General features: G+C 37.5%; 2 protein-coding genes and 1 long non-coding RNA gene across 5 annotated transcripts; 1 reads left to right on the top strand and 2 right to left on the bottom strand.

Moving 5' to 3' along the window:
• Positions 1-8080: 8080 nt before the first annotated feature.
• CDC40 (cell division cycle 40) lies at positions 8081-60932 on the bottom strand. Its single transcript, XM_028509962.2, has 15 exons — positions 60684-60932; positions 48256-48342; positions 39096-39225; positions 31266-31346; positions 29717-29856; positions 28505-28601; positions 26516-26655; positions 25636-25710; positions 23620-23665; positions 21187-21288; positions 20059-20174; positions 19675-19808; positions 12229-12305; positions 10645-10789; positions 8081-9650 (listed from the first exon to the last, which is right to left on the bottom strand). Exons 1-15 carry the CDS (start codon positions 60870-60872, stop codon positions 9473-9475), a joined length of 1737 nt encoding a protein of 578 aa, XP_028365763.1. The 5' UTR covers positions 60873-60932; the 3' UTR covers positions 8081-9472.
• On the bottom strand, positions 15036-19112 carry LOC118500304. The gene is made up of 3 exons (XR_004902871.1): positions 17317-19112; positions 17010-17011; positions 15036-15432 (listed from the first exon to the last, which is right to left on the bottom strand). It is a non-coding gene; the product is annotated as an uncharacterized LOC118500304 (long non-coding RNA).
• A 283-nt stretch (positions 60933-61215) lies between the features above and the next one.
• WASF1 (WASP family member 1) lies at positions 61216-104868 on the top strand. Of its 3 annotated transcripts, none has more exons than XM_028510030.2 (9): positions 61216-61882; positions 85781-85941; positions 91933-92067; positions 96341-96494; positions 97585-97702; positions 99234-99406; positions 100995-101174; positions 102468-103096; positions 104003-104868. In XM_028510030.2, the coding sequence occupies exons 2-9, from the start codon at positions 85809-85811 to the stop codon at positions 104158-104160; spliced, it is 1680 nt and encodes a 559-aa protein (XP_028365831.1). In that variant the 5' UTR covers positions 61216-61882; positions 85781-85808; the 3' UTR covers positions 104161-104868. The 3 variants fall into 3 exon arrangements, with proteins under 3 accessions (XP_028365831.1, XP_028365830.1, XP_035880459.1); XM_028510029.2 differs by having other exon boundaries at positions 61306-61882; positions 97585-97729; XM_036024566.1 differs by having other exon boundaries at positions 61307-61882; positions 99237-99406.
• The last annotated feature ends 18802 nt before the right edge of the window (positions 104869-123670 follow it).

Genomic DNA, 123670 nt, shown 5'->3' with positions numbered 1-123670 from the left:
TGGTGTTGGGAGATCTGGACGAGTACATGCAAAAAAAAAAAAAAAAAACCTTGGTCACCAACTTACAGCATACACAAAAATAAATTCAAAGTGGATAAAAGACTTGAATATAAGTCATGACACCATAAAAGCCCTAGAGGAGAACATAGGTAGGAAAATCTCAGATACTGCACACAGCAATATTTTTACTGATATGTCCCCTAGAGCAAGGAACATAAAGGAAAGAATAAATAAATGGGATCTCATCAAAATAAAAGGCTTCTGCATGGCTAAAGAAAACAGCATTAAAATGAAAAGAGAACCAATGAGAAAACATATGAGAAAACATATTTGCCAATGATACCTCGAACAAGGGTTTGATCTCCAAAGTATATAAAGGATTCACACGACTGCACTCCAGAAAGACAAACAACCCAATTAGAAAATTGGCAAAGGACTTGAACAGACACTTCTCCAAGGAGGACATACAGAGGGCCCAGAGACATATAAAAGGATGCTCAGAATCATTAGCCATCAGAGAGATGAAAATTAAAACCACAGTAAGATACCACTTCATACTGGTGGGAATGACCATCAGAAACAAATCAACAAACAAGTGTTAGAGAGGATGTGGAGAAAAGGGGACCCCAGTGCACTGTTGGTGGGATTGCAGACTGGTGCAGCCACTGTGGAAAACAGTATGAAATTTCCTTAGAAAACTAAAAAATGGAACTGTCTTTTGACCTGGCAATTCCACAGCTGGGATTATACTCTAAGAACCCTGAAACACCAATTCAAAAGAACCTATACACCCCAATATTCATAGCAGCACAACTTACAATAGCCAAGTGCTGGAAGCAACCTAAGTGCCCATCAGTAAATGAGTGGATCAAAAAACTGTGGTGAATTTACACATTGGAATACTATGCAGCAGAAAGAAAGAAGGAGCTCCTACCCTTTGAAACAGCATGGATGGAACTGGAGAGCATTATGCTAAGTGAAATAAACCAGGTGGTGAAAGACAAATACCATATGATTTCACCATAACTGGAAACTAATCAACAAAACAAACAAGCAAGCAAAATATGACCTGAGACATTGAAATTCAGAATAAACTGACAGTAACCAGATGTGGAAGGGAATAGGGGGGAAAAGAGGGAAGAGTTTTCAGGAACATGTATAAAGGATACATGGACAAAACCAAAGTGGGGTAGGATCAAGGGTAGCAAGTGGGGGTGGCTGGGGTGGCTGGGGTGAAAAGGAGTGGTTTGGGGGAAATGGAGACAACTGTACTTAAACAACAAAAAATATGCAAAAAAATAAAATTTTGGATAAAAAAGAGTATAAATTAATTCTCAGTAAAATTATCTTCTTGACTACTCCTGAATAGATGTGTGACATAAAACAAAAAAGTAAAATTGCATTTTTTTTAAAAAGAAAAATATGAATATATTACTTACAAGATGTATTACTGACATTTTTTTAAACTGTCAGCTTGGTGTCATACATTACTTAGGAGTTGTTTGACTCTTAGAATGCCTTGCAGACAACCAGGTGGCGAAGTGAACCATCTGAGCCAGCGCTGGGATGAGTAGTGTGTGAGCCATTAGCCACACATTGCTGCTGAACACTTAGACTGTGGCCAGTATGACTGAAAAACTGAATTTTAACTTATATTTTCTTTTCATTTCTTTACATTCGAAAACTTATCCTTAGTTCAATTATTAGAAAACTCTTTGGTATGTCTGAAACAACGGGCATATAATGCACTTTGTATGAAACAGTGTCTGAATTGAGATGTGCTGTTAAATGTGAAATACACACCAGATTTTAAAGACTTAGTATGAGAAAAATAAAATATTAACTAAAAAAATAATTTAAACTTCCAGCCAAGATGGAGGTGTAGGTAGACACACTGTGCCTCCTTGGACAACCAAAAGAAGGACAACGACAATTTAAAAACAAAAAACAACCAGAACTGACAGAAAATTGAACTGTATAGAAGTCCGACAACCAAGGAGTTAAAGAAGAAACATTCACCCAGCCTAGTAGGAGGCGCAGCCGGGTGGAAAGGACTTGCAGCAAGACAGTGGCAGGCAGACCCAGTGAGGGGTGGCTTGTGTACTGGGTGGTCCCACATTCGAGTGCAGATAAACAGGGTGGAACAACTGGGGAGTGAGACAGACCTTGAAACCCAGACCTCCAGAGCCAGGAAATAGAGCCTTAAACCTCTGACTGAAAACACCTGTGGGGGTTGAGGTGGCAGTGGGGGAAACTCCCAGCCTCACAGGAGAGTTCGTTGGAGAGACCCACAGGGTCCTAGAACATGCACAAACCCACCTACATGGGAATCAGCACCAGAAAGGCCAACTCTGCTTGCGGGTTGTGGGGGAAGTGGCTGATAGCTGGCTGAGAGCCAAGCAAGCAGCATTGTTCCCTCTCGGACCCTCCCCCACATACAGCACCACAACTCAGTGACCTGGCTTACCCTGCTATGGTGACTACCTAAGGCTCCACCCCTTACTACATAACAAAGACACCAAGACAAAAAATAGCCCAAATGAAAGAACAGATCAAAGCTCCAGAAAAAATACAATTTAAGTGATGAAGAGATAGCCAACCTATCAGATGCACAGTTCAAAATGCTGGTAACCGGGATGCTCAAAGAAATAGCAGAGTATGGTTGCAAAATACAGGAAAAAAGTGAAGGCTATGAAAAGTGATATAAAGGAAAATGTACAGGGAACCAACAGTGATGGAAAGGAAACCAGGATTCAAATCAATGGTTTGAAGCAGACGGAAGAAATAAACATTCAACCAAGGACAGAATGAAGAAACAAGAATTCAAAAAAATGAGAAGAGCTTAGGAACCTCCAGGACAACTGTAAACATTCCAACATCTGAATCATAGGGGTGCCAGAAGGAGAAGAGGAAGAGCAAGAAAGTGAAAACTTACTTGAAAAAATAATGAAAGAAAACTTCCCCAATCTGGCAAAAGAAATAGTCTTCCAGGAAGCCCAAGAAGCTCAGAGAGTCCCAAAGAAGTTGGACCCAAGGAAGCACTCACCAAGGCACATCATCATTAAGTTACCCAAGATTAAAGATAAGGAGAGAATCTTAAAAGCAGCAAGAGAAAAGAAGAGAGTTCCCTACAAAGGAGTTTCCATTAGACTATCAGCTGATTTCTGAAAAGAAACCTTACAAACATGAAGGGGATAGAAAGAGGTATTTAAAGTAATAAAAGGCAAGAACCTACATCCAGGATTACTCTATCCAGCAAAGCTATCGATTAGAATGGAAGAGCAGATAAAGTGCTTCCCAGATAAGGTCAAGTTCAAGTAGTTCATCATCACCAAGCACTTATTATATGAAATGTTAAAGGGACTTATCTAAGAAAAAGAAGGTCAAAAATATGAACAGTACACTGACAACAAACTCATGCTATTAACAACCAAACTTAAAAAAAAAAAAAAAAACTAACCAAACTAGGACAGGAACAGAATCACAGAAATGGAGATCACATGGAGGGTTATCAGCCGGGGAGTGGGAGGGGAAGAGGGAGGGAAGGTACAGAGACTAAGTAGCATAGATGGTAGGTAGAAAATAGATAGGGGGAGGTTAAGAATAGTATAGGAAATATAGAAGCCAAAGAACTTATATATATGACCCATGGACATGAACTAAAGGGGGGAGAATGTGGGTGGGAGGGGATGTGCAGGGCGGAGGGGAATAAAGGGGAGAAATGGGACAGCTGTAAAAGCAAAATCAATAAAACATACTTTTAAAAATTAAAAAAATAGAATGCTGAAATATTTTGAATGTTATATAAAATATACTACTAAAATTAATATCCCCTGGATTTCTTTAAAATATGGCCTTTAGAAAATTAAAAATTACATGTATGGCTCATGTATTTCTATCAGACAGCACTATTCTAGAACATACACTTAAAACGTTTGAGATTTGAGTTCTTCAGATCTCAGGTGCTGAAGGTTGGGGAGTGGGGAGTGGGAAAGGTGTTGTATTATAGGAAGCTGCACATGCAAGGAGTTATCTCTTTCTGTCACTAAAAATAGTTACTTATAAGGACTCTGATTGCAAGTTGTGACTTCTTTTCCCTTAAGTTCCAGATGATGTTGCCTTGTTTAGGATGAGAGAGTTGTGTCTGCAATTGTTAAAGTGACTATGAAATGGAAGGTGCACATATAAATATATAAAAATATATACACACATTCACATATGTACATGCATATACATACACATATACATACATGCACAAACACATGTATATATTTTTGGTTAACTAAATTTCTCTGGGTTTATGTGTACTGAACAGTGCGGTTTTTGAAATACTGAAGATAAACTCAGACTCTACTGGTGCTCACCCTAGTGCGCATTGTATCACCTGGCGACCTTGCTAGAACTGCCAACTTTGACCCAGTGAATTTTTATTTTTAAACTGGAATCTTTTGTTAGTTCACTTTTTATTAGCCCATTAAATAAAAATTGGTAATATGAAATTTGAGCCAAATGCTGTGATAGAACCTTCTTTCCATTGATTGGATCTTCTCCTTCTCAGGTCCCTCCCTTACCACTTCTCTTGTTTACACTGTATGTAATCAATTATTTTATGATCTACTAAGAAAGGCAATTAAACTATGACACAGCATTGTTTTTAAGATGCAGCTCTATTTCAGAGATGTCAAAAATGTGAAAAATACGTGTCCTTGATGAAATATAGCACCAGTGTTCCATAGGTCTCACTTTTGAGACCTGCATTTTATACTACAGATGAGTATCTTGACCTGGATGGCCCTCCACACTTCCCTTCTTCAGACCTGAATTCATTATGGCTCCCCCAACTTACCTTTACTTTCTTCCGAATTTTCTCAGTAGAAGACAGCATCTCCAGGTGATTCTGAAGCAGATGGTTCTCAGTCCACACAGCTCTGAGAAATACCTTTCTTTAAAGACAGACTCTGTAAGTATTGCTAGTGTTGCAATCCTTAAAGCTGCCATCCAAGGGTTTGCTATTTCATTGTCAAAGTTTTCTCTCAGGTAATTTACAAACATGCTAGGGACATCAACCAGCCTCACAATGCATCCTTAAGAAACTACTAGAGCTGATCAATGAATTCAGCAATGTAGCAGGATACAAAATTAATATCCAGAAATCAGTTGCATTTTTACGTGCCAATAACGAACTAACAGAAAGGGAAATTAAGAAAACAATCCCATTCACAAATGCTAAAGGAGTAAGCCTAAACAATGATGTAAAAGACCTGTACTTGGAGAATTATAAGACACGGAAGAAAGAAATTGAAGATCCTATCAAGATTCCCAAGACATATTTCATAGAACAAATATCATATTTTGCTGTGTATAATGTACACCTACATTTTTGGCCCAAACTTTCAGGAAAAAAATCTTTTGATTTTCTAATTCAATTATTTATTTATTTATATTTAGATACTTGCTCTTTATATTATAAAGGAATTTTACCATTTATTTTTGAACATGTTATGGTACAAGAAATTTTAAGTAACAAACAAAACACAGAAACAGATACAAGGTATTTCAGGCATTACCCATAATGTGCACCTTTATTTTTCCCCTCAAAAATTTGGGCGAAAAGTGCACATTATGCACAGCAAAATACAGTATTTCAAAAATTTATATGGAACCACAAAAGGCCCTGCATACCAACAGTGATCCTGAGAAAGAGGAACAACATTGGAAGAATCATGCTGCCTAATATCAAACTATACTACCAGGCCATAGTTATCAAAACAGCATGGTGCTGGCATAAAAACAGACACCTAGATCAGTGGGACAGAATAGAGAGCCCAGAAATAAAGCCACACCTTTACAGTAAATTAATATTTGACAAAGGAAGCAAGCACATACAATGGGCTAAAGATCATTTATTTAATAAAGTTTTGGGAAAACTGGACAGATATGTGCAGAAAAATGAAACTACACCACCTTCTTATATCACACACAATAATAAATCCAAAATGGATCAAAGACTTAAATTTAGACCCCAAACCATAAAAATTGTAGGAGAAAATATAGGCAGCAAAATCTTGGACATTGCTCGTAGCAGTATTTTATTGGATATATCTCCCCAGGCAAGGGAAACAAAAGAAAAAAAATAAACAAATGGGACTACATCAAATTAAAATGTTTTTGCACAGCAAAGCAAATTGTCAACAAAATAAAGACAATCCACAGAATAGAACATATTTGCTGATACAACTGATAAGGGCTTAATATCCAAAATTTATAAAGAACTTAACTCAATTAAAAAATGGGCAAAGGACCTGAACAGACATTTCTCCAAAGAGGACATACAGATGGCCAATAGACATAATGGTGCTCAATGTCACTAATCATTAGAGAAATGCAAATTAAAACCACAATGGGATACCACCTCACACATGTCAGAATGGCTATCATCAATCAACCAACAAATGAAAAGTGCTGGGAGAAAAGGGAACCCTTTTTCAGTTGGTGGGAAAGCATATTGGTACAATCACTGTGGAAAGCAGTATGGAAATACCTCAAAAAATTAAAAATGGGTCTGCCTTTTGACCCAGTTATCCTGCTGGGAATATATCCGAAGAAACCCAAACACTAATTCAAAAGAACATAAGCACCACTGCATTCACTGCAGCGTTATTTACAATCACCAAGATATGGAAGAAGCCTGAGTGCCCACCAGTAGTTGAGTGTATAAAGCAACTATGGGACATTTACACAATGGAATATTACTTAGCCATAAAAGAGTAAATCTTACTCTTTGTGGCAGTATGGCTGGACCTGGAGAAAATTATGCTAAGTGAAATAAGTGAGTCAGAGAAACAAATACCGTATAATTTCACTCATATGTGGAATCGAATGAACTGAACTACCAAGGAAAATGGGGGCAGACTCATAAATGGAGAGTCAGATGACAGCTGGTAGAATGGGGAGGTGAGGGGGTGGAGGGACTGAGCAAAAAGGAAAAAGGACTCATGGACATGGACAACAGTGTGGTGATTGCTGGGGGGAGGGAGGTATAAAGGGACTAAATGGTAATGGAAATATACAATAAGGACTTTTAAAAACCCTAGCATCCGTTATATGCCCAATGAAATTAAGTCAATTTTAATTAGGATCTCACTTACATTAAAAAAAACTAGACTTTTTAGAGAAGTGCCTGTTTATCTTAAAACCTTTTTGTTATTTAAGACAAAATATTACCAGCTTGTGCTTTAATATTTAAATATCCATCCCATTAAAACTTTAACTAAAGCATCACTTTTATAATGACTCGTAGGAAGGAAATCTGTTCTGGGTGCAGCAAAAAGGACACAGTGAGGAGTCAGGGGTGACCACCTAACCCCGGTGACCAAGACACGGTGACGCTGGTGCAGAGCCCCACTCCTGTGCATGCTCTGGAGCGAGTGCAATCGTGACTGACTCAGCGTCACGACTGAGTAAATAAATGTGGAACGTGTCAGACTTAATCCGTATGTTCTGAGGGCACTGCCCTGTGTTTTTATTACTTTATCAGAATGAGCCCATTAACATACCATACATACCTCTAAAGCATCATTTTTCTCCATGAAATCAAAACGACCCATTTAAAAGCTGTACATGGTTTAATTTGGTGTCTCAACCGAGTTAAGACTTAAAAGGAGACCAAGAATAAAAATTCTGATACCACTTTTTTAATAAAAATGTTTTATTTAAAAATATGATTTTTTTTAAAAAAGAGACCACTTTTATATACAGTTGTTTAGAAACAGTCAAAAACACAATAAAATAAACCAAGATTTAGAAATTATGATTTGTAACATACACAATACTGGTGGTGAACGAGATAGTTTAAATATATGATTCTTTTATTATTAATGAAATGTGATTAACTCACATTGGTTGAACCCAGTGATGGGACTAAAGCAAATGTCTCGTCTGAATTCTTTCCTCTTCAGGAAACCGCCGCCACCCTTCCCGGCAGACCCAGACACGGGAGCGGCTGGGCGGCGTATTCGTATTTCTTTCAGTGCCTCTGTGTCTAGAAATACAGCTCCACTACTTGTATTGTCTATTTTTGTCTTCAAGTTTTTTCGTGTGGCTATAGCACCTGGTCATCTATACCAGGCTTTTTTAATTTTAATTTTTTAAAACGGGTGTTCTGAAGGAAAGCAGCATGAGCTGCTGGTGACAGCACAGGGCTCGGAGCTAATGCCTCCAGGACGTTGACACCCAGGGTGACTCTGGCCCCCACGCCGCGCTCTGAGCAGCTGTGAGCCGGCCGTTTTTAGCACGGTACTGTGGAAACCTTGCAAACCATGTTCACACACCTGATATAGATCTGTGATAAAGCTGGAGGTAATGGTTTGCCGAACTAAAGTGCTATTAACTACTACATTCAAGAGGCTATCTTGATTTCACAATCTTAAGTTTTTAAACTTTTTTACAGCCACTGCTTCTCAAACTGGGGAACCCTAGCCATTTTCCTGGATTGTCAATTTTACTCAAAGATTTAGAAAGAAGTCGAAAACTTTTCCAATCTTAAAAGTTTTGTCAAATATATTCACAAGCCCAATCAGAATACTTTTAAAGAAGTTACAGGCTGATATTTTGTTCTTTGCCCTATCTCCACTGAGGAGTATTTCAGTAGTAACATCTGTGAAGCAATGCCCAAAGAGACCCTGATTTCTGAGAGTACTGCCAGGTTCTTACTGACAGTAAATAAAAATAAAACTCAAAGTTTTGACTCATTCTCTTGAGTTTCATCTTCAAAAATTACATAATTCTCTCATTATAGACAGATTGGGAAGAAAGTCAAGGAAAGAACTCTGGGTTGATTTGTATTTTACATTGTTTAATAATTAGAGGAATGCTGCAGTCAGAGGAGACTGCTGGCTTACAATGAAAAATACACCACATTTGCCACAAAAATAGAGGAACCCCTGAATCCAAAACACCAGAACTCGACGCACTGGAAATAATGGAAATAGTCGTCATGGGTGGTTTTATCCTCCTCCCAGAGTCACGTTAAACTCGGTCGTCCCTGTCCCTCACTTCTCTTCTGGTTGAAGAGGTGAGTACAGGGTATCTTTCTGGGTAGTAACCCATTATTCTAAGGGATGTCATTATTACATCCCTTAGAACCCCCAATTCATGAGGGATTCTTTTCTGACTCCAAAGGGATCCTTCCGTATGTCTTGGGGGTAAGCCCAAACTGCCTTGTCAAATACAAAATTGATGGTCATTCTCTGTATAAATAGTATCTATAAAGAACAATTTAAAGTTGCCAACAAAATTATATGAGCCAAATTTACAAAGTTTTTTTTTTTAAAAAACAATGTATATCAACTTTATAAGGCCATGTAAGGAAATGACATCTGTAAATAAAGTTATCATCCCACACATTTAAAATGACATAGTTAAACATGGTATTGGATCCAAAATAATCCAGAGAGTTTAAGGACTAGTCTCATCAATCCCACAGTTTAATGAGGCCATCCCAACCGCAGGTTATGACTTTAGATGTCTCATGAGGGTGCCACACGGCACCTATGCACACTTTGTCATGAGCTTTAAACCGACTGTAGAGTTTTGTGGTCTTCCAGTCCCAGATGTTTAATTTTCCATTTCCATCTCCTGAAATCACATAGCTACAATGGGAAGAAAAAGAAATTCAAATTACTCAAACTCTTAAAACTGGTAAAGTAAAAGAGGAAGAGTTTATCTTTTTTATTGTAACATAAAATATCAATGTGACTATACTACTATATATATTGTAACATATATACTCAGTGAGAAGAACACGGTAGAGCATAAAGCAGCCTATAATTTAAACTTCCATCAAAAACCATCCCCACTGAGCACTGATCTAAGAGTAAAAAATAATTTTTAATTTAAGACTGAGAGACCCAGAGGCCGCAATGAATGTGATGTCACAGTCCCCCTCCAGACAGTCAGAAACTGTGTAGGGAACCCAGTGTCACACAGAGCCAGCAAACACATTAGATCCTTCTACTATAGTGGACTCGACCACCTTCACGGTTACTTTTTGGCTCCAATACCTTTTGAATACATCTAAAACGGACTCAGAGGTAGGAGTCTAAGGCCCAATTATCAGGCTAAACATATAAAGCTATAGGGATCTGTGAGTGACTTATACCTATATATTTTAGCTAAGAATGGGGAAATAAATGCAGAGTTTCACTTAGAAAGACTATAGGCTTCACAAATCTAGTATGACTTAGAATTATTCCCATCCCAAAGTAGCTGGATTTGAGATTTCAGCACAGAAAAGATGCAGTGAAGTTGTTAACTTCAACAATGCAATACAGAATTAATTCTTCTGGTGTTCAATCAGCAATATGGCGATGACAGTCCTCCAAATCTTGCTCAGAAAAGCAGAGAGGAAAGAAGGCACTGCCTACACAGGCAGGGATTTACCATGCGGTTGAAGGGCACAAGACTGATCACCATGACGAGGCATATGAAAGAACTTGCCCTTTCACCTGGCATTTTGACAATCTGCATATTTCTCATACAATTACATATGTGAATGTGGTACGTAAAGCATTATTATTATTTGTACAATAGAAGCTTATATCATCATATTTTAATATCAGAACACGTGAGAAGATTTAAACTTACCTCATGTCTGGTGAAAAGTCCACCTGACAAGCATAGCCTGCTACCATATGGCCCTTAAAAATTTTTTTCTTATTTAATCTAAATCTGTTTTGTGCTCCAAAAATTAAGATTTGGTTGTCCATTGATTGGCATGCTAGCCATTTCCCTGTAAATTCAATAAATGAGATATTTTAGAGAAAAACGGAAAAATTTAAAAAGAATTTTTATTCTAAATATATTCAGTCACCAATACTCATTTGTTCTCAACTACTTTATATTAACAGGAAAATAAACTTACCACACCACCTGTAAAGTGTACACATTTGTTGCTGGCAAGAGGTATTTACATCTAAAGTAATGGAACTGGCTCATACAATCCTATGTCATGAGCACTCTTCATATATAAACTTTTTTTTGGTTTTGTTTAAATAAGGATAAACAGATATTCTGGGTTTGGTATTAACTAAACTAGAATTTATATGAAATTAACCTGTATTAAATATAGACAATAGAACTATAGCGAGAGACTTCTCTATGTTAATTATATAAAAGGAAAGATCAACTTTAGGTGAGAAAAACTAGGATTATCAATAAAATCATAAAAAAATGATTAAAAAATTTTAGTATCTGTTGTTGAAGGGCCACATTGCTTTTATCCAGCCAGGATTTCCCAAAGTCCCTAGAGCCCAAATTGCAGTGTCTTTTTGCATCCCACACACTTGCAGACACTAGTAGCTAAGGGAACGATCCTAACAATGCTCACAGTCTGAGACGGCAAACGGCCTGTTCAAGATGGACAAGCTATCTGTAATGTCTACTTTAAAAACACACCACATAAAATGCACGTGCAGCGTCAAGTGGGACGAAGTCCATGGTATGGTGGTTACTAAAAGAGGACCCAGTTGGGTTGCTCCTCTCATTACGATGATAGGGCATCTGACAAAATGATTACTGACTGGCCTGTGGCAGGTGCCCCAAGACAAGAGCAAACTGCTTCTTACCTTCTTGTCCCTGTTCTACAATCCCAGTGATTCTGCGAGTTAACAGTGGCTTTGATGACAGTGCTGCCCAAATACCAGACATTCCCCTTTCACACCCTCACGCAGAGCTATAATTATATCAGTGCACTGTCAGGACATCTGCAGTACACAAACAGTATTAAATAGATTTATCTTCTTTATTTTGCCTAAGAAAATATTTTATAGTGCATTGCTAAGATATTCTTGTTATGGGGGACCAGATCAAAATTTTCTATCCCCTGAAAGAAAGAATTCACAATCAATCACTAAATAAGTTGTGGAACACCATTCTGGTGGAAAGAGAATTATTTCAACCCCCCCCACCCCCTTCATTCTCAGATGGAAATACTTAGATGCCCAGTTGATGTTAGTTGCAAATAGTTTCTTTTATTTTTATTATTTTAAAAACGAGACTGGGTGAGGTGACTCACATGTGAAAACCGACGGTTATTCCTAATAATGAACAGATTTCCTTAAGCAGCATGGCACCATGGCAGACCAGAGAGAACGGCCAAGGTTCTTTCAAACAGAAACCACACCATGTCTCAGAAGCTCATTTAAAAACACATTCCCTCTACTAACTCACCGTTTGGAGACAAAGTCACTGCAGGCATAGAGTGCATACTGGGTTCTGCTATATACTTGAAATCCACAGGGATGTCCCTAAATAGTACAACAGAATAAGTAATTTTTAAAAAGTACCTTTAGAAGAATTATCCCTAAACCAGAATAGATATTCTTGAAGTGTTATATTTAATAACCTTTCATAAAACTTCCTGGGGGAAGAAAAATCACAAAATGACATTCTGTCACTTATTGTAAATCTTTTACTTCACAAATGACTTTCTGTGATAATTATAACAGTGTCGATGATTTAGTTTTTAAACTCTATTTGATTTAAACTTTGGTCTTTCTGTTAAAAAAATCTGTTACTGAAACTTGTTTAATAATGAGCTTGTCTAAAAATGTATCATGGTAGGCAGAAGCAAGATACAGAGGCAAGCTTGCGGGGAAACATTCTTATTTTACTTGCCACTCAACGTTAACTTTATTCTGCAAGGAGGTGGGAATGCTGGAGAGCCTTCAGCAATGCGAGCGGAGGGTGCAGCTTGTACAGGGATCTGCACGCAGGCCGAGCCCCTCCAGAAAGGAGGAGGTTTCAGGATGGGCAAGAAAGATTAAGTGCTTGGTACCGGGACACCTTCTATTTTCTGTTTACATGTAAAATATTACAAACATGAATGGCACAGGAGAAACAGCATTAAAAAATTCTCATGTGAATGATATAAAAGATAAAACAAAGCAAAAAAAAAAATCCCACACGTAGTCACCTAAATTTAGAATCATCAGAAGTTCAAAATGCCTTTCCCATTTTTAATATTCTCCATGATAAAAAATCCTTCAGTAATTCTGAAAGATTTTAGTCTTGTTACTTTTCATGACAGACCAAAAATGCTTTTAAAGAGTAGCATGTGAAAAAAGTAATCTCAGGTTATCTCAGGTTACAAAACAATTTCAAACTATTGTTCAAGTTTTAAGACTTTACTTAAGTGGAAAATAAAAATAACAACAACAATAACAACAACAACAATAATTTGCCTTTAAGTAAGGATTTTCTGTCTGTCCATAAGAAGCAACTGATTAAAAAAAAACCCTATCAAGGTTTTGGTTAAAGAAAAACATTTTCAGGTACAACCTGGGGAATAGTATCATTTATCAAACCTCCAACCCTTTACACATCTAAGGTATCAGTGAAAACTGACATTCAGAATGACCCAAACGTATTGAAAAGAACTTCAATTTGAAAAAGGTTTAACTGTTTTTCCCTCTTCATATTTATTATTAGTGGCTAACAATTTTTTATAACTTGAATTAAAACACAAGTGCATTTTCTAAATTAAATTACCCATAATCCAGGTTCATGTCAAAATGTTTTACTGAAAGTAAACAAAAAATGTAAACAGATCCCTTATTTCAATGACTCTTGATACAATAAGCTCTAAAACAAGTAATTAATCTGAACACCCTGTGGCCTTAATTATTACTAGTAAAATGTCTGCTAGGCATAGTTATATTTAATGAACACAACACTATTTTCTAATTAGAAACTGTAATTCAGTATAATAAACTAGTAACATATACCTTACAAATAATCTTCAGTCTGGAATTGAAATTATTTAAAATACCCTTACAACAATCTATGAAAACTTAAAGCTAAAAGATAAACAACAGTATCAACCTCTGCAAATTTTTTAAAAAATATTTTAACACAAAGCATTATAAGAAAACACGTCTATGATACCTTATGAATTCCATCAATTAGAATACCACAGGCTGCTCAGTGTCTAATTATAATCTCTTAATCTCCCTTAAAATTATATGGTATTGCTTAAGAAAACCAAGTTTCCTTTGACATGTTTTCCTGTATCATTGTGCTACTCTAAACAGGTATGGGGTGTAAAAGTTTTAACAAACACCACCTATCTGAAAGCCCCAGTGATAATGTTCCTGACTACTGTCGGAGTCAGTTCTCATTTTAAGGTGCTCAGGGCATCCCTCTTCCGCCCGAGCACGCTGCCAGTGTCACCGGTAACTGATTTTGGGGGTGGCTGTGTGTGGTGAAGACAGCTCTAGGGATCCTGAGGTAGTTTTGCTTCCTACTTGTCTTTATAGCAACACTAATCCTCACATTTATCGCTTTCTGACTGTTCAATCTAGATACAGGTTATCCTCTCTCCACCAGACCCTTCATTCATTTAACTATCACCCATATGATTAAGAGCCCAAGTTGTGGATGTTTTATGTAAGTCTCACGGTATCCACAGAGCAAAAACCTGTAACAGAGCTGTAAAAGAGCAAGGGAAAGGAATCAAAGCATACCACTGCAGCAGATCATCAAGTGATACAGGATGAGAGAAGAAACAAAGGAACTAGAAAACCACCACAAAACAATCAACCAAATAACAATAGTAAGTCCATAATTTAAATTTACATTACTAAATAGACAGGGGGAAGTTAAGAATAGTATAGGAAATGGAAAAACCAATGAACTTAACACGTTCAACCCATGGACATGAACGAGGAGGTGAATGCTGGTTGGTGGTGGGCGGGTGGGGCAGGTGGGGTGGTGGTCCAGGGTGGAGGGGTATAAAGGGGAGAAAAAAATGGAATGACCATAATAGGATAATCAATAAAACATACTTAAAAATAAATTTATATCTACTTTAAATGTAAATGGACCAAATTTTCCAAAAGATACAGAGTAACTTAATGGGCTAAAAAAAAAAAAAAAAAAAGAATAACAAGAACCACCTACATGCTACCTACAAGAGACTCACTTCAGTTGTAAGGACACGCATAGACTGAAAGCGACGGGATAAAGATGTTCCATGCAAATGGAAACCAAAAGGACACAGAGATGGCTATATTTATATCAGAAAAAATAGACCTTAAGCCAAAAACTGTAATAAGAGACAAAGGAGTAAGAGACATGGTAAAGGGGTCAATTCATCAGAAGGATATAACAGTTGTAAATGTTCATGTATCCAACATCAGTGCAACTATGTAAAGCAAATATTAATAGATTTGAGGGAGAAATAACTTATAATACAATAATAGTAGGGAACTCCAATACCCCATGTTCAACAAGGGATAGATCATCCTGACAAAATCAACAGAAAACACTGAACTTAAACAATATGTTGGACCAGATGGACCTGACTGGTTCATACAAAACATTCCACCCAACAGCCACAGAAGACACATTACTGTCAAGTGCACAAGAAACATTCTCCAGGACAGACCATATATTAGGTCACAAAATGAGGCTTAATAAATTTAAGAAGTCTGAAATCGTATCAAGCATCTTTTCTGACAACAATGACATGAAACTAGAAATTACAAAAAAACTGGAAAATTTACCAATATGTGGAGATTAAAGAGCATGCTGCTTAACCAAAAAGAGGTCAAAGACATCAAAAGGGAAATAGAAAAATCTTGAGACAACTGAAAATAGAAACAAAACATACCAAAACTATAGGATGCAGCAGAAACAATTCAAAGAGGAAAGTTTATAGTGACAAACACCTACATTAGAAAAAAAAAAGATTTCAAAGAAAAAAAGAACCACCTAAGCCCCAAGTTAGTAGAAGGAAGGAAAAGACAAAGACCAGAGAGCAAATAAATGAAAGAGAGACTAAAAAAATAATAGAAAAGACCAATATGGGGCGGTGAACACACACTATAGTGTAGAGATGATGTGCTGTAGAACTGTGCACCCAAAACCTGTATGATTTTGTTAGCCAGTGTCCCCCACTAAATTCAATAAAAAAATCAATGAAACAACTTAAAAAATTTAGCTAGACTAAGAAAAAGACAAAAGATGTAAATAAGTAAAATTAGAAATGAAAGGAGACATTAACAACTAATAATACAGAAACAGTAAGGATCGCAAGAATACTATGAAAAATTATATGCCAACAAATTAGATAACCTAGAAGAAAAAGATGAATTCCTAGAAACATACAACCTACCAAGACTGAATCATGAAGAAATAGAAAATCTGAGGAGATTAATAACAACTAAGGAGAGATGAAGTAACCCAAAACCTTTCAGGAACAAAAAAGTACAGGAACAGATGGCTTCACCAGTGAACTATACCAAACATTTAAAGAAGAATTCGTATCAATCCTTCTCATACTCTCCCCAAAAACGGAAGAAGAGGGAGCACTCCCAAACTCATTTTAAGAAGCCAAAATTATAGCCCAATATCCCTGGTGAACATAGCTGCAAAAAGTCAACAAAATATTAGCAAACCCAATTCAACAGCACAATATAAGTATTATACACCATGACCACGTGGGATTTTTCCCTGGGATGCAATGATAGTTTTGAATATATATAAATCAACATATGTGATACACCACAATAACAAAATACAGGATAAAAATCATATGATTATCTCAACAGATGGAGAAAAAATAAATTACATACTTCAACACACTTTCATGATAAGAAGTCTCAAAAAACTGGGTTCAGAGGGAACATACCCATATGTGACAAGCCCACAGTTAAGACACTCAACAGTGAAAAAGCTCAAAGCTTTTTTCCTCTAAGATCAGGAAAAAGACAAGGTTGTCCACTCTTACTACTTTTATTCAACATAGTACTAAAAGTCCAAGCCAGAGCAGTTAGGCAAGAAAAAGAAATTAAAGGCATCTAAATCACAAAAGAGAAGGTAAAATCATCTCTGTTTGCAGATGACATTATATATAGAAAACCCTAAATACTCTACCAATAAAACTGTTAGAACTAATAAGCAAACTCAGTAAAGTTGCACAATACAAAACCAATATATAAACATTAAACTACTAGAAAGAAAAATTTGGAAAACAATCCAATTTACAACAGCAAAAAAAACAAAAAAAACCCCAAAACCCCCAAAACCAACAACAATCAGTAAAATACCTAGGAACAAATTTAACCAATGCAGTAAAAAATCTATACACTGAAAACTATAAAATATTGATTAAAAAAACTGAAGACATACATAAATAGAAAGATATTCCACATTCACAAATTGAAAGAATATTATTAAATTGCCCATAATACCAAAAGTTATTTACAGACTCAACACAATATATATCAAAATTCTAATGACACCTTATATAGAAACAGAACAATCCTTAAATTTGTATGAAACTACAGTAAGACTCTAAAGCAATCCTGAGAAAGAACAAAGCTGGAGTAAGCACATGTCCTGATTTCAAACTATGATACAAAGCTATAGTAACCAAAACAGTTTGGTACTGGCATAAAAACAGACACAGTGATCAAATGGAACAGAACAGAGAGCCAGAAATAAACCCACGTGTGCACAGTCAATTTTCAACAAAAGAGCCAAGAATATGCAATCAGGATAGGACAACCTCTTTAATAAATGGTGTTGGGAAAACTTGGTATCTACATGCAAAGAATGAAACTGAACCCCTATCTCACATCAACTTGAAATGGATTAAAGATTGGAACACAAGACCTAAAACTGTAAAACTCCTGGAAGACAACATGGGGGATAAGCTGCTTGATCTTAATCTTGGCAATGAATTTTTGGATTTGATATCTTCGTCAGGCAACAAAAGCAAAAATAAACAAGTGGGACTACTTCAAAGGAAAAAGCTTCTGTACAACAAAGAAAACCACCAATAAAATGAAGAGTCAGCCTAGAAAATGGGAGAAAATATTTGCTAGCCAGTATCTGATATGGAGTCAATATCCACAACATATAAGGAACTCACAGAACCAATAGCAAAAAAACTAAATTAAAAAATGGGAAAAGACCTGAATATAGACATTTTCCCACAGAAGACATAGAAATAAATATCCAACAGTACAGGAAAAAGTGCTTAATGTAACAAATCACCAGAAAAATGCAAAGCAAAACCACAATAAAATATCACCTTACACCGATGGCTAATATCTCAGACTAGAGATAACAAATGGTGAGGATGTGGAAAAAAACGGAACCCTTGTATACCACTGGTGGGAATGTAAACTGGTGCAGCCACTGTGGAAAAAAAGTATAGAGGGTCCTCAGGAAATTAAAACCAGAACTACTATATGATCCATCAATCCTACTTCTGGGAATGTGTGGAAAGGAGAAGAAATCGCTATGTCAGAGACACATCTGCACTCCCATGTTCAATGCAGCATTACCCACCAATGCCAAGGTATGGAAACGACCTGAGGTATCTGTCAATGGGTAAAGAAAATGTGGCATTTACATATAAAGTGGAATACTGTCTAACCTTAAAAAAAGAAGAAATTCTGCCATTTGTGACAACATGGATGAATCTGGAGGGCATTACGCTAATTTGAATGCTTAAGACAAATATTGCATGCTGTCACTTTAGTGTGCATTCTTAAAAAAAAAGTTGAAGTCATAGAACCAGAGATTAGAATGGGAGATTAGAAACAGAGATTAAAATTAGCTTTAGTATTTCTTAACTTTAGAAAAGTGTTTTTCCCCCCTCTAGGAAAGCAAAGTTAACCACCATATTCTGATTATATTCTGTAAGTAAAACATTTGTTTTCTACCAAATGGACTATAAATGGCAGGACACAAAGAGGATTTCATGGAGCAATTTCCATTACTGAATAGTCAAAATGTAGACATTTAAAAAAAATTGAGAGATTATTTCAATGTTTTCTTTGGGTTGATTCTGAGGCTAGGATCTTATGCTCAAAGTCCAGCATAACCTATATCGTCTATGCATTTGTGGCCTCTACTTCCCATCAGTCATTTTGCAAAGATGACTAAGATAGCTAATAAAGAATCTAAGACTGCACTACAAAAACTTTTCACCACTGCCAGAAAAATGACTCAAAATACATATCCTTTAGATAGATTCTCCAAAGACTATGGCAAGTAGTATGTTTATATATATGTATTTTAAGATTCTATCCATTTATTTTTAGAGAGGGAAGGGAGGGAGATAGAGAGAGAAACATCAATGTGCAGTTGTTGGGGGTTATGGCCTGCAACACAGGCATGTACCCTGGCTGGGAATCGAACCTGCGACACTTTGGTTCGCAGCCCGTGCTCAATCCACTGAGCTACACCAGCCAGGGCTTCATGTTTCCATTTTTAAAAAAGGTTTTATTTATTCATTTGTGGGGAGAGGGGAAGAGAGGGAGACAGAGAGGGAGAGAAATATTGATCGGCTGCCTCTCGTGTGTGCCCCAACTGGGGATCAAACCCACAACCCAGACACACATCCTGAGTGGGAATCGAACTGGTGATCTCCGCTTTGTGGAACAATGCCAAACCAACTGAGTCACCACCAGTCTGGAGTGTGTTTAAATTTTTATTCCCATGTTCTGGATACTTAAGTAGTTAAAACAGTTTGACTGGCAAGCCACAAATCACAGTTTTGAAAATATTTAACTAGCTGCATATTATCAGGGTCTGTCTTTGGCTGCAGATTTTTAAATTGCTTGCTTCATATAATCAAATTTTCTACTGATAGAAACTCACCATTCCCAAACTCTGAGGCTCTTATCATCAGATGTGCTCACAAATCTCCTGTTCTCATCAACAAAAACAATGGTGTTGACAGCTCCCAAGTGCCGGTCATATTCCTGCACAATTTCTCCACTGCGAATATCCCACTGTGCATCCATGGAGAAGAGATAAAGACAGAGGTGGAACAAATTAATGAAAGCAAAGACTGTAATTATGGAAAGTGGACAAAAAAAGATTTCCAACACCCTATTTTTATGATCATACTGTTTTCTACTAAGAAGAGCATCAGCAAACCCTAAAAGTAGCAAACATTAAACAAGTTAATATTCCTTATTCTGTCCCCTCATACAACATAAAGCTCAGGAATCTTAATAAGAACACTGTGAGAAGACTTACTTGTACAATCTTTTTATCAGACATCCCGGCCACAAAGAGATTTTGCTTATCTTCATCAGGATTAAATTTGACACAATAGGGTACTTTTCGGTTTGTGAATCTTGATATACACTGTCCTAAAACCAAAGACCCAAGTTAAAACATGCAAAAGAAATTTAACCACTTAAAGATAACTCTGGGATTAAGATCCAGAGATTACTTGCTTAATAAATCCTAAGGAAAGGCAGCCTGCTTGCTCTTTATTGTAAACCATATTATTCTTTTTCACAGATTTTTAATGATTAAAATAACTTTTTCAAAAGTAAATCTGTATCATGACTTGCAGAACAGACAAAGGTCTCCAGGTGATTATGCTGTGCAGCCGGAGTTGAGGACCACTGCTAAGGAGGTGAAGAGTTAGGGCTTTGGCATTAGAGAGGCCTTACTAATGAACCCAATTTGGCTACTTACCTGCTGTGTGACCCTGAAAAAGTTACCTCTTTAAACCTTGGTTTTTTCCTTTATAAAAATAATAGCACTTTATCACATAGAGATATTTTAAGAATTGAATGAGAAACCAGATATAAGCATTTAGCATAATGCCTGGTAAACACAAAGTGTTTAGTAAATGTTAGCTATTATCTTTACCCTTAAAACACAGCAAGATGAAAGATGGTTCTTTAATTATATAAATTTATACTAGCCACAATGTACTGACGCAATTCACATGTCCGCGAATATATGAAACTAACTGGACCATGGAAGTTTAGAACTACATTTTAATCAGTTTGGGTAATTAAGTTTTGCTCTGTCCATCAAACATCTACCGTGTTTCTATTACATGCAAGGCCATGTGCTAGGTGATGCAGAGGAACAAAAAGATCAACTGAATAGTCTATGGAAGATTTCACATGTCCTTGTCTATTCGTATGTTTCCTTTATAAGCCATGTTTGGTGGAAACAAAGTTTCATAGTGAAAGAACTACTTACACAGCTGAGTTTCGACTCTAGAAGCAAATGCGGTAAGTCAATGATAGGGGAATTAGCAGCTAGAGAAGGTACCATTTTGCCAAAGAAGACCACACACACATTTCATTTAAAAATGTTAACTCATAAGATAAATATCCATTAGTATAAATGAGCTCTTACCTGTTTCAGTGTCCCAGAGCTTAAGATACCTGTCGTAAGCTGCGCTGAGGAACTGCGTTCCTGCAGTATTAAAGCAGATGTCCCTGACAGCTTTACTGTGACCTAAAGGCAGAGACAACAGAAAGGCAGGTGAAGTATCTTCTTTTAAAACATGAACACCATAAAAAACAGTATTAAACAGTGTTTTCCAAGCCATGCTGCGAGTCAAAAATCACTGGAACCCCATTCCCTGATTTACAGACTCAACTGGTTTTATGTGGAATTGGGAATACACGTGGTACCCACTCCCCGCCCCCTTCGAAAAGCCCCTGAGGTGATTCTGATGTATAACCTCTAGGTATGAAGCAAGAGAAAAGACCTAACATTTTAAAAAAGTCTGTCATGGCAATCTCTTAATATGTAATATATAGAACTGATGACTAAACAGCTAAGAATTTAAGGAAACATAATAGGCCAATTACTGCCAATGAAAGAGAAATGACTGGTGACATTTTGGAGGCTCACTCTCAGATTACTCACGAAGCTGGAAGTAAAAACAGAGTGACCTAAACCTCCTCAAGTTCGTAAAACAAATCATAGCCCTTATTCAAGAACTGCGAATTTGTGTTACCAAATTTCACAGAAGTGGACTCAGAGTCTAAGACTAAGTCTTTTTGAAACCAAATATTAACTTCTATTTTGTTTCAGGATAACATTTTGACAATAAAGGCATTTTAAGATGCTCTGCTTGGAAATCAATCTTGCCAGACCAATCAACTCTTTTGACAGTTACGGGGACAAATAAAACATGGCTAAATGAAAGCAGAGACTTTGTATTTTTTACCACCCCCGCATGACCAAGACTACTAAGTACAATTGTGCAAAATGTGCGTGGCACGAATTGTCAACCAGGCACAGCAGCCCCAAACACCACTGCCAGTGGGCTCTGGGGAGGCACAATGCGTCATGGCAACTAGGCAATCAGGAGATCTTTTCTTTCTTTTCTTTTCTTTTTTTTTAAAAGATTTTATTTATTTATTTTTAGAGAGGGAAGGGAGGGAGAAAGAGAGAGAGAGACATCAATGTGCAGTTGCTGGGGGTCATGGCCTGCAACCCAGGCATGTACCCTGACTAGGAATCGAACCTGCGACACTGGTTCGCAGCCCGCGCTCAATCCATTGAGCTACGCCAGCCAGGAGGAGATCTTTTCTATGGTGGCAGTCCAGTGAGAGCTGCTACCGTCTTCCTGAGCAGATGTTCCCTTTTCCAATGAACAACCATCTGCCAGCACAGGGCAGACAAATGGGGGCCACATCCACTACATCTGCAGGAGGCATTCTGTTCCCTGTATGCTGCTGAGAGCCTTCCCATGAATCTTTCTTTAGGCTGCTACGGCATCTCGGGCAGTATTTATTTGTGCAGTGAGGCCCTAAAATTACACAGCACTGCAGAACACACTCCCACTTCAATCTAAAAACAGAGCCACTAAGATTCACACACATACTGCTTAAATGCAATACAGTTAAATCGGGAAACCTTCGCACAAACTTTGACAAAGGCTATAAACTATTCTCTACCAAAAAGGCTAGTTGGCCACAAAGCTGTCCTCTGCTTGGCCCTCTTCTTTGCTTCAAGTTCTCTCAATCTCATCTTTTTCTGTGTTAGATGCCAATTCCCAATCTCTCTTCAAACTTAACATCTGGCTAGCTACTTGCTTACTAGACATTTTCATCTCAAAACCCTAAGGGCAGCTCAAATTCAACGAGTCTGAAACCTCGGCATCCCCCTCGGTTCACTCACTTGGTGAACGACACCAGCGTTCATCCTGGTGTCATCTGGGTATCACCAAAGGTTCCTGCCTTACTCTTATCACTCACCCTCAGTAAGTCCCATTGATTTTAACTCTCAATTACTTCTTTCCTCTCTATCTCTGCTGCTTTACTTCAGACTCTCACCATCTCTAATCCAGGCTGATGAAATAACCTTATAATTCATTTCCCTGCCTCCAGGCCTGCTCCTTTAACGCATACTCCATACTGCCACTGTGATCCTTGTAAACTCCAAACCTGATCGTGCTGCTTTCCCACAAGAGCCGTTTAATGTCTGGCTTCCCAAAGCCCTCAGCACAGAGTCTGAACTCCTTACTAACGGTACATGCAGTCCTCCATACTCTGCTCCCTCTTTTGCTGCTTTCTCACCCTATCGTCCCATGCCCTGGCAGTTCTGACATACAAGTGGTTCCCCCAAAGTGGCACAGTTTCTCATACCACTTTTGCTTCTGCTGCTTGCTCTTCCTAGTTCTCTTTCTTTATTTATGTGGGGAGACTTACCCCCTCTTCAAGACTCAACTCAAGTCTATGAAGATTTTTATTCATATTAGTGCAGAAAAATTATGGTTTATGATGATAAAAAGTCTTTCTAAACAGTTACAGTAAGGGAAAAAAGAAGCATTACCAATAAATGTTCGCAAACAACGCCTGTCTCCATAAACTTCCCACAGCTGGAGAAAAAAACATAAATATTAAATTTAATACTAGACTTTGATGAAATGACAACTTTCAATCAGTTACAGCAGTCATATGCTGCCCATATGTGTGCATATCTGTGTGTGTGTGTGCAGGGGAATTAACCAAAAGCAGTCAGTATACATCACTGAATCGATTGCTTGGCATATCTAATCTGTGTTGCACTATTTGGACTCATGGACTCACACACACACACACACACACACTTTACACTAAACCTTGATGTCAGATTCTAAAAGATACATCAAAATATTACCAGAACTTAGAGCTAATATAAGTGATTTGTTTTCTTCTTGTTCTTTTCTGTATTTAATGAGGAAAAAAAAGTTTCTACTTATATAATACCATGAACTATACTTTTAAAGAGTTAAATAGTATTAAAACTGTCATGTTTATAACATTTTTTATTAAAAGGTTTTGTTTTGAACTTTTCTAAAGTAGCAAGTACTATGAAGCTTTATTATGAAAATGATGACCCAGACTAAAATGTAACAGGTCCATAATTCTCATGACATCTAAAGGGAATTAATACAAGAGCTTCAAAGTACCTTTATTCTTTCCTGCCTAAACCCAGTTCTCAACAGAACTGCTAGTCCTCAACAACAGAAAGCACTTCTGGCCACCCAGTGCCAACGTACAGCCTGGGCCCCCACAGCGGAGCAGGCAAGGACCGCCAACGGGGTCCTCTGCCCAGGACTGCGGCAGTCATTCTGTGTCTCTCAGAGTTCAGCCTCCAGCTACACACACTGCAGTTTTCAGCACACAGCATGCTGAATCATTCTACTCCCTCTTCTCAGGCACAGTCTACGCCCCACCCCTCCTGCACTAGTTACCTTCCTACTGAGGTATGCTTCCTCTTTGAAACCAGAACCCTTTGTTTCTGACTCTATAATGATCATTAAAATCACAATGAAATGTTCATCCTAAAGGGAGAGACAGTGCCTTAATAATTTTTGGCCCTTGCGCATAACAGGTACCTAATTCATGTTTACAGAAGTGAAATAAATTGTATTTTATGCTTTTTTAATTGGTTAAAGAGAAAACCTTAATCTCAATTAACATAGTTTGTATAAAGTGAAAGATAATGTAAATAAGTGTTTTCTTACTCCAAACTATTGCCTGTTATTTTAAGCTAAGTACAGACAAACGCCTAAATGGTTGCTCTCATTCAAAAAACAAAACAAAACATAAAACATCTGTCTTTATAGATACTGTTAATATCCATAAGTTATTTACAAAGAATAAAATTTTAACAATTCAACTTTCCAAGCTCCAAGAGCAGTACACGGTTGATCTTTACTGACCATCACAATGAACCAGACATACAAGACACAAAAGAGGTAAGAACTATTCTTTCAGATTTAAGGTTTTTAAAAAGGCTTTCCCATATTCAGGTTGACATACTCTGGCAACTGAGTTCTTCCTACCACGTGCCCTACAGCTAAACATTGCCCTAAAAGTGAAGCAGCTTCCCAAGACTATAAAAAGTGGGAGAAGCGTCTGGGAGCATTCTTGTTACTTGGTGTCTACTAGCATTTATAAGAAAAAAGGATGAATTACATTATCCACTCTCTAGAAATGGGATTTCTGTCACATGCCCCCTCTCCCTAATAAGGTTCTGAGGAACAAATGAACTCAGTTACATTTACAAAAACCTCTATAAAAATGCACTGTTAGTGATAAAACATTTATGTGTCTGAAGCCAAAGTGATTGGCTACGTTCTAATGAGTTATCTAAGCTTACAAAAGAGCCTCACCAACTGAAATCATACACCGTATTTGAATCAACATGTTTAGAAGCAGGACATAAATTGCTGCATTCACAGGGCCTAGGAGAAAATTATTAGCCTCTGATTGCTTAACAAACTAAATTTATTTATAATTAACCAGATTTAACCAAAAACAATAGCTTTGCAACACTCTTACTCTGTTACCAAAAACTCACCTTAATTTTACAGTCCATGGAACAAGACAGCAGTAAATGGCCGGAAAGAGGGAACAGCCTGACCGCACTGACGCCCTGTGAAAGGGTATTGATTAGTTACCCATCGGAAGCATGCTAAAATCAGCTAAAATCAAACCTAAAAAAAAGGCAATGTATCTTTAAGCAATCTAATTTACTGTTTTCTTTATTCCAAAACTTACGCCCCAGGATAATCTTCATTGTATTCTAACAGCAGCCCTTATTGACACTAAACTTCTCAAGATTTCTTTTTTAACCTTAACACTGACCTCCTCACCCAAGGGGATTCTGAGTCAATCAAGCTGCTGATGCCCCACTCCTCTTCTCTTTCGCTCAGTCCCCCTGCCCTTTGCTAAGAGCTTAAAATGCTACTTGGAGTAGTAGGGATGACAAGGATTATCAAGATCAAAAGTTTTCAAGTACAATATCTTGTCCCTTCATTTGTTTAAATATTATCATAGTTTAGGGAACATCTGATCTTCTTGGAAGGGTGATGACCTCAAGAGCTAAAGCGAAAGTGCTGAGGCTGTGGCGCTAGCACGAGCATCTATTACTCACTGACTTGGCACCCAAGAAGCAAATTGTGGCAGGAATTTGGAAGGAAAGGCCAGGGCTACCACAAGGGGAGAGGGGACCAAATCACAAATTCTTAAGTCATGGCCAATCCAGATGACCTTGAAGATTGACTCATCGCTGGTGGCTGATATGCATGGATAGCTCCAAAGCCCAACTTAGGTTTCTCTTCAATTTGACTTCTCCACATCTTTACCAGAAATAGAGAATGTTCCATATAGTTAGCTGAAACTTATGTTGGCTTCACTATTTCACATTAGAGCAAACAAAAAACAACCAATCTGCTTACCTTTGTGTGTCCAGACCACACGTGAATTTGTTTTTTAGGAAGATAACATTTCTCAGGTGGCACGGTTGACCGCAGATTAACACCAACATCCTGGGGTATGTGCAGGTAAGACCGGCCTTGGTAGTCATACATTTCTTTAACTAAAACAAGAAGGCGAAGGAGAGCCATGAACAAACATGAGCCGTAGCCATGCAATCTATATCCTTAAAATGACAAACATTTATTCATCGGGATATTATTCTACAGTAAGGCTTAGGTAATAACACTCTGGTGTTAAGGCCAAAAATAGCTAAAATTTAACTGCCTGAAATCACTCATCTTATTTACAATTAGAGGTAGTGTTCTGGAGCTCCTAAAGACCCAGAAAATATTAGATTTCTAAATAAGATCTATACTTCTTTTATTCACTTACCGATTTTAGTGACATATATAAAAGACTTCACTGCAGTATGATTACAGTGAGGCAAGAAAAAATAATACTTGGGCCTTGTGGGTCACTGGCAAAGAATCAGAAGCAAAACAGGGTAAGAAGGAAGTTAAAACAAAAAATATCAGCTATTCTTTTCCCCTGCTTTCCTCTCTTTTGTCTGTCTAGGTTCCTTTTCCATTCTTTTTTACTTTCAACACAGATTTTATAATAAAGTCACTTGTGGGAATTAAATGACAAAGTGTACGAGGGGGGACCCCTGCAAAAACCAGGATTATCTTCTGAAAGCAGGCCCCTAGCAGTACAGGCTTCCCCCGCTACGTGAGTGTTCTAGGAACCCATGTGTATCAGTGCACCAGCTCTCACTGTGAGAGGCTGCATTTGGTTTCAGTGAATTTGTTTTGAAGACTCTCTTTCAATGCATTTGCCCATTTCATGATTTACTAGCGCACCTTCCCACACTGGCTGAGTGTTCAGTTTTTGACCAAAAACGGACTAGTGGACCACCCTCCCTATTCACCCAATCTTGTCCCAGGTGACTTTATTTTGTTTCCCTGGATGACAAAAGTCCTCCAAGGGAAATGCTTTGCCTATGTGGAAGAAGTGAAACAAAAAAATGGCAGAAGCATGGGATCAAAATCAACATGTTCCAAAACTGTTTTGAGCAGTGGAAAAACGGTCTCAATAGGTGTACTGCATCAAATGGACAGTACTTTGAAGGTGATTGAACATTAAACATGTAAGAATACATACACAATTTTTATAAATCAATTTCATTTTTTTGCCCCCCACCCCCACATAAAGCATTTAGTAGCATGCCTGAGAGAGTAAGCACTACATAAACGCTGGCCATTATTGTTGGTATGGCTGCAGCACCACAGTACTAAATGGACTCCTTAGAGACAAAAACTGGAGCTCAAGAAACCAAATATGGCTCCATCAAACCTAAAAATTTGATATATGATGTAACATTAGAATAATCAATACTATCAGTGCTGAATTATTCTTTACAGTTTCAGATAATCTCTACATAATTTTCAAAATACAGCTAATTATTTACGAACCAGGTACATTCTAGAATATTTACAATTTATTTTGGTATGTATACCTTTTCCTCCCACAAATCAAAATGAGTATGAGAGTCTTAATCTCTAATCTAGTCACATCAAAACAAAGTTTATTCTTTTAAAGTATAATTCAGTAACTGTTGAGTAGACCTGCAGAATATCTGATTTGGGTTAAAAACAAAAAGTTAAAATGACAAGGGCACCACTGACACACTAAACAAAGACTCAATTCAGACTTCTTTATCATTTTAAAAAATTCATTAGCACTAAAAAAATTATCTGCAGCTATCATTAATCATTCTATTTCCTCTCATCTATTAGAACATAAAAGAGTTTGTTATAGTTTCTTTGGGATGCAAACTGTCCAGTATAATTCTTAATATAATGAATTGTAGCAGCTAATTAATAAAGGCAATGAATATTATACAAAGAGAGAACAGAGTAAATATGTGCAAGTTTAACATACAAACTGAAGAAGCATAACAAATATATTACCATGTAAGATTGTCTTTTCCTCCCCAGGTTTCTCTTCTTCCAGTTTGCCTTTTTTCTGCCTCTTTGCTGTGATTTCATCCAATTCTTTTTGTTCTTCCTAAGGAAAATAAGGAGTCAACTTTCAAAAAGGATGTTCTAGAACCCCATCATGGCCTAAGTTGGTTATAAATTCTTTATAATGAGGTCCACTTTTTTGCTGAAGGAATATCTTCAAGTATGTCTCCCAGGAGAACAATCTCAATTCGTCAACAGATTACAAAATTATATTAAACACATAATGGTAATTTTAAACTCATTTTATAACAAACCCATTTTTCTGGAACACCTAGAAACAACTTTAATATATTATGCTAATTATGCAAGTAAAAAGACAAAGCAATTAGAAAATCTAGTACCAGACAGGAACCTGGATTTTAGCACACAATGTTGTTCTTCAGTAAACAGTTTTTACATAGTCATAAGAATATAAGCAATGCCAATAGATTCGTGACATGACTTTTATGGAAGAAGCAGTGGAACAAAGGGGGGGAAACAGAAAACTTTTATCTATAATAACAAAGAAGTCAATAGATGATGTCTACAATAAATAGTAGCATACACATATATTGAGATATAATATCTCAATATAATAATATGCATGCTATTGAATGTAAGATATACAGCTAGACTATAAGCTTCATGAGGCTAGAATTTTCTTGATCTTGTCCATTGTTGTACCCCTCAGACCTACAACAGTGACCGGCTCAGAGACCACGAAATTAGGAGGTGGGAAGGAATAGGGTAGGGGTCTGTCTATAGCTTTAGCTCACAGTAGAATAAAAAAAAATCGATATATTACTTGGTTAATATATTGATACATTTTATATTGAAACATTTTAAATAAATTAATAAATAAATAAAATTCATATCAATTCTAAAATCATAGAAAGGCTGGAAATCTGGTACCAGAAGAGCAGCTCCCATGGCAGCTTAATAGCATTATCAAGGTGATATTTATTAAAAATTGTTAAATAAATCAGAAAAATATAAGTAAAAATATTCTAAAGAAAAACAAAAAGAAAATCTTACAGTATTCCCTCAGTTTACCTAGACAGAGAAATTTTGATGAGTCATTTATTTCTCTAAGGAAATCTTAAGTTTACTGATACAGGCACCCTTCATAGAGACACAGAGCAGGCACCTGAACTGACAATGAAAGACATCAAGGCTTACTTCGGAAGGTTTGGCTACATCTTTTTCATCCACATATTTTGCCCATGGTCCCAGGAAACCATCAATATTAGATGCATCATTTTCTTTGAACTTTTTTCTCTTTTCTGTTTTCTTCTGACCAGTCTCAAACACAGTTAAACCTACATTAAAAAAAAGAGACATCACAAATAATTTTCTAAAGAAATAGTAGCATGTATATAATTTTTACTTTATATTGCTCTTGTGACCAAAGAATCTATTAAAAACACAAAATAAAATCTATATAAATATGCCAGATGTACCAAGTCATGTTATACAAAAAGGATTCAGCGTGCCAGGCAAAGAAATTTTCTACCACTGCAGTATTTTGCAAATTCTAATATACATAAAGAGAAGACCAGCTATGTAATCCTGTAGTAGTACACAATCCTTTTAAAGAATTGTAGACCTTTATCAGTGAATTTTGCCACTCTTTGAAAGAAACTCAACAATTTAATATTGTTAAATAGTAATAAAGCTACCTTTGAAGGAATAAACTAAAATTTATCATTTAAAAACTTAATTGAATTAAATTACATTAAGTAATTAATAACTTGTCTTTGTTTACTTATAATACAACAGGATAAAGTTTCACAAGAGTCTGGTATTTCTTTTAAGTGATCTCAGTCCAAACTTGACATTTAACAACATAAACCTTAACAGTAAGAGGGAAAAGAGGATGTTTCTGGGCTGGGATTTGATCAGGAGAAGGTGGCACACTGTGCGTAGTCATTCAGCTGGAAATAGAAAGGTTCATGGGAGTCATAACCACAATTTAACTGTTAACTGAGAATCTAGCTACATACATATGTGACTTGCAGAAGTCCAACTTAAAGGGAAAAGCTTATCTATATTAATTCAAATCAATATCTTTAGGTTGTGTGTTGTAACAGAATCTTGTTAAAATTCTACTTGAACAATAATCTAGCTTATACACTGAGGACAGCTTGCCCATATAGGTCTGTAGCTACTAAGTGTCTTTGTACAAATAGCACATTCTGTTTTTAATGAGCATTTTATAAAAAAAAGATTCCAATGGGCTGATGAGCTTTATTCAAATTAGCATTGAGAATAACTTTGCTTTATAATAACACAAAATGAATATGAGCACAAATATGTATTTTAAAACATTCAACAACTGAACAACTGAAGCAACCCTTCAAAGACAATCTCCCCAATGAAACATGTTCTGCTCTGTTAAAATGTAGCTTGACATTTAGTGTTGATAAATAAACTGCTAAAGTCAGGTATACATTGATTATAATTTACTGAATGATTTTAACGGGTTGGTGATGTGCCAAGTACTCATAACAACTCCCCCAAATAGGTACCATTATCTTCCCTATAAGGTTGCACACCTAGCACATGCCAAAAGCAAGCTCTAAAAACTATTAATAGTTCTAAACTGCAACACTATAGTCTCAACTTGAAAAAAAAATCAAGAGCTAAATAAAATACTAGTTTTACTCCCATTGTCTAAAGTCAATCTGCAAGACAGTAATTACAGGTATATATAACTTCAAATAAATACCTTGATTTTTCTCAGCTTCTTCTACAGAACCAATATACTTAGTAGTCACTTGATTATCTAATGAAGGGTCCAACGCATAACCTAAAAGGAAAAAAGTACAAATTACTGACTCCATTTTTTGCCATTTACAATTTAATTTAATTCTATACAAATACCCTCACTTCACATTTTCTTCACCAGATGTCGAAAATACTCCTTAACTTAGGACCAATCCTTCCTTCATGAGCTGTGTTTCTATTCAGAACAATTAACCCAAGTCTAGAGCTGTACCATGAATGACTTCAGCAGAGTAAGAAGGATCTTATGGGCTAAAGCTAGCATACTGGTGTTGTATCAATTATTAAGATCCCTTCCAGCCAAAATATCCAACTGTAGTCTTAAATTTTGGAAGATCTTAAAAATACACATATATCATATATTTGGAAGTTGAGAAGCTCTTTTTCTTATTTTTAATTTTAATTTTTTAATGTATTTTTTTGATTATGCTATTACAGTTGTCCCAACTTTCTCACCTTAGCCCCACTCCCTCCAGCAATTCCTTCCCCCTTAGTTCATGTCCATGGGTCATGCATGTAAGTTCTCTGGCTTCTCCATTACCTATACTGTTCTTAACATTCCCCCATCTATTTTGTACCTACCAATTTGTGCTTCTTAATCCCTCCACCTTCCCCCATGTTTCCCCTTCCCCCTCCCAACTGATAACCCTCCAAATGATCTCCATATCTGATTCTGTCCCTGTTGTGCTTGTTTGCTTAGTTTGTTATTTGGATTCAATTGTTAATAGTTGTGAATTTGTTGCCATTTTAATTGTTCATAATTTGGATCTTATTTTTCTTATATAATTCCCTTCGGCATTTCAAATAATAATGACTTGGTAAAGATGAACTCCTTTAGTTTCACCTTGTCTGGGAAACGCTTTATCTGCCCTTCAATTCTATGTGATAGCATTGTTGCATAGAGTAATCTTGGAGGCAGGTCCTCCAAGGACTTTCATGACTTCAAATACTTCTTTCCAGTCCCTTCTTGACTGTAAGGTTTCTTTTGAGAAATCAGCTGACAGTCTTATGGGAACGCCTTTGTACATAACTCTGTTTTTCTCTTGTGGCTTTTAAGATTCTCTCTTTATCCTTAACCTTTGGCCTTTTAATTATTATGTGTCTTCCTAGGAGTGGGCCTTTACATCCATCTTGTTTGGGAATCTCTGTGCTTCCTGCACTTATATGTCTATTTCCTTCACCAAATTAGGGAAATTTTCTTTCATTACTTTTTCAAATAAGTTTTCAATTTATTGCTCTTCCTCTTCTCCTTCTGGCACCCTATAATTCAGATGTTGGTATGTTTAAAGATGTCCCAGAAGTTCCTAAGCCTATCCTCATTTTTTAAAAATTATTTTTTCTTCCTTCTGTTCTGACTGAATGCTTTTTCCTTCCTTGTGTTCCAAATCATCGATTTGATCCATGGCTTTATCCACTCCACTGTTGGTTCCCTATAGATTTTCTTTATTGCACGTAATGCAATCTTCATTTCTGCCTGAGTCTTTTTTTATGGTGTTGTAGTACCCAATGAGTTCCTGGAGCATCCTGATGACCAGTGTTTTATCTCTGCATCTGATAGGTTGCTTGTCTCCATCTCATCTAGTTCTTTTTCTGGAGTTTTGTTCTGTTCTTTCATTTGAGCTGTATTTATCTCCTCGTTTTGGCAACCTCCCTGTGTTTGTTTCTGTGTATTAAGTAGAGCTGCTCTGACCCCATCTTAGAGCACCTTAGATGCACTTAGAGCACTTAGAGCACATAGAGCAAGCTGTATGGCGCAGAGCCTTAGGTAATCTCGCCAGGGCAGGGTAACCCATGTCACCACTCTGTTGCTGTGTGGGGGAGGGCTCTGAAGGGGCCCAGTGCCGCTGCCTGGCCTCTGGAGTTTAGCCTTGGAAGAAACTGTCTCCCCATTCCCACTTCACTTCCTCCCATATGCCACTGGTGCCCTTCCTGCTGTTGTCCTGGCACTGAATCCCAGAAGGGATGGGTCTGTGTGAGTCCAAAGTTCCTTGTGGGCCCTTTAAGAGGATTCATTTTTTTTCTGCCACCCTAACCATCCTGGTTTCCACAGCCAGAAGTTACAGAGGCTTATTTTCCTGGCACTGGGACCCCAGGCTAGGTGGTCTGGACTGAGGCTGGGATCGCCACTCCCCAAGGCATCCCTCCTGTTTTTTATCCACCACATGTGGATGTGGAACCACCCATTCTTGTCTCTGTGTCTCCACGCTTCTCCATGTCTCTGCCTCTCCCACCCATCTGGATGACTATGGCTTCTTTAAATCCTTGGTTGTCAGACTTCCACACAGCTCAATTTTCTGACAATTCTGGGTGATAATGTTCTGTACTACAGATTTATTTTTTGCTATTGTTGTGCATGGAGGCGAGGTATATTTACTTATGTCTCCATCTTTATCGGAAGTGCAGAAACTTTTTTTTAAATAGATAATACATGGTTATCAAATTATATCAACTATTAAATAATTTTTTAAAAAGAAGAATCATATGTAATCTAGCTATTATTTTGAAAATCCTATTCTGAGTAAAGACAGTGTGTCCTACCAGTTTTAAGACAATATATTTCTACTTCATAAATCATTACTTATATTTCCTTGGTAAGAGAAGCAAGGGTATTAATTAGCATATGAATACACTCCTTCAGCTAGAGATAAGAGCGTGGCTACATATAAATGTGGTCTTCAATGGCTTATGGGAACTTAAGTGAAAAAAGTATATATTAACTCGAATCAGTTTTTTCTTAAGTGGGGGTTGCTAGTATAATCAATGTTTGGTCAAGATCAATTTTAAAAATCTAGCATATTCACAAAAAGAACTAGATGATTAATCAATTGAGGGTTTAAAACCCATGCAAATAATCATGGAATACATAATAGTACTAGCTTATTTTTTTAAGGGTACATCTTAGTAGGTATAGTTAACATTTTAATTTTTCAGCTAAAAATGAAAAGGATTGTCTTTAGAAAAACATTTGTCATCAAACATACTTTTCAAACTAGCTAAGGATACAAGTGCCCAATTCACCCTCGTGATATGCTTAATATAGAACCAACCACCTGGCTATTAGCTCATTTGCATATAGTTTTTTTTTTAAGTATTTAAAATATGCTCTTAGCCAGAGGAGAGAGCTTGATGGCAGAAAAGCAGCTTTGGAATAGAATTTGTGAAATCACAGATTCAAATATCATGAGTTCTTTTACCTTTCATCTTTGTGATGTACAAGTGGTCTGTAAATAATGTATTTTTTTAACCTCATCTAAGGACATTTTTTTCCCATTGCATTTAGAGAGAGAGAGGGAGAGGGAGAGAGAGGCAGAGGGAGAGAGAGAGAGAGAGAAACATCGATGTGCGAGAGCAACATCATCGGTTGCCTCTCATATGCTCCATGACTGGGGACCGAACCTGCAACCTTGGCATGTGCCCTGACCAGGGATTGAACCTGCAGCCTTTCAGTTTATGGGACAATGCTCCAACCAACTGAGCCACACTGGCCAGGGCTAAATGCTGTGTTTTTAAAAATGAGACTAGATAAGGCTTATATATAAAATTTAAACACAATACCCCAAGTTAAAAAAATCCTCATCTCAATCATAAAAATGTATCTAGAATGTAATTGTCTTGAAGGAAACTTACATCTACATAAACAGTGTTGCACTGTGTGTTTGGAGGGATGAAGTAGGAGGCAGAGAGGGAAGGGCGACCGCTGGTCCTTCCTGTATGAACTGTGTAAGCACCAATCCCCAGCTCATCTGGTCAGAGTCTTATTTCTGAGAAAAGGAACTTGTGCTCTCCTTTTCCAACCTCTGTGGTAAAATCTTTACTGCTACCACCACCATTACGCCTAGTGCTCCCCACCCCAGGTAATTAGGGGTTAAGAGTATGTTTCCTTTACAAGTAAGAGAAGTTAAATACTTAGCTGTCTGTCCTACTAGAAGTCAGCTAGTAAAAGAATAAGATGTAACTCTAACACTACAGAATTTCAGTCCAATTCATTTTCTACTATTACTATTGTACGTCTCAAATAAATGAATATATTTGCATTTTAGTTCTGAAATATTCTCATTTATCTTTCTGAAGCTTATTCTCCATTGTATCTTTTTAATGAAGTTAATGTCTACTTTTTTCATTTGTAGTCTTATTTGAAATGGCTGTCAATTTATTACTTATCCTTAAAATTATAAACACTAACATCCTAAAAGGTAAATGAGAAGTGACTTTAAACAATTTGCAAAAGAATGGTGGTTACAAATACAGGCACACCTCTAAGATATTGCGGGTTTGGTTTCAGACACCGCAATGAAGGACTATTGCAATAAATCAAGTCATAATCTTTTTGCTTGTAGAGGGAGGGTCTTTAATTGGTAAAAAATGCAAAATCTGTGAAGTGAAATAAAGCAAAGCACAATAAAATGAGGTAAGCCTATATAAGAAAAAACCTTCAATCTTACTAGTAGCCCAAAAGAATAAAATTTTAAGAGATATATTTTGTTTATCAAAAATAAAAAAAAAAACAAAGGAAAAACGATTATAAGGATCTTGGGTAAGGAGAAATAGGACTTTCGTACATGGCAGTATTAAGATGGGAGATTTCTTTTGGGGAGCAATTTGACAATCTATAACAAATGCTTTAAAAACATTTATATTCTTAGTCCTACTTCTGAGAATTCTCTTTAGAAAATAATGAGAAAAACTCAATGTTTTATGCACAAAGATATTCACCATCACATTTTTAAAAAGTATTTTACTACAATTTAATATATACATCACCACATTTTTAACAGCAAAAACTGGAACCAATTTGAACTCTAAATGATTCAAGAAATTTTAATATAAATATCTTCATCCAGTAGAATATTTAAAAATCATTTAAGAAGGCTAATAAAGAGTTTCTAGTATTGATGTTAAAACTAAGTTACTGATAACGATGGTGAAACTAAAGGTATTTAAATTCTATTCTCCACTTCTATATACTGGTGTAGAGAAAATTCTGAGTGAACATAGAACAAAGGGAAGAAACCTCACTGAGGAGCCCCCAGGAAGACTAGTAAAGGAACAAGTGGGAACCCAAGAAGAAAAGGGAGGAAAATAGGACAAAAGAATCACACAAACCATTGAGAGACTGAGAAGTCAGGAATAAATACCATAAATGGGAGCCAAGAGCAAAACTGTAGAACGAGTAAATGGAATGATACAGCAAACAAGATTATCTTTACTGATAAGGACTCCACCGGCAGGTTTTGTGATAAATTAAATGTACAATGTGAATCTTCCAGAAATAATAAACTTGGATTATAACACTGCTATGACTAACCATGGCAATAAAGTACACTCCAGCAGAATTACAGAGTGATAAATATAAAACTTAGGTATTCACGTGCCATCTCCTTCTATGTCTTATAAACAACACCAGTACAAGGTCTGCTCCTTGGTACTCTGCAAATGAGGGAAAGTAACAGGAAGTTCTCCCAGTCTTACATTCTAAAGAGTGAAAGAAAACTCTTTGTCTCATTCTCTGAAAGGAATCACTATCTGAGGTTAGACAAAAAATTTCTATGAGAAAACTACATGACTTTTAAATCAATAGAAGCTATACTTGCTTAATACTTGGGGGATAAAAAAAAAAAAGACTGCTAAACCTAAGCCTGATTAACTACTTTATTAATTAAATTTCAAAAAAATTGCTCTCTGTTCTAAGATTATCATAAGGGAGACAAACAATAATTTTCTTTGTTTTGCAACTTTATTCTAAGCTGCCTTCTACAGAATAGCCACATTCATTTTTTGTCTTAGATTTCACTAAATAGTTCAACCTGGGCCGTAGCCCCACTCTCCCCCAATGGGAAAGGCAAAAATCACCAGCTATTAAAAAAAAAAGTAAGGTTATTTCTGAATGTAGGTCAAAAGACAACTAAATAATTTTAAATGGTTACTCTTTTCTATAGGATAATTTAAGAAAGAAAGTAGGTATCAAAATAAGCTTATTTGGACATTTTTTCCTGCCTTGTTTTAAGGTAGGCTTAAGCTACATAAATTATTGCTTAAGGCCCTTCTAAGATCTAAGAAAATAAACAAAGTCTTTAAATCTTTTTTTTTATAGGTTAAGATATAATAAATTCATGATGCAATAGAGTTAATTTTTATGCATTGCTTATATGCTTACATGGATCCCTTACACAAGCAATGGGCACAATGCATTTATAACATTTTGTTGAACTGGAAGTGTCACTGAAGTCTTCTGGGAGATTGCAGAGGGTCACAGTCATGGTTATGACATTGGGTTCACAGTTAAGTCAATTATAACACCTCACTATGCTGAAACACGATCTAACAAATGACAATATTTTTACAAGTGGTTTTTAAGAATATATTGTGATGAATAATTAAGATTATACTAAACTTCTAAACTAATTTAGAAATGAATCTGTTTGCATCACTAAGTATTAGAAAAAAATAACTTTCTAACATTAGAATGTAAATTATAACACAATCAATGGATTATTACATAGCTCTTAAAACTAATAAGCTTTGAGACTGTAACGCTGAAAATGTTGGTGATAAAATAGTGAACCAAAAAGTGAAATGCAAAATATTCAGTTTAGAAATGTTACCGCTCTGTAATACAAATGTGAACATGAGAAAAGACCTGGAAAGACAAAGACCCAATGCTGAGAGTAGATCCTTTGGTACAGGGGGATTATGAGTACATTTTTCTTCTTTTCCCTAAATGTCTAAAATGTGTTTATATTACCTGTTAATGAAAGTAACTTATCAAAACGCATCACTGAAAACATAATGTTGTTCAACTTTTTTTGGTCCTATCTTATGACAATGGAAGTTAATGGAAGATAGGACAGAAAAATTTGTTCAGAACTTTACAAAATCCAACAGTAAGAAATAAAAGGAGTTATTAGAATTCTTAGTGCAAAGAAAACTTTTTTAAAAAGACAATATTGCTGACATCTAAAATGTGATTATTAAACCTATTCTAAAAGAAATTCAGAGTTTTCTTTTTCAATTACTCTTTTGAGAAAAATATCAGCACAAGTACTTAATTCATAAAGAGGATCACAACTACAACAGCCCTAAGTCATTTACTCTGTGAGGCCACCCCTATTAAAAAGGTCTTTAAAGCAGAAGGTGATCAGCATGTCCGTCAAACTGCAGGTGTGGATTACAGGAAGAGAAAGGAAAGGCAGCACCAAATATGGAAAAACCTGATATCTGTGACCAGACCCCTGATTTGCCGAACTCTCAACAAGGACATCATAAAGACCATCTTCTCTTAGAGAGGACAGCCAGCCTTGTGTATGCACATGACCTTTTATATCTTGCCATTGATAGCATGTGATTATTCTACCTAGTATATTTGTAGCCATTCTATTTCCTGATGCCCTTCAGTGATCAACAGAAAATTTTTCAGTGATAAGATCTGAGAAACAGAGTAAGGTCAACTAGTCTATACAACAAAAAGTGTAACCTCTTAATCTATCCTGTCATTTCCTAACTTTGACAGCAATCTGCCTGTAATGGACATTCAATATCAAGTACAATGACAGAGAATACCCTGTTTTTAAGACCAAAGAATGTTTCTAGTACTCAGAAATCATGATAGAATTAGAATGATAGCTAAAAACATTAGTTTACCTTCCCATTTGTAGAATTATTTATAGATGTGTATTAGAAAAACACAATACCCTTTTTGAAGGGTATTGCATTTTCTTACACACACACCCCAATTCTAATAAAGTCAAACTTGAAACTGTAAGTCTAATCACCTTACCATATGTGGCAAAAGTTCTTCTTTGCTGTTCAAACATAAAATCATTGATATGAGCTGGTTCAGCATATCCAGAAAGCATATTTCTAGGGGCAGCCATTTGCTGTGTCCTAAAGGGATTTTCTGGTCCAAACTGTAACGTTATTTAAAAAAGAAGAAGAAAGAAAAAAACTTAAACTCTGAGTACATAAAGATAAAATTACTAGGATAATACACAATGTATAATGTATTTTCAACTTGAAATCATCAGAAGCTGAATAACCTAATTGGGAACATGCTCACCCCACTTAGTTCAGTGCCACCGGGAGATGGCTGCTTAGGACAGTTTGCCAACCTGAGGGCAGAAGGAGAGGAATCCAGCTCATCCAAGTCTACACGTGGCTCTTTCAAGTTAAACTAATTAAAACATTCAGTTCCTCACTCACAATAGGCACATTTCAAGAGCTCAAAGGCCATGCATGGTTATTGGCTACTATATTTCCATTACAACAGGGAGTTCTATTTGACAGTGTTTCTCTAGATAACTGACACTTACTATAGTTTTGTTTAAACTACGATGTGGCCAGGTTGGGGTAACCTTTATATGAATAACAGCACCATGATGTAATTAAAAAAAACACGTTTCTTCTCAACTACATTATGAGTTCCTCAAAGGTAGAGACTTAGAATCCTCAAAACTCACCACAGGGCCTGGAATATAGAAAGCACTAATAAAAGAAAGATTAATCCAAATACCATTGAGGGCAGAAGATGGTAAAATAGACAATAAAAGTCAAGTGCTTGAAAAAGTCTCCAGGAAGCCCTGGTTGGTATGGCTCAGTGGATGGAGTGCCAGCTTGCAAACCAAAAGGTCGCCGGTTCGATTTCTAGTCAGGGCACATGCCTGGGTTGTGGGCCAGGTTCCCAGTTGGGGGCATGCGAGAGGCAACCAATTCATGTATCTCTTATACATCCATGTTTCTCTCCCTCTCTTTCTTCCCCCCTTCCCCTTACTCTAAAAATAAATAAATAAAATCTCTAAAAACAAAAGAAAAAGTCTTGAGGAAGAGATATTACGACTGTAAATAAAATTTCTCCACTCTGAAAAGTCAAACTATGAAAGCCTACACAAAATAGCACCATTATTACCTATTTGTTTCTAATGCTTTGAGTTTCCAGAATGGCTTTCCCAATGTTATTTAATCTGTACAAAAATCCTATACAGTTAGAGAAGTATTTGCATTCTCATGTTAGAAATGAAGATGAAGGTAAAATATGATGTATTTCACCTGCCTTAGAGTCAACTGTTTTATTCATTAGAAGAGCCAAGGCTAGAAGAAATCCTAATCTAGCATTCTATTACATAATAATATTCCTTAAACATACAACCATAGTCTCTAACTTAAAAAGAAGTTATTGGGAAAATTCCACTCTTTTCCTTTTTTGTTTTTAAATAAAGAATAAAATGAACCTCCCACTTCAGAAATAATGGAATCAGATATGATATTTTTATTTGAACTCTGGAAGGTGTACTGTCATGATGAAACATACTGACATTAGAGCAACTTAGGTCACTGGCCTTAGAGACCACATTTTCTGATATACATCCAGAGCCATAAATGTAAAGTTATTCATCTTTTAACTAGAATGTTGCTTCCTCTAAATATCAATATTATATTATACACAAAAATCTACATTTAAAGAATGTCAGATTTGTCTTACCATTTTTCTGCTTAAGAAAATAAATTACAAGATTTTTTTTATTGACAGCTTCCATTTTAAAATGATTCAATCTTAAAATATCTCATTCATATATAAAGCTCTTATTAGTATTTATCTAAATTAAAATAAAGGAGAATACAAGACATTGTAGTCCATGTTAGCTTTTCCTTTGCTGCTAGGTGAAACAAAGAGGAAAAAAAATAGAAATTTAAATTGCTGAATGCTGGAATTTTCAGTTAACTTCATTCAGTCATGAAATTTATTACAAAACAAGAAACATCCATAAAATTAAAGATAATAAAATGATCTGAAAGTTTCCTAGATGCCCTACCTGCTATAGTTAGCTACCATCTGCATAGCTACGTGTGATTATTTCTAAAACAATAAAATCCCCACTGCTCTTATTGTTACTTCTATCACATATAATAAACTACCAATCATAACTAGAATTTCCATTTGAAAGTGGAAAATACAATTTCCACAGTCTTGTTTTATTAAGATTTTACAAAAGGAGAACAATTATTCTATGGGCCATACATATCAAACTAGCTCTAATTTTTAAAGAAAAATTCTGTGTTAAAGAACTTTGATTTCTATACAAATACAGATCCATATATTACAGTTAAGTATATCTTAATGTCGTATTATTCCTAACTCAGTCTAAAAATTTAAACATCCTTATGTTTTACTTTTTAAATTATATTTTATTGATTATGCTATTACAGTTTTGTCCTGATTTTTTCCCTTTGCCTCTCTCCACCTAAGAATCCCCACACCTTTGTTCACGTCCATGAATCATGTGTGTAGGTTCTTGGGCTACTGCATTTGCTACACTGTACTTTACATCCCCACAGCTATTCTGTACCTACCTATTTGTACATCTTAATCCCCTCACCTCTTCACCCATTCTCCCCTACTTCCTTCTCATGTGGCATCCACCAAAACCTTCTCCTTATACATGATTCTATATCTGTTCTTATTTGTTCAGTTTGTTTTTCAGATTCAATTTTTTTTTAAATTTATTGTTGTTCAGTTATAGTTGTCCTGTCTTTTCCCCCTTGTTCCCCCCAACACCATTACCCCCACTCCCAGTCAATCACCCCCAATTGTCTGTGCCTATGAGTCCTCTATTTGTGATCCTTTGCTTGCCCCTTCCCCAGCTACCCCCCTCCCCCACACCTTCTGGTCACTGTTAGTTTGTTCTTTATTCAATTGTTGATAGTTTGTAATTTTTGCCATTTTATTGTTCATGTTTTGATCTTCTTTTTATTAAATAAGTCCCTTTAACATTTCATATAATAATGGTTTGGTGATGGTGAATTCCTTCAGTTTTTTCTTGTCTGGGAAACTCTATCTCCCCTTAGATTCTAAATTGACAGCTTTGCTAGGTACAGGAATCTTGGTTATAGGTCCCTTCTGTTCATTACTCTGAATATTTCTTGCCAAACTCTTCTAGCCTGCAAAATTTCTTTTGAGAAATCAGATAACAGTCTTTATGGAAACTCCAATGTAAGTACCTAACTTCTTTTCTTTTGCTGCTTTTAAGATTCTCTCTTTATCTTTAACCTTTGGTATTTCAATTATCATGCATCTTGGAGTGGGCCTCTTTGCATCCACCTTGTTTGAGACCCTGTGCTTCCTACACTTGTGTGTCTATTTCCTTCACCAATTTAAGAAAGAACATTTTCTTTCATTATTTTTTCAAATAGGCTTCCAATTTCTTGCTCTTTCTCCTCCTCCTCTGGCAACCCTATAATGTGAATGTTGGACTTCTTTAAGTTGTCCCAGAGGCTGCTTGTACTATCCTCATGTTTTCAGGTTCTTTTTTCTACTTCTTGTTCTGATTGGGTGTTTTTTGCTTCCTTATATTCCACATCTTTGATTTGATTCTTGGTTTTATCCATTCTACCGTTGTTCCCTGTAAATTGTTCTTTGTTTCAAGTATCCTTTGTTTCTGACTGGATCTTCTCATGCTGCTGAAGTCCTCACTAATTTCCTTGAGCATCTTTATAAACAGTGTTTTGAACTCTGCATCTAATAGACTGCTTATCTCTATTTTGTTTAGCTCTTTTTCTGGAGTTTTGATCTGTTCTTTCATTTGGTTCATGTTTGTCTCCTCGTTTTGGCAGCCTCCTTGTGTTTCTTTGTATGTATTAGGTAGAGCTGCCTTCACTCAGTGTCTTGGTAACGTGGCCTAATGTACTAGGTGTCCTGTAGGGTCCAGTGGCACAGCCTCCCCTATCACCCAAGCTGGGTACTTGAGGTGTGCCCTTCGTGTAGGCTATGTACACCCTCCTGTTGTAGTAGTCAAGCCATGGTTCCTGCCGGCAGATAAACGGGGGATTCACCTAGGCCAGTCAGCTACAGGAACTGGCTGTGACTACTGAAGGCCAACCTCTGCCCTCTGTGCAGGGGCAGGGTAGTGGTGCTCCAAAATGGTCTGTAGCTGTGTACTGGGTGCATTAGTCCTGGGGTTTCCAAGGAAGTACAGGCCAAGGTCAGCCCCCACCCGTGTTTTGGTCTGGGCCATGCTGCCTAAGCTATAAGGCAATCTGAGAGGGCTGCTACTTGTCCTGGGCTTGGAGATTCCCAGGGGAAGCCAAGCTGTGAATCTAGGCTGGCTACTGCTAGTGCTGGGTCTGGGGCTCACTGAGGCCAGCTGTTGCTTGTTTGAGAGGATTTAGAAAGTTGTGAAACATGAACCAAGATCAGCCATTCATATGGAAAAGCATGGTGGGTGGGCCCATAAGCTGGGTGGGGTGGAGTCTCTGTAGATCTCCAGTGCAGGTCAAACAGTGTTGGCCAGGTTGATGGAGTCTCAGATATGGCACCAGTTTACTGGCTCTGTGTTGGGAGGGTTTAGAGAAAGGACAATGGCCTCTGCTAACCTTGATGCCAGACACTCCAGTTTCTCCCTATATATCACTGGTGCCTTTCAAGCTGCTTCCCCAGGGGCCTGGAGCTCAGAGGAAGTGAGTCTGAGTAGATCAGACTGTATGTGGATTTTTTAAGAGGAACTGCTTGCGGGGGGGGGGGCCAGAAGTTTCTTCTACGGACTCAATTCCTTCTGGTTTTTGCAGCCAGAAGTTGTGGGGAAGTTTCTTCCTGGCACTGGAACCCTGGGCTTGAGCCTGGTATAGGGCTGGAATTCCTCGCTCTTGAGATATCCTTCCTGAGTTTCTATCCTTCACAGGTGGGTGTGGGACCACTCCGTTCTGCATCTGCATCCTTCCTACCAGTGTGGATGGAGGTGTTTCCTGAATTCTGTAGTTGTCAGACTTCCATTCAACTCGATTTCTGACAATTCTGAGGGATGGCTGTTCTATATTTTAGTTGTAATTTTGATGTGATTTTGTGAAGTGGTCAGCCGTATCTGCCTACATTGCCATCTTGACTGGAAGTCATCTAACATCCTTAAGTTTTAGGTATATTTATGCTGAGACATCAAAAAATACTCTAATGATATAGGAAGCTGTCTGGGGAATGTTCCAACTACTTCTGGCTCACCTTAACTGCCTGGTTACTGGCAGCTATTGAGGCTGACCTCACAGACATTAAATGTCAACAAAGGCAGAGAATGTTACTTAGTAAGACTCTGCTCTTCTCAATTGCTCAAAAAAAAAAAAAAAAAAAGGCTTCCAGATGTTGCTGGTCTTTGTGAATATGCAACTCTTTTAATTCTGGGTTAATCATTAAAAAAAAAAAAAAAAAAAAAGCATATAAAAACACATAACTGATTTCCAAATACTTTTTTTCAACCTTCAGTAGTTAAGTGCAAGTTTGTAATTCATCAAGTGATTTTTAAAAATACATACTCAAGTTAATTAGGTATGAGTATTTAATAGTTCTTAGCTAAAACAATATTGAAATATGTAGTAGTCAATTATAATTGTAATCTCCCATATAAAAATATACACATTTAAGTATCAATTCAAATGACTACACAGCCCAAAATGTGTGGTGTTCCTGGGAGAGGTAATTTTCCTTGCATCTTTCACCTGAGTAGTGATGTACTTATAGAGTTGGGAGAAAAGCATTTTTAATTTGTCAAGGCAATGGTTGATAAGCCTACAGATCCGTTCAGTATAAGGCAGTGATTCTTAAAAGTCTTCAGTGGGTAGAGAATTTGAGGGTCAATATCTTAGCAGTATATAATAACATCACAGGATTAAGGGAATTTATACTAGTAAAATGACATAAGCATGTACCCTGCACACCCCACCGTAGCCCACAAACTGGTCTCCTAGTTACAGAACGACTGCTAACAGTGATCTAGACTCAATTGTGCAAATCTGTCACTTGTTGGCAGTATGAGACTTGGTTTCCCTGCTATAAAATAGGGATAAGAGTATTTACTTCGTAGGGTTGTAATGAAGTCTAAAGGAGATGGGAATATAAATTTACAAGCCTCTCAGTATGGTACTTGGCATATGGTAATAAAAGGTAGTTTTATTTCATTAGTTTCTATCCTTGTTCTTTTCCATCATGCAAACCCTTACCAAATTTGCCTTCCTATATTCAGCTTTATTTATGCCACTCTTCCCTTAAAGAACCTTAGAAGTCAAGACCAAATTTATTAAATCAAGACCAACTCTTCACCTTGGTCCCCAGAGCCCTGTGCAATATTATACAAACTACCATTCTAATCTTACCTCCCATTCTCCCCTACTGAGAATGATTTAAGCATTCTTGTTCTTTAGAGCTTCTGTGATTTAGCTCATGCTGTTCTCTTCTGCCTGGACTCTTTCCTCATAAAAGCCTTCCTAACTATCAGTGCCAGTAACAGTAATATAAATAACAGTAAGTGCTATCATTTATTAATGCTTACTGTGTCAGAGAGTTTCCTAAGCATATCATATATTATCTCATTTATCCTTATAACTCAGTAAAGTAGAAATTATCTTCATTTTATCTAACAAGAAAACAAAGATAATCCAAAGTCACACAAGACCAAAACAGCAGCCTGTTTAACTCCAAATCTTATGTTCTTAACCTGGGTTGTATTGCTTACTATACTATAAATACTATTTCTTTCATGGAACGTTTTCTAATCTTTATAACAAGATGCAACCTCTCTTTAAACATGAATAGTACTTTAGAGACACTATAAGAAATAGTCTGGTCTCTATCTTTTAAAAAATATACTTAGCTTACCCTCTCTGATAAACACTAGCTTGTGGAGGGTTATACTTTGTTTCTTACAATGGATTCTCAAATACGGGAACTTGAATTTCATCTAGCAAAGCTCCTGGTAATACCTTTCCAGACTTGGTCAAGTTACATACATCCTAGTCATAAAATCCAAAGTTAATAATATGTTATGTCTCCGACAATTGATTTGACAACCAGGAAAAACTAATTTTTCTTCACTTTTCAGTCTCATCATTCTTTTCTTAAATTGTGGACCAGCAGTGAAGTGTTTCTAATGTAAACTAATTTATATATATTATATTAAGTTGGCCAAAAAGTTTGTGTGGTTTTCTCCATAAAATAAAACACACACTTTTTCATTTTCACCAATAACTTGTTTGATTTGGATATTTTCAGTATGTCAGCTATCTCCCATGTGGTATATAACATTGATTGTTCTCCCTTAATGTCTCGATTTGATTGCTATCAACTTCAACTGGTCTACCCAACCATGGGAAATCTCAATTTCTCTGATACCCAACCATCATCCAGTGAGAAATCTCCAGCATTAAACTTTGCAAACCACTTTTGACACTTTTGATCAGTCACAGCACTTTCTCCATACACAGCGCAAATCTTTTTTTGTTTCTGTTGTTTTTACCTTTCTTGAAATAATAAAGCATGATATGCCGAAAATGTGTATTTCCTTTCATCTTCAATATTAAAATGGCTACACAAAAATTCATCAATTTTGATAAGTTGTTTTTAAACGCATGCTCGTAATGACAGCTGTCACAATGAAATCTAACAAAATTGTTTCAAATGCAGTTAAAGGCCACTAAGTGCTACTGGAGCCATCTTACAGAAAAAAACAAAAACTTTTTGGCCAATCCAATATTTAGTGGGAGGCTGCCTATCATGAGAATATAAAAAGACTGACAATCCCACAATGCCTACTGCCTTGTCAATATCACCACCAAAAATCTTGATCTTTTAAATTTTCTTGAAATTTTTGAAAACTGTAATCAAATAGCCATTTATTACGTATACATAGGATCTAAAAATTTAAGAAAAATAGATTTCATAGAAAATACATATACTGACATAGGAATGTCATGTCCCATATTACTTAGAATTTTCTCATTTTCTAAATTCAGCAATCCTATTTTATTGAAGCCCTTTTCATTAAAAAAAATCATGAAGCATATAAGTAATATACAACCTCTCTTCAATGTGATGGCTAAAATGGTGCTAAGGAATATGGGACAGCCTGTAGTTCAACAGAGTGAAGGATTTAAGAAATAATGGAATGAAATTTAAAATGTGCTACAGCCTCAGAGCATGAGAATGAGATTTTTGCTTGCTGTATACCCAGAGAACAGCTAGAGTACTCTCTAAATACTACCACTGACATCACTGGCTATGCTGCACATTTCAATTGCTATATTTTAAGTGACTAAGCAGGTAAATTTGACTCTGCTTCATCAAAAAACACAAAAACCAAAAAACCAATGATATACACTAAAAAAGAAAAATATTAAAAAGTACCTCTTTTTCTACCAAGATGCAATAAGATTTGGCTCTTTAAAGCGCTCCTTAACAGCCCTGCCACTAAAGACTCTTTGTTTTATGACCATTTCATGGCATTTCTATTTGTCAATCAGGCATTCCTTTTCTTTTAAAGGCAAAATAGCTAGAAATCTTATCTTTTCTACAATTCTTCCTAAATGCACAATTGTCACTGTTTCCCTTCCTCACCTTCTTTAATGTATCATCACGTGGAACAAAGACTCTGTACGATGCCTTACGCAGAGCAGGCGATAAACCCTGAGACTGTTTTCGAGCAGTGACCACATCAGTACGGCACCTCTTTTTAGTGTTTAGCACAACAACATGCATAACCAGATGCTTCATAATGTACTGTGCAGTAATGATGTTAATAAACCAAATTCTTTTTCACTAATGGTTAATTTGCAATGTGCCCTTATCAACACTGAGAGGAAGATGTTAACTAAGTTCACATTTAAGAATCAGGTATTCTGAGATTTCCTTTTTTCAAAAGCAATAGTTCCATGCTACCAGATGGTTCTATGTTGGTCGGTAAACATTAGTGGATTTTTAAAAGTATTCTCACAAAAGCATATACACTATTTAAACTTTTGTAGGACATATTTTTTTCTTTTAAAACTGAGATGTAGTAGATATATAACAGGATATATTTTCTAAAAGCTTAAATAGTGTACTTTTGTGAAAATTTCACCATTTAGCTACCTATGTATAATTTAAATAGTTTGGTAAAAGGCAGAATCTTAAGTACAGCATGTTTTCTCACCTCAGGAGCAAACATGGTCTCATAAGTAGGATTATATTGAACCTCTTTGACAGCAGGGTCAAGGTGAACTCCGGTCTCCAAATCTTCCTAAAAGAAAACCAAATGAACATTAAATATCTGATAACTAGTTGTTTTATTTTAAAACTACACTAAGTCATTTTAACACAAATTTTATGATTACTATATTAGTGCCACATAACTAACAATTTAATAAGCAAAGACTAATAAAAGTAACATATATAAGTATAAAGGTTAGAATGTATAACAAATTTTTTTCCTTTCAAAATACTGACTTTACCTCATCTGAGCAATTAAAAATTTCTAAATAAGTTAACATTACTGAAAGCCTTAAATTTAAGAGTCCAACTCCCCTCTTCTATTAACTCAGAAAAGACCTGCTCTTCTAGTTCTAAATTCAGAAGCACTTTCTTTATTCACCAAAATTTACTAAATATATACTCAGATGGCACTGGTTAGGGACTGCAGAGGAAAACAAAAGAAAGTGGCAGGACCCAAATCTAAATCTCAAGTCTTATCATCTATGTCAATGTTTCAACCTTCTTAAAAACCTCATCTCCACTAATCACTGGTAGTCTCTTTCTTGTGTAACCCTACCACTTATGTATTTTCAGACTGTAAGATGCACCCCTACCCCCTGCCACCCCCGCCCCAAATTTGGAATAATGGTTGTTACTGCTGCTGTTGAGTTCTGTGTACATTTACATTCACAAAATACTATGTTATTTATGTTATTAAATATTTCACATTTTTTGCTTCAAAATTGTTTTCCTATTTTCCTCTAAAACCTAGGTGCATCTTATGGTCCGAAAAATATGGTACAAATATAGCAGTTCCCAAATTGGTATCTCTAGGCTGGACCTCTCCCCTGAACTCTAGAGACTTGTGTATCTAACCTTCAATTTGTTATCTTTTCTCCCACTATGTCTAACAGACACCTCTGGTCTTCCTTTCCCTAATGACTCCTTCCAGCCTTCTCTAAGTTTATTTACTACAATACCATCCTTCCATTTGCTCATGCAAAAATTCCTGGAGTTATCTGACTCTCTTTCACTCTCACCTCAGTCTAATTTATCTCACACCTGGGTTATTGTAATAGTCTCTTAACAGGTCTCCCTGCTTCTTCCTATGCCCAGCAGCCTCATCCACATAGGAGCCAGTGATTATTTTAAAATATTCATCAGATTATATTATTCCTTTGCTCTTAAACCCTCTTGGCACCTTCCCCACTCAGAATAAAGGCCTAACAAAGGCTTACAAGGCTCATTACCAGTTCAGAAAGTAAGTATGGTTCCCTGCAGTAGTCTTATAGAGCATCTTTGTCTTCCTGTATTGTCCTGCCTTAGCTTTTACATACTAAAAAGAAGTTTTTATAGAGGTTTTATTTCCATATTAAACATGTCATAAATATCATTTAATTTAATTAGGACATTAAAGTTATGCTTTGAAATTTTAAAGGAAGTTCATGTCATTTATAAATTATATTTCAGTAAAGCTGATATTACAAAACTGCTGTTATAAAATTACGACATTTGAATCTAATTGGTTGAGAATTTACCCTCCTTGACCTGTCCCTCTTTCTCCCCTCTACCCCAGCCTCTGCCCTCATCTAGCCCTGTGCCTGTGCTCACTGTAGCCCAGCCTCAGTCTCATATGCCGTCCCACAATTCACTAAAGGACAATCCTGCCTGAGGGTCTCTGGACTTACTGTTGCCTCTTCTTGGAACCTGGATATCCGCATGATTGTTCTCTCTTCTTTCAGGTCTCTGCTCAGTTTTCCTACTTTCCCCTTACACCTTGCTTCAACTATCTATCTCCACTATACTTATCACCACCTGACACACATATATTTATTGTCTACCTCCCTCCGCTAAATATAAGCTACACAAGTTGGATTTTATACACACAAAAGTATCTTTTTTAAAAATATATTTTATTGATTACACTATTACAGTTGTCCCATTTTTTCTCCCCCTCTGCCCTGTACCCCGCCCTCTCATTCCCTACCTTACTTCATGTCCATGGATCATACATATAAATTCTTTGGCTTCTCCACTTCCCATACTATTCTTAACCTCCCTCTGTCTATTTTGTACCTACCATTTATGCTTCTTATTCCCTGTACCTTTTCCCCCTTCAGCAGAAGGTTCTGCTGAAAAACCTTCATGTGGTCTGTATTTCTGTGAATCTGTTCCTATTCTAGTTACTTGCTTAGCTTGTTTTTGTTTCCTTAGGTTTCGTTCCTGATAGTTGTGAGTTTGTTGTCATTTTAATGTTCGTATTTTTTATCTTCTTCTTCTTAAATAAGTCCCTTTAACATTTCATATAATAAGGGCTTCGTGATGATGAACTCCTTTAACTTGACCTTATCTAGGAGGCACTTTATCTGCCCTTCCATTCTAAATGATAGCTTTGCAGGACAGAGTAATCTTAAGAATAGGTCCTTCCTTGCCTTTCATGACTTAGAATACTTCCTTCCAGCCCCTTCTTGCCTGTAATATTTCTTTTGAGAAATCAGCTGACAGTCTTATGGGAACTCCTTTTCTCTTGCTGCTTTTAAGATTCTCTCCTTATCTTTAATCTTGGGTAACTTAATGATGATGTGCCTCGGTGAGTCCTTCCTTGGGTACAATTTTCGGGGACGCGCTGAGCTTCCTGGACTTCCTGGAAGTCTATTTCCGTTGCCAGATTGGGGAACTTCTCCTTCATTATTTTTTCAAATAAGTTTTCAATTTGTTGCTCTTCCTCCTCTTCTGTTACCTCTATGATTTGGATGTTGGAATGTTTAAAGTTGTCCTGGAGGTTCCTAAGCCTCTCCTCATTTTTTTTGAATTCTTGTTATTCATTCTGTTCTGGTTGAACGTTTCTTTCTTCTGGTCCAAACCATTGATTTGAATCCTGGTTTCCTTCCCATCACTGTTGGTTCACTGTACCTTTTCCTCTATATCACTTTTTGTAGCCTTCACTTTTTCCCTGTATTTTGCGACCATACTCTGCCATTTCTATGAGCATCCTGGTTACCAGTGTTTTGAACTCTGCATCTGATAGGCTGGCTATCTCTTCATCACTTAATTGTATTTTTTCTGGAGCTTTGATCTGTTCTTTCATTTGGGCCATTTTTTTTTTTTGTCTTGGTGTCCCCCTGTTATGTAGTAAGGGGAGAAGCCTTAGGTATCGCCAGGACGGGGCAACCCAGGTTCCTGTGTTGTGGTGCTGTATGTGGGAGAAGGGTCCAAGAGGGAACGATGCCACTTGCTTGGCTCTCTGCCGGCCATTAGTCACTTCCTCCACTACCCACAAGCAAATGGGTCTTTCTGGTGCTGATTCCCAGGTAGGAGGTTTTGTGTACACTCTAGGACCCTGTGGGTCTCTCCAGTGAATTCTCCTGTAAAGCTGGGAGTTTCTCCCGCTGCTGCAACAAACCCCACAGGTTTTTCAGCCAGAAGTTTTGAGGCTTTATTTCCCCACAATGGAACCCTGGGTTGCAGTTGCAGGGTCTGTCTTACTCCCAGTTGTTCTTCCCAGTTTATCTGCATGCAGATGTGGGACTGCCCACTCTACCAGCTGCCTTGCCCACCCCGGTTTCCAGCCATTGTCTTGCCATGAGTCCTCTCCACTCAGAATGCCTGTCTCTCCCCTCCTACCAGTCTGGATGAATGTTTCTTCTTTAACTCTTTGGTTTCCAGGCTTCCATACAGTTCAATTTTCTGGCAGTTTGGGTTATTTTTTGTTTTTAAAATTGTTGTTGTCCTTATTTTCGTTGTGCGAGGAGGCAAAGTGTACCTACCTATGCCTCCATCTTAGCCAGAAGTCCACAAATGTATCCTCAATCACTAGAACTATCCCTACCATATCGCCATTTTTCTTCTGTTAGTCTCTTGCTGATGGTAGGATACATCTGTCAATACAATGCAAAGGCAATGGAAAGTAATATGGCAAATTTTGCAAAACAGGTGGGGTATCATGACACTGACAGTGATGCCGGGGAAGAAGCAATGCCACTGACAAATGAAGACCTGATAGAATTAGACCATTTAATGACCAAAGACTACAAAACTGACAAGAAAAATAACACCATCGGCACACAGATATTCTTCCAAAATTTTACATATTTTAAAACACCCTTCACCAAAGCAGGCAACTTAGTTTTTCTGCTTCTCAAAGGCAGAGTCCTTCAGATATGATGCTATTAAACTTCCTTCCCCATTAGTTTCAAAACTGCCCAAATCTTTACCATTATCTTATCCTCTTCATGATTTCAATTTCTACCACAAATTTTTATCTGCAGCCTTGACTGCACTCCTGGCCTCTGGATCTACATATCTAACTTGCCTTTTGACTTTATGGTATGGGTGTTTCACAGAATCAGACTCTTTGCTATGTCTAAAACAGAAGTTGTCATTCCCCCATGACTCAGCCTGCACTCCCTAACAAATCAGGCACTGAGTTTTACAGATCCTACCTCTGCATTAATTCTGCAGCACCTCCACTCCCAACATCCCTCCTCCACATCGCAGCCACCACTATCCTAGTTCAGGGCTTCATTGTATCTTTCCTGGTCTATAAAGCTTCCTTATCAGGTTTAATATTCCCCTACTTTTGCCACATTAGGCTGACTGCTGATTTTTTAAAATACCAAGCACTTTCATGCTTCCTGTGCTGTTGGCAATGTTACTCTCTGTTCATTATGCATTTTCCTTTATTATCATTAGAGGCTAACCTGATGATGATGATAATATGTCATCTTATTATCTCTGATAACTTCCCTCCTTCTGGCTCAAGAAAACTGCTTTTTCATCCACAGTCCTAAGGGATGTTTCACATAACTCTTTATAGCATGTGATATTATATTATTTGTTGCACATGGCCTTTACTTACACATTTTGTATCTTCACTGTCTAGTATAATACAGGGCACTCAGCAAATGTTCAATAAATATTTCTTAAATTAAACTGAAGAAAAGTCAAATCCACAGAATGAAGGCTGACCAAAATCAATGAATTTGGCGATCATGTCACAGAAAACCTTTGCCAGAGCAATTCTGGCAGTAGGTGGGAGATGGGAAGCCAGCTGCAAGGGCCTGAGGTACAACTGAGGATTTAGAAAAACAATTCAACAATACTTTTCACTCTTTCAAAACATTTGGGGATAAAGAGGAGAAGAGACAGGGTGCTAGATTAAAGGACTTTCAGGGTGAAATTAAGTTCCCTTTTTTCTCTCCATAAGAAAAGACTAGATCAAAGATTTAGTCAGTCACAGGCTAGAGGACCAGGTAGGGAGAAACACATGGAAAGGAGGGGATAATCAAAGGCATGGAAGCGGTAGAATGGAAGGGAGTCCAGGGGAGTTAGGAGATAGGCCTCTGAAGAGAGAAGGAGCTCTTTCTGAGATGAGACAGAGATGACAAAGATAAGAACCGACAGGTGACAGATGTGTAGAGCTGGTTGGAGGTGTAGGGAGTCACAGTTGGTCTTTTTATTTTCTCTGTGTAGTTAGGGGCATAGGCATCTTAATAAAGCAAGTAAAGTAACTTCAGATTTATTTATCCATTTAACAAATACTGATTGTGTGCCTACTATGTGCCAGGCTGCTCTTGGCCCAAACAAATAGAAAAAGATCCCTGCCCTTGCAGAACTTGTATTCTAGTAAGGGATACAGACAATAACCACTATAAATAAATAAATAAGTAAATTACGTCTATAGTTTGCCATGAAAAAAAAAGTATTTAACAAGTGCCAGGACTGGGGTAAACACATTACTTCATATAATCCTTATGACACTGTGAGATAAGTATTAGCAAGATTAAATCACTTACCCAAAGTATTAACAGAATAAATGAGAAGGGGAAGAATTTAAAGTAACCACAATAAAGGATGTCAGAGACCCAATTAGCAACAAACAAACAAACAAAATCATTGGCAGAATATCAGTCAGGTTCCTAGTTGCCAGCAATTGAAAACCTCACAGGCTGATTAAACAGCATTGAATCCTTCTAAGTTTCTCTTAGCATTGCCAAGAAGGGTGGAAAATGAGCTTGGGGAAACTCGCAGAGATAAAGGGGTGAGTATACAGATGGAATCACAATTCCAAACCAATCATATGACAGAACCAGTCCTGTGAAGCCAAGAGCTCACCATTTCTGAAAACCACTGCTATGGCTGCCACTGGATGCTGCTGTTGAAACTACTGGCCCAAGAAACTAAATGATGTTGGCTACCACTGTCACTTAAAAATATTTCCTTGCTTCTTGGTGGATTAACATTAGATTAGAATTTAGGTGGTTGAATTTGTTGGGCTAAGCCTGAGCTGTAGTACTAGACTTTAAAAGGGAGTTGGGAGAATGAGAATCTGAGTTTTCAGCTCCTAAAGGTAGGGTACAGGGAGGGATATTCTTCACATGAAGACTCTTTAAAAAGGGGGTTCAAATGCTGGGCCACCAAAAAGATGATACATAGACATTATGCTGGAACACATGCCAGATCTTCATTGATTAGAGATAGTACCTTGCCTAGGGCTCAGAGCAAAACCAGTACTATAAAGTTGAAAGGTTTTATACAAATTGCTTAAACTGCATAAAAACTAAATAAAGTAATTTCTCTCTTAACATTCAACTTGTAGTGATTAAACTGCTTAATTAACAAGAGGCCCTATAGATGGATTTTATAGAATACAGTTACTAGAACCACTTTATAATATGGTTTACCAGATCTTTCTAAATTTTAATTATTTTGAACAGAGTACTATGAGATACCAAGTTTTAGATTTAAAGTAAAATTTATAAAGAATTACCCTTTACATATGCACCAGTGGCAACTGATGGAAAAAATACAAATAGGTCTTTGGCTCCTCCTAAAATCACAGAACAAACTGAACAAACTTCCAGAAAATAAAGGGTTATTACAGTAATTAAAAAAACTTTGATACTACTACAACCTTGTTTTAAAACTCATTAAAAGTTCAATAACAATTAGGCATGCAAATGAAATTACTCTAGAATTACAGAGGATTTCTAGCCATATAAATTAAAGTGCAGTAAGTGAAGGGAAGACCCTACAGACCAAGTAAGTGTTGCAAGTTTATCTTTTGTTGATTCAAAGAAATTTGAGAACAAAATTATATGATACTTATTTTCTAGTCCTTTTCACATTTCTTACTGTTGTTACAATAAGAAAATAATGTGAACTTCTGGCCAAAATGGAGGTGTAGGTAGACACACTGTGCCTCCTCGCACAACCAAACTAACGACAACAACAATTTAGAGACAAAAAACAACCAGCACTGACAGAAAATTGAACTGTATGGAAGTCCAACAACCAAGGAGTTAAAGAAGAAACATTCATCCAGACTGGTAGGAGGGGCGGAGTCAGGCAGTGGGGATGAGAGTGTTCATGGCAAAGCAGGGGCTGGTGGACCTCCAGGCACAGAGGGCGGCAGCTGGTGGACCCACCGAGGCAGCGATTGTGGAGGGGCGAGGCACACAAGGTGGCTGGTGGGCCTGGTAGTCTCACATTCACATGCAGATAAACCAGGTGAAATTGGGGAGCAAGACAGACCTCGCAGCCCAGGGTCCCAGCACAGGGAAATAAAGCCTTGGAGCACCGAATGAAAATACCTGTGGAGGTTGAGGTGTGGGGAGAAACTCTCAGCCCCACAGGAGAGTTCGCTGGAGAGATCCACAGGTTGCTAGAATGTACACAAACCCACCCACCAGGGAATCAGCACCAGAAGGGCCCAGTTTGCTTGGGGGAAGTGGTGGGGGTGACTGAGATATGGGCAGAAAGCACGGCAAGCGCCATTGTTCCTTCTCAGACTCCTTCCCCACATACAGCGTCACAACACAGCAACATGGATTGCCCTGCCCTGGTGAATACCTAAGGCTCCGCCCCTTACTATATAACAAGTGCATCAAGACAAAAAAAATGGCCCAAATGAAAGAACAGATCAAAGCTCCACAAAAATACAACTAAGCAATGAAGAGACAACCGATCTATCAGATGCACAGTTCAAAACACTGGCGATCAGGATCCTCACAGATTTGGTTGAATTTGGTCGCAAATTAGATGAAAAAAATGAAGGCTACAATAAGTGAAATGAAGGAAAAACACACAGGGAACCAATATTGATGGGAAGAAAACTGGGACTCAAATCAATGGAGTGGACCAGAAGGAAGAAAGAAACAACCAAACAGCAAAGAATGAAGAAACAAGAATCCAAAAAAATGAGGAGAGGCTTAGGAACCTCCAGGACATCTTTAAACGTTCCAACATCTGAATTATAGGGGTACCAGAAGGAGAAGAGGAAGAGCAACAAGTGGAAAAGTTATTTGAACAATAATAAAGGACAACTCCCCCAATTTGGCAAGGAAATAGACTTTCAGAAAGTCCAGGAAGCTCAGAGAGTCCCAAAAAAGTTGGACCCAAGGAAGACACACCAAGGCACGTCATAATTACATTAACCAAGGTAAACATGAAGAAGAGAATCCTAGAAGCAGCAGGAGATAAGGAGACAGTAACCTACAAAGGAGTTCCCATAAGACTGTCAGCTGGTTTCTCAAAAGAAACCTTGCAGGCAAGAAGGGGCTGGAAAAAAGTATTCTGAGTCGTAAAAGGCAAGGAAGGATCTACTCTTAAGATTACTCCATCCAGCCAAGCTATCATTTAGAATGGAAGGGCAGATAAAGTACCTCCTAGATAAGGCCAAGTTAGCCCTTATTATATGAAATGTTAAGGGACTTATCTAAGAAAAACAAGATAAAAAACATGTACAGTAAAATGACAGCAAACTCACAATTATTAACAACCACACCTAAAACAAAAACAAACTAAACAAACAACTAGAACAGGAATAGAACCACAGAAATGGAGATCACATGGAGGGTTAGCAACAGGGGAGTGGGAGGAGGAAAGAGGGAGAAAAGTTACAGAGAATAAGTAGCATAGATGGTAGGTAGAAAATAGGGGGAAGATAAGAATAGTATGGGAAATGTAGAAGCTAAAGAACATAAGTATGACACATGGACATGAACTAAAGGCAGGGAATGTGGGTGGGTAAGCATGTGCAGGGTGGAGAGGAGTGAAGGGAGAAAATGGGACAACTGTAATAACATAATCAATAAACTATATTAAAAATAATAATAATGTAAAAGCACTTTATAAACTATAATGCAGAACACAAATATTAATCATTATTATAAACTACTTATCAATTTATAGTATAGTTTTTTTCCCCAAAGAGTGGTAATGAGTAAACTTCCTAAAATGGGAGTCTAAAAGAACAGAAATTCATACAAAGTCATCCTTTTGGTTTGGTTATTAACAAATGCAGTGGGAAAAGGTGACCTATTTGAAGCTCACAGTATGAGAGAGATCACCCAAGAAGAAATTTTAAAATATGCTCAAAGTTAGAGGCAGAATTTTCACTTTACTCAAGTAGATTATGCTAAAGCAAGGGATATACTGGGGCAAAAGTAAGTCATAAACTGAAATGAGAGAAAGCCAGGTCTGCTTCATTTTTTAAATTATTGCTATTTATTGATTTGAGAGAGAGAGGAAGGGAGTGAGAGGCAAACGGTGAGAGAGAAGGAAAGAGAGAGAAACATCAATTTGTTGTCCCACCCATCCATGCATTCATTGGTTGCTTCCTGTATGTGCCCTGACCTGGGATCAAACCTGCAACCTTGGTGTACTGGGACCATACACCAGCCAATCGAGCTGCCAGGTCAGGGCCTGGAGCTTTTAACTCTAAAGTTAAATAGTAAGCAACTCTTACAACCCAACAGGGCTAATTACATGATTTCCAAAGTGCACAATATGATAATGTTGCATTAAAATACATTTTTTAACCAGAAAATACTCACTGTAATACACTGCAGAACACAAGTACCTGTATACCTCTTTGAGAACTGAACCCTATATTCAGGGAAATAAATTAAAAACACTAATCCATAATGTTTTTATGCATTAAGTTCACCCTGCCAAAATGCTTACTATTAGTCACAAGACAATTAGTTAAATACAAATGAGTAGATTTGCATGCTTCACATCTCCTCCCTTGGTCGCTTTTCTATCATTATATTTACTATGTGTAAGCCTTCCCTCCGCTTTTTTTTCTGCATATAAGCAAATGTTAGTCCACAAACTAGTAATGATTAATGTCCTTTACTGTTACCATAGAACCCAGGTCACTGGGAGGTCAGCCCCAGCTCTGGTATCTTATGCAAACTCTTTTCCTGGATTTTCTTAAGTGATTGAATTAAGTGGGTTCTAGAGACATCCCCTCATCCCCACCCAATCAATATACATTGATTCTCAACGTATATGCTTTTCCAAAGACTTTCTTTTTCACTTACTCTTCCATTTCTTCACCAAATATATTTCCTAGTCTTGTGTACTAGGTATTGGAAATATAAAAGTGAATAGATGCAACAATCTCCTGTTACAACAGTCCAATGGGTGCAAAAGGCTAGTGATCCCAATAATGTGCCAAGTGCTACAAGTGATGTCTGAAAAGGTGCTAACATAGACAGAGGAGGAAATGTGTAGGAGACTGGAGGACAGTATAGTTTGGTTGGGGGCGGGAGGCAGTGGTGAGGGGGAAGGCACAAAGCAAGGGATTTCTAGGCAGAGAAACTAGTATGCGTAAAATCTTGAGAGGATGAAGGAAGAAAATAAAGCTTTTGGGAGAATGGAAGGCCACGTATGTTACATAAAGAACTTACAAATTAGCCCTGGCTGGTGTTGCTCAGCCGATTGAGTACTGGCCTGTGAATCAAAGTGTCGCCGGTTCGATTCCCAGTTAGGGCACTGGCTTGAGTTGCAGGCCAGGTCCCCAGAGGTGGGTGCTTAAGAGACAATTGGCGTTTCTCTCCTTTTCTCTCTCCCTCCCTTCCCCTCTTTCTAAAAATAAATAAAGTCTTAAAAAATAACATAGAAAATATTTTTTTAAAAAAAGAACTTAGAAATTACCTACTAGGCAACACAGTGCCCTTGGGCAGGGAAATGATTAGAAAGATCACTCTCGGTGCATTTTGAAGGAAAGAATGGGGTATAGAACTGGCAGACAAGAAAAGAGAAGGTAGAAAAACCAGTTAGAAGGCTATTATCATTGTCTTCACTCTCTCTAGAAATAAATAAAGTCATTTAAAAAATCATAAATACAATAGATCACTAAAAAAACCCTATAAAAACTTAAGTGATACACACACTGGACTTGAGAACATCTTAAATACAAAGGAATTTTTACACAATCCCTTCCCTCACATCTTGAGCTTCTGATCACCCCCCATTAGGCTCTGCTGGGCCCATACAACCAATTGGTGGACGTTCTCCTCTGGCTATAGACACATTGACCTTTCCTCCATTCTTTAAACACACTAAACTCTTTGCAATCTCAAGGCTTGCTGTCTCCTTTGCCTGGAAACTCTTGCTTTAGAGTTGGCATATGGCTGGCTTGTTCTTCAAAGCTGTTTGTTCAGAGAGTACTACCTTGATCAATCTATTGAAGTCCTACGCCTGCACTATTCTCTGTCACAGTACTCTATTTTTTCGCTTCACAGTACTCAATCCAATCTGTAACCACTTTATTTGCTCACATTTTATTGGCCGCCTCTTCCACTAGAATGTGTGCACCACAATGGCAAAAATGTCTGGCTTGTTGGCCTCTGTGTCTTCAGCCCTTAGAACAGTTTCTGATAAATAACATATGTTTAATAAATACTTGTCAAATTACCCATATAACCCAATTTCTCTCCGAATCACCTCTCTTGATTGGCATCGTTCAGTCCTTAAACCCAAGTCCTTTTCTCACTGTACGGACCTATGTAACCAAAAGAGCTAATTTTTATTCCACTTTTATTAGATACCAGGCTTTGTGCTAAAGATTTATTTACATCATTCCTCTTAATTTATACAATAATCCACTCATATGGATAAGTGCTTTCAAAATTATCGCCAATGCACAGGGAGGAGGTTGTAGAGCCTGGCCAAGTTCACACGAATGGTGGAGCTGCTATAGGAATCTAGTTCGAACTTCAAAAACAAAACATAGCCAGTCCACTGCTCACTTCCCGTGAAGGCATATGCTCTAGTTTGGGAAGTCCTGCATTAGCCCTTCTTATGTTTTGAGATTACACCTGCTGTACCCAGGGCACATCCTAATCCATTCATTTTCACTCCCTCTTCCCACTTGCTTTCTGATGGTGGGAGGCGAGGGCGGGGTGCAGTGGAAGGCTGTACTGAACATCAAGTTCCCGGCTTCTCCCAAGGAAGATGCATGTGGGAAGACGAAGAGTTCCAAGCGTTACCATCTTATTTCTTAGCGTTGAGGAAAAGGTAACTGGGGCCTGACAAGCGACTGCCAGGTTTTGGAGCAGAATCCAATTCCCGCATCGCATTACAGGCAAAAGCGCTTACCTTAACTGCCACCTCCGGAGCCGAGTCCACCGCCACTGCCAGAGAGGGCTTGTCAGAAGGCGATTTAGTCAAGTGCATGAGGGAGTCAGCGGTTGGCAGCGGACACCGTCCGCCCTCACTGTCCGAGTCAGACTCGGACCCCGAACCCGAACCATACGAAGCAGCCAGAGATGCAATCGCAGCCGACATGACTGCAACACAACAGTGGACACCAGGCCCCGGCGGAAGTAGAAGCGGCTCCCAGGTCCTAACAGATTGCCATGACACACAATATTTACTTCCCTTGCTAAGACATAATTTATGACACTGTAAACAAATTAATTAATATTAAAATAATTACAATATAACTGAGGATTTAGGAGAATTTATCTTGGACAATAGGAAGAATTATAATAGGTTATAACTTTAAGGACCTTTTTGGCTAGCTTAAAGACTACGAGTTCATACATGCCTTGCGGCCGCGGGATTCCGCACTCCCGGCGTGCAGCGCGACAGGATGTGAGAGGCACATGGGAAGTGTAGTTTGAAGACAGGGGGGCAGGATGGGGAGGGAAGGCATCTCTTCAACTCCGCCCCCGAATGGAGATTCATTCAATTGGCTATCACTTTCCCTCATTCCCTGGCCAAGCACTGTTCCCTCTGTCCCCCTCCCCCAAACAGAGGATTGGGCAATACCATAAAACCTCAGGATGGGGGGGGATTGATACTCATCCCCCCCCCCCCACTGATGGGTGAGTGGGTGGAGGCTGAGTTTCCTACCACGGCTGCACCTAGGCACTGGAGGCTGAAGAGGAAAACGAGTCTTAAATTGGAAGACTCTTGACTGTTGGGGAATAGCTCGTAGGAAGGATGGGAGATTAGGTGGCGAGAGTCCAGCGGTCCCCCCTGTTTTAGGCGCGGGTCCCTGCGCCCGGTTGTGGAGCCGTGCTTGCGGGGAGGGGGCGGCTAGGGGGCGGCGGCGGCGGCGGCTCTCGGTGTTGTTCGCTCGTGCGTCGATCACACTGTGGGTCCGGCGATCGGTGGGCGCCGTAGGCAGCGTTCCCCGCGGCCCGGTGCGTCGGACGCTTCTCTGAGCGGGTTCCATCAGGGAGCTTGACTTTCCTGGAGGCTCTAGGGGGAGTCCCGGGAGCTGAAGAACACCGGCGGCTGACGCCGAAGCATGAAGAAGGGATAAAGTAAGAGCCCCCCAAGATATCTCGGTGAGCTCGAGTCTCTCAGGAATTGTTTTTTTTTTTTTTGAGGGTTGGAGGGTGCTGGGGAGGAACTCTTCCACACCGGCCACAACAGAGAGGTATGTGCGGAGCTCCTGCCCGGCAAAGGTTACGGGGATGGGCGCGCCTCCCCCGCGACGGCCCCCACCCCCACTCGCGGGTTCCTGATCTGCCGCCCACCCGCTTGCCGGGCTGGGCGCAGATGGAGGGGCGGGTGAGTCGGGGTCTCGGTGGCAGAGACCCGCCGGAGGCTGCTCTAGGCGGGGAGACTGCAGGTCTCACCTGAGGTGCCACCGCCTGAGCGACCGTGCCTCGCGCCCACGGGTTTCCCCCGTGCCTCCCGGGTCTGGGGAAGGCTGCAGCACCCGCTGGCGGAGAAGACCATGCTCGCGCTACGTGCCCGGGGCTCTGTGAAGGAGGAGGCTTATGCGTTTGCGTGTTTGCACCGCGCGTCTCTGCCTAAAGACCTAACGGTAGAGGAAGTGCTGGGATCCCTTTCTTCGCTCGAAGAGCGAGGTGAAGCGGGGCAGGCGCTTCTCACGCCTGTTAGCGAGGGTTGCCTCGAGGAGAGTTAGGGGGCCGCTCACTGGGCACCAATGTCGGCAGGACTCGCCCATTGTGCCACCCAGATAATTATTCAACTATGCAGCATCCATTGCACCTTTCCCATTTTTCTTTTCCCCTTGCTACAGCATGCCCCCTAGCTTCGGTACTCTGACGCCTTCTTTTGCACTTGCGGATGATGAACTGGAATAATGATGAAAAGAAAGCTCATCTGACCTGAACATTTACAACCTGTCCTATAGCCGATTAATTAACTAATCCTCAGCTAGACCGGTTACTTTAATACGACTGGGTCTAATCCTATCCTTGGATTATATTTTAATTTTTTATTTGGTGTTAGATTCACGTATTAGCTAAGTTTTATTTCTGTCCATTAATGTAATTGATTTATTGCTTAATCGACTCGTCTTAATGTTCTTGAATTTCATTTGTATGGTAGGTAGGTGACTTTCATTTTTCTAATTGTTGATAGTACTAGTATATCATAATTACAAGTGCAGTTTCAATCTTTGAACTCTCAGGAGTAGTTTTTCTCATGCTCTAAGTTTCTAAGTTAGGAAAAGTATATTTGTATCGAATATTTGAATGAAATACGTGACAAAATCTCTCAAGTTTTCAATACGGAAAGTTTTGTATTTATTTCCTAGTAACAATATTTAATTGCTCATTACAGCCTTTAGTTACGAAAGGAAGGAAGCATTTAATATTTAAGATGGAGTTTTAACTACTATAATGATCATTTCCTAATTTATCTAAATTTTATTTTTTATTCAGCTCTTTTTGGGGAGTAATCATGTATTGGATTACTTATTATATAATTTTTCTCATTTCTCTAACTTACGTCTGCAAGGATGAATAAGCTCCAGTTTACATGATCTGTCTAAAAGGTGAATTTTTTTTTGAAACAGAAGAAACAACTGTTGGTTACTAACTGTTATGTTAAAAACTGTTTACATCTTACTAATTTAAAATAAATGATTCACTACCAAAAGTGTTTTCTTTTTGTTTTTGTAGTCCTCCCTTTCTAGCTTTTCTTGCTTAAGGTTGTTGCCATAACCCTCTTGATAAAACGGAATTGCACCTAGGCATTGCAGAGGCAGTGTTTTAAGATACAGTAATTATTTTATGGCACTTGGAAGTGGCGCACATATAATATAATTAATTTGATGGAATAGGTTCAGTTGCTTGGTTAGGAAATGACCTTGCAATTTATGAAATGGACACCTTTGTGCCTTGGTTTCCTTATATGTAAATACTGATAAAATACTTATTCCACTAAGTAGAATGCATAAATTTGGTAAAGATGTTTTTATAGTGCTTTTAAAGATTTTCTAAATGTTTTAGCTGATGGATGATGAAAAATGTTTCAGTGTAAAATACAGTGAAAAAATGGCCTTTTAGAATGGCCGATTTATACTGAATTTTGCTCTGAAACAGTATGGCCCCAAATTCAGGAATGTCTCTCATCCATCAAGAGTTTTTAATAATTTAATAGGTATTACAGTTAATATCTGTATGTAATATCTAAATATAGGTATAGTTAGTATTGATGGGAAAAGTTATAGGATTTGGTAATAAGTAGAATATTGATTTAAGTTTGTGAATAATAAAATCTCAAGAAAACATTAAAGCCTTTTTAATTAAAAGAACTTGTAGCTGACAAAATCCAAAATACATAGTTGTGATCATTTGTAGGTATGATATGGAGCTGCTTCATTATTCAGGTTCGTGAGTATATACAGAGGCAGTGTGTGACTATTGCATAATACTATATTTATTTTGCTTTATCTTGAGAATAGTCTGAGGTACCATTTCCAAATGCTTGATTTTCATCATCACAGTAGCTGGTAGCTTTTGATTTCCTTATTGGAGGATTAACTCAGTTAATTTTCATAGCAAAACTACTATTAAAGTATATTAATAGAACTTCTTCCAAAACAGTGCTTTTGATTACTTTGTGAGGACACCTAACATAGGTAAGACTATTCAATGTCTTTAAAATTACTGTTGTATCGGGTTTCTTTGAAGAATTAATTTGATTACATTTTTTTAAATAAACTGAAATTCAGCTGTCATTATCACTTGAGTACATAGAGTTAACTCGAGGGTTTTTGTTTGTTTGTTTGCTTGTTATTTTTTTTAGGCTTCTTGAGGGCAGCAACTGACTTGATGCTAACTATCATAAATCCCAAGTTATTAGCAGAGAGTGTAGCAAGCAGGAGGGGCTCAGTTTTGTTACTGTTGGACAAATGAACGGCTGAAGAACGTCTGCTGATTCAATGTACTGAGTAGCAATTTTAAAAAGTAGATTTATCAAACATTTTAATTCATGAAACATACAGCTTTATATCGAGAGAAAAATGTGTTTGGGGGTTCTTTGAATTTCATTTATCTCTTCAGATGTATAATTCCTTTACATATTTGGAACTAGCTGTACACCTACATAATGTATACATTGTCAACCCTTTATGAAATGATAATAATTTTCTTCTTACCTCTTATTGCTTACTTCATGAAAATGTATATTTTCTTTGTTTTTCTAAATGAGTATAAACATGTGTTTGATTCTTTTTGACTTTCATTTTCCAGTGAAATATCAACAAAAACATGTATGTAAATTATGTCATAGGCTAAATGTACCAAACTACCTAACTTTAAAAATAACTGAGGTAGAGCTTTGTATGAAATGAAGCTTTTTCTAAAATGTTTTTAGTTTATCACATTCAGTTTATAATTTTGAGTCTCTATTTATTGATAGTTGCTAACATAGAATGGGATTGATTATACTTCAAAACTTATAAAATGATTTAGAACTTGCAACTTTCTCATAAACAAGAAGCCTAGTGGCGACATTCACAACCAACCCACCAAGTTAACCCATAATATACTGTAATTAGAGAATTAGGCTAATAGTAATATTAGAGAATTTAAAGCTTATATTGATAATTAGTATAAATATAACGTTGAAAATATCTGTAATACTGGTAAAACAATGTTTCTGTGGGAAAATCAATTCAGAATCGATCTTGAAATGCTAGGAATACGTTTCTCTTGTGTTAGACCTGACAACATTATTAGGAACTTGGCCTGTGACACCCACTGGGCCTGGAGAAGAGGGGGATCTCCTTCAGGCAGTGGTGCAGCCTTACGTCTTCTGGGGCAGTGACCAGAGGATGAGGGAAACTGGAAGGAGCTAGGATCTTCTGTGTAATGTTGGACAAGTCGTTTTACCTCCCAAGCAAGGTCTCTGGTTTTCTGGGTTGTAAAATGAGGACGTTGAAGTAGATGACCTCTGTGGTTCTTTTCAGTTACAAATAAAATTCAAAGGCACTTAGAAGCTCAGTATAACTCCCCCTCTCCTGCCCCCCTTTTTTTCCTGAGGGTTCATTTTTTCTGTTCTCATATTACTGCTCATTATTGTCAGGGAATTTCTCCTTTCTGGATCTACCTCTGAAAAGATGGTAGTCTTTATCTTTTTTTCAAATGCTTAGTCTTGAAAGCTTTTTAGGATTTTTTTAAAAAATTGATTGTGTAGAGAGGAGGGGAGAGACAGACAGAAAGATAGATAGGCAGATATTGATTTGTTATTCCACTGTTTATGCGATCATTGGTTGCTTCCTGTGTGTGCCCTGATGAGATTGGAGCGAAACCTTAGCCTATGGGGACCATGCTCTAACCAACTGAGCAATGCAACCAGGGTCTAGACTTTTTAGGTTTTTAGAGGGTTTTGTTGTGGTGGTAGTAACTGATTTGTTGCTGTCACTAGGAATAGACAAGTCCAAAGAATGGGTCCGTTTTCTTTTGGGAAAAAGCGGGAAGTCTTGGATCATGAATTTGATTTTGGATATGTTGACTCGGGGTTAATGAAACAGTGCTGTGTTGCTGTCTGGCAGACTGCTAGCACAGGGCTAAATGTTCACAAGGATGTTAGTTAGGGTTGTTTGTGTTAAGTACTGTAGAGGTGACAGTTGAAGATTCTGGAAATAGAGGGGTTTATGCATAAATAGAGTATAGAAAGAACTGGGACATAACAACACTGTCGATTTCTGGCTTCATAGTTACCGAGTGGGAATTAAGGAGAGCCAGAGAGGATGCAGGACGTGTGATTGGAGAAGAGATAATGTGCTGCATTCTGATTTGACTGCTCTCTTGGCACCAGCGTGTGAGCTTTGGGGCGGTTCTCCTTTGAAGAGGAATATGAAATGTTAGTTGGAAGGGAAGGGAAGCAAAGGCAAAAATATGTTGATGGTTTTGAAAATAGAGGAGAATAAAAGGATTACATAAAGGAACTTGGTAAGGACAAAGAAATTTTATAATGAGAAGTTGGCTAGAAGACTAGGTCTGAAGGGGATGTTTTAGAGATGGAATTCATAGAGGTAGAACTTTTAAGAGTGTACAAGATACTTGATGTGCTTAGTTGTAGAAGGGAAGGTGCTACTCAGACTTCAGGACTGGAAGTACTTACTGACAGTGGGAACCCTCAGGAGAGGTCGAGTACGCTTTAGAAAGCCTTGTGCTAGTCCCCATGCTTCTGACACTGGGTTTAGTGTGCAGTACAGGCCACATCATTTGAGGTAGGAATCTTAGAAGGAAGAAAGGGTTATGCATTAGTGGGTGCTTAATTATAAATGTATTTTCTTTCTAACTTGCAAAAATAAGCCTTTCATTGTGATAGAGGCAGCCAAAAGCTGTGTACCTGTTCAGTGTTAATATCATAAAGAAGCATCATTTTCATTGTCAGTCTAGTCATGGAAATAAATAAAGTATATCTTTTAAAGGATGTGTATGTAAAGAACTTAGTTCCATCCATTAGCATTCAAAAGAAAACGTAAATTTCTTTTGTAGTGTTACACTAAGTATGGAAAGGTGACATTAATGACCTGTCATCAGTTGAACATGAATTTTAAAACATATTTCTCATAATAGGGATGGATTTAAGAGTTTTTCAGCTAATTTTAAATTCATTAAATTTGCTTATTAAGTCTGTTATGTGAGAAGTCATGAAACTGCTGGTTAAAATAGTATTTTCTGTAATATCCTTATGGAGTCCTTTTTTAGGGTAAAATGAGGTGATTGCTATAAAAAGCTTTTTAATCAAGTCTGTATTAATACAAGATATTACTGTTATAGTGCCACGGGACCAGGACCATAGTTAAGGCTCTGATTTATGTTTTAATGAAATATTTAATGTGATATTTAAATGTTTTTAGTGTAATAAATGAGTAGAATAAAAACTATTTGTTTTGGTATTTATCAGTTTAGCTTTATTATTTTTAACTTTTAAGTGACTCCCTATACTAGGAATTTTGAACTTCAAGAAAGATGGTGCTGTCTATTGAAAATTTTCACTTAATTTTCTTCTTTGTTTCTATTTGAGTCTGTTTTTTATCTGCAGCTGCCTCCCCAAATAATGGTAGAATTATCTATAATTGACTTTATTTAAGGATGACAGTGAACCATACAAGTTCGTTAAGTTAGATGTAGATGGATATCTCATTTTAAGAAATTTTAATGTGAAATCACTAATGAAGTGAATATGGATAAAAATTTTTTTAAAAGGTCCAAGCACTAAGTCTTAGAATACTCCAAGATTTACAGGTAAAGAAGATAAGGAGGAATGCCAGGAATTTGAGGTCTTCCGAAAGCCAAATTAAGGAAGTGATTTCAAGGAGTGAACAACTCACTGTGTCAGATGCTGTTGAGACATTAAAAGAAGGCCTGACAGTTAACTTACTGGGTATAGCAGTAGCTGACCGTGGTGAGGTGGTTTGGTATAGCGCTGGAAATGAAAGCCCGAATGGGACAGATTTACGTGGGAATTGGAGGAGAGAAATCAGAGAACTCATTCAAGGAATTTTGCCATAAAGAGCAGAGAAATCAGAGTGTGTGTTGGGATGGGGGCGCTGGAGGGAGAAGTGGGATGAAGAGAGGTTTGCTTTTGTTGTTGATGTTTTGTGTTTTTAAGATGGATAAAATTATAGCGTGCGTCTATGCTGATGGCAATGATCCAGTGGCAGAAAACAGTGATGCAGAAGAAAGAAGGGATAATTAACCCCTACTGCTTAAATAGGGTTTGGGAACCGGTTTGGAACTGTGCCACCATGTGAAATGGTTTCGGTGGGGAAATACTGACTTTGACATAGGCAAATATACATGCCTAGTGACCTAACCCATCTACTATTTTATAGTTGTAGATTATTTTTAGTGATGGGATGGGGATTGATAAAGTCACACTCGCTTTTCCATTGTGGTAACTACATTTATTTTCAAGTCAAAAATAGGATTGTAATATATTGATAGAAGGTAGTAAAGCTCACTCATTTACCTGAGTTTGTCTAAGCTTGCACTGTTGTAATCCATTAGTCTTCAAGTTTTTTGCATACATGTTTCTAGAGATATTGTTGAAAAATCATACCCTCTTGCACATTTGAAGTTGATGTCTTATATTACTATTATAAATTTAAATCATGTATTGTTGTTAATAGTTGGTAGGAAATAATAAGCATTTTTAGCATGATAAACAGTAATGGAATATATAGTTAATTCTATTTGATTAGATAGGTTTTTGAGAACTTTATTGAAATATAATTGCCAAATGATATATTGTACAATTGGGTAAGTTTTGATTTATGGATTCATTATAAGACCATCAGAACAACCAAGATAATGAACACCCTCCTCCCCACAATTTCATAGTTTTTCTTTGTGTTCCCCGTATCCTACCTCTTTCTGCTCCTTCCACCAACCCCAACACCCATTCTGGGCAAGGACTAATCGACTTTCTGTCACTATAGGTTAGTTAGCATTTTTTAGAACTTTATATAGAATCATACAGTATATACTCTTTTATGTTTGGCTTCTTTCACTCGGCATAATGATTTTAATTTACCCATGTTGTTCCATACATCATTAGTTCATTTTCTTACTGAGTACCATTCTATTGTATGAGTAATATTCCAGTGGATAACAGTTGGTTATTCATTCATCTGTTGGTGAACGTTTGGGTGGTTTTAGGTTTTGGCTATTACAAATAAAGTTGCTGTGAGCATTCATGTACAAGACAATTTTTGGACACGTGCTTTTATTTTTCCTGAGTGATACCTAGAAGTGGAATGGCTAGATCATACAATAGGCATATGTTTAACTTCATAAGAAAGCGCCAAAGTGTTATTCAAAGTGGCACTGTCATTTTATATTTCTACAGGCAAGGTACGAGTTCGTTTGTTCCACATCCTTGTGATTCTAATTTTAGCTGTTACCATAGGTTTGTAGTAGTATCTTATTGTGGCTTTCATTTGTATTTCCCTAAAGACTAATGATGTCAGTCCCCTTTTCATATGCCATTTGTATATTTTCTTTTGTGAAGTATGGGTTCAAATCTTTGATCATTATTTAATGGGTTGTTTCTTTTTTAATTTTAAGGGTTCTTCAATTTACATATGTGTGGTTTATCATATGGGTTACTTGCAAATACTTTCTCTCAACCTGTGGATTGTCTTTTCATTCCCTTCACCAAGAATTCTTAATTTTGTTGAATTCCAGTTTAGTATTTTTTTTCTTTTACAGATTTCTTTTGGTGTTATATCTAAGAAATTTTTGCCTTATCCAAGGTCATAAAGACTTTCAGTTTTCTGCTAGAAGTTTTATGTTCTCCATTTAGTTCTATGCCCCGTTTGTACATGGTTTGAGGTAAGGATCAAGGTTGGTTTTTTTTTGTTTTTTTGTTTTTTTGTTTTTTTGTTTTAAATATAGAGACCCAGTTGTAGGACTGTAAGAAAATATCATTTCTCTATTCAGTTGTTTTTGCACCTACGTCAACTTCTGGACACTTCCTTCTGTTCCATTGACTATGTATTTGTCTGCCTTCACAAGAATACCATACTACCTTGAATAATATAGCTTTCTAATGAGTACTCAAGTCAGGTAGTATAAATTTTCTAACATTGTTTTTCTTTTTCAAAGGGGAATATATTTCTTCTTGAGTAAGCTTTAGTAGTTGTGTCTTTAATGGAATTTGTCCATTTCATTTATGTTTAATTCGTTCGCATAAATTGTTTATAATATTCCTTTTAATTGGAATGTTCAGGTCCTTTGTGATTGATGTGATGACTGATACAGTAGTGTTTAAATCATTTTGCTACTTGTTTTCTTTTTGCCTTAATGTTCATCAATCCCTTTTATTTCCTTTTTTGTCTTAGATTTAGTAGTTTTCTTTGTAATGATTCCATTTTGTCTTATTTGTTGGCTTAATACCTGTGACTAGTGAAATTTTAGTGTTTGCTTTAGAGTATTTATCTAATAATTCTAATATTAACTACTATTAGAATTAATTAATCTAATTTACTAATTAATTTGTCCAGCTTTCAGATTAAGGATTTGACATTTTGTCACTAAGATCTCATGCTCGTTTGAACTTTGGAGTCATAGCCACCTGGATATGACTCCAAAGTTGTTTTGTTTTGTTTTGTTTTGTTTTGTTTTAATCTCATTTGATGGCTCCAGTGGGCAGAATAATGTCCTCCTCTACTCGCTGCCAAAGATGTCCATTTCTTAATCCCTGGAACCTGTGAATGTTACCTTTCTTGGCAAAAGGGACTTTGCAGGTGTGATTAAATTAAGAATCTTGAGGTAGGTTAGCCTGGATTATCCAGACATGCTCAGTGCAATCACAAGGGCCCTTTATGGGAAAGAGGGAGGCAAGAGAGTCAGAGAGGGTGTGAAGGCACAAGCAGAGGTCTGAGTGATGGATTAATGGTTCTGAAGACGCAAGGCCAGGAGCCTAGGAATGCAAACAGCTTCTTGAAGCTAGAAAAAGAAAAGAACAGATTCTCCCACAGGTCCTCTAGAAAGGACCCCAGTTGTGTAGATAGTGTGGCCTTGCCCCAGTGAGACGTATAACTTCCAGAACTGTAAGACAGATTCGTGTGTAAGCCACTAAGTTGTGGTAATTTGTTAACAGCAACAGTTGGAAACCAATACAGTGATAAAATCTGACTTGAACTGATGTGGGACTATTTATGGTCTTTATTAATGCTTAGTAAGTATAAATATTCATATATTTCACTATAGAAATAATAATGTTTGATTATAGGGTGCTAACCTAGATCTTGCTGAGTAGGTTACTAAATATACAGTACATTTACTTTTCTAAAATCTGAGAAATTGTAAATGCTGAAATGTATTTGTCCCCAAGGGTTTCAGAAAAAGGGTATTTGGACTTAGAGTCATTTACACTAAATAATGTCGCTTTTCTTCTAAAAGATTGTAAGCTACATGAGAGCAGAAGTGGAAACTTATTGCTCATCTCTGTGTCTCCTCGCTTAACGACTGACAGGTAGTAGGTGTAAAAAAAATATTACTGAATCGACCATAAGTTTCTGTATACAGTGTGGGAAGTATACAATTGTGGGGAGGTCTGGGAACTGCCCAAATCATCATCTCAGATCCTAGTGAGGGAGACAAGACATGTGTTGGCCCCTGATGAGGCACTGTAATGTAAGTGCCATACAAGTAGTATAAGAGAAGGAACAAAGTAATCTGTGAGTGTTCCACTAAAGAGGGAACTTTTTGGCTAATAACAGTGACCACCACTGGGTTTGCCCTTTGAAGAGAGAATAGCATGACCATTAGTCTATAATTGGATGGTAGATACCTAATACATTCAGAGAATTAGGTTTTCTTTAAGAGTGTATCTACATAATACAGTAGTTGATCTAAAATATAGTTATTTGCTGAATAAAATGTTAACTAGTATTCTCTTTGGTTGTTGGGCTTTGGCATGATTTTTATTTTCATGTATGTTACTATTTTTCATATGTTCTTCAAGAAACATATTGAATATGTAATATAGCGATAAATATTATTTCACAATATTAAAAGACAGGTGTGTTGTTTCTGAATATAGTTGGGGAAACACTTCATTTGATGCTAACTACTACCCAATATAATTTTTAAAATTAGTGAGCTACCTAAGTTTTTAGATTATTATGCTAATTATATGCCATACAGACATGTTATTCTACATTAAAATAACTGATCTTAGAAATTCTCTCTGCAGACATCATTATTTAAAAATCTGTTTTAATACAGTTATTTCTTTTATGTGTCTTTGGAACTACACTGTACTGTATTTAGAAATTAGTGTATAAATTCTATTTCTATATATTTCAGCATGGTATTTCTTCTGTAGAGAAATAGAAGCAGTGGGGTGGGGACCATATTGTGAAAAGTCACACTAGCAGCGATATGATTATCTCTGTGTTTCCAAGTATCAGACTACTAACCCTAGGTGCCCCAGGCACATAAGAACTAGATTTTATTCGTCGGATAATTAATAATCTAATGTACTGTTAACCGATACTCATTTCTTTTTAAATTTTTTAAATTAATGTTCGAATACAATTGTCTCCACAGGTACTCATTTTTAGGTAATATTTTATTTTCATGTTGGGTGTTGACCCTGGAGGCCTTTTCATTTTCATTCCTTGTGATAAATTTAGTTTTGTTTATCCTTCTTTCACTCTCTGCTGTTGTTGGAGAATAAACCAGTATGGTACCATACTGGTTATTTTGGAAAGTATTTATTGAACACTTACTATGTTGCAAGCAGTATGCTAAATGTTGGGACAGTAATGAATGAAACAGTTTTTACTCTCATGGAACTTACAGCCTAATAGGAAAGATATAACAGACAAGTAAATATGTACTTATAAATTGAAAGCCTACTATGAAGGAAACAAAAATGGACAATAGAATAGGATAACAAGGGGATCTCTGTAAGAGGAGTTAGGAGAGGCCTTTCTGAGCCTTGAGAAAGAAAACTGAACCAGTGATGCCAAGAGGAAAGAGTGCTTTCTTGGTGGAATCTTCGGGGTTCCCCATGTACAGGATCATGTCATCTGCAAATACAGTTTTACATCTAGAACTGACAAATGAACTCAGCAAAGTAGCAGGATACAAAATTAATATCCAGAAGTCAGTTGCATTTTTATATGAACTAATGGAAATTAAGGAAACAATTCCATTCACAATTACTAAAAAAAGTAATACAATACTTAGGAATAACACTGACCAAGGATGTAAAGGACGAGTACTTGGAAAATTATAAGTCATTGAAGAAAGAAATAGAAGAAGATATAAATACGTGGTAGCACATACTGTGTCATGGATAGGAAGAATTAACATCATTAAAATGCCCATACTCCCCAAAGCAATCTGTAGATTCAACATAATTCCTATCAAGATTTCAATGATGCATTTCACAGGACTAGAACAAATATTTCAAAAGTTTATATGGAACCACAAAAGGCTGTGCATAGCAACAGTGATACTGAGAAAGAAGAACAAAGTTGGAGGAATCATGCTACCTATTATGAAACTATACTCTAAGGCCCTAGTACAGCATGGTACTGGCATAAAAAAAAAAAAACAGATAAATGGGACAGAATAGAGAGCCTAGAAATAAACCCATCCCTTTATATTCAATTAATATTCGACAAAGGAAGCAAGCACATACAATGGGCTAAAGACAGTTTATTCAATAAATGGTGTTGGGAAAATTGGACAGATACATGCAGAACAATGAAATCACACCACCGTACACCCCACACAAGAATAAATTCAAAAGGGATCAAAGGCTTAAGTCTTACACCTGAAGCTATGAAAATCATAGAAGAAAACATAGGCAACAAAATCTTAGACATTGCTCATAGCAATTTTTTATCTGATATATCTCCTCAGTTAAGGGAAACAAAAGAAAAAAATAAATAAATGGGACTACATCAGACTAAATTGCTTTCGAACAGCAAAGGAAACCACCAATAAAATAAGAAGACAACTCATAGAATGGGAGAACATTTTGCCAATACATCTGATAAGGGCTTAATATCCAAAATATATAAAGTACTTAAAAAACAACACCCCAAAAAAACCACGACCCAATTAAAAAATGGGCAAAGGACTTGCATAGATACTTCTCCAAAGAGGACATACAGATGGCCAATAGACACAGGAAAAGATGCTCAATGTCACTGATCATCAGAGAGATCCAAATTAAAACCACAATGAGATACCATCTCACACCTGTCAGAATGGCTATCATTGATACATCAACAACCGCCAAGTACTGGCAAGGATGTAGAGAAAGGTGAACCCTTTTACATCGTTGGTAGGAATGCAGACTGGTGCAACCACTGTGAAAAGCAGCACAGAGATACCTCAAAAATTAAAAATGGATCTATCTTTGACCCCATGGTGCCTCTTCTGGGATTATAGCCAAAGGAACTCAATACACTAATTCAAAAGAACATAAGCACCCCTAAGTTCATTGCAGCATTATTTACAGTTGACAAGATATGGAAGCATCTTGAGTGTCCATCAGTAGATGAGTGGATAAAACAACTATGGGACTTTTACACAATGGAATACTGCTCGGCCTTAAGAAAGAAGAAAGTTTTATCCTTTGCAACAGTATGGATGGACCTAGAGAACATTATGCTAAGTGAAATGAGCCAATCAGAGAAATACAAGTACCATATGATTTCACTCATATTTGGAATCTAATGAACAAACTGACCGAACAAGGAAAATGGAGAGAGGCTCATAGATGGAGAGCAGGATAACAGCTAGTGGTGTGAGGGGGCGGAGAGATGAGCAAAAGGGAGAAAAGGACTCATGGACATGGACACCAATGTGGTGATTGCTGAGGGAGGGGAAGAGGATATACAGCGACTAAATGGTAATGGAAAAACATACAATAAAGATTAAATTTTTTTAAAAAGTGCATACAATGGTCCTACAGCAATAAAGAGCTTGGTGTGACGGGAAAGAGGGTAGTGTGACTGGAGCAACAGAGGAAGGGCTCAGGAGGGATTGAAAGGTAAACAAGGCCTTAGAGGCTGCAGTGAAGGGATTACATTTAGGATAGAAAGCTATTGTGAAGGGTTTTAAGCCAGAGAAAGTGCAATCAAACTCATTTTAACAATATCAGTGGCTCCTCTAACAAGGCAAGAATGAACATAGGGAGACCAAATGGGTGTCATTTCTAGTCTGAGCAAGACATGATGGGACTTGATCCAAGGTAGTGTTAAAGGAGGTGGAGAGTAGTGGGTGGACTAGTTACATATTTTGAAGGTAGGATCAACCAAGTGGAATGAAAGATGTGGGTGATGAGTAGAGGGAGGAGTCAAGAATGATTGATAGGCTCTGATTTCAGTAATTAAATGCATAGTTGTGAATATCTGTTAATAGGTGACTCAGTTTGTTGAACTTGTACTTACTCTTTCAGGGTTTGAATGTAAAATGGAATATACTTCCATGGAGCCCAGAGATTTTAAGGAGGGCATCTTAATATGGGGGGAAAATTAATGTTTATGAGAGTAGATTATCATGATGTATCTTCAGTATTTAATACAGTGACTGGCATAGGCAATAGGCATTCAGTAGAAATGCTCAATCCACTGAGCTATGCCAGCCAGGCTAATTTGAAATATTTTTTATTGTTTTTTTTTTCAAGTACAGTTTTCTGCCTTTTCCCCCTACCCCTCTCCCCTTTTCCCCCCTCTGCCTTTTTAAAAATTCTTTTTGATTATGCTATTACAGTTGTTCCATTTTCCCCTGTTTATTCTCCTCCACCTTGCACCCCCACCCACCTCCATTCCCCCACTTAGTTCATGTCCATGGGTTGTACATATAAGTTCTTTGGCTTCTCCATTTCCAGTGCTGTTCTTAACCTCCCCCTGTCTATCTTGTACCTACCTATTATGCTTCTTATTCCCTGTACCTTTTCCCTCGTTCTCCCCCCAACTCTTTTCCTCCGATAACCCCCCATGTGATCTCCATTTCCGTGATTCTCTTCCTGTTCTAGGTGTTTGCTTAGTTTTTTTGTTTGTTTTAGATTCAGTTGTTGATAGTTGAGTTTGTCATTTTAGTATTCATAGTTTTGATCTTCTTTTTCTTTAGATAAGTCTCTTTAACATTTCATTTAATAAGGGCTTGGTGATGATGAACTCTTTTAACTTGACCTTATCTGGGAAGCCCTTTATCTACCCTTCCATTCTAAATGATAGCTTTGCTGGAGGGAGTAATCTTGAATGTAGGTCCTTGCCTTTCATGATTTGGAATACTTCTTTCCAGCCCCTTCTTGCCTACAAGGTCTCTTTTGAGAAATCAGGTGATAGTCTTATGGGAACTCCTTTGTAGGTAACTGTCTCCTTTTCTCTTGCTGCTTTTAAGATTCTCTTCTTACCTTTAATCTTGGATAATGTAATTATGATGTGCCTTGGTGTGTGTTCCTTGGGCCTAAGCTCTTTGGGAATTTCTGACTTCTTAGACTTCCTGGAAGTCTATTTCCTTTGCCAGATTGGGGAAGTTTTTCATTATTTGCTCAACTAAGTTTTCAATTTCTTGCTCTTCCTCTTTGCCTTCTGGCACCACTATGATTCAGATGTTGGAATATTTAAAGTTGTCCTGGAGGTTCCTAAGCTTCTCCTTTTTTTGAATTCTTGTTTCTTCATTCTGTTCCAGTTGGATGCTTATTTCTTCAGTCTACTCCAAACCGTTGATATGAGTCCAGGTTTCCTTCCCACCACTATTGTTTCCCTGTACATTTTCCTTTATTTCACTTTGTACAGCCTTCACTTCTTCCTCTATTTCTCAGCCATCCTCAGCCAGTTCTGTGAGCATCCTGATTACCAGTGTTTTGATCATCTGATAGGTTGGCTATCTCTTCATCACTTAGTTCTTTTTCTAGAGTTTTGATCTGTTTTTTTCATTTGGGCCATACTTCTTTGTCTCGGTGCTCCTGTTATGTAGTAAGGGTGGAGCCTTAGGTATTTGCCAGGGCCTGAATTCTTCTCTTTGAAAGAAAAATGAAGTTTCCCAGAAACAAACTGAAATAGGATAATTCCTTTGCCATGTAAACTGCTTTTTTTTAAAGTTGACCACATGTAATGTGTTAAGCTAATAGATTGTAAAACTTACATCTCAGCTTATGAGATAAAATGTTTTGCTATGTGATGTTATTTAGAGGCTGCTTTTTGGAAATGTTATAGGACCACTAGGATCTTGCAGTCAATATCCTTAATAGCTTAGGATGTCACCAGTGGAGAAAACATTGAGCTAGACAGGACCAGACCTAGAAAACCTGATTTTCAATTTTGACTCTGCTATTTATATAATATTATTTTGGACTAGTTACTTGCTCCCTGATCTTGAATTTCCTCACATGTCAAATAGCTATAGCCTATTTTTCTAAGCACTTTTTGCAATGATTTCATGTAATGATTAAATACATAAAAATATACACATCTACACCTATGTAGCATTTAGCAAAGTACCTAGCACTTACTAAGGGTTACATTTTCCTAAAAGACATTAACACAATATCAAATATATACATCTGTGGTGATTTGCAAAAAATGACCACAATAAGCACCTCCTTGATGCTGTTCCTCTGTTCCTCCATCCTTTAAGACTTAGTTTGCCTTGTAATGTGCTTTAGGCAGTAAACTCAGTGGAAGTGATATTTTGTGAGTTTTCATACTGGGTCTTAACTGACTTTACATGTTTCCACATGTAATCTAGTCTAGGCTAGCCAGGTAGATGATGGAAGACTATTTAGAAAGAAAGAAGCCACCCCAGCTGAGCCATCTTAGACCAGCCAGTCCTGTCTTCCTGGCAGCTGTCCATGGGCACATGGGTGAGGCTGGCCGCACTCAGTAGAAGTGCCCAGCTGAGCCTAGCCTAGTTGCTGACTCAGAATTGGTTATTTTAAGCTACTAATTTTTGAGGCCGTTTGTTACATGAGAAAAGCCAACCGGTAAGATCAAGTTCCTTTAATAAATCTTACTAAATGATAAAAAATAGAATTTATTGGAATGCTTTCACTTTCTAGAGACTCAACTTACATGTATTTCTCATTTCTAACCCTTAAAATAACTGTTAATGATCACGTATAGCATTATTGAACTTAGGTCTCCCTGACCCAAAGTCTGTGCTCTGTCCACTATGCCATGTTGCTTCTCAAATGAGATTACTTAGAAATCTTTTATAAATGTTTAAGAACCATTCAGATTGTAAAGATAAGAAATGCCCAGATTTCCTTAGGCAGTGGAGGTTCACTCCAGAGTAGGGAAGGAGGCCAAGTAGACATACACCCCCCCGGGTCCTAGTGCTTACTGGATAAGGGTTTACATCAGGTTGTTCATGATGCGGTAGCAGTTTTAGTGACCAGGATTTCAGTGTTTATATTGCATTCATTTTACCTAGTAAAGGATTTCAGTTTGTCACTATCTTCCATGGGGTTGTCCATTGGGGCAGACTTTTGTGCTGCATCACTTTGTAGGTGGTAGGGGGTTTTTTTGTTTGTTTTTGTTTTTTGTTTGTTTTATGTCTTACGTGGCTGCTTTTAGATCAAATACCAAACCAGCAGTTATAATCAGGTTGGCAGGTTTGATTTAATTGAAGGTAAAAAATAATACAACTCATTAGTTTTACTTTATGCCAAAATAATTTCATTTCTTTAGAAGGGGGTTTTTGTGCTATACCTTCTCTCCCAAAGGATAATAAACCACACCAAATCTTGGTGGCGCAAAACTACCATTTCACTTGTTTATGATTCTGTGGGCCAGCATTTTGGGCTCTAATCAGCTGAGCCCTTCATCTGCTTATCTTCCTAAGGCCACTCACATGGCCACAGCTGTCTGGGCTGGAGCTGAATAATCTAAGAGGAACTCATTTATGTGTCTGGCAGTTTGTTCTGGATATTGACTGGACACTGTATCTCCAGGATGCCATCTGAGCTAGTCTGTGGAAGGGTCCTAAAAGAGCTGAGGAACTGAGGTTTTTTGTGAGGCCTAGACTTAGAAGTCATACAGTGTCACTTCCACCAGATAATATTGCCAAAACAAACCACGAGATCAGCTCATATTCAAGGAATATGGAGATAAGGGATTAAAGAGTTGCAAAGAATTTGTGGCCATTTTTAATCTATAGGTCCTGAGGCACTTAAGGTTGCATAAAGTGGACAATACCTATGGGTAACAATGTACAATTATTTAAACATTACTACATAAGCACTGGCTCGTGTGGCTTAGTGGATTGAGTGCGAGCCTGCGAACCAAAGGGTTAACGGTTCAATTCCCAGTCAGGGTACATGCCTGGTTTGCAGGCCAGGTCCCCAGTGGGGGACATGTGATAGGCAACCACACATTGATGTTTCTCTCCCTCTCTTTCTCCCTTCCCCTTTCTCCAAAAATAAATAAAATATTTTTTAAAAAGGCATCTATAAAACAAAACAATAACAATAAAAACCCTTAGCAGACATGTTGTGAAATATTGAAGATTTTTCATTTGGTTCAGGAAAAATACAAGAGTGCTTATTATCATTACCTTTATTTTACATTGTTAAAAGGTTCAGTTAGTGGTAAGGGAAAAAAAAAGATTGGAATGGAGGAAATTATTGTTCAAATATGATAAGTTATGTAAATTTTTAAAATCCAAAATAATTATAGATAAGTTAGTAAAGATTAGGAAAATATCTGGATATAGGATCAATGTTCAAAAGTCAATTTTTTTGCATATATGATAAAGACGATGTAAAGCACACAATATATGCATTTCTAGCATTGTAAAAAAAATCACATATATACCAATAAATCTAACAAAGGATGTAGAAGACTTCTTAAAACTATAAAACATTATCAAGAGACAGGTATTTATTTTAAAAAACCTGAAATAATTGGGGGGATACAATATGTTCATAAATAGGAAGACAGTGTTGTATAGATTCAGTACTCCCTAATATGATCTAGAGATTTAATACAGTTCCAGTAAAATTTCTGGTAAGGGTGTGTGTGTGTGTGTGTGTGTAACTTGATAATCTGATTCTAAAATTCAAAATAAAAAAAAAATTTACATGGAAATAGAAAGGGCCAAGAATAAGTTCCATTTTTAAAGAAGAAGGTAGGCGGGCTTGCCCCATTGGATTCCAAGACTTACTATAAATCTTCATTGAGATAGTGTGTCATTCGTTCAAGGTAGGCAGACCAATGGAATACTATAGAGCCCCAAAATGGATGTAAAAGAATATAAAAGTTTATGACAAAAGTGCCACTGTAAAACAACGGGGAAGGAATAGTCTTCAATAAATGGTGCTAAGGTAATATGTAAGGAACTTGGCCACTGCCTCACACCATTCATAAAAATTAATTCCACATCAGTTATAGAGTAAAAGTATAAGGCAAACAATAAAGCTAAGAGATAATATAGAAGACACCTTATATATGATTTTATCGTAGAAAATGATTTCAAAACCTATACGTTCATATTTTAAAAAAGGATTGTTAAATTCCACCATACTGAGTGTAAAAAACCTGTTCACTAAAAGACATCAAGAGAGTGAAATAGCGAGTGACATGAGAGAATATATTTGCATCAAAAATAACTTTCAAATGGCTTCTGTCCAGTGTTTCTACAAGTCAGCTCTAACACAGCAAATGATAAATAGAAAGCAGGCAAGAGCAAAATCCAATAAGATCAATAAACATGAAAAAGCACTTAAATTTATTTGTAATTGGGAAAGTACAAATTAAAGCTACAATAATTTATCACAACATACAAGAATAGCTAGAATTTTAAAATGGACAGCATCAGTCAAGTGCTGTGAGAGTGTGAAGCAGCAGCAGCTTCTCACACAGCTGAAAGGAGTGTCCACTGATACAGTCACTTTTTTAACAGTTTGATACAATAGCCTCAAATTGGAAACAGCTCAACTGATACCAACAGTAGAATGAGTAAATAAATTGTGGTGTAATTATACAGTGGACTGTAATACAATACTAAAAGTGCGTATCCCATGTGTACACAAAGCAACATGAATGAGTGGTACAAATAACAATGTTGATTTGAGGAAAGGTCAAGACATAAAATAATACATATCATTTGATTCTATTTACATAAACTTCAAAAAGCAATCAAAACAAAACTATAGTGTTGAGAGTTACCTGCTTAAGTGGTAAAAGGGTGAAGAAAAACAAGGAAATGCTTATAAAAAAATAATAGTTATTTGGGGATTTGGGGGGGTGGGAAGCAAGGGTGAGCGGGGAGGGGACCGAAGCGGGAGGGGAGTGGGGTCCAGGCACTGTCTTCTCACGTGGGGCCACACGTGTTTGCTTAATCATTGAGCTTTACGATTTTATACTATTTTGTGTTTCATACTGTACAATTTTAAAAAGGTTTAAAATGTAGAGAGAATGATACACAGGCCAGAGGAGACAAATTCCATGCAAAAGTTTTTGTTTCTTTTTTTTTTTAATCATTGTTCAAGTACAGTTTTCTCCCCCCTACTCCCATTCCAGCCCACCCACCCAACCCTCCGCCTTTCCCCCCATTACCCCCCACCCCTAGTTTTTGTCCATGTGTCCTTTAAATTTGTTCCTGTGAACCCTACCCATTCCCCCCTGAAATTCCCTCTTCTCTCCCCTCTGGTCACTGTCAGACTATCCCCTATTTCAGTGTCTTTGGTTATATTTTGCTAGTTTTTGTTTTGTTTTGTTTTGTTGTTTAGATTCCTGTTAAAGGTGATATCATGTGGTATTTGCCTTTCACTGTCTGGCTTGTTTCGCTTAGCATAATGCTTTCCAGCTCCATCCATGCTGTTGCAAAGGGTAGGAGCTCCTTCTTTCTTTCTGCTGCATAGAATTCCATTGTGTAAATGTACCATCGTTTTTTGATCCATTCATTTACTGATGGGTATCTAGGTTGCTTCCAGCACCTAGCTATTGTAAATTGTGCTACTATGAACATTGGGGTGCATAGGTTCTTTTGAATTGGTGTTTTAGTATTCTTAGGATAGAGTCCCAGCAGTGGAATTGCCGGGTCAAAAGGCAGATCCATTTTTAGTTTTCTGAGGAAGTTCCAAACTGCTTTCCATAGTGGTTGTACCAGTCTGCAGTCCCACCAACAGTGCACTAGGGACCCCCTTTCTCCACAGCCTCTCCAACACTTGTTTGTTGCTTTGTTTATGATGGCCATTCTGACTGGTGTGAAGTGGTATCTCATTGTGGTTTGTGGTTTTAATCTGCATCTCTCTGATGGCTAGCGATATTGAGCATCATTTCATGTGTCTTTGGATTTTCTGTATGTCCTCCTTGGAGAAGTGTCTGTTCAAGTCCTTTGCCCATTTTTTAATTGGGTTACTTGTCTTCTTAGAGTGGAGTCGTGTAAGTTCTTTATATATTTTGGAGACTAAAACCTTGTCTGAGGTATCATTGGCAAATATGTTTTCCCATACAGTTGGTTCTCTTTTAATTTTGATACTGTTTTCTTTAGCTGTGCAAAAGCTTTTTATTTTGATGAGGTCCCATTTGTTTATTCTTTCCTTTATGTCCCTTGCTCTAGGAGACAAGTCAGTAAAAAAGTTTCTGCGTGAAATATCTGAGATTTTCCTACCTACGTTCTCTTCTAGGACTTTAATGGTGTCACGCTTTATATTTAAGTCTTTTATCCACCTTGAATCTATTTTTGTATATGGTGTAAGTTGGTGCTCAAGTTTCATTTTTTTGCACGTGGCTGTCCAGTTCTCCCAACACCATTTGTTGAAGAGGCTATTTTTATTCCATTTTATGTTGCTGCTTCCTTTGTCAAATATTAATTGACCGTAGAGGCTTGGGTTTATTTCTGGGCTCTCTGTTCTGTTCCATTGGTCCATGTGCCTGTTTTTATGCCAGTACCAGGCAGTTTTGATTACAGTGGCCTTGTAATATAGTTTAGTGTCAGGTATTGTGATCCCTCCTACTTTACTCTTCTTTATCAAAATTGCAGCAGCTATTCGGGGTCGTTTATGGTTCCATATAAATTGTTGAAGTGTTTGTTCTATGTCTGTGAAATATGCCATTGGTACTTTAATAGGCATTGCATTGAATGTGTAAATTGCTTTGGGTAGTATGGACATTTTGATGATATTAATTCTTCCAATCCATGAACACGGTATATGTTTCCATTTGTTTGTGTCTTCCTTGATTTCTCTCCTCAGTGTTATGTAGTTTTCTGAATACAGGTCTTTTACCTCTTTGGTTAGGTTTATTCCTAGGTATTTTATTTTTCTTTTTGCTATTTCAAATGGGATTTTTTTCTTGATTTCTGCTTCTGCTGTTTCATTGTTGGTGTACAGAAATGCCTTTGATTTCTGGATATTGACTTTGTATCCTGCTGTTTTGCCAAATTCATTTATTAGGTCAAGCAGTTTTTTGGTGGAGTCTATAGGATTTTCTATGTACACTATCATGTCATCTGCGAACAGTGACAGTTTTGTTTCCTCCTTTCCGATTTGGATTCCTTTTATTTCTTTTTCTTGTCTGATTGCTGTGGCTAAAACTTCCAGTACTATATTGAATAGAAGTGGTGAAAGTGGACATCCTTGTCTTGTTCCTGTTCTTAGTGGAAAAGATTTTAATTTTTGCCCATTGAGTATAATGTTGGCTGTAGGTTTCTCATATATGGCCTTTATTATGTTGAGGAATGCACCCTCTATTCCCACAAAAGTGTGTTTTTAAAGAATGTTTATAAGTAATACTTCAGTGCAGTTAGGTTATCTAAAACTTTTCATTTGGTAATCCTTAAAGCTCAGTAAATAATTAATTATTTTCTTCAGTAACCATTGTTTCCAGCAGGTAAATATAGGCAGTCCTCACTCTGCACAATAGATAGAGTGGGACCAAAAAGACCATACAAACTAAAACCGTGCAAAAACTACCTTAGTAATCAATGGGGAAAATTACAGTTGTTCCATGACATTTTTAAAAAGTCAAAACATTAAGAACTCTCCTAAGTTGGTTATAAATGTATAGAGAAATAAAAAAATAGTAAAATATATTAATTTAGTACAATGTAATATAAAACATTAGAGACAGAATTAAAGCATTTTGTTTCTTCGTAAAAAAGCGATCCATCCTAGCTTGGACAGTGCTTATTTTGCCTGTGTAACAGAACAGCTCGCAGAGTGAGCATCTGTTCTGTGCCTTGGCACATTGTGTTACTCCTTTCTGCTAAATTTAGGTTAGCTTTCAACATTTTATTCTTTGCACTTTCAATGTGGTGAGATATCTCTGAGTTCCTTTTCGTGTGAAGATTTTTGCTGACGTCACTTCCTCTGGGACATCTTTTTGTCACGACCACTTTTCTTGATTATGGCAATAAGTTCAACTTCACTGATTTCTTTGACTGCCTGTCTAGAGTCTCAAGCAGTGGCAGTGGCAACACACCTACAATCAGCTATTTCTTTTATTACTCTAACTACATTCAGTTTGAATTTCATTATTTTTTAGCATTATCATTTTTTGTTTCTCTGCTGCATATTACCTTTGTTGGCTATTTCCCTGCTTCAGTTACTCATTTTGTAAAATTTCACATGGGTGTATCTTTGGGAGGCAAGAAGGTTGCCCAGCTACATGCTTTGCTGTTTATAGGCAAATTGAGGAGCAGATGAGGAGTAACCAATCACCAACCTCCTTTCAAAGGAAGCAGCATGATTGGTCACTGATGATTATGTGCGTCTCCTTAACATAGTGATGTGTGGACTGAAGTCCTAACAAAAAAAAGTTCATATTTATGCAGTTACAGTTAATGTACTGGGGTGAGTGAGACAGGAACCATGTTGTTGAGGGACTGGCGTGATGGTTGACATTTGTGCATATGGGAAGCCTGGGAAGTAAGGACTGACTGTAATTCAAAGAAGGTTGAACTCTTTGGTCACTTAAATAAAGATTTGGTTGGTTTTGATGAGTTTGAGGATGTGGGGCTACTTGGACTATATGGTCTCTGAACTATTGAACACCTGATACATTTTATGTGTGTCAACATAAGAAACGCCCAAACCTGTAGAGAATTTTTATGAGTTTATTTGAGACAATTGCTGGGAAGCAAAATCTCAGTGGATTAAGAAAATGCTCCAGAGAATGGCAGTTTTGCAGCCTGTTTTGTATGTTACAATAAAAGGAGGAGGCATAGAGCAGGTGGGGGGGTGGTTACATGAAATCCATTGGTGGTAGATTTAGGAGGTGGTTTTAGGAGAATAATAGTGATGGTAATTATGAAATCACTGTGAAGCAACTGATATTGAAAGTAAGGGATTTTAAAAAATGTTTTATATAATGTTGACGTTCTATTAATTGAAGATAAAAGAAGGTGAACAAATCAATTTTAATTCATTTAGGTGATCCCATTTTCATTGTCTTATACTAACAAATATTAAATGTGAAAGATAAGGTCTTACTCTGTGTTAGTTGAAATTAAATAATATTAATTGACTGTTTGATTTTTCCACAGGTGAACTGGCACAGAGGTTGAGCTCAAGATGCCATTAGTGAAAAGAAACATCGACCCCAGGCACCTGTGCCACACGGCGCTGCCCAGAGGCATTAAGAATGAACTGGAATGTGTGACCAATATTTCCTTGGCAAATATAATTAGACAACTGAGTAGCCTAAGTAAGTGTTCTCATACCAACTAAAAATATTCCTTCCAAATCAGAATGTTATGCTTTAGAGTATTCATTAAGAGGATGTTCTTGTGATTACTTGGGGAGAGAGGGGAAGATGTTTGGTGAGAATACAAAATTACCCTGAAAAATGTAGTCATTTTAAGTGAAGTTAATGTTTTAGAGTCATTTCTTCCCCTGTGTGTTTCCTCTGGGAAAAGGAAATAAGGACAGAATGTTTAGGAACAGAATCAGTCGCCTGATGGATAAGAATTGCTAAGATTGTTTTAAAAATATGATTCAGTCTATGAAAGGTAGAGCCAGAGTGACATTTCTACTATTGCTGTTAACCTTTTCAGAGGCTTTAGCTATTTATGTTTTGGGATGCTAGTGTCTCTTTCTTTACATATATTTTATTAGCCTAGGGAAATATTTTTATATTATCAAATAACTACAAGTGAAAGGTATGGGGCAGTCAAGACTCAACAGATTGGGTTAGTCACATGAGTTGTCTCCAGGACGTGAGGGTGTCAGTCAGGAGTCTGATGCGCAGCAGGATGCGGGAGTAGCAAGTGAGCCTGGCCTCTGACAGGCAGGAGGCACCCGCGGGCCAGGTAATAAAAGGCAGTGGAAGGGGCTTGGAGGAGAAGAGGAGAGAGGCAGTGTGTTCCCATTGTAAGACTGCAGAACAGAGCACCTGGGTTAAGGAATTAAATTTAGAATAATGGGGGATTATTTAATGTTAGGAAATTTAAAAAAATAAATAAACCCAGTCTATCTTTTGAATCAAAGAGTTAGTTTTTTACTAAGACATTTATATTTCATTTTAAAGGTGTTTCTTGGCCTAGAAATATTACCTAAATGGTCTTAGACTTACCTTCTCATACCCTCCCACATAGTGTCCTTACAGGCAGGATTGGCTCTTCTTTTCTGTACCTTTTAACTTTTTTCCTTTCTTTTTATAATTGAGTACTTAGCACAAGATAAAGAGAGGTTGTTAATCTAATTTGGTTAAAGTGAGATCATTTGGACATAGACATATGTAGTTAGAGCGACATAAAAAGTCACATTTGAATGCTATTGGTGAGCACATTGAATTTCTGTATTGCCTATGAAATCAGTTGTAAGAATAAATTAAAAAACTGTTTGTTTAAATTTAAGTATATCCCTTGCCCCTTATGGTGGTTATTTTTTCAGGTTATTGGCAGTGAATCACTAACATTATTGTTTACTTGTTTCTTCCTTGGGAAAATTAATATAGAATAAAGTCAAAAGAAGAGTCCCAGATACTGTATTAACGTATGATTAACTATATTGTTTAAAGGTATTTGTTAATAGTTTTTTTGTGTGGTCTAGCACTAATTGAATGTAACATAACTTCATATATAGAACTTATATGTAATACTTGTACATGAGGACATCTGCATGTTAATATTAAAATCCATTTTAAGAGCATAGAAATGACATTAATAAATTTGGTTAAAATATTTCTTAAAATTAAAATGAATTTCAAGTTTCATACTGGCATCTTGTTTTACATTTATTCCCAATATAGAATTTAGAATTAGTATAATGATTAAGGTTGTTAATTTGCAGGACTAACCTGTTTCTTACTTAACCTAAAACTAAAAACTTAAGACATTTTCAAATCTTACATAGTTTATATAAGCAATAACATTTGTTAGCAGGCACATGGTCATGTTGCAGCCAAACCCTTAAAATAAAAATATAGTGGAAAAATAGAACTAAATTAGGTTTTGGGTCCTTCAGATTTGGAATAGAGGCATTTTATAAGCAGTATAGAAATTCAAAAACAGAGGAAATCAATAAAATATTTTACAATAGCAAGGTGTAACAATAGTTTACTGCCCTGGAATTAAGTTTCCTGGTGGCTTTCCCACTTGATGTAGTGGAGAACCTGGAATTAAATTTGGAAGTCCTCTAGATGGCCAGAATAAGCAAGCCCATGCACTAAAGACAGTGTGCATAAAATAACCAATAGATCCCTTTCTCAGAGTCTGTTTTACTTTACTTTGGTAGTTCATACAGATTTGATGATCTGGTTTTCAAATATTTATGCTTCAGAGCATTAACAAGGAGGTAGGGGAGATAATATATTTCAATAGAAGCAAGTGTCACTGAAGCCAGCCAAAAGAGGTAATTTCCAGCAAAGGAGGTTGTGTAAGAGAAGAAGCAACATAAAAACTGGAAAGAGGCCATTTAATGTAAAAGCAAATATACATTTCAAGACTGTTTTCTAGCCTAAGACATTAATTGATTTTTATAATCAATTCATGACTGTAACTCCTCAAGACATGGTTAAATTATGTTTAATTTTGTATTCTACTTAAGACAGGGAAACTTAGAATAGATTTTATATTAGTTTCCACCCAAAATAGTATAAGCAACTAATGTATTAAATCATCTCTGAATTACTTTCAAAACTCAGGTATTCAAACTGATTTAGGTAATTGAGATGTTTCACTGTGGTACGATCGGCAGCACCAAAAGTGCTAGGAAACAGCAGGGAAGTTCAGCTGCGGGGTCTAGCATGGCCTGGAGAGGAACATCATCCTCACCTCTTCCTTACAGAAGTATACATCCCAGTTGTTTTTCATGATAGGACTCATTTCTGTTTTATAATACATAATTACAGAAAACTGAGAATTTACTTTATATAAATTTCTTCTGTTACAGCAAAATTCTTTCCCATTTTATTTTCATCTTAACTAGTGGGACTCTTATTTGCCTGTAGAGTCTTTTACCATTCTTTCTACCCACAGCCTTTTTCTTGTTGAATATTGTCAGTTCATACTGCCAAGATGAGCCGACAGAGCCTACTTCTTGATCTCAAACATAGAAAAGTTAGAAAACTGGACAGATTATAGATAGCAAGGTAGATGTGGAGGAGGATGGATAGATTGGCTCAATGAAACTGATTGGATGCATAGACAGACAAGGGGCAGATGGCAATACGTGGTTCTTGTCCCAAAAGAACATACCCCAGTTTAGTTGGAGAGTCAATGCCATGAGTACTGAAACCATTCTGAACAGTATGCACATGTATATAATTGAAATCATGAGTTTTAGATTACAGGAGCTGCGAAAAGAGAGATAACCATAAAGTCAAGTCATGACAGGAGGCTTGCTGAATGAAATGTGAATAAATAAATATATAAGGAGGATTGAAGGTATGAATGACTGGAGAAGTATGGTAGAACCTGATTTTGGAAGACATAGAATGTTAGACAAGAGGACTTAGATTTTTAATATAGATAATGAGAATATGTAGGCTCTTGAGTGGAGAAACAGTACAATAAATGTCAGGTTGGTTGAAATTCAGAAACATACACAATCAGTTGTACCTTGCAAACATTCCTCCCTTCACTTCTCTGCAGGAGGGAAGGACGAGGTAGATTTGGAAAGTAAGAAAGGATATGAAAGGGGAGCTGATGGGGTGTTTATCTTATCCACTGAGGTACCTGACACCTAAACTTGTGGTGGGGGTAGTATAGACTCTTTTAAAAAATCTGTTGACCAACTATGGGCCCTCTTTCCAGAAAAATGCAGATGCATTTAAAAATCTGCATATAATCTTAGGTGGTATACAGACTCAGACCATATGTTAAGGATCTCTGTGTTAAACTAAGCTCTTTAGGAATAGAATTGTGTCTTCCATCACTGTCCCTCACATTTGTGTCCCTGACATTCAATGAATAAAGGCATAACTTTATACTGGCTGCTTTCGGCTCTTTCTTCAGAGTACAGTAAGAGCTGTATATTTTTGAGCTCCTATCCTGTATTAGGTACTTTGTTAGGCCCTTTGTGCGCTGTGTTTCCTATTCTTATAACTTTTTTAAAATCTGACCTGAAGATACGTTTTTATTGATTTTAGAGATGGAGGAAGAGAGGAGAGAGAGAAACATCAATTATTACCTCCTGTACATGCCTAGCCAGGGATTGAACCCACATCTTTTTGGTGTGTGGGACAATGTTCCAGACAGCTGAGCCCTCAGCCAGGGCACTTATAACTTCTCTTTAAAGCAGATATTTTTATCCTTGTTTTATAAGTGAAGAAATTGATACCAAGATCTTAAAGCAAATAGAGCAAAAAGAGTTGGACTTACTTATTAAAATGCTTTTCATGTTTATTTTTTAAAAAGATTTTATTTATTTTTTAGAGGGGGGAAGGGAGGGAGAGAAACATCAGTGTGTGGTTGTTTCTCACGCACCCCCTACTGGGGACCTCATGCAACCTTGGCATGCACCCTAGACTGGGAATCAAACCAGATACCCTTTGATTTGCAGGTTGGCACTGAGTCACTGAGCCCCACTAGTCAGGGCTGTCTTTTTATCTTTTAAACTTTATTTATTTAGAGAGAGAGGATGGAAGAGGAAGAAGGAGAGAGAGAGAAACATCGATTTGTTGTTTTACTTCTTTATGTATTCATTGGTTGATTTTTCTATGTTCCCTAACCAGGGATTGAACCTGCAGCCTTGAAGTATCAGGACAATGCTCTAACCAACTGAGCTGGGTGCTTTTCATGTGTTTAAGTCTTTGCTGAAAACTTATCAATGGCAGAGATCTTCTTGCAATCATTTTATGTTTCCCAGGTCTGGTACAGTGTTTGGCACATAAGACATTTCCAGTCATTTTGGTTTAAAGAACTGTGAGTAATTGAATACTGTATTTTTGGACTATAAGATGCACTCCCTTCCTCCCCCAAATTTGGGAGGAATAATGGTTGTTAACGCTGCTGTTGAGTTTTGTTTACATTTACATTGGTGAAATATTATGTTATTTATATTATTAAATATTTTACCACATTTTTTACTTCAAAATTTTTTTCCTATTTTCCTCCTCTAAAATGTAGGTGTGTCTTATGGTCTGAAAAATACGGTATATATAAAACTATCCTTTAAATACATACAGAGAAATTAAAGTTCTGATTTTTTTTCTTAAAGATTGTAAAATCTTCTAGGACAGGAATTTAATGTTTTGCTTTGTGGTGTGTTCAGTAGGTCATATACCTGCTTGGCACAGGATAAGCTCTCAGTAAATGTCTTCCTGTAACTGATAATATAAAGATATGCTTTGAAAAAGTGCAGCATTATTCATATATAAACTGGTGAGATTAAGGAATTAATTTAATAAGTATTTAGTACTTTTCTGTCATAGGAACTGTCTTGATAGAGCTTACTATTGAGCTGGATTTAACCTAGACAGTGTGCTTGGGTCTAAAATGTCTTGATTTAGGAAGACCATCGACTTTTTTCTGTTTGAAAGTACAGATAGTAATTGACTCATCTTTATGTTGTAATTATGCATTAGTATATATGTTCTAAATATATATATATATTTAGATATTTATAAAAATATATATTTTCATTGTAGATCATCTAAAATTCCTTTTAGAATAGATTATCTTTGATTCTTTCCAGTAGTAGAAATTTACCTAATGAGAGAAATACAGTGATTTCAGATTTATTATGATTTTTTAAGAAACTGAAACAAGGGAGAATAAAAATCATTTCATAAGTTTTCAAAATCTATATTTTAGGCATACTTGAGATAGGTCACCTGCTAGGCTTATGAAGAATTTTGGATTCTGCCACTTTACCTGAAATTTAGTTCTGGTGTAGAGTTAATTTATGAATGCTCAGTTGGGGTTAAAAAACATTATTTGTATGTGCTGTCTCTTTTTTCTATTTATGTAGATACTTTCATATCATAATCTTCTCTGACCCTCTTGACAGATAGGTAGATGTGGCTAAAGCAGGTAGAGCATTTCTATTTCAGGCTGAATTATATGAAACCAGATTTCCCAGGGATTGAGTTTGTTTTCTGGTGCTGTCACAGTTGGGTTACTTTAGTGTTTAAAGTTTAAAGTAGTTTCAGAGAACTACAGAATTATCAGGACAGTACCTTTAAATATTTAATTGTTTTATATTTATCTCTTATCACATTAAATTTTATGGTATATGTTTCATTTTTGCTTAGGTAAATATGCTGAAGATATTTTTGGAGAATTATTCAATGAAGCACATAGTTTTTCCTTCAGAGTTAACTCATTACAAGAACGTGTGGACCGTTTATCCGTTAGTGTTACACAGCTTGACCCTAAAGAAGAAGAATGTAAGTTTATTCATATTATGTTTCTTTCACATATATTTTAGGTTAGGTGATTTGAGTGAAATATTTAAGAACAGTATTAAACACAAATTTATTACAAGTTTTTTCTACCCATGACCTTTGGTATACTTGCTGTAATAAATCAGTGAATTATCTACAAATGCCATTAGCATGGCTTTTCCTGGCTTTTCTTCCCTACTTCTTTTCTTTTTGACCTGTTCTTTTTGTATACTAAATCACTCTTTAAGTTTTTGACATAAAAAAATGTTAGCCAGATTTTTTCCTCCATTGTCTTTATCTTTTCTTCCTTACAATTTATTTGTGTACTTTTGTCTTAGAAATAAAAATTATTTGAAAATTACTTGAAATTCTTAGTAAATTGAAATTGATTCTGTAAGAATGTAATCTGTTTTAATACGCTTTTTTATGTGCATATGTTAAATTGCTAAAACCTGATCTAGTTATTTGAATGTCACTTCCTACTTTAAATGAATATTTTTTAAAAACCCAAATTGCCAAATATGTAGGAAAAAATGTTTTATAATGAGTTAAATCAGGGATATCATGTAAAAAACAATATAAATAAACAAAAAACTTTCACATTAGAGGCTAAAATAATGCTAGAAACTTCAGTGGTAAAACAGTTCATGACCTGATGGAATGTTGAACACTGACGTCTCTCTGACCCCTTTCTGTTGCTGTTTTTTTAAACAAAATGAAGTGGAGTTACGAAGGACAATAATTTTCACTTACCCTAGAGTTACTTAATGTGAATTTCTTGTAAACTTTTCTTCAAAAAATACTTTTTTGTTGAATAATATTTTTAGTATAAATGCAAATTATATGAGATCTAAACTTGAATAATAAGTATATTAAAGGATATGACTGAAAAAAAGCAAAAAGTAGAATATGTAATGATAGATGTTTTAGTGATTAAACCAACATGTTTTAATGTAACCTAATTTAATGCCTAAATAAGGAGAGGCAAATAGGTGCTATGCTAAGTTTCTACTACTTGCAAAGATATAAACTGATAGTTTTGACATAAGTTTTGACTCTGGTTTTGACTAAAACCAAAACAGCACCTTTCTTTAAACAGTTTTATTGAGATATATTTCATACACACTACCACGAGCCCATCTAAGGTCAAATTGTACAATTCCGTGGATTTTAGCATGTTTGAGAGTTATGCAACTGTCACCACAGTCAATTTTAGAACATTCCAAAAAGGAGTTCTAGACCCCTTAGTAGTCACTCTCCATCTCCCCTTCCCCCGGCCTCTGCAGTCACTAAGCTGCTTTCCGTCTCTGTGGATTTGTGTGTTCTGGACACTTCGTATGAGTGGAATCACACAATGTGAGGTCTTTTGTGACTGGCTCCTTTCACTTAGCATGATGTCTTCAGTATTGGTCCATGTTGAAGAGTGTATTTGCATCTCTCTGATGGCTAATGATGTGGAGCATCTTTTAACAGCTTACAAGCCATTTAGAGATAAATCACTCGGCAGGAAGTAGTAGGGCTTGGATTTAAAACCAGGGTTTAAATGACTTCTCAGTAATTTGTGTATCATTTCTGGAGAAATGGCTACTCAGAACCTTTGACCATTTTTAAATTGGATTATTTTTCTTTTAATTGTGGAGTTATAAGAATTCTGTGTATATTCTGGATGCAAGTTCCTTGTCAGATAATATGGTATGCAAATACTTCTCCTATTCCATGGGCTGTTTTCTTTGGTACCCTTTAAAACATGTGCATATGCGTTGGTCATATTTCTTGAAATTCTTGATGTAAAATCTCTGCTACTAGTGAAAAAATATTTTATGGCCATTCTTTAAATATATCATACATCCAAAATTTCTGTTTTAAATAACTTAAACATTTACTATGCCACATAATAATGCAGAGATACACAGACAGTCCTTATAACAATGGAATTAAAAGTTAACATATAGTTTTAAAATACTGTTAAATTTTAACAAGTATCTTTGACACCCCTATTAAAATTGAAAATGAAAATACAGATACCAATAAATAACTAAATTTTTAAAAAAAAATCCTAGCATGTTAACAACTATCAGAATTGTTTACAGTTCCTTTACAATTATGTGGAGCAGTGGGTAAGAATTCAGAAGCTGCAAGCTCAATTCCTTAATTTAGAATTGTTTTGGGGACGTTGTATAGAAGGAATTTTCAAAGTTATTAACCTAGATTTTTTTAACTCAGAATTCAAACAAAATAACATTATGAATGCAATACTAAATTATAGAGTACACTATCAATATTTTTATTTTAATTACCATTTAATAATAAGTAACAGTGAGAACTACCAATATAATTCAAAAAGTATGTAAAAAGGAGTTCTAAACAAAGACTTATACAATTATATTTAATTGTTATATTTATAAAATATTGTGCTATCTTACTGTATTATGTATAATACTATTTAAGTAATATTAAATGTTACTGTTGGCAACCGGAAGGGGCTTTGTCACAGTGGTCTGTTAACAAATAAGACAAATGATAGAGAAGTTGAAGATAGAAAAGTGCTTATTACTTTACTTGCTCTTTACAGCCTTCTAACAAAGTTTTGGGAGAATGAACACTAGGTTCCATCTAGTTACCTAAGATTACTGCGTGGGGTGAGAGGGTGGCAAGAATTGACCCATTTGACTATAGAAAGCACAGGCCACTTCTGATAGGAACCAGAGGAACAGCAGGTGGTTTGTTGCAAAAGGATCAACCTCAGAGGCAGACAGATTCGGGTTTTCTGTCCTGACTCTACTGCTTGTTAACCATCTAGCCTTGGGCCAGTTATCTAATACTTTATAGCCTTTGTTTTCTTATGTATAAAAATGTAATAATAATTCCACTTTCATTGAATTGTAAAGATTAAATAAAATTAAAATTAATAAAAGCATCTAGCACATACAGTGTGTACTCATTAAATATTTTTCATACTACTTTTTAGTGAGAAAAAAACTGTTTCTTTGAACTTTAATTCAGTGTCTCTGAGTGTGTTACGAGTAGTGCAGTGGTGGGACCGCTGGGGACGCAGCCGCGGGGTGGCCGGTGCAGAGGCAGTCTCACTGCTCCCCCCAGTCCACAGGTCCAGGTGCTCACGTGGAGTGATTTGACTGGTGAGCATGCCAGAGATACTATTTTAGGGAGAAAAATAACTTAAGAATCGTTAATGATTGTTTAGTACTACCTTGCAATGGTATAAAGCATTTCTCTGTATACTTAAAGCCGCATTAAATATGTAAAAAAATCACCTAGTTTTTTAATATTCAGAAGTCACTCTAAGAGTTGAAAATGTAGTATTCCTGGCTGGTGTGGCTCAGTGGATTGAGCACCAAGGGTTACCAGTTTGATTCCCAGTCAGAGTACATGCCTGGGTTGCAGGCCAGGTTCCCAGTAGGGGCCACGTAGGAGGCAATCACACATTGATGTTTCTCTCCCTCCCTTCCTCCCTCCCCCTCTGTCTAGAAATAAATAAATAAAATCTTTAAAAAAATAAAAATAAAACTGTAGTATTTGGGTATATTACTTAATATGGTACATAGCCCAAAAGAAAACAAGTAAAAGAAGTTATTTTGAATCATCATATGTGATGGTGGCTGTGCTAGTTCCTGGACATACTACTGTACAAAACAGTCTCAGTCTTCCGGAGCTTATAGCTAAGTAGAGATCCTTACGGCACAAGAGAAAGGATAAGTGATGTGGACAATGATATAGATGTCTCAGTACTTGAAAATATTTTCTTTACTGTCAAGTTTATTTTAACTTTATAATATATGTAATATATATAGTCAATATAGCAGCAAGGTAAATGGTGTATTTAGTCCAGAATGCTACTGATAATTAAGTTATTCCTTCAGTGTTATTGGTATAAGCTAAATAAAAGCAATAAAGGGTGATGGGGGGAAAGGTTATAGAAAAAAGGAAGAGAATGTATGTTGGTAGGGGCTGGGGGTGGCAAGCAGAGAAAAGAAAAAGGTATATTTTGGCAGAAATATAGATAAGCTTCAGGTGTCACTAGAGCCTTCTTATCTTTAGAAATCACAGGTTGCATTAAATCCCTCCTGCCTGGGGAAACCGGGCACGACACGTTACGGGGTACACTGATCAGGGCACTCAAAGCACGGTCCCTGACTCAAACCACTGCTGTCAGCCCCGGAGCCATGCTGACTTTGGAACAAATACAGTGTGTGAATTTGTTCTTATGTTAAATCATCTTAATAAAGTAAACAAAATACATTGTTGATTTTTGTTTTAGTGTCTTTGCAAGATATAACGATGAGAAAAGCTTTCCGAAGTTCTACGATTCAAGATCAGCAGCTTTTTGACCGCAAGACTTTGCCTATTCCGTTACAGGAGACATACGATGTTTGTGAGCAGCCTCCGCCTCTCAACATACTCACTCCTTACAGGTCAGTAGACGCATAAATAAGAAGGCCGGTTATTTATCTCAGACTTCAGGTTCACATAGGTAGGAGTCTACCTTTAAATGCTACATCCCCAAACATTCTTTTTTTCGCTGGGCTCCTGACCAACACAGAGAACGTCCCTGATCTAGAACCTTTAGAAAACGTTTGCTTTATTCACGGGGTTCCCACAGGTCTGGCATACAAGAGACAAGACTAATTTAAGGGAGCTGTTTTCACAAGTATTAAGAAGAAAACCAATGGCAAAATTAGTACTATGCAGGGCCAAGGAGTTGTTATTGTCTTTTACATTTAATTTCTGATCAGATGGAAAAGAAAAATAAAGAGCTCTAAATTCTAATACACTAACAAATACTATTTTTGCTTGTCTTATTTACTCTTGATCTGTATACATTACTTTTACAATACATAATGAGTATATAGTATTTGTTTTTAAAATGTAATCTACCATTTAAAAATAAAATCTGGAATTATTCAGCCCTTTTTTGGAGCCCTTTCACATGATTTGTTAAATAGGTAATTTAAGATGCATTACACATATCCTGAATAAAATGGTATTCAGTTAGTTATTTGAAACTATTTTTCAGTATGCAAGTCATTTGGATATAAATAACTGTGGTACTACAAGAATGACTATTGGGTGATATTTTTGGGGTTTGGTAAGATAATAAGTAAATTAGAGTATTGGCAGAAACCCTGTATAATTTCTTTATTCTAAATGATATTATGTCCTTTCAGACTTTTGTCTTGGCAGAACCATTTATAATTGCTGGAATTTCTCAAAGGACTTTTAGAAAACTTGTTATTCAGCAGAAGTTAGGGATGAAAATTATCCAGCTGTACTTTAAAGTATTAACACCAACTCTGAAAGAACATCTAGTTTTCTGTTTTTCTCAGTTTCCTGTCTGACTTGTGAGAACTATTTTGTTGGTATAGTATTCTAATTTATTTTGCCACTATTTTTAAATGTGCTATAGTTTGTTAATGTAAGAGAAAAAACATTTCACTGAACTAGTTCTATTCTGATTGCCTAAGACTTACTAATATATATTTTAATTGATATTTTATATTTCAGGGATGATGGTAAAGAAGGTTTGAAGTTTTATACCAATCCTTCATATTTCTTTGATCTATGGAAAGAAAAAATGTTGCAAGACACAGAGGATAAGAGGAAAGAAAAGAGGAAGCAGAAGGTATTACAAGAGATTCAAAATATTGAAGTTAGTTTTCATGCATTTGTGTTTTATTGCACATAGGGGACTTCATTAGTTCTGTACTTTCACAGTTTTATTTTATTGGTTCAGTGTAGTCAAATACTGAGGTGTTTATAATCACACAGAAAGATCACAGTATAATTTGAGTAGATTAGATTATTATAATGACATTATTATATGTAGTTAGATGTATACATAATATAATTATTATAATATGGTATGATAAGTGCCATGACAGAGGTATGCACACAGAAAAAAGCATTTAATTTAAACAGAGGACAGGGTTGGCAACCATTTTCAACAAAGCTTGCAATGTATCTTGAACAAAAAATAAGTGGGCCAGGGAAGAGAAGAGCGTTCTAGCAAGAAGGAACAAAGGGATATTGTCTGGAGATCAGTAGAGTAGATCCAGCTAATATTTTCTAACCGTAGAACCTATCCTGATGTTTTGGAAAGGTTATTATACTCTCACTAAATTCCTGTTATCTGTCTGCTGTGTTGTTGTTTTCTACCTTCCGATAAAATTCACTTGGATTTACTTTACTCCAAGTTAATGGTAATTAGAAATACAGGAGGAGGAAGCAGTGTTGGCTTTAGGCAGAACGATGAAGGAGGCAGAGTCTGTCTTCATCACTCCTCTGTTATGAGAGAGCTCTTACAGCTCGCTCTGCTTCCCTCTCCATAACACATTCCTGTTACCATCTGTACTGGACAGTAGCCCTGGGTTCTAGCTAGAGTTTGCAGAGTGGTGATGGGCAGCACAGATTACACCTGTGAGCAGGGTTGTGCTTGATAACTGCAGTGGTTTTAAATTTGTTGAGCTGAAATGCCTTCAAGAGGCATGGCTGTGTGGTTCACTGCCTTCGCCGAGTTACACCCTGCTGTCTCCTTTTGTGTATGTTACCTGCTTGGCCCCTTATGGCATTTGACTTTGCGGTACCTACTCTAGACTTTTCTGTGCTTACTCCCACAATTTAAATCACTTCTTGTTTTATTTTTTAAATGCACTGTTTTCTGTTGAATGACACTGTTTTGATGGGCTAAATGGATAATTGGATTTTATTATGGCCTAATGTATTGGCTAGCCAATTAGTAACTTCTCAGATAATATAACCCTAGTAAATTTTCAGGTTTTGGTTAGAGATAGACAGTGCCATTAATGGTAGAAATTTCACAAAACTAATAGATGTAGTAGCAAAGTTGGTGAATCGTTTTTAATCTGAAAGGGCTTTCTGACTTCAGATTTTATTACGTAGGCATACCGTTTTTATCTGGTACATCAATTCCAATTAGAGATTACAAAAACATGAGGAGAAACTGGATTATAAGCAAACTAGCTAAGATTTAAATCAGTGTACAAATGAACTGTCTCTGTGTTACTTTTACTATATTATCATGACATTGTTTTTTTTTTCAATGTTAATGTTAGAATTTTATTGTGATTGTTATAACCTCTTTTTAAAAACTTGGCACTTCAGCGTTTGGCTTTGTCTCAATACATCTGTTATAGCAGAAAAATCTAGATCGTCCTCATGAACCAGAAAAAGTGCCAAGAGCCCCTCATGACAGGCGGAGAGAATGGCAGAAGCTGGCCCAGGGTCCGGAGCTGGCTGAAGACGATGCTAATCTCTTACATAAGCATATTGAAGTTGCTAACGGCCCAGCCTCCCATTTTGAAACAAGGTTTCTTTTCTTTTGTTTGTTTTTTAACAAAATTAGTGATAAAATACTAGTTTTATTTCTACTATCTATACCTATAAGTGTTAGGACCTGAACTGCTGACGTGGCAGACCCTGTTAAAAGCATAGAGATGGTTTAAAGCCCTGAGCATCATGAGCTTGCTGAGGTCTGATCTCGGGCAGATCGTTTTCGTGCTGGGGCTTGAGTTTTGTCATCTTTAGAAAGAGGTGGTCAGAGTGGGTGATCTTCAGGGTTGTCTTAGTTTTTGTGTGAAGTCTCAGCTTCCTCAGCGTTTCAGGCAGACTCTGCTAGAGTTTCATAATACAGGAATGGGGTCTGGAATTATTTTTTGAACTATTATTGACTCACTACATATAAAATAGTTGAGAAAGGGTTATATTTTGTTCCTTTTTCTTTCTGACTTCCTTTCTCTGCCATATGTCTCACTCAGATATATCAGGACTTTAAAACAAAATCACTCATCTCCCTTTGCAAAAATATGGAATAGATCCTTTCCTTTCTCAGAGGTTAGGGGCCCTGTATAACTGACACGCCACCCTAGCAAACATGCTAGCATCTTTCTGTGAAGAAATTAATTTTTGTATAGTTGATTGATTATTGTTATTACTATATATATTATAGTTACTGATTTTTGAATGGAAAGACCTTAAGGTTTTCTTTTGAATAATACATATAAATTATTGGGCCATAAGTATGAAATATTTTGGCCTATTTTAGGAGTAATATACATACAAGACACTATATGCATTGCTGAAAAAAATAATGAAAGAATTTTTTTTTAAAAGGATTAACCTACAGGCAAACATTTATTTCTACTACTGTTAAGTAACTGAGGTGTTTAGCTGACCCGGCAGTGTAAACACAGCAGTTCTGACTTGCTGTGTGCATATGTTTGAAATCCAGCTTTGTCCCGACATGCACTGCAATCAGTAAATATTTATGTCTTCCCATGCTTGGGGTGTCTAAAATTTTGCTTCAATCAGATCTTCAGTCACATGTTGCTGTGTTAATGAGCATCTATTTGCTGAGTACCCTAGCATTTTTGAAAGCACCGAAAAGCCAAAAATGATGTCGCCAGCCCTGCCTGTGGGGCCAGTGTCAGGGAGGCATTTCCCCTTGGGCACGAGACATTGGGAAGCCATGTAGGTGTGAGAGAGCAACAAGACACCCTGGTGGTGGGAAGTCCCAGCTTTGATATTCTGTTTGTCATTGGCATCTTGTTGTAAAGAAAAAAATGAAATAGAGGCAGATTGCTTTGAATGCAGTTTGCTAAAAGTTCATTATTTTCTTGTTTATAAGATTATATATGTAATACTTTTTATCCTTGTGAATTTAGTATTGCACTATAAAATAATAGAATAGCTGAAGGTCATCATAACCTGAAGCAGCAAGGAACATTTGCGTTATGAGCAGCATTTTTTGTTTTAAAAGCAGGATGGATGTGATGAATTTCTGAGAGAAGTTTCTTAAAGGTGGTTAAAATATTGACATTCAAAGGATAAACTTTATCTCACATAGAACACTTTATTCCACCAAAAAAAAATATACTGATACTGTTTTTTTTTTTTAGACCTCAGACGTATGTCGATCATATGGATGGATCTTACTCACTTTCTGCCCTGCCGTTTAGTCAGATGAGTGAGCTTCTCACTAGAGCCGAGGAAAGGGTCTTAGTCAGACCACATGAACCGCCTCCGCCTCCACCAATGCATGGAGCCGGAGATGTGAAGCCCATACCCACCTGTATCAGGTACGTTGGGACAAGCACTTGGCGTTTATCTCAGAGGTTGGTAATCTTTTTTATTTTTTTAAGGCCCAGATGGTAAGTATTCTGAGCTTTGTGGGCATATGTTTGTGTTATACATACTCAACTCTGCCATGGTTGCATGAAAGCAGCCATGGATTCTATGCATAATTAAATGAACGTGTTTGTGTTTCAGCAAAACTTTATTTACAAAAACAAGGAGTGGGACAGATTTGGCATATGGGAGGTACTTTTCTAACCTCTAATAAAAGCTGTCACAGTCTCTTGGGAAAATTAACTAATGAGAATTTACTTTAGAGGTTAAAACATGTTTCATTTTATTATAGCTTTGTTATTAAACACAGGATGTGCAGTAGAGTAGAGCAGGTCCTTGAATAGCATCATCTTGTTCAGCATTGTTTAACATGGATTAGATGCTGTAGGAACTTAATTCTTGTTTATATTAATTAGCCTATGGTAAAATTGGTTTTGTTATAAGATGTTTTCACTTAAAGTCCTTGAACCTGTCGACATTTATAAGGGAAGACTTGCTGTATATTAACACACAAAAATTTTTTTGTGATGTGCTAAGGAACTAAAAAATGGAAACCAAATGTGTGATTATAAGTGCTGATTTGATATTAGGGGAAATACCCTAAAAATTTCAGAATAGGCAGTTGCTCATAGTGTTTTAGCAAAGCTGTTTTGAACCTTTATTTTGTCCGGTGTTACCCAAATTATAAATTTTTAAAGAGAAAGCAAGGTCAGCTTTATAATTTTCAGTTAAAAAAAGCAATCAATGTTCTGTCACTGACTCATTTGATGTTTCATCCTCAGGAAGGAAGAGGGCTGTATATTTCCTTTTGTGGTTTGTAATTAGTTGTCAGGGGTTTAACTGAAATGACATATGATGAGTCTTAATAGCTTCAATACAAATACAGAATTTTACTGGCCACGGGTATTGATACAAACACTGTAATATGACAAATGTTGAGTCATGGCAAAGACTCATATCACAGTACAAAACTGAGCATCTTACTTACCAAAGTAAGCATAAAATGCTTGAGTGGATATGAAAGTTGCACGAGAGGTTGAATTTCCCAAAGTCCCACCTATTCATTTTCTTGTTGGTGTACTTTTATTTCTGCTTTCATTCCACAGTAAATACTGCTGCAAATTTTTTAATTTCTATAGGAACATGTTAATGCACTTACCTTGATATAATCACTGATCATTTATATTTTGTGTAATTAACTTTTTCTCTCTTAATAACTTGCTAGGATCTCTTTATCATTTCAGTTCTGCTACAGGTTTGATAGAAAATCGCCCTCAGTCACCAGCTACAGGCAGGACACCTGTGTTTGTGAGCCCCACCCCCCCACCTCCTCCACCACCTCTTCCATCTGCCTTGTCAACTTCGTCATTAAGAGCTTCAATGACTTCAACTCCTCCCCCACCAGTACCACCCCCACCTCCACCTCCAGCCACTGCACTGCAAGCTCCAGCAGTACCACCACCTCCAGCTCCTCTTCAGATTGCCCCTGGAGTTCTTCACCCAGCTCCTCCTCCGATCGCACCTCCTCTAGTACAGCCCTCTCCTCCAGTAGCTAGAGCTGCCCCAGTATGTGAGACTGTACCAGTTCATCCACTCCCACAAGGCGAAGTCCAGGGGCTGCCTCCACCCCCGCCACCGCCTCCCTTGCCTCCACCTGGCATTCGACCATCATCACCTGTCACAGTTGCAGCTCTTGCTCATCCTCCTTCTGGGCTACATCCAACTCCATCTACTGCCCCAGGTCCCCATGCTCCATTAATGCCTCCATCTCCTCCATCACAAGTCGTACCTGCTTCTGAGCCAAAGCGTCATCCATCAACCCTACCAGTAATCAGTGACGCCAGGAGTGTACTTCTGGAAGCCATACGAAAAGGTAATGTTCTCAGGGCCATTAAAAGTATTGCTCTTGAAGCACTGGCAACTTTCTTATTAAACAGTAAACCTTTGCTCATTTATAAAATTTTACATGATCATGTTTTTGCACAAATGGTCTTTAGAAAGTAAAGCTGTGTTCAACTTTTATTTTAAATCATTTTAAAGAAAATATATCATATTTGGTTATTTTATTTTCATATTTAGTAGGGATTATAATGTTTATTGAATGAATGAGAAAAGTATCAGACTTAAAAATTACAGAAAAATTAGTTAAAACCCTTTATATTATGTTTACTATATATACTAACTCCTTAAAAAAACACTGTATTTTCTTCAGAGTATAGGCTCTCCATCTGGTGTCTCAGTGACACTTGCTCTACCAGATGCCTTTAAAGTTTCCTCCCTTATTTAAAAAAAAAAAAAAACCTGACATACTCATTGAGTTATTCTGCCAGCATTTCCTAAGCACCTACTATATGCCAGGTGCTAACAGTATAGAATGAATAAGAGTACCTTTTCCTCAAGTAGAAGGAGAATAAAGCCTCAGAAAATATCATCAGCAGTGTTCATTTTATTTGACCATAGAGGTAACAGAAGAAAAGTATTATCTGGTTAACTTTGTAGGATTCGGTGAGCAGGGAGGCGTAATAGACTATAATGTTTTAATAAACTATAGATAGCCACTGGATGTCTGGCAGGTTCTACCAGCTAATGTCACAGATAGCATGATGAAGAAATCAATGCCTTTCTAAATATAATTCCTTCAGGATCTTTTTAATAGATCTTGCTTTATATTTTTCTATTAATATTTCTCCTGTGCATTTGATTTCATCCCAGAAAGATTAATGATAGCTAGCATTTGGTGTTTTGGTTTACAATGAATGGTTTGCATTTACTGTGTCAGGTATTCAGCTACGAAAGGTAGAAGAGCAGCGTGAACAGGAAGCTAAACACGAACGCATTGAAAACGACGTTGCCACCATCCTGTCCCGCCGCATTGCTGTGGAATACAGTGATTCAGAAGATGATTCAGAGTTTGATGAAGTAGATTGGTTGGAGTAAGAAAAATGCATTGATAAATACTACAAAACTGAATGCAAATGTCCTTTGTGGTGCTTGTTCTTTGAAAATGTTTGGTCATTCCAGTGTTTTGCTTTCTTTTCCTTAAGATAAATAACCTTTTTCCTCCATAATTTTTGATTTCTAAGAAAACTATTAGCATACATTTCAGACTCAATGTTTTCCAGTGGCTTACGTTTTTTATTTTTCCCTGAAAAGACATAATTTGGTCAAATAAACCACTAAGTATTAAGCATGGACAGCTGTTATTAGAGTAGCAGACTCAGTTTTTGATGTATCTTAATTGTGCACTTTGTGAATTTTAATTTAAAGGAAGCGACTGAGGTTGAAATCATTGAGGGCAACTGTATCTATTAATGAGCCTTATTCCACTTCTTGATGTTCTCAGAAAAGAAACACTGACTTGATTACATGAGTACACTCAGAAAGTACATTTAGCGTATGTAGTATTGGATTCTCTTAAAGGAATGCTTGAATTTTTTTAATTATTGTTTTATTGTTTTTAAATACTTGCCTTATTTGAATGTTTAGCAGTACCCTTTCCCACTTATATATTGTGTGGTACAATTTTGCTTGCCTATAAGAGTTAAAAAGATTTCCATGTGAAATACTCTGACATAAGCATACATGTAACTTACATAACTGTTAAGAATAACAGTCTGATTTAATAAATGGTTCACTTTAAAGGTTCATGGGTGTTGCTCTTTGAATAAAAGTATTTCTGAAAGTTTACCAAATAATATAAAGTAGTTTCTTAATACCTGGATAGTAAACAAAGGCGTTTAAATCCACTTGTGCTGCGTGTGTGATTCCCTAATCGTACAGATTCATACAGTCTAGTGTAAAGGGGTAACTTTCGTAACACTTTCATCCTAAGTTCACAAAATCAGTATTTTTCAGCTCCTTATGCTCTTAAAGTCTTAACTTGCTCGTTTCAGCACACCTTGACTTTAACATTATTCTTGAAATTATATTTTGCAACATCAAAATGAGTTGTGAATGTTTGTACAGTCCAGATTCAGAGGTAGAAGGGAAGCAGCATTGATACCAGGTTATTTAGTGTGAAGAAAAGACTAAATGGTGTTCCATGCTTCTGTCTGCTCCTTTTGCAATGCGATTTCCAACTCTTCCCCTCAAGAGATGGGTTCTAATCCACCTCCTGAATCTGAGACTTGTTTTAACCAAAAACATGTGGCAGAAATGGGCTCAGGAGCCTGCTGGAAGATCAGAGACCTCGTGGAGAGGGCAATCCCAAGGGAGGCCATCTCGGACCAGCCAAGCACAAGCTCGCCTACTGCCTGACTGGAGGCGGATGAGCAGGCCTCGCTAAGGTTAGCCCAGCCTGGGAGAACTGCTCAGCAGACCCATAAGCTCATAAAAATAAATGCTTATTACCTCATACCTAGGTTCTGAAGTGGATTATTTCACATAGCATTATTGTGGCAATAAACAGCTGGTACACACGCTCATTGATGACTTGTTCATTTGGGGGTTATTTAGGCAGATAACCAATGACCTTGTATCTTTGTATTATAGGAATGATGAACTGAGTTTTACTGTAGCAATACAGTTTGGGCATAAAAAACCATTTCCTAATGCCTCTCTAATAAACAAAAAGATTGGCTTTGGTCTTTTGGTAGCTTTGCCTAAGAACAAGAGATTGCATAGACATTTGAGATTTCTTTCCAACCTTACAAAACTGTAGTGTTGAATTTAGGTCAAGAAGATATGGCAGTTTAAATTTTGTCTTTTTTAAGTGTGCTGTGGTCAAAGGAGTAGCTAATAAGTAGTTTTTATAGAGCTCAATTAGAGCCAGATAACAAAAACATAATGGTGCTGGTGTTGGAGCAGTTAAGGGTGGTAAAAAGAAAATGAAAAAAGATTTCTTAATAATAGGAGTGGATCTGTTGTAAACCCTGGATGTATGTGGCCTAAATAGTTTGTGATAGATTACTTTTTGTTGGTTTTTTTTTTTTTTTACAACATTCCTGCAAGATAAGAACATGTCCATAGACTGAAGAGGTCATATATCTATATATGAGCGCTTGTTTCGGTTGAACTCATCCATTCGCCTCCATATTACCACACCCAGCTGTAAAGGACTCTCTAGTCCTTTATTTGATCTTTATTCTGTGTGTGCTCTACCTCCTTGAAGCTGTGAATGCCTCTGGCTTTTTTTGCAACACTGTTCCTTCCTCTTCCCAGTAAGGGTGGACAGAAGAAGGGGAGGGAAATGCCAAGCTGCGGTAGAGTTTGGGGGAAATTCAGTCATTGTGGCAGGAGAGAGAGTGTGTCTATTAACTTTTTCTCTTATTTTTTTTAAGTAACTTTTATTTTAGATTTTATTTATTTATTTTTAGAGAGGGAAGGGAGGGAGAAAGAAAGAGAGAGAAACATCAATGTGTGGTTGCTGGGGGCCATGGCCTGCAACCCAGGCATGTGCCCTGACTGGGAATCGAACCTGTGATGCTTTGGTTTGCAGCCCGCGCTCAATCCACTGAGCTACGCCAGCCAGAGCAACTTTTTCTAAGTAAGGAATATTTGTAAGCTGCAGATTTATAAGGCATTTTAAGCTATAACCACTGCTTTTCATAATTTATAATATATTGGCAGAAGAGATGACTTCTGAAGCAGTTTCACATTATAAATATTAATTAAAAGATAAAAACCAAAATTTTCATTTGGGTTGTATTCTGTAAATTATGAAGCATCCCCCCTTTAGTCCACCTTCAGAAAGCCCCACCCTTCCTTCAACAGCCACGTCACGCTCGTGTTCCCATGAAGTCTTCTCAGATCACCACAGGGAGTTCTTACTCCGTTTCAATTTCTCAAATTCTTTTACTGCATGTAAGCTTTCTTTAGGTGGCACAGTTATGACCTATTCGAGCTTGCCAAATAGATTTCTTACAAGACAGCTAGGGACTTTTTAAAAATAGACAACTCGCAATAGCTCTTCGTGTAAATAGGTTCAGAAATTCCCCTTTTTATTCTGTCCACAAGGGCTCTTAAAATCATACCTTCCTGGACCCTGCTCCTGTTAAAAAAAAATGTTCACCACTAATCTCAGTAACCAGACTGACTAAAACTAGCGCTCACCTCAAAACTGTGTGTGTGCAAGTGAATGTTAATTTAAGAAATAGAAAACATAGGATCAACTCTTCTGGCTAAAAGGAGGAAATTATTAATATTTATTTCTGAAGTCACTGTTTAGAGCAGAGAGCAAAATTAACCAAGTATTTTAAATGTAATGGGAATTCTCGTGAATTACTTTTAAAATGTAGCTTTATCTTTGCCTTTTTGTAAACACACTATTGCTGTGTATTTATTTTCACTCTGCTACATTTATCTTGACCCTAGTTTTTTTTTTATTTCCCTAAACTGAAGAAGGCATAAAATAAATTATTTAAAGCTCCTAAATAGTTCAGGAAATTTCTTTTGGATTTCACAATCTCTATATTGTCCATGTAAAAAAAATGCAAATAAACCAGTGCAAGATATTCCTCATGCAGTATCAGGATTTAACGATTGCTTTGCTGTGTTGAACTAATGAAAATATCAAATTACAATATTCTAAATTGTGTCATATAACTGTAACTAATAGAAATCATCCTACTGAAGCCAAACAGAAGGCATAGGACCCTTGTAATACAAAGAATAAGTCTTTTCCTCCTTTTATTCATTGCTGTGCTAAGAACAAATTTATTTATGTTCTCCATGACTTGGCTGTAGTATGCATCAGTAATCTGTTGCTTTTCAAGCCTGACAACCAGGCTCTGAATAAAGAATGAATACCAGCCTTGAATGAACATTTCAGGCACTTTTTTTTTACAGCCCAGTTATCAATACCTTTTCTTATTATTGTAAGGCCAGCTGCTCTTTTACTCTTTAGAAAAAATATTTAAACACAACTGAGCATGTATTGAGGTCATCTTTCTCAGGATAGTTACAGTTTGTCTTCCCTATAATAGATACATTTTTTATTAATAATGAATATTTTATCATATCCAAATAAATATGTTCCTTGTGTATGCGTGTGCATTTTATTCAAAGACTTCCTGATGAATTTCTTATTTATACTTCCTTTAGGTAACTAGCTTTGCCAGTACTTCTAGTCTTATGATACAGGATATCGATGCCTACCAAAGTGATAAAGTTCTTGTCCACTTTTCTGGCCTGGAAACAATCTAAAAGATGCAAGAGCCATCAAATCCCAGTCTGTTTTCTATTGTAACAGCTTCAAATATTACTTAAAATTATCTATTTCATTCTTACCTATGAAAGCTGTGAAATGTTGCACTCCTAATTTTAAAGAAAATCTATAGAAACTATTTTCCAGGTAAAGGAGCACATCTCCTATTGTGAATGGTTTATTTATATATTTTTTATATTTGCCTCTATCTATTCAACAAACATTTTTGGTGCTTGCAGAGTTACTCTGCTGAGTCTTGGAGCCGCATTGGTGAACAGACAGTGCCCTGCTTTCCGAGCGTACAGGTAAACTGACGGAGAACAATGAACGTTATGTTGGGGAGGCTCAGCACAGAGACCAGACCTCATCTAGGAAGTCAGGGAAGGCCTCCGAAAGGAAATGAGGAGCACCCAGGCAGGCAAATGCTAAAGTGCTGGTGGACAGTCCCCTGGCAGAGGAAATGCGTGATGCAGAGCATGCGATGAATGGAATAACTAAAAATAATTAGACAGGTGAGCCAGAAGCAAATCATGAGAGGACCTTAGGAACCATGTTAAAGAGTTTGCCTTTTATTCTGTGGGTAATAAAACTGAGGAAGTAACATCAGAACAGCGTTTTGGTAAGATAATTGGCAGCTACAGGAGTGGTAAATGACTTAGAAGTGAACTTGGAGGTCAAGAGATCAGTAAGACTGTTACAGTAGGTGACAGATAATTGGGGATGGTGGTGACAGAGGAGATAACCAGGCAGATTCCAGAGAGATTCAGGAGGTGACATGCGCCGAATGCACTGGACTTGGTGATTGGAGCGGAAGGAGGCAAGGACAACTTTCGGAGTCCTGCTGCGCTGAGAAAGGACCACTAGAGGAGGAGCGGGTCTCAGGACAAGTGGTACAGTTGGGGACATAGGCAGAGGACGGGTCGATGTCATGTTTGGAGGGAGGGATCAATCTTGTGTTTGTGAAAGGAAATTTCTGCAGGAAGGGGAAAAGGATAGCTATGTAAACAGATTGGAAGGTCTGCTACCAAAAAGTTGAGAAAATTTCCTTCTAATCGTGCCTATTTTCCTTTGGAAGCAGATGCCAACACTGCTCAGGGTGGTTGGGAAGCAGGAGTGTCAACATTTGTAAGAAAAGTAGTCATTGCGAAAAGTGGAGATTTCCAGGGAAACAGAAAACTGTCAGGCAGTCTTGAAAACATTGCTACAGCTGGCGAGCTGGCTTTACAGTGGCCCCAGGCTGCAGTGTGTGGCTCCCCCAGTGGTCTGCAGACAGTTTCCAGAGAGAGTCGGGTTCATTGAGGTGGGTTCTGACTGTTGTGGGATGGAGGGACCGGCTCCAGTGAAGATTGTCCAATCTCCTTAGTATCTTAAACCCGTCATTAAACTCCCATGTTGAAGTCGTCGTCTGATTTGTGATAATGCTAATTTGATCATCTTTTCTCACTAAGGACAGTCCAGTAGACCATCCTGGATGGCCACACCGTGCAGATGAAACTTCTGTCTTTGTAAGACTTTACGTTTCACTTCCGAAAGGCTCAGTGTCACCTTGGTTTTCTCGGTACCTTGGTTTATCTGCAGTTCCTCCTTTGTATTCTGTTACACCTGAGGAGTTCTGCCCTCTTCTCCTTTTAACATGCTCAGTTATCCTTTACTCTGCCATCTTTCAGATCTGCAAATCTTCTGAGGATTCTGTAAAAGATGGTTCTGCCACTAAGGTTACGTAATTCAAAACAAAGGAGAGGCCAGGGGAGGCTCCCGGGGGTCCGACTCTTCACCTGTCCCTTTCCTGCCTGAGGGAGCTCAGCCGCCTCAGTTCCTTTGTCGGCAGGGATCTATTTCCCTTTAAAGACATTTTGCTCGGCTCAAAATATAAATGCTATGCTTGATTCTGTTAATTTCGTTTCTTAGAGCATGTTAAAACAGGCCAAATTTTTAAATTCGATTCTTGGATTGGTTAATTTTCCACAGCTCTTTGGCAATAAACTTTTTTTTTTTTATATTTAGCCAACCATCTCAGAAATGTCTGGCATAGAGTCTCAGTAAAAAAAGCATCTGGATAATTCAGTGTGAACTGCTTACCATTATCAATGAAATAACTCAAAGAGAAGGGTCTGCTAACCAAGTAGTAAGCCCTTCATGTTGATATCAAAGACCAGCCATTCCTTTTCTTTGGTGGTTTAATCTGTTTTATTATGAAACATGCCTACAGAAAAGTGCGTAAACACGTGCGCTCAGTAATCTGCCACAGTGTGAATGCCAGTGTCACCGTCATCCAGGCCGAGGAGCAGATTGACACCATCACTCCAGAAAGCCTCTCCCATGCTTCCTTCTAGTCGCCCCCTTCTCTCACCTCCGACCCCACAGGTAACCACCATCCTCATTTATGATAACCACTTCTTGCTTCCATCCAGGCTTTTCACCACCTAAGCATGTGTTTCTGAATATAACAGTTTAATGTTGCCTATATTTTAAACTTCATATAAATGGAACCCTTTAGTATGTGCTTTTTAGTCTGTCTCTTAAAATTCGACCGCGCCGTTCTATGTAAATAGCGCTTTGTTTGTTTTCATTGCTGTATAATAGTCCATGGTATAAATATGCCACAGTTTATCCACTCTGTTGAGCAGTGTTTCAGTTTGCAGTTTGGGGCTTTTACAGATGATACTGATGTGAATGTTTTTCCATATGTTTCTTACTTAAGTGTAGGTATTTCTGTTAAGTGTATACCTGGAAGCAGAATTGGCTAAATCATATCCTACACATGTCTTCACCTTTAGTGCATAATGTTTTCCAAAGAAGTTGCACCAACTCCCACTCCACCAGCAGGCTGAGAATTCCTGTCACTCCATGCATTTGTCTGATGACATCAGCCTCTGGGACCATTCTGCTTCGTGTTAGCTATTCCGGTGGTTTGTGGTGGTGTCTCATTATGACTTAAATTATCTTTTCCCTGATTACTAATGAGGTTGGGCATCCTTTCATGTTTATTAACTATACTTCTCCCTCTCTGTGGCTTGTCTTCTCACTTTAATGGTGCTCTTTGAAAATAAGTTACTAATTTTAATGTAGTCCATTTAGCAATCTTTTTTTATGGTTAGTGCTTTTCCTACTTTGTTTAAGAAATATTTCCCTGTGCCAAAGTTGTAAATGATTCTCCTATCTTGTCTTTTAGAGGCTTTGTTGTTTTACCTCTCACAGTCAGATTCTGTCTTTTTTAAAAAAGATTTTATTTATGTATTTTTAGAAAGAGGAAAAGAGAGGGTGAAAGAGAGGGAAAGAAGCGTTGATGTGAGAGAAACAGTGATCAGTTGCCTCTGGTACCTGCCCTGACTGGGGTCAGAATCCGCAGCCCTGGCATGTGTCCTGACCGGGAATCGAACCAGTGACCCTTCACTTTGCAGGATGACACCCAACCAACCGAGCCACACCAGTCAGGGCAGATTATCAGTCTTTATACTCTGTCTGGAATTGATTTTTCTGTGCTGTGTGAGGTCGAAGTTGACTTTCATTTTGTTTTCATATGGATATCCGATCAGGTTAGCCCCGTTTATTGAAGACTGGCCTTTCCCCAGCGCTCTCTCTGCAGGGCCACGTCATCAAATATACAAAAACGCAGACCAAAACTAACTGTACATTTATGCTGATATACTTGAATGGTTGATGTAACTACATGATGATCACAATACAGATACACACAAATACAAGCCCATTTACACACTTTATTCTGCTCTGCTGGGTCTAATTTTATACCAACATCACAGTTTTTTTTTAATGGTTATTGCCTTATAGAAAGTACTGATGTTCAAGAAAGCATGCCCATCTACCTTGTTGGTGTTCTTCACTATTCCTGGCCCTTTGCATTTCCATATACATTTTAGAATCATAGGCTGCTAATAGATTGGACACTTAGAGGCAGCAGCAGGTAGACTGACTTTGGTAAGTAGGAGCTCACTACAGTCCTCATGTCTGCCACTGTGGCCGTGCCATTCATGTGCCCCCATGCACGTTTCCCTGGCCTTGGCCTAGCAGACCTGAGTCAATAGAGCATTTCAATGTCTTTGGAACTCTGTGACTCTAATGAACAGGTCTTCGGTTGGCTACTCAGTTGTATCTGCAACTCTACAGCCAGAATAGGGGACTTTTTGTAAGCTACCAAACTAAGCTCTCACCTATAGACTTGAACTGCTTGTTAACACCCTCACGTTATTACCCCACTGCAAAGCATCCTTGCAACTTGGCAATATCCAGCCCATCCCATTGTCATTTTAGGTATTGTCATTTCATTCCTGAATCACTCCACTGGCAAGGACAGTCACCTCCCCAGGATATTTTTCAGGTCACCACTGGTGAAATCTTCAGCAGTGTGGCCACTCCCCTGTGCCAGGGACGGTCTGCGCTCCACACACCCAGCAGGATGACAGTCCTCTTTGCCCATCAGGTGATGAAAAGTCAGTTTTCTGAAATGCATGTGCCAAGACAGGCTTAGATGCGTGTGGTATTTATTGGGGGGCAGGCCCATGAAGGAAGAGTGGGAGCAGAAGAGACACGTAGAGAGCCTTTAGATGGTAAAAGAAGAGGAAGGACAAAGGAGTATTGGTTGAAAAGTGTCTTGGACCGCAGTGTTATTCTAAGAAGCTTGGCCAGATCTAGAGAGTGTCCTTTAGTAAAGTTGCCTGTTAGGGGAATGGGCCAGTGTTCCTCACTTTGCTGTGCGTAATCATTGACTGGGAGTAGCATACGGTAAGCCGGCCCTGGCATGGTAGTAGTACATCCAGAAGGGCAACAGCTGGTGCCTCTGTCAACTCCGCATCCTCCAGCAGGAGATAATGAATGAATGGTACATTTTTGTAGCCAACAAGAGAAAGTAACTAGGCCATCAAATTCCCCGAGATCTCGCCCTGGCAATTCTTTCCTAGCTTGTAATCTCTCAGATAGTTTCAAGCATACATTTTTACTATTTTGTCCAACTTTCTAATTGTCCTTGGCAAGAAGGTAGATCCAGTAGGGTAATGGCAATGCCCCATTACCAGAAGACATTGGCCAGCCCAATTTCTTTTTTTATTCCTTTATCCAGAAAAAGGGAAATTAATGTGAAAGCCATTTTTGGTACTTATGACAAGTAAAAATTAATAACTAAATGTCTTTCCATCTTGAGCGTGAGGTATGTAAAATGCAGTGTCCAAATTTTAACTAAGTTCTCCAAACTCACAATTGAACTGTTTGCTGTGGAACTGCATGCAGCTGCACTTACAGACACACCAGAACAACAAGAGAACTGTGAACAATCCAGGTTATTTTTAACCAACAAAGGCAAGTGTTCCAAAGCATAGATACAGAGAGGCTTACATAAGTGGAGACGGTGCCTCCCTGGAGTTTTCTGAAGAATGACAAAAGGCAAGTGACAGACCTGTCAAATGGCTCCCGATTTACTGCTTGGGGACTTACAGAGTGCTATTTAAAGTTAAACAACTTATAAAAACTTTGTCATAAATCAAAATTCCCTAGTGGCACCTTACTTTGAAGTATTCTTGCTGAAGGGAAGAATGTGTGTTTAGAGCATTTATTTATACTTCCGATTCTATTTTTAACTTTTTGGTGACTGTAGGATCTTTGTTGATTACAAATGGTGCCCAAACAGGTATTGCTGATAGTACCCCTGCCAGAGGATAGAGACTGCCTTTTTTTTTTTTATCCTTACCTGAGGACATGTGTATTGATCTTAGAGGGAAAGGGAGGGAGAAAGAGAGGGAGAAACATCAATCAGTTGGCTCTCCCTGACTTGGAATTAAGCTGACAGCATCTTGGTCTACAGGACAATGCTCCAGCCAACCAAGCCACACCAGCCAGGGCAAGAGACTGTCTTACTCATCCTCCTGCTCCCAGTTCTTGGTACAATACATGTTTGTTAAAATAAAACATTGCCTGTCTAGAATTCTTGAGAAACAAATCATCTGGATAAATCTCCTTTCCATATAATTAAAGGTTAAAATTTTACATATTATAAAGCAAGTTTTAGTATTACGACCGTCACCACCCTTACCCCCACCACCTGTTAACCATCTTTTATTTTTGTGCTGGGCACTGTCCTAAAATCAGGAGAAGCTAGGAACTGCTAATAATCCATGTCGCTGAGAAAGGAGCGGAGGTTTGGAGTTGTGACTTGGCTGGCCTGTGTCTCACAGCTTACAAGGAGTAGAGCTTGGATTTGAAGCCAGTGTGTCTGACTTCTGAGCCCATGACCTTAATCACTATTATTACTAAAAGCTACAAGTTTTTCTGTCTTTTTAAAAAGAAAATCCTGGGCATCATCTCTGTGTAAGAATCACATTGGTATAGCACTTATCAGAGTGTATTATAATTGTTCATATTACTGTCTCCTTATATGATGACTGAGCATCTGAGAACTGTATCTTGTTTGTTTCTCTGCTCCCAGCCCTCAGTGTAGACCCTAGCCTCACAAGATGCCTTCGGTAAAAGTTTTTTTAAATAATGAAAGGAGGAGTGAGTTGGTGTCATTACTGTTCGTACTGGTCTCTGAAGAGTCAAAGCAGATGCGGAGGCAGACACGGATGCTGACTGCGCCGCGTGTGGCTGAAGGGTGGCAGTGCCTCCGTCCTCGTCCTTCCTTTGAGAACCTGCTCCCCTTGAGAAAAGCTCCAGGTGTCATTTCTCTTTTCTGCTCATTTATTTTATTCATCCAACAGCTATTTACTAATTGTTACTATGTGCCAGGCACCTGCACTGTCCTGTGCTTAGAAAGGAAAGGAACACACAGAACTTTAGCTACTTTAGTAGCTTATAGCAACTTTCCCATAGTGACACTAGCACCTCTTTTACCTTAGAGAATTTTCTGGCCCTAAACAAGCTTCTTTTTGACTGTTCTATTAGGTTGACTTGTCAGCATGATTGATGCCTCATAAACACATTGAATAAGCAGATCACTCTTACAAGCCTCAGTCCATTCTTCCAGCTCACTGGCGTTATTAGCTCATGGAGTGAGGGGGAATTGCCTACCATTTACACGGTGGTGGTTAAACTTGGTGGATCATCAGGCTCATCTGTGGACCTTTTAGAAACTTAGCCATTATGTCATCAAATATTTCTTTTGCCCTGTTCTCTCTCTCCCTGCTCTCCCCACCCCACTTGTTAGGTTCCAGTTATGTATATGCTTGGTGATTTGATACTATCTCAGCTCTTGGGACACTGTGCTCTGTTTCATTACCACCTTCACACAGTTTGTGTTTGGTCAGCTTGGGTAATTGCTGTTGTTTTATCTTTGAAGTTCACTGATCCTCACTGTAGCTTCGTGGAGTATACTGTCAAAGCATCCTATAGCTCCATTCATGGGCTTTTTTCTTTGTAGCATTTTTATTTAATTCTTTTCTTACCATTTCCATCCCTTACCATTTCCATGCTAAAACACATGTTGTCAACTTTTCCATTAGAGCCTTTAACATAATAATTACTGTTGTTTTAAAATTCCCTGCTTGGTATTCCAATAAGAATAAGCAATGAGAATAAGGTGGTGTGCTGGGTGTCTCTCGCCTTCTCTTTTTGTCATAACAGTTCTGGGGGAACAGAAGAGAAAAGTCCCACTCAGCATCCTGTTTATAGTTAGATTGTTACTAGATACCTTGTAGTCAGTTTAATTGTAGTTAAAGGTATTTGTTATTTTCTAAATGCTGGTACACACTATTTTTCAAAATATTGGTACATTTTAATCAATCTTACTGATCTTGCCTAATAATCTAATAGTTTATGAATTCTGGATTTTCTAGGTAGAGATGGTAAAATTTTGGGAACAGGCACGCTGTCTTATTAAACCTGGGTCCCTAGCATTAACACAGTCCCGGGGCAAAGAAAGTGATAAAAAAATGTTATGTGAAATGGGTGGAAGCCCTGTGTGATTAAACAGTAAAGTATTCTTGACTGAAAAAATAAAAACATTGAGCATCTCAGTGACTCTGTACCTTTGAGATCTTGGGATGGAGAGAGGTGTTTGGATATTTGAGATATTACATCCCATCAGTTTTCTTGTGAAACCGGAACCTTCAGTGAGGACTAAGATGCGAAGGAGCAAGATGCAACTGGCTGCAGCAAGTATCTGGGACAGGAGAACACTCAGAGGAAAGCAGTCCAACCCAGGGCCTGCCACCAAAGTGCCATGCCCTAGAGGGCAAGAGCAAGGCTCAGGGAAGAGGAAGCAGCTGCTCAGGGAAAGAGACAAGTAAAGGAGACCTTCCCCATCCTCCCTGGGGGTTCCAGCCTCCTTACCTGCAGTGGAACTGCTCTGTTCCTCTACCCCTTCTATTTCGTAATCAAAGATGAGAGCTTGGCCAAGTTAAATGTACTTCCCTGCCCATCCATCTGTTCCTATCTAATAATTTTCCTATACAATCCACTCGCTAGCTCCATCCTGAAAATGCTTGGCTGTGACTGATGAGCTGGACTGTGCTCCTCACTAGCACGGTGCTATTACTGAGGAGTGACTATGCTGAGAGACGGCCCTCCATGGCTCTTGGGCTCCGGCAAGTCCCTGACTGCTCTTCATCTGGGCCATTTCTCAGGGTTGTTGAGGCAGTGAACAAGCTTGGGGAAGGAGATAATGTCTCCCTGCCGAAATCCAACTTGTTTGCCCACCCCCCTGCCTCTGCTTCCGCTTTAAATCAGCAGGCACTGCAAGCTCAATGTTACAGCAAACCCGAGACGCAAACCACTGCGCATGCAAGTGTACCTGCATCCAGGCCCGGCCCCATCACCCTTATGGGAACCGGAGCTCGGGAAACCCTGGAGAACATCGAACACTTTGCTACTGCTTTTGCCGTGAGTGAGTAATAACGCCTTTCATTTCCTGCTCGTGTCTTCCGTCAGCATCCAGGGAAGTACAATAGCTTGCAAGTAGGATGAAATCTCAGACCCTTGACGGACTCAACTCCAACCACACTGCCAATCAGGCGGTTTGGGACTTGGCCGGCCACTGGACCCATCAGAAATTGTTGCGTTTTTCCTCTCCATATCGTTGCAGAGACATTCAGGAAACTGGGCGTCTCTCAGAGGAGGCCCTCACTCTGAGAGCCATGGTTCGGGCTCTACATGGTTCGGGCTCTAAACCAAGGCCAGAAAGGAACACTTTCCTCCCTGGAAACATGGCCGTGTGAAAATTGTCTTCCTGTGATGAATGAAGGATGACAGCCGATATCACCTCAGAGCTAGAACTTGTCCGAGGGCCTTGGCCGGGGGGGACTCGGTGTGTCTGACCGGAAACTTAGCATCTGCCCTGTTTCTTTGTCCCCCCTCTCCCGCCCCCCGAAATTACTGGGAAATAATTTCAAACAGAAAACTTGTAAGATTAGTACAAAGAAAACTAAGCCCAGACACCTTTTACCCAGATTCTCTGGTTGTTAACATTTTACCTAATTTTCTCTTATTTCTTGTGTGCGTACATATTTTTTAACAAACCATTTGAAGTTATATGCATTTGGGCTATTAATTTCTGTAGATAAGCTTACACTTCTGATCCACCTTTTTCCAAATTCCATTAAATTGTGAGTAATGTTAGCCTGAAGTTGCTATTTCCTCATTATCTTGAGAACTTAATAAGGAACTTGGTGATTGAGTATTTGGGTACCTAGTATTTCTCCAATAAAATTACTATTTTCACCTCACAGAAATATGATTTTTTTATCATAGTTTCCACATACAGTATATAAGATAGTATTGTCTTCAAAGTATGAATTTTAGAGGTACCTTTAAATTTTTTAAATTTCATTTCTTCCTTAGGATAGGATGTAATTTAAAGTTTCATGGTTTCTACTATTGGAATGTAAGATTTTAAAACATTTACTTAATTTTCTCAAGGATCTTATCTATGCTGGTGACATATGATTTGTATTAGAAAAAGACAACTAAGGAATCCTGGCTGATTATCTCAGATTGAAAACACTTTGCAAATGCTAACACTACACAGGTATTATTGACTATGGCTTATTGTGGCTGCACATGGTACCAGCCTTATGTATAGGAAAAATAAACGTAGCTTAAAGAAAAGGTACAAAAATGAACCAGTTCATAATAGATTAATCTCTTAATTACCTGGAATTCTGTGCCCGTGGTCTCGGCACCACTCTGACCCCAGGAAAATAAGGCGGAAGATATTCTCTGAATATTTAAATGAAAAATTCAGGAATAATATTAATGGTGGTTATACTGCATTAAAATACAATTTCATTATTAGTTAGTGGTGACTCACAACACTGAAACCTGACTAGAGATGAGCAGAAATCATAGCAAGTTTTCTGACACCAATTTACAGACTTAGCACCACATCCGTGTTAAGTCCAGAGTTAGTTTTTGGAAAGAGAGGAGCTGGTTTTAATTAGGGTTGGCGGTTCCCACTGTGACGTGTGCTTGGAACAAGAGACAGAGAGTGCCACCTCAACTTACAATGACATGGGTCTGTCTTCCTAAGAAAATAGAGCCAGTAACTTCTTATTAGAATTTTACATTGTGGGAAGGCCAATAATAAATGAGTGTATCACAATTTCAGCTAACTTTAATAAAATATCCGAACTACCTTATTATAATAAAAGCTGGAAGGCATTTTGGTTTTGTTTGTTATGTAATACATAAAATTTGTAAAATACATAATGGACACCCACATATCCTCTCCCCATCTGAGGAAATACACACTGACCAACACAGTTGTATCTACTTCTGTCCTTCCATTTGTAACTACTACAATGAATTTGATGTGCTTATTATTTCCTTGCATTTATTTATATTTTTATTACATATATATACGTATGATTATATATATATATACACACATGCATTCATGCATATTTGGGGGAATATATATTTATAGGTAAGGATGTGTGTATGGAATTGTGTATCTCTCCCCAAGAATATAAGTATGAATATATGTGTGTGAATGTGTAAATCCCTAAGAAATACAGTGTTGCTGTGCATAGCTCTCAAACTTTGTGTTCATGATACACCCACTGTGCGCATTCTTCCGCAGCTTTCTTTTTTCTCTAGCAGTGTGTTTGTAAGTTTCAGCTCACTGCCAGAGTATGCCAGGGTGGGAATAGATTATAACTGACTTATTTATTTTTCCATTGATGAAAATAAACTTCTGTTTATTTTCCATGTGAAATTTCTGTTTTCCCAGAAAAAGGCAATCAACTTTCTAACATGTTAATGTGTACACAAAGGATGTGACGGACAAAGAATGACCTCCCCTGATATGACTTAGATATTCTAAGGACCGGACAGGGTATGCAGTGAAAAGGAGGATTTTCAGGGAAGATGTGGGTGGAGAAATACCCTCCTGGGAAGCAGACTGAGATAATTGAGTAAAGGGAAAGACCAAGGGCACTCAGCTCACTGCTGTACCAACTCTGACATCAACCACCAGGACGGATAAACTGAAAGGTTGGAATCTGCTGATGGAGACAGTTGGCTCTGGATTAGTAACACTAGGTAAGGAGCTGGGGCCAAGAGTGGGGGCGGAGGGGGGAGAGAGGCATGCTGATCCCCTAATGAAGACAGCAGGCAGGTAGGTCTAGAGAACTGGGAAGGCGGACCCAGGCAGGGAAATATCCTGCTTCTCCAGAAACAGCCAGCCTGTCTGAAAGGAGAACTCAACCTAGCATGGGGGTTTAGCCCTCAGGGCAGGCAAACAGCTCTCCCCCTTCTGCCCCCAAGGGCTGAAAACTAGGAAAGGGATTCACAGGGTGGTTTGAATCTGACAGTTTAATCTGTGTCAACCATTTGAGTTACTTAAGATTTGCCTTGCCCTGCAGTAAATACTACAACCAACAGCAATCATGCTGTGTTACAAGGAAGGGGGAGGGGATAGGAAGTCCAGCTATGAAAGAAGAGTGGAGAAACGTCATGAACACAGGGAGCAGACTGTTTAGGCGGAATTACCCTGGTCCCATTTGGGGGAGTGGAGGGGAGAAGGATTTCTGACTAGAAGCTGAAAGTAAACCAAAGCAAGTAACACCTTGACAGAGTTTGGGGGAAAAGGGGGTGTATACCATGGGACTTAGGTGTTATTACAAGGGAAAAAGACGACATTTAAGATAGTAATTATTTCCTTCCTTAGTAAGAGAATATTTAATGCTTTTTTTAAGGTGAAGAAACATTCAGATTTTTAAAAATCTTATAGGCATAATCCCAAATATGCAAATATAAACACTTAGAACACATAGATGAAATATGCCAAAACATCTTTAGATTCTAAGATTGTCATTTTTCTAAAGATAATATGCATTTTCTACATGAAGTCATCTTTTTTAAAACCATATTTTACAGTTTAGAAGGATCTACAGAAGGCCCCACTGTTGCTGGGTTAGAATCACTAGCCAGGGCCAGCCTACAGCAGGAGGGAAAGAAAGATGCACACACATGCACACATGTGTTGTTTACTTTGGATACCTTCCATTCTCCTTCCAGCACAAATTTCCCCCCACCCCACCCCAGCCCCAGGCCCCCTGCTCCCACTCCACACATCCCTTCCTATTGCCTCTGCTGCCACCTCTGTCCTCTGTGCTGGCAGCTCTTTCTTACACACTCCCAGTAAGCCAATGAGCTCCTCACCAAAAAGGTTCATCACTCATTTATTTTATTACCTATAGGATCTTTACCAGGAGGTAGTAAAGACTGAAAAGGCTTAAATCAAAAGAATGATGACAGGTGATTTTTGGCACTTCAAGAAAGTTTGGGCCAATGTTTCCTGAATGCCTCTGAACTACACCTGAGAACTGAGATTGTGAATTAACTTTACGGCTTTAGGTGTCTTGATTATTTTGTGCTTTTAATACTGAGAGAGAGCCTGTAGGTGGTATATCGACAAGCACAGCTGCAGAGGAAGGAACAGCGTGCTTCACCCAGCCGTGAGCAGATGAGTCTCCAGCCCTACGTGTTATGGGGTCCTGAAGAATCCTATTTTTCTTTGGTAAAATGTGCCCTTTTGAGATCTTAGGATAAATTAAATTGTGCCAGGTATTCTTTTATCCAGTATGAGATTTAGTCTGTCTAGAAATAGGATAAAAGAATTAAAGATTAGATAACATAGAATAGGATATGAAACAGCCATCTCTGGGCTGACTTAAAGTTAAAATACTTCATTCAGTTTCTTGGAAAGTTGAATGGAGGAAGAAAATATATAATATGCATGTAAATTGAATACATTCTTGCAGCACGAGCTACCTTTCAGGCATAGTTTACATGCTTCTATAATTCATCAACATGTTTATTAGACCTCTAACATCAGTATTTGATTCAGCTTTATATTTTCAGCAGGAAATGATTTTCTCCTCAAAGAAAATGTGCAGTCTCTGGTTTCTTTCAAATATGCTTCATTTCCATGCCTAAAAATAATGCTACCGAAGTGAAATTTTTATCAGTAGCAGTGCAAACTGTCTTGAGGTTATATGCAGCTTTAACTCGATATTCATTAGCTAAGCTAACAGGTGAAACGGCTAAACTCGCTATGTTTCTTTATTGGGATCCTGCTGAAGTCCACAAAAATAGAAATTTGTCAAAACAATATGAAATAGAAATTTTCCTCCTGTGGTATTTTTAAAAAGCTACCCTAGTTAAATGGTCAAACACTGAGGATGTGGCATCTAGATGACAATAGTTCTAAATATTTTCAAACACCCAATTTAAATACTTAAGGTGACTGTTACTTTTCAATAGATCAACAAATGGTAATTAACATTTATGTGACAGGCATTTTACACACAGAGAAAGCACTAAGCAAGGATATTCAACAAATATTTGTACAGCTCCGCAGTGCAATGATAATAAAACACCATGAAGGAACAGACCCATTCATTCCGAGTCCTTTCAGACGTTCCTCAGTCCTCAGTGGTGTCAGTTTCCTCCGAGCCCTGAGGTACCGCAGAGCTCCTCCTTTCACCGAGATGATACATTCAGATGGACCTGGTTTCTCCGCTAGCTGAAGAAACTGATATTACAATGTGACCTCTCTAAAATCTTATTTTGGTCTATACATTATTTTTTTTAAAGACATGGATGTGGAATATGTTTCTATGTGGTGTCTTTTTTTGTTTTAATTATCACCCGAAGACTTTTTTTTTCATTGCTGTTTAGAGCAAGGAAGGGAGAGAAAGAGAGACATCAATTGGTTGCCTTCTCCCACAAGCCCTGACCAGGGATTGAAACTGAAACCTGGGTGTGTGCCCCAACCAGGAATCAAACCCATGACCTTTCTGTTTAAGGGATGGCACTCCAACCAAGCCTCAATGGCCAGGGAATCTACGTGGTGTCTTTTAACTGCCTTGTCTCCATTGTCAGGGGTGCTTGCGTGAAGCAGAAGGGAGAAGTTGTTGGCAGAGTTCAGTTGAAATTGGACCTCCTGCCAATGGAGAGTGTGACGATGAAGGAGTGTAAAGGGGGTTTATGTTGCCCTGATGGGAATGACAATTTAAAGACAACTCTGAAGAGTCCCCTGACACGTCTGCCACTTAGTGTGTGGCTTAACTGCTACCATCCCTTGCCACATGCAGATGCCATTACTAGACCCTGGGACACCAGAGGGAAACTCATAATGGATTTTTTTTAAAAAAGCTAGAAACTGCTTTTTTCCCCTACTTTGGTCCCATTTTAACAAACTAAAATTAAATTGCAAAATTAAATGCCTGCAAAATGTGAAGTAATAGGAAGCATTTCAATTAGTAAGTGAAAGCACTAACTGCTAACACTCATATGGCTTTACCTGTGTGCCATGCACTGTTCTAAGTGCTTTACAGGCAGTGTCATTTCATCCTGACGACCGCCCTGTGGGGCAAGTACTGACGTGGTCCCAGAATCCAGGCATGGCAGGTTAAACAAATGTCTTGAGACCACCTGAGTAGTGATTGGCAGAGCTAGTTTTAACCCAAATAACCCTGGCTGCAGCCCGTGCCCTCCACCACTGTACCGCTCTACTTCTTACACAGCGGGAATGTTTTCAATGCCGGGTGCCAGAGGAGGCGAAGCAGTATGTGTCTCCTTTAGCTGGACCTCTGGTAAACCTCGCTGGATTAGAATTGATGACTGCTGTATGCATGCATTATTGAGTTTCTGGCTCCAGTCTGAGCATGCTTGCTCAACATAGCAGATCAGCTGTTCCAGTTGCACTCAGTGTAACTGGGGGTGTGGGGAACTGTCTCTTTAGAAGAGCTTGGGATGTGGTGATGGAGTTTTCATTCTCCAATAAATTATTAAATATTACATAAGCCCAGGTAGGGAAGACGTATTGTGGACCCCAGAAAATCACACCAAAACAGA

Source organism: Phyllostomus discolor, chromosome 4, assembly GCF_004126475.2.
Source record: "Phyllostomus discolor isolate MPI-MPIP mPhyDis1 chromosome 4, mPhyDis1.pri.v3, whole genome shotgun sequence".
Taxonomy (NCBI): Eukaryota; Metazoa; Chordata; class Mammalia; order Chiroptera; family Phyllostomidae; genus Phyllostomus; species Phyllostomus discolor.
The sequence above is the reverse complement of the archived record's forward strand: the minus strand, read 5'-3'. Positions and strand labels throughout refer to the sequence as shown.

What these genes read in the sequence shown, in the direction of transcription:
- CDC40 (XM_028509962.2), bottom strand. Translation starts at nt 60,872, where the DNA reads ATGTCGGCTGCGATTGCATCTCTGGCTGCTTCGTATGGTTCGGGTTCG. An exon ending in AGAAGCTGAGAAAAATCAAG is followed by an intron (nt 29,857 to 31,265) that starts GTATTTATTTGA and finishes TTTTTAATGTAG; the next exon opens with GTTTAACTGTGTTTGAGACT. An exon ending in TGTGGTCTGGACACACAAAG is followed by an intron (nt 25,711 to 26,515) that starts GTAAGCAGATTG and finishes ACCCTTTCACAG; the next exon opens with GGCGTCAGTGCGGTCAGGCT.
- WASF1 (XM_028510029.2), top strand. Translation starts at nt 85,809, where the DNA reads ATGCCATTAGTGAAAAGAAACATCGACCCCAGGCACCTGTGCCACACG. An exon ending in TAGACAACTGAGTAGCCTAA is followed by an intron (nt 85,942 to 91,932) that starts GTAAGTGTTCTC and finishes ATTTTTGCTTAG; the next exon opens with GTAAATATGCTGAAGATATT. An exon ending in GCCTCCCATTTTGAAACAAG is followed by an intron (nt 99,407 to 100,994) that starts GTTTCTTTTCTT and finishes TTTTTTTTTTAG; the next exon opens with ACCTCAGACGTATGTCGATC.